This window comes from Martes martes (genome assembly GCF_963455335.1).
Source record: "Martes martes genome assembly, chromosome: 10".
NCBI lineage: Eukaryota > Metazoa > Chordata > Mammalia > Carnivora > Mustelidae > Martes > Martes martes.
Genome location: NC_137898.1, coordinates 8,731,885 through 8,853,780, shown reverse-complemented (window position 1 = coordinate 8,853,780; position 121,896 = coordinate 8,731,885). Strand labels below are relative to the sequence as shown.

Sequence of the window (121,896 nt, the reverse complement as noted above, 5' to 3'; positions counted from 1 at the left end):
GAGCCCTCCTACCCTATGGCACCACGGTTCACAGAGAACGGAAGAGCATGCCCCTTCTGTTACCGGCCCAGAGCTCCCAGAACCCACCTCAACACCCCAGACCCCCATTTCTCTGGGGTCTCTACTGCCAGTAACCATTGTGCGACCACAACCGAGTAATCTGACTTCTCAAGGCTGTCCTCATGCCTTTCAGGTGAGGGAGTTGGACTAGAGGAACTGTTAAGATTGGGTCATCTGGAGTTCCTCGCTTTCATTTTTCCCAAGCCCCCAACTTTCCCATACCACAGGCCCTCCTCCTCCCCCGCAAGCCCATCACCCCAGAGCTTCGTGTTTTCTGCCTTTGGGTTCGTCATCTTCAGGGACCTCAACTCACATCAGGACACACAGGCAACGATTTCAAGTCATCATGAACAGTGTCTGTTGCTGAAACAGTCACCCACAGACTTTCTACATTGGAAGTAGAGGCGAAGAGGTAAGGTAGCAAAGCCGAACACTCATGAGGATGAACGAGCAAACTGCTGGTTCTTAGTTAACTCTCAACGACGTTCTAACCCAGCACAGGGGGCATGGTGTTTGAAGCCCATGACTCAAATTCTGGCTTGCCCCTTAACTCGCCCTGTGACCCTCAATAGATTAACCTGGGGGCCCCTGGGCGGCTCTGTGGGTTAAGCCTCTGCCTTCGGCTCAGGTCATGATCTCAGGGTCCTGGGATCGAGCCCCACTTTGGGCTCTCTGCTCAGCGGGGAACCTGCTTCCTCCCCTCTCTCTGCCTGCCTCTCCGCCTACCTATGACCTGTCTGTCAAATAAATAAATAAAATCTTCAAAAAAAAAAAAAAGGTTAACCTGATTTTGGGGTCTCACATTTCCTTGCCTGTGGAAAAAGGAAAGGGGAGGGGAAGTGCTAATACCTCATAAAGTTGTTGAGAATTGAGGATTTTTATGAAGTCCTCAGTACAGCCCAGGACACGGGAGCTCAACTACAACGATAAACCATCACTGGGTATGATTCCCTCATTAGTACACTTCTCCTAAGCCAAATCCATATTGCCCTCTGCCTGTCCCACTTTTTTCCCTCAAAAGCAACCTGACCCTGAACCCTACCCCAGGTACAGATGTCAGCTTCCTAAAAGATCGGCAGGAGAAGTAGGAAAGAATCAGGAGGCACGCAGGTTTGTGGAATAAACCAGCCGACACCGGTCCAAAGAGATACTTTCACTGCTAGCTTTATGGTCCAGAAGGCAGGGTGGGAAGCAATTACAGCTCAGAAAAATTCCCAGTGCCCTTGGAGAGGAGCTGACCGAGATGCACCCGCTCCAGAAAGTCCTGCTGTCTGGCTGGGTAAAGAAAAACCCGTGGGAAATCTCCCGCCTGCGCAAGAGGTTCCTTCTGCCCCCCGCCCCGGCAGGGGAAAAAGAGAAGCTTCCAGTCTCTGCTGCCCCCTAATGATGGCAAGAGCAGGCCTAGCATCGGCTTGTGATGCTCCTCCTGCAGGTGTCAGTTTTTGGGGCCGAGTACAAAATCTTTAGGTGGTCCTCCGCCACCGCTGTTCTGCTTGTCTGCTGTCGGGGAGCCGTGGAGGGGCTGCACTCCTAGGAGGGGGCCAGCCTCTGGATCCGGCTTGCTGCGTTTGGCCAGGTCCTCATTGTGAGCCTTGCGGATGTGTCGGTAGAGGTCCCCTGACTGGGTGTAGCTGCGCAGACAGTAGCGGCACTCGTAGGGTCGCTCGCGTGTATGCACCGTGGCGTGTCGCCTTAGTGTGTAAGAACATGAGAAGGTCTTCCCACATGTCTTGCAAGTGGGCACGTCCTCGGTAAAAACCCCAAAACTTCCTGGGGTTGCTTCATACTCAGAAGGCAGGTAAAGTGGCTCATGCAGGGCCGCGGGCGCAGGCAAGGGCGATGTCACCAGTCCTCGGGGATACTGCCCTGGACCTGGCAGCAAATGGTAGGGTAGGTGAGGATCCGGGGGCAGGAAGTGGTCACTTGGCCCCACCTCCTCCAGTCCGGCTGCTCTCGGCTCCTCAAAAGCCTCGGGCTGAGGGGGCTGTCCACCATACATTGCTCCCCCCGGCGGGAACAGTCCCTCGGGCCCCTGAGGCTGTTCCTCGGACACATCGGGCTCCTCGTCAGAAATCACAATAGCTTCTACTTTCACCTGGACCAGCTCAGCTTCCGCGGGTGCTGGAGCCTGCGATGGAACAGGGACAGGGACTGGGGCAGCTGCTGGAGCAGGAGGATAGAAGCCTTGCAGTGGTCCCCCAGCACCCCTTGGTTCCACCATCCTCAGACTCTCAGTACCCACATCAAGGGGAGCCAGAGGCTCTGCCGAAACTGTTGGAAGGCCTGAAGACAAGTAGTTTGCAGGAATGGTCTCTGTGGAGCTACTGGGGCTGGCGAGGGAGACATCAGCCACTGGTGCAGGAGGTGCCCGGAGATGTGGGGAGTCGACCTCCACGCCAGGCTGGGTCGTGTCAGCCCCCCCGGGCATTGGTGGCTCATCTGGAGGACAGACTGTCGGTGAGGGAGCTGCAGGGCCTTTCCATTCCCCTTTGCCCCAGTGGCCTGATGTCTCGGCAGATGCCAACGAAGGCTGGGGGCCACGGGAAGTGGGCAAAAACTCCAAACTAGGGGGCTGTGAGTTGGTTTCCTCCTCCTTCTTGGTACTGTCTGCCTCGGCCAGGGCCCGGGCTTGCAGCCGCCGCTTACACACTTTAACGATGTCATTCATGTGCAAGTAGCTGGCAGCCGCCAGCACATCCTCCACGGGGGTATCCCCCCTCAGGACCAGCTGGCCAGCATACATGAAGTCCAGAAGCAGCCCAAACGCTGGGGCTGTGACAATCTCATTGTGGATGCACACCAGATCCCTCTTGTCCAGTTCCCGCTCTTTGTAGAAAAGCTGGAAGAACGGGCTGCAGGAGGCCAGCACAGCCCGATGGGCCAGGAACTGGGTGCTACCCACCATTACGGTGCAGTCACAGAGGAAACCCTGGGACCGCTGCTCTCGCAGGCTCTGCAACAGCTGCTGGCTGTGTTCTGGGAACTCCATAGCACCCCACGAAGGGAAAAGGACCCTAGAAAGGGCCCCACCAGTGGTTCCCTGGGAAGAGAGGACAGTAGGTTAGGGCAGGTAACCTCCCCAGTAACCTTCACCTCAGCCTGAGATTTCACCTGCCACCCCAAAGCCTCTGGCAACACCGTCCTGGCCCCAAAACGCCCGCTGAAACTACTACCCTTCTTTCTCCCAAGTCACACCCAGTGATCTCCTTTTAGCCCCGCCCCTCGGCTCAACCTTAGCAACAGGCCCCGCCCCTGACCGTAAAACCACGCCCCGGAAGTCCCGCCCCCTAACCAGCCTACGCTTCCTCGATGCCCACCCAGTGGCTTACAGCAGCTTCCCCAACTAGGAGTCTCTTTTGCTTCTAGGCCTTCCCGGGAGGTACCTCTACGCCCCACTCCAAGAACTCCCCTGAGCCCCTCTCTCTCGCCTTCCAGGGGCTAAGAAGTCCTAGGGTGGGAACTAGCAGAGAAAGCCGATCCCTCACCCACCAGCGAGAAACCACAGGCGAGCTCCGCCCCCTCCCACCTCCTCAGTTTTCATTGGCTCAAATTGGCCTTCCCTCGGCACGGATTGGTTCACTGTCCACTAACCATCCCCCCGCTCTGAGTGGCGTCTGTAAGTGGGTGCCGGTGCCCGTTACTCCGGAAGCTAGGCGTAGGATTGGTTGGCGCTCCTGTCCTAAACTTTTCCTCGTCGTCCCGCCTTCTTTGCCCCAGAGACCTCGTGATTGGCTGAGCTTCATCTACCTGCGGCGGTAGGAGGTCGGGGAGCGGCTCTATGGAGATGAGCGCAAAGTCCTCTGGCTTGGGCTCGAGGCCCGCGGCTCTGCAAGGTGTTGTGCTCAGGGTGGCTGGGAAAGGGAGAACCCAAAAATCCTAATCTGGTGGCTCCAGACCCCTGGGTCAGAAATGGTGGTGTCCTTACACCTGATCATACCGTCCTTAGCCTAATTCCTGTAGTCAATTTACAATGAAGAAATTAGAGTGCCCTTCTCTGTGTCTGCAGGGGCCTTGGAGGTGCAGATGGAAGGGAGGGAGTGGGGGCATGGCCTTAAAATTTACCAGCACAGGAAAATAGGAGAATAAAGAGTGTGGTTACTTCTTCCTTTTTTTTTTTTCTTCTTTTTTTTTTTAAAGTAGGCTCGATGTCCAACATGGAGCGTTTACTCAGGACCCTGAGACCAAGAATCATACGCTCCACCGACTAAGCTCCAAGAACATGGTAGCATGGTTTTTGTTTTTGTTTTGGGGTTTTTTTGTTTTTGTTTTTTGGCTGTTTTTTTTTTTTTCTTTGAGTGTGATTGCTTCTGAATAAATCTTTTTTTTTTTTTAAGACTTTTTATTTATTTATTTGACAGACAGAGATCACAAGTAGGCAGGCAGGCAGAAAGGAGGAAGCAGGCTCCCTCCCGAGCAGAGAGCCTGATGAGGGACCTGAGCCGAAAGCAGAGGCTTTAACCCACTGAGCCACCCAGGTTCCCTGAATAAATCTTTTTGAGGGTACCTAGGCAACCAGCAGAAGAAGGGGTATTAATTGGGAGTTACGGATACCTGTCTCTTCTCTGACCAGGGCAATGTGTGTTGACAGGGTTTCCATAGGGGTAACTCAGTGCACTACACCCCTTTTCGCCCCTTCACCCACCACACTAAGTATCTTCACATTGTCCTGCAGCTAAGGCCTCCAATGAGACCTAATCAGAAATTAAGGACATTAATCAACTTTTCATCCTTGTACTTGAGCCCTGTGGGCCATATTGACCTTGGCTTGAGATCCCATCTTTTCAAGATACCCCCCAAGCCACACTATATTGCATAGGAATTAAAATTAATGTAGGCAACATATCATTTTTGGGGAAAATATATTTTAAAAACAAAAAAAAATGTAGTGATAATTAGTGGCATTTTTTTATATTTCCCCAAATTTGTTTAATGTCTGGCTTAATAGAAGACAGATGGATTCTCACATCTGCTTCGGTTTTCAAGCTATTATGAGATATTGTCTTGATATGTGAAGAAAATGCCTCACACAGGTATGAGTACATGGAATTTCATTGGCTACAGAGACGACTTTGTGTTTTACTCTGATTGGGATGGGAAGCCATTGATTTTTTTTTTTAAGATTTTATTTATTTGTTTGACAGAGAGAGATCACAAATAGAGAGGCAGGCAGAGAGAGGGGGGGAAGCAGGCTCCACGCTGAGCAGAGAGCCCGATGTGGGGCTCGATCCCAGGACCCTGAGATCATGACCTGAGCCAAGGGCAGAGGCTTAACCCACTGAACCACCCAGGCGCCCCCATTGATGGGTTTTAAGTAGAGGAATGTTCTGCTAATGATTCTAGTCCTTAGAGGCTTATCCTGGTGACTCAGTGGAGAAGGACGCATAGGGGATCAAAGTGGGAGCAGGGAGGAAGGTGTGGGAATGGTCCCAGAGGAGATGATGGTGCCTTGACAAATGTAGTGGTGGATGAAGCTGGAGAGAAAGGCTAGGTCAACAGAATTTGCTAAAACAAGGGTAGGAAATTAGGAACAAGAGAAACAAAAGTCAAAATTTTGGCATGAGCAGTGGTGTGGCTGGTAGAACCATTTTCTGAGAGGGGGGCAGTGGGAAATCGAGAGTTCTGGTTCTGATCCTTTAAGTAGAGCTTCCTCTTAGCCAGTTAAGACTTGTGAGCCTGAAGATCAGGGGGAATGCTGGGGTTAGAGATACATGTTGGGGAATGTCATCAGCATATAGATGGTGTATTTAAAACCAAGGGACTAGAGGGATCCCCCCTGTACAGTAGAGGACTGCTGGAATTGGTAAGCAGTAAAGAACATAGGCTGTTCAGGAAGGTGAAGCAGTTTGGTTTCTACAGGTTCAGAAGAGATCGAATGAAGGTGAGTCAGAGTTTGGGCACAAAGACTGAGTGTGTGCCACACTCTGGGATTGCCACGCTTACTGGACCTAGGTTTAAAAAAAAATTTTTTTTAAGTAAGCTCTGTGTCCAACATGGGGCTTAAACTCATGACGTTGATATCAAGAATCACATGTTCTACTGACTGAGCCAGGCAGACACCCCTGAAATTTCTTGTTTTAGCTTTACATTTGCTGTGTTGCGGGGTGCCTGGGTGGCTCAGCTGGTTGGGCGACTCCCTTCGGCTCAGGTTGTGATTCCCGGGTCCTGGGATCAAGCCCTGCATCAGCCTCCCTGCTCCCGGGACCCGGGGATCACGACCTGAGCCAAAGGCAGACACCCAACGACTATCGTAGAGGTTACAAAAATAAAATCTTAGGGGGACCTGGGTGGTTCAGTGGGTTAAGCCTCTGTCTTCGGCTCAGGTCATGATCTCAGGGTCCTGGAATGGAACGCCGCATCAGGCTCTCTGCTCAGCAGCCTGCCTACTTGTGATCTCTCTCTCTCCTTCTGTCAAATAAACAAATAAAAATATTTTTAAAAATCTTAGTAAATAAATAAATACCAAAAGAAACTTCATACTTATAATATCAATTTTCCCCCAAGAAAAAAGCTTGAAAAGCTTTTCTTCTATGTATTTGTGTATTAGTGGAAGTTAGATAACCATCTACCATTTATTTAGCATTTGTTAAGGGCTAACAGCATGCTAAAGATATAATCTCTAATTCCAAAATAGTCTTTCTGCTCTCGATTAGGCAGAAATGCCAGCTTCACCTTGGTTACATAACTTGGCCAAGGTCACACGGCTAATAAAAGGCAGAGCTGGGGGTGCCTGGGTGGCTTAGTGGGTTAGAGCCTCTCTCTTCAGCTCCAGTCATGATCCCGGGGTCCTGGGATCGAGCCCCGCATTGGGCTCTCTGCTCGGCGGCGAGTCTGCTTTTCCCTCTCGCTCTGCCTGCCTCTCTGCCTACTTGTGATCTCTATCAAAATAAAATCTTTAAAAAAAATAAAATAAAAGGCAGAGCTGAGATTGAGTTTAAGACTATCTTCAAAACCATACCCCTAACCATTCTGTAGATCTATCTTCCTAGAGTGTCTGCAGGGTGGTTTTCAGGGTTGTCATAGTACCAATGGCCAGAGGATTTAGACTTGGTTGGGGGCAGGATTATCCTAGTTGTTGGAAGAACAGGTGGCACAGAGGGAGGAGCCCAGAACCAGGAAGGGGGCAGCGGGGATGGATGGTCTTGCTCAGAGATCGCCCTCCAGCAGGACCTGCTACTACTGTTTGTCTTTAGGAAACAGTGACTGACATCACAAGGGCTCCTCTCTAAAAAGTGATAGCAGGGGCTCCTGGGTGGCTCAGGGGGTTAAGCCTCTGCCTTCGGCTCAGGTCCTGGTGTCAGGGTCCTGGGATCGAGCCCCTCATGGGGCTCTGCTCAGTACGGAGCCTGCTTCTCCCTCTGTGCCTGCCTGTCTGCCTACTTGTGATCTCTCTCTCTCTCTCTCTGTCAAATAAATAAATAAAATCTTTAAAAAAAGAGAGAGAGAGAGAGAGATAGCAAATGATAACTGAATCTTCCAACAGACTTGCTTTGTGTGCCAAATCTCAGTACAGCTGATTGGTAGCCATTGCTGTTCTCTTCCATCCTAGCTTGTCTCTCTCTGATCTGGAGGCTTTGGAAGCAAAGGGATCAGGGCTTGGGGAAAATTTATCAAGGCCAACCCATGCCTGAGGAGCTCAGAGACAGACCAGGTTCAGCCAGTCTTTGCTGACAAAATCCAAAGGCAGAGAAACAAGAGGTGGTGAAACATGAAAAGAGTTTCAGGGAGGCTAACACCGGGGAAGACAGAAGATTACCATCTCAAAGACTGTAGACTGTCTCCAAAGTGCTGAAAATACTCCCATGTTTGTTTAAGGAAAATGCCGGACAAAGGCAAGTGGGTCAGGGGAGGTAGGCGGAGAAGGTCAAATGGGTCACTGTCTTGACCCGCCATCATGGGTGGGGTTTTGCAGGCTCAGGCCCGTCCCTAATGCATGAAGGGGTAGTTTTGGTTTCCATCAAGGGATGCTTTGCCCTCAGGGTCTTCCGCTAGAGCCAAGAGACATGCTGGAATGAAGACCCCAACTAGAAAGTTTGAGGTCAAAATGGAGGCCACAGCCCTCTTTTACCCTGGGAAGCCATTGGGTTACAAAAAGGGGAGAGACAGAATTAGACTTGAGTCTTGCATACATCAGTCTTGGCAAATAAGCGCATAAAAGATGTTCAACATCATTAGTCATCAGGGAAGTGAAAATTGAAACCACAATGAGCTACTACTACGCATTTACTAGAATAGCTAAATAAACAAACCTTGCTGACAGTGTCAAGTGCTGGTGAAGATATCAGAGCAACCGGATTTAGCCTGCATATGCAACTATAGTATTTTGCCATACCACACAGACACAATAGGTGTAAATGAACGCAAGAGCATTGATAATAGTAAACTGTGGGAAAAGAATTAGGAAGAGATGAGGGTTTTTTTTTAAGATTTTGTTGTACTTTTTAAAGAAATTTCTCTACCCAGGGGAGCCTGGGTAGCTCAGTGGGTTAAAGCCTCTGCCTTCGGCTCCGGTCATGATCCCGGGGTGCTGGGATCAGCCCCGCATTGGGCTCTCTGCTCAGCAGGGAGCCTGCTTCCCTCCATCTCTCTGCCTGCCTCTCTGCCTACTTGTGATCTCTGTCTGTCAAATAAATAAATACAATCTTTAAAAGAAAGAAAGAAAGAAATCTCTCAGCCCAACATGGTGCTTGAACTTATAACCCCAAGATCAAGAGTCGTATGCTCTACCAACTGAACCAGCCAGGTACCCCAGGCCCAGGAACTGGTGAGTAGTAAGTATCTTTTAGTAATTCTGACTCTAAACACAGTGTCTGTTCCCCCCCACCCCATGCATATCAAGTAATTCTCAAACACCAGCCAAGTGTCCTACAATTCAATTCAATTCTGAAACCATCTACATGGTAATAATATGGGGTTCCCCAGGTTAAGGGCTCAGGCCTGTAAGAATGCTCCCTGTCCCCGCCCCCCTCCCCCCTTTAGATGCCAGCTGGAAGTTCACATTGTCACCTGAGCTCACCTACTGGCTATACATTCTCCAAAGACTCTTTCTTGGGTTTAGTTAATTTGTTAGAGTGGTTCATGAAACACAAAGACACATTGCACTTACTAGATTACAGGTTTATTATAGAAGGATATATAACTCAGGAATAGCTAGGTGGAGGAGATGCATAGGGCAAGGTATGGGAAAAGAGTATGGAACTTCTAGGCTCTCTTTTAGGGCCCTACTCAACCAGGGTCTTCAGGTATTTACTGACCTAGAAGCTCTCCGAACCCCATTCTTTTCGGTTTTCATGGAGGCCTCATTACACACACACCATGGATGAACTTGTTGGCCAAAGGTCAAGGATTCAACCTCCAGCCCTTCTCCTTTCCCTGGAGGTCAGGGGGTTGAGACAGAAAGATCCAACCTTTCAGTCATCAGGTTGGTTCCCCCAGCACCCAGTCCCTATTATTAGGTGATTTTCAGATGTCATCTCATTAACATAAACTTGGGTTTGAGAGGGGTTTGTTATGAATATCAAGAAGACACCTTTTAACACTGTTATCACTTAGGAAACTCTAAGTCTTTTAGGAGCTCTGGGCCAGGAACGGAGAAGACCAAATATGTATTTCTTATTATAAATTAGAATTATCATAATTACCTTTGGGTTTTTTTCCTTCACTTTTTATTATGAACAATGTCCAACACAGATAGAAGGAGACATGTAAGAAACCAGTATTATCCATCATCCGGCTTCAGCAGTTATCAGTGCATTGCCAAACTTGTTTCATCTATATCTCTGATGTGGAAACAAAGGCAGAAAGAAATGTAGATAAAATTAAATGTCCTTATGGGGCACCTGGGTGGCTCAGTGGGTTAAAGTCTCTGCCTTCAGGGCGCCTGGGTGGCTCAGTGGTTAAAGCCTCTGCCTTCGGTTCAGGTCATGATCCCGGGGTCCTGGGATCGAGCCCCGCATCGGGCTCTCTGCTCAGCAGGGAGCCTGCTTCCTCCTCTCTGTCTGCCTGCTTCTCTGCCTACTTGTGATCTCTGTCTGTCAAATAAATAAATAAAATCTTTAAAAAAAAAAATTTAAAGTCTCTGCCTTCGGCTCAGGTCGTGGTTCCGGGGTCCTGGGATTGAGCCCTGCACCGAGCCCCGCATCGGGCTCTCTGCTCGGCGGGGGGGCCTGCATCCCCCCACCCCCCGCCTGTTTCTCTGCCTACTTGTGATCTCTGTCTGTCAAATAAATAAATAAAAATCTTTAAAAAAATTAAATGTCCTTATAAATTGCAGCCCATTGACAAATACTTGAAATAGGCAGATTATAACATTCCTCCAGGATCCTAAGTCTTCGTTAGCAAATGAAAGTCCTTTTAGAATTTCCCTTATCTTTACTTCCCCCCAGCTCCAAGGTTGTAATCTGTTGTTCCTCACAGTCCAACCCTATCAGTGGCAGCTCTTTCTGCCCTGCCGTCCTGTCCCCTGTGCTTTAATAAAACCACTTTTTTTGCACCTAAGACATCTCAAGAATTCTTTTCTGGGCATCAACTCTGGACCCCACCAACCTCATCAACATTCCAAAAATAGAAACAAACAAAAAACCAAAAAACTACATCACCTCTGCCTTAAAAAAAAAGAACATATATATGTGTGTGTGTGTATATATACACACACACACACACACACACACACACACACACACATATATATATACATATATATATACACATTCATTCGTTCATGAGAGAGAGCATGAGGGGGAGGGATGGGGGAGAGGGAGAGAGAATCTCAATTAGACTCCATGCTGATCGGGGAGCCCTACAGGAGGCTTGATCTCACAACCATGAGATCATGGTCTACGCCAAAACCAAGAGTTGGATACTTAACTAACTGTGCCACCCAGGCACCCCTGCCTTTTTTTTTTTTTTTAGTACAATTAATTTAATTGTAAGTTATAATAATAAACAGCATTAAATGTTTAATAAAGGCTGTATTTAACAGCTGACTTGCAAAATTTCTGAAATAGTAACAACTGGCTGGGGGCACTTGGTGGCTCAGCCGGCAGAGCATGCAACTTGAACTTGGGGTTGTACGTTCAAGCCCCCGCCCCCCTATCAAACACGTGCACTCTCTCTAACAAAAAGAAAAAAAAATGCTTGGAAGTGATAAAGACACTTGTAAATGCCTTGGTTTGTGTAGGGACCTACTTAGCCAGAGCGACTCCATCTCAGTTAAATAGCCATTTTGTTGTTTATGCAGTAAAACTTAAACTGACCCTGCCCCTCCCCGCCGGGGGAACTTACTTAGAAGCAAGTCTGGGAAACCAGTAAAATATGGTCGACCAGTCCCTGATAACAGAACCCAAATACAAGGACGGGTCAGGTCTGGTGGAGATAACAGAGCCCAGAATGCAGGGACAAGTACTGCCAGGTGAAGACAATCTCATTGGCCAGGCTCAACCATGTGGCCTTTGCTCTATAAAAGCTAGTCTGTGAAGCTGGGGGTCATCAATCTCTCCTTAAGAGACGGCCCCGACCGGTCAGTTTGATTCTCAGTGCTGGCGTGAAATAAAGCTTTGCTTGACCTTCGCTTTGTATCAGTCTCGCTCCTTTGATCATGGACCCCATCACATCAGTTTGGACTCCTGCAGTCCCTTCAGAGTGGTAACAGAGGGAGTATCCAAGGCTTTGGGCTTTAATCATTTCATCCCTCTTGCAAAGAGCTTCCTAACTCCCAGCCCCAAAATAACTGACTTCTCCCATTTCGCCCTGGGGACCAAGTGCTTGTTAAGGGCTGGTCTGGGAAGGCCCACACACAGGGGTTTCAGCAACTCCGATAGCTAAGTGAATCCTGGAGCCACCGTTCCAGATCCATCATTCCTGGTCAAACACTGGTCCCCAGTGGGGCCTAACAACAAGGAACCAAAATCCTTCTGTGAACCTAGAGAGGACCTCGAACTAGTCTTGAAACAAGAAGACACAGAGAACTCTTTTTCCTTTTGCCTGCTGTCTCCTCACAGTATGTGGGGAGTTCACGAAAACATGCTCTATTTCTCGCTGGACCCCTGGCTCTACTCGGTCTTGCATTGTGCATTTGGCCTTGCCTCCTAAACACCCTGACCCACTTTAGATCTTCCGGAATAAAGGTCGTCAAATTCCAAATGGTGGTGATTCAGAAGGAGCCTCACATGGAGATCAAACCAGACACCTGCAGGGGACCCCGTGACAGATCTGGATGAGAGGAGCCCTGACCACAGTCCCATCCATGCCCCTGACCAGCAGGAAGTAGCTAGGATCGGTCGTCGCCCTTTTCCCCTGACAGTAGTTAGGGTTACCTCTTTAGAGGAGGGAATGATGAAGGATAATTGCAAGGCAGGCAGGCAGGAACAAGGGGCCCCCCTACCTTAAGAGGAAACCACCCTTTAAAGGATTTTACACTGCTCTGGAAGGAGACCTCCACTCTTTCCCATATGACACGTGACAAAAACCTGATTGGATAACAGGCACAGAGGGTTAATCGATGAACACAGCCTGCCAATAAGCCGGTAAAACCCCCTAGACTTAGAAACTGGTGGCAAAATTCTTCAGGTCCCCTTCCCCCTCGGGAAGGTTGTACTACCACTTTGCTATTGCTCAATAAATCTTTCTTTGCTGCCTGCCAAAAAAAAAAAAAAAAAAAAAAAAAAAGCTCTTATAGCTTGTTCCAGCACCCCATTGTCCTTAAGGTTGCCTTTGAGGGGTCCACAATAGCCGAACTATGGAAAGAACCCATATGTCCATGAACAGATGAATGGATAAAGATGTGGTGCTGGGGCACCTGGGGGGGCTCAGTAGGTTAAAGTCTCTGCCTTTGGCTCAGGTCATGATCTCAGGGTCCTGGGATCGAGCCCCACATCGGGCTCTCTGCTCAGCAGGGAGCCTGCTTCCCCATCTCTCCCTCTGCCTCTCTGCCTACTTGTGATCTCCATCTATCAAAAAAAAAAAATCTTTTTAAAAAAAGATGTGGTGTGTGTATGTATATATATATATATATATATACATACACACACAATGGAATACTACTCAGCCATCAAAAATTGAAATCTTGCCATTTGCAAGGATGTGGTTGGAATTAGAAGGTATTATGCCAAGCGAAATAAGTCAATCAGAGGAAGACAATTATCATATGATCTCGCTCATATGTGAGATTTAAGAAACAAAAGGATCATAGGGAAAGGGGAAAAAATAAAACAAGAAAATCAGAGAGGGAGACAAACCATTAGAGACTCTTAACTCTAGGAGACAAACTGAGGGTTTCTGGAGGGGTGGGGGATGGATTAACTGGGTGATGGGGACCAAGGAGGGCATGTGATGTAATGAGCACTGGGTATTATATGAGACTGATGAATCACTGACCTCTGCCACTGAAACCAGTAATACACTGTATGTTAAATAATTGAATTTAAATAAAAAACAAAACAAAACAAAAGTTGCCTTTGAGGAGAGGCTGGCTGGAAACAGAAGTTAGGACTGCTGAGGCCCATTCATCTGCTTCCTTGTCTGATCCTGCAAAGGGGATCCATGGAGTCTGAATGGCAGACTGGTGGGCTCAACAATTTTAGGAAATGGGCAATGTCTATGGGAACTGGTGTATGGCCCCTCTGACGAAGCAGAAGTCTCTGTTCTTGCAGGAGGGTGGGTCAGGCCCTTTATTTACAACATAAAAAAGCTTAGGTGCTGGGCATTGGCTCAAGGCCACGAGGATTGTCCTGGCTCTAGAACCTGAGGCTCTTGTTAAGTCTTTCTCAGGGGTCTGTGTCTCCGTGGTTTCTGCCTTTTTCTGCACCGCCCTTTAATCAGTCAGGGTCTCAGCAGGGAACAGATGGCATGCTTACTCTGGTTAACTGAAGTGAGTTTAATAAAGGGACTGTCTACAAAAAAGTGGGTAGAGTTGAAGGAACCGACAAAGGCTCATCAATTCTTTTTTTTTTTTTTCTTAAGATTTTATTTATTTATTTGACAGACAGAGATCACAAGTAGGCAGAGAGGCAGGCAGAGAGAGAGGAGGAAGCAGGCTCTCTGCCGAGCAGAGAGCCCGATGTGGGACTCGATCCCAGGACTCTGGGATCATGACCTGAGCTGAAAGCAGAGGCTTTAACCCACTGAGCCACCCAGGTTCCCAAGGCTCATTAATTCTTTAAGCCCCTGGTGTGTGTGTTGGGGGAGGGGAAAGAGGACCTGGTTTCTCACATCCGGAGAGAGCACTGCCTTCTGGGCTCTAATTTTGGCTGCTTCATCTCCTAACGACCTGCAGGCAAGGAGTGGGTACTTCACATTTGCTGAACGAATGCCTGCAAGAAAATCTGGAATGCCCAAATATGCAAGAGTCTTGGGGTCGGACATCGAGATCGCTCCTGAGTGATCTTCAAGTGACCTCAACCCGCTGGGCCTGGGCCCTCATTGGTAAAGCTTGCCTGGTGGGGTTGATGTAAAAAGACAGCTACTTACTATGGTTACTGTATGAAAACAGCCTTCAAATATTTGCTGTAGGAATGCATTCAGCTAAAGCGCTTTATTCATGTTGTCTTTTATTAGCTAATTAATTCCGTTTGAAAGTATTTATCTGGGGCGGTTGGATGGCTCAGTCGTTAAGTGCCCGCCTTCGGCTGGGATCCCTGTCCCAGGGTCCTGGCATCCAGTCCCACATGGGGCTCCTTGCTCAGCGGGGGGCCTGCTTCTCCGTCTACCTGCCGCTGCCCCTGCTTGTTCTCTCTCTTTCTGATAAATAAATAAATAAATAAATAATATAAAACAAAATAAAAAATACTTACTTAGCATCCACTCTAGGGCAGACACTGTTAACTTGAGAGCCCAGAGGTTGGACGGCTGGTGGGCGTGGTGAAAGGGGGCGGGGTCAACGGAATCCCCGCCTACAATAGCGATGCCCAATTGGGTCCACGGAGGGGGGCAGAGTCCCGCCCACTTCTCTAGGGCAGGCCCGGAAGCAGGTTCGGTGAGGCTAAGTGTGTTTCCGGTTGGGCGGGAGGAGCGTCTGCCTAGGCGCATGTGGGTTTAGTAGCTGTTCGGTCCCCGCCGGGAAGATGTTCTATCACGTAAGCGGAGCACGGGGTGGTGGCGAGGGCAGGGTTGAGAGGAAGAGCGAAGCGGGCGCCGGGTCAAGGAGTTGCTTTTGACCCCATGTCCCTACAGCTCCTTACTTGGTCTCCATCCCACTTTTCCCTCAGATCTCCCTGGAGCACGAGATCCTGCTGCACCCGCGCTACTTCGGCCCCAACCTGCTCAACACCGTAAAGCAGAAGCTCTTCACGGAGGTGGAGGGGACTTGCACCGGCAAGTGAGTGCCGCGCCCTTCGTGCCGCGGCGCCCGATGCTTCCAGCCTCTCCCCAACTCCTACTCATCCCGCAAGGACCTGTCACCTATCCTGGGGAACCCTCTCACTCTCTCAGGCACCCCACGCAAGCACTTGCTTCCTGCTTTGGGTTCCCGCGGCGCTCTCTGCAAAGCCGGATCATAGGACTGTCTTCCTTAAGCAGAGATTGGTCATTTCGTTGATGCCGCAAACATTTTTAAAGCTCCTGCTGTGTGCTAGGTTCTGCCCTGGGCCCTGGGAACAATGCAGGGAAGAAGATAGAATGAGGCCAGCACTCACGGGGCTCACAGCCTAATCATTGTTCCTGTGTCTGTTCCCCTTCTGTGATTCTTTTTTTTTTCATTTTTTAAAGATTTTATTTATTTATTTGACAGAGATCACAAATAGGCACAAGTAGTCAGAGAGAGAGGAAGGGAAGCAGGCTCCCCCCCCCCATGCGGGGCTGGATCACAGGACCCTGGGATCATGACCTGAGCCGAAGGCAGAGGCTTTAACCCACTGAGCCACCCAGGTGCACCCCGCCCCCCCCTCCGTGATTCTTACAACTTTTTATTTTATTTTTTTATTTTTTTTTATTTTTATCCATTTGTATGACAGAGACAGCGAGAGAGGGAACACAAGCAGGGAGATTGGGAGAGGGAGGAGCAGACTTCCTACAGAACAGGGAGCCTGACTCAGGGTTGGATCCCAGGACCCTGGAATCATGACCTGAGCCAAAGGCAGTTGCTTAAAGACTGAGCCACCCAGACGCCCCTCTTCTGTTTTTTTCTATCCCACAGGACCAAAGGACCTGGCATGGCACATCTCTGGGCTCTGCAGAGAAGGGCCTCTCCCATGGTGATGTGAATGAGCTGGGATGAGCCCTGGACTGTGGGTACTTGGGCCTCCCACATGGGAATAAACACAGGCAGGGGGCCTGGTGGCTCAGTTGGTTAGGTGTCTGATTTGGGCTCAGCTCTTGAACTCAGGGTCCCGGGATGGAGCTGCATGTGGGGCTCCATGCTCAATGGGGAGTCTCCTCCCTCCTCCTGCCTCGTCCTCTCTCAAATAAATAAATAAAATCTTTTAAAAAATGCACATGCAAGTTCCTGAGCCTCATCTCATCCAGACAGCATCAAGACTGGGGGCAGACCTGGGAATGGTGTTTTAGTAAGCTTTTCTTAGGTGATTGAGGCATCCCCAAGATTGAGGTCTCTTGGCTCAGGACCATATCCTCCTTGGATATTTATTGTGAAATTATGAGAGCAGCATTTGGCATTATAGATACTGATTGGTTTCGTGTCTTCTCTCCGGCATTAAGTTCTGTGGGCAGAGGTGCCATGTCCTTCCATTTGTGCTGTCCCCTAACCCCCATGCCCACCGTCTTGTTGCAGATGGTTTTAGAGGCTCTTGTCCACACAGTGCCTTTCTTTTTCCCATCCTTACAGGTATGGCTTCGTAATTGCTGTCACCACCATTGACAATATTGGTGCCGGTGTGATCCAGCCAGGCCGAGGATTTGTTCTTTATCCGGTGAAGTACAAGGCCATTGTTTTCCGGCCCTTTAAAGGGGAGGTTGTGGATGCTGTTGTCACTCAAGTCAACAAGGTGAGACCATACAGAGCGGAGGCAGTTGGGTGGCTGCTTAGAAGACGGGAGATGGGTCTCGACTGCTCTTGCGCACCCTGTGTCCTTGACTAAGTCACTCTGTGCTTCCAGATTCCTCACCTGTCAAATGGTACAGTAATCTCAGTGCTGCCTCCCTCAGGGTCCTATAAGTCAGAATGAGTAGTCACCAGTGGCAGCCTCCATTGGTTGAGTACTTACTTGGGCCAGGCCCAGCGCAAAACCTCATGACGACTGAGGCGTGTGCTTTTATTCCTTTTTATAGAAGCCTCCGTGTGGAGAACATAAGTCTACTGGCCAAGGTCATGTGATCAACAAGTGTTCAAATTGTGGACTGACAAGTCCCAGGCCTTGGGCCTTGATTGGCCTGTATTTGTTTCACTTAAAATGAAATCTTGGCAGAAGAGAGATATGAAAGCAGATGATACCATTCAGAGTGGTTTCAAAACATGAAGTTTTTTTTTTTTTTAAGATCTTTAATTTATTTGACAGAGATCACAAGTAGGCAGAGTGCGGCGGGGAGGTGGGGGGGAAGCAGGCTCCCCGATGAGCAGAGAGCCCGATGCGGGGCTCGATCCCAGGACCCTGAGATTATGACCTGAGCTGAAGGCAGAGGTTTAACCCACTGAGCCACCCAGGTGCCCCTAAAACATGATGATTAGGAGTCAGATAAAGTTGGGAAGCTTACCAGAGTTGGGGGATAAAAGACAAAGCCTCAAAGACTCGTTGTCCTCCTAGGTGGGGCTCTTCACAGAAATCGGACCTATGTCCTGCTTCATCTCTCGACATGTAAGTCTGGGCGTGCTGGGTGTGCTAAGGAGAGACGCCAGTCCTGATCATCTCTGGAAGCACCTGTGGAAAGCACTGACCAGTCTTGCTTTCCTTTCAGTCCATCCCATCAGAGATGGAGTTTGACCCCAACTCCAACCCACCGTGTTACAAGACAATGGATGAGGTGGGTGGGGAGGAAGTCCATGAAAGGGTGGAAGGAGGAGTGAGCCCTCTTGAGGGGTTTTGGCTTTGGCGGGGGTATCTGAGTATCCTGTTCCCTCTTCCCCAGGACATTGTGATTCAGCAGGACGATGAGATCCGCTTGAAGATTGTGGGGACCCGTGTAGACAAGAATGACATTGTGAGTCTCTTGCCTGCCCTCTTGCCTGTGCCAGGCAGAGGTGGGAACTGCCGATTTCTTACCACCGAGGGTTCCTGGGGATTTTGTGATCTTCGCAAGGAAGAGGGGATGGGTTGGGGCAGAAGCCCTGGGGCTGGGGGTTAGAGGCTAGTTCTGCGCTTGCTCAGGCTTTATTTCCTTTCTGCCTTCCCTCCTGCAGTTTGCTATTGGCTCTCTGATGGACGATTACTTGGGTGAGTGCCTGATCATGCATCCAAGGTTGTTGCCCGGAGAAGGGGTGTGTGAAGGCAGAGGGTGGACGTGGGACTTCATGCCCGAGTCGCAGATGAAAAAAACTCAGGACTGTCCTCTTGGAAGATCCAGGACATGTGCCTCATGGGATGGGGAATGCCTGGTTGATGGCTGCCCCCAAGTTCTGAGCCCAACTGATGTTCTTTTCCTGTTCTCTGCAGGGCTTGTGAGCTGAGCACGGGGACCCTCTGCTCTGTTTGGTCCTCATCTAGGAGATGTGGCGGTCACACTCCTCATGGAGTCCAGAGGCCCGGTCTGGCTGCTGTGGGGAGGCAGAGAGGACTCCTGTCCCCAGAAAACACTGGGTTCTTCTGCTTAGCAACAACTCCCCAGATTTCTGACTGTGCATTCTAACCATAAAGGTCCTTGTTCTCATGGAAGTGTTACCTCCTTTCTTTGGTAAGAACAATTCTTTCTTAAAAAAGGCAGGAGCCCAGTTGGTTGCTAGTCTCTCTTTTGGTGGCCTGATGCCTCAGTTAGCCTCAGTGACCCAGGGGATCTGACTAAACCCTTGTGCAGAGGGTTGACGTTGATCTCATTGAAGGGAAGGCACTAATGTCAGGTCTCTGGCTTCCAGCAAATGATGCTGTCATTAGAGCCAGTCCGAGTCCCAGTTGGAGAGTATTCGCGCTTCCCTCACCCTTAAACATAACCAAGGGTGTAGCTGGGCGTGAAGGGAGACGAGATGGTTGGGTAGGGAGAGGGACATGAGGACAGAAATGACCCAGACTTTGGGATCCCAACACAGCCCTTGCTAGGATGGCTTCACAAACAGAGGCCTTTCAATGCTGATCGATCCCTAAGCTGAACTGAAAATGGGAGCAGGCTTAAAATATCCTTCGGGGGTGACACGGTCAAAATCCGGGAAATGACCGGAAGACTAAACAGATATGCCACCTTCCTTCCCATGATGCCCACACTCTGCTTTTGTCATATAATTTCTCTGCCTTGGTATGCCCTCTCCCAGCCTGTCTCCTGGCTGCCTCCTGATCCAGCAAACCTCAGTCATTCTTTTCCCCCTCCCTTTTTCTTCTTTTTCAGCTTTCGTTTACTTCCTTGGGAAGCAGAATTGTGTCATAGAAAGCGTGGTATTTGGCTTGGTGCAGAACGGGGTTTTGGTTCTAGCTGGGTGACCTTACGTTTTCTCATGATGAAATGGGCCTACATCTCTCTTTAGATGGTTGCTGCTGGTGTGAGCTCACACGTGCAAGTGGCTTGCACTGCGTCTGGCCCCTGATAGGCCTTCAACTGTTAATTGTGATGATTGTGCCCTAATGCATTAAAGCAGTGATTCTGAGCTGGGGTGATTTTTGCACCCTGGGGACATTTGGCAATGACATTTATTTGGGCTGTAACAACTATGGATGGTACTACTGCCTTCTAGTGGGAAGAGGCCAGGGATGCTGCATAGCATCCTTCAGTGTCTAGGACCCCGCTCCCCAACAAAGAATTATCTGGTTCCAAATGTCAATCATGCCAAGGCCCAGAGACCCCGATAAGAAGCATCCAGAATAGTGGCTGGAACATGGTAAGAAAAAGACACTTAAATGTGGTTTCCTTCTTGCCTTCACCACTCATCGACAGATAGATGGAGGCTTTTCCATTCATACCTCCACAGTGGGTCACAAAATGTTTTGTTACTGTCTCCCGTTTCTTTTTATAACCTTTTTTTCTTTCTCTCTCTTTTTTAAGATTTTTATTTATTTATTTGACAGAGAGAGAGAGCCCACAAATGGAAGCAGGTAGAGGAAGAGGGAGATAGAGGCTTCCCACTGAGTGGGGAGCCCCAATGTGGGGCTGGATCCCAGGACCCTGGGGTCATGACCTGAGCCGAAGGCAGATCCTCAACTGACTGAGCCACCCAGGTGCCCTCTCTCTGTGTTTTTAAGATCTATTTATTTTACAGAGCATGAGTGGGAAGGGGAGAGGAAGAGAGAATCTCAGCAGACAGCTCACTGAGCACAGAACCTGATGCGGGGCCCCATCTCGTGACCCTGAGTGACAACCTGAGCCAACACCAAAAGTGGACCCCTTCTCTGTGCCACCCAGGCTCCCCTAACCAGTTCCTCTTTTTTTTTTTTTTTTTAAAGATTTTATTTATTTATTTGACAGACAGAGGTCACAAGTAGGCAGAGAGGGAGGCAGAGAGAGAGGGGGAAGCAGGCTCCCCACCGAGCAGAGAGCCCGATGCGGGGCTCGATCCCAGGACCCGGGGATCATGACCTGAGCTGAAGGCAGAGGCCTCAACCCACTGAGCCACCCAGGAGCCCCAAACCAGTTCCTCTTTTAAGTAATCTGTACAGGGTGGGGATTGAACTCACAACTCTGAGATCAAGAGCTACCTGCTCCACTTAACTGAGCCAGCCAGGTGCCCCTCATTATTATGTAAAGTTTGTTCTTTTTTTTTTTTTTAAGATTTTATTTATTTTTTTGACAGATCACAAGTAGGCAGAGAAGCAGGGAGAGAGAGAGGGGGAAGCAGGCTCCCTGCCGAGCAGAGAGCCCGATGCGGGCTCGATCCCAGGACCCTGGGATCGTGACCTGAGCCGAAAGCAGAAGCTTTAACCCACTGAGCCGCCCTGGTGCCCCCCCCCTTTTTTTAAAGATTTTATTTATTTATTTGACAGACAGAGATCACAAGTAGGCAGAGAGGCAGGCAGAGAGAGGGGGAAGCAGGCTCCCTGCTGAGCAGAGAGCCCGATGCGGGGCTTGATCCCAAGGCGCTGGGATCATGACCTGAGCTGAAGGCAGAGGCTTTAACCGACTGAGCCACCCAGGCGCCCCTTTATTTGTTTTTTAATTAATTTATTTGATTTATTTTTTATTATTTTATTATTCGACAGATCCTTTATTTATTTACTTATATTTATTTATTATTTATTTATTTGACAGCGAGAGTGATATCACAAGTAGGTAGGCAGAGAGAGAGAGAGGGAAACAGGCTCCCTGACAAGCAGAGAGCCCGATGCAGGGCTCTCGATCCCAGGACCCTGGGATCATGACCTGAACCGAAGGCAGACGCTTAACCCACTGAGTCACCCAGACGCCCTCTTTATTTTTTTTAAGATTTTATTTATTTATTTGACAAAGAGATCACAAGTAGGCAGAGCAGCAGGCAGAGAGAGGGGGGGAAGCAGGCTCCCCGCTGAGCAGGGGTCTCCCAGGACCCTGAGATCATGACCTGATCGGAAGGCAGAGTTTTAACCTGCTGAACCGCCCAGGCGCCCCAAGTTTGTTATTTTCTTGATAACTGATAACTGTGGATTCACATGCATCCCTTTCCCTTTAATTTTTCTATCTCCAGCTCTTGGGACTGGGCCATGTTTTCCAAGTTTGTTGAATCTGGGACAGTTTCTGGGCTGGATTTGCAGTGAATTTCCCCATGGAAACCACATTATAGTTGTGCTACCACTTCGTTGTACTCTGGATCACCGCCCCCCCCCCCAGGTTGTAGGGACTCCCCCCTAAGCTGTAAGCACCATGTGTGTCACCGAGAGCAGAATTCCTCCCAAGTTCTCAGATGGAACCACCCATCTGTAAATTGTGTTGGAGAGAACCTGGAAGTAACACGGGCCTAGAAAGGAGGCAACTGATGGACGGGAGCAGCTCATGGAACCTGGGCACGAAGGTGGTGAGGATGTGAGGGCTGGCACCCATCAGGAGGGCACGTGCTGTCGGGGCAAGGGAGCAAGTGCAGATGGCCTGGAGATGGTCTCCAGGATTCTTCTAAGGTTTTGTAACTGAAAGTTACGACCTCTTACAAAGATCACAGCTAACAGGAATAATCTGCCTGTTAATGCTAAGTCTTTGACAAGGATTGTTGACAAGGGTTCCATGGAGTAGCTTCTGTTCCTCCACTTGACGGCTGACAAAACAGGTGAGACACCTCAACTAGAATGCCTACGGTCACACAGCTCTAGTGAGTGGTAGGGCTTTTGTTTTGTTTTTAAACTGTCAATCTGGCTCCAAAGCCTTCATTAGCTCTCTTTGCCAGGCACTAGGTGGCTGGGGAGTGAGTGGACCCGGCTTTCTTACCTGTGGCCATGTGGGTCTCACTACTGCTTCCCTTAGCCCCTGCCTCCACCAGAGCTTGGGGGCAGATGGGCCCCAGATAGCTTGAAGTCCGTGTCAGTATATCCCACAGGCCCCGGGGCCTTCCGCCATTGTCTCCTGCCTCCAAGGTTGCCAGTGGCTCTCCAGACTAATTAAACACCTCAGCCAGGAGATGAGCCAGCAGCTCAGATCTTGCTAAACTGACCTCAGACTCAGGACGTCAGAGGAGCCCCTGCCCCTTCCCTTTATGCAGAGGTGGGCAGACACTGGAGCGCTGAAGCACAGTACTGAAAACTACTGCAGGTGTCATTCTGAATGTAAGTGGAAGAGACACAGCAGGGTCATGGGCTCCTTAGGGGGTGTTGCCATGGCAACCCGAGGCACATCCATCTGGCTTTCCCGCTCTGTCCTGGAAGGATCTTTTCTGGAGGCAGCAGCATCTAACCATGAGAGGGAGGAAGGGCTAGAATGTATACAGTCACGCTCCCTTGTGTATGTGCTGCCGAAGCGAGCACAGTCACGCTCCCTTGTGGAATACTCCTTTCTGTAATGATTAGCCTGTTGCCAACTACCTCATCTTGGATGAACATAAAGGAATTGATTCACTGTCTGCCGCCTGCTGTGTGAAAGAAGGTCCGACCACAACTCTGCCAAGTGCTTTCACAGACATGATCTCATTTAATCTACAGTAACCCCGTGAGGTGGGTATTACTACCCCATTTTGTAGTTGGGCGAAAATGTGGTTAGGTAATTTGCCCCAAATTGGTGGCAGAATTTGGACCCAGGTTGGTCTGACTCCAAATACTATACTTGACTCACTAACCCCACTTGGTTCTGAACTGAGAACTGCGCAAGTTCGGGAAAGTGTGTGCGGGGAGAACGGTCAAGGAAGTCTGCGAGGCAGGTGAACGATTATGTTTGGGTTAGGGAGTAGGAATGAAAAAGATAGGAGGTAGGGTGTCAGAGTGAGCATGGCCCTAGCGTCTGCAGCTTGCACGTTGAGTTCGGGCCAGCGGGAAGACCCTTCGGTCCGGAAGAGAATACCCACCGGGAGCTCCAACCCTACGGCGGGAAAGGGAAGTGCAGGTGATGTTGGAGAGGTGAGCTGAGCCCCACCAAGCGGGCAAGGAAAACTTTGATTAGACATTAAAGTTTAAAGCTTCGTTGCAGTCGCGTAAATGCAAATGCTCGGAAACTCAGGAGCAGATTAGACTAAAGGAATAGGGACGCTTTCCTTGACAATAGGCTTTTCAAACCAAACCGTAGGTACCTACTTGCAAAAATTCCCAAGAGCTGTTGCTTTAAGAAGCCCGACGCCTCGGCGTCACGTGACCCTATCGCGCCCAGATGGTTTTACAGCCCCTTCACAGAGGCCAACCGCTTGGCCGGAAGCCCCCGGGAGGGCGGGAACTTCGCAAGGCGCTCGCCGATTGGCTGTGCTCTTGGAGGGTGGAGCCTGGGCTCAGAGAGAGGGAATTAGGGTGAGCAGGGTGAGTGGGCGCTGCCGCCGCCGCCACCGCCGCCGCCCGGGTGGACACCTTCGCTGCGCCCGGAGCCCTCAGGTGAGCAGGTCCTCGCAGGGCCTCGCACTCTCCGTCCCGCTGTGGGCCGCGCACTCACCGGTCTTAGGGCCGGCTCCTCTGGGGGCCCGCCCCCTTCTCTGACCACGTGACCCAAGTTCGGTAACCCCTGACCTCCTCCACCCCACCCCGCCACTTCTGGATCGGGGATGAAGCGAGGCTTGGTGGGGGGATGCGCACCCCCGAGGCCGGTGGCGGTCAGTTCCCACGCTCTTTCCTAGTGTGGCTAGTGGCTCTGAGGATGGAGAGAGGAGATTGGGGTGCAGGGAGACCTTGGTCAGAGCCTGGACTTTGTGGGTCTTAATGTGGGCATCCAGTAGGGAAACTCCATCCGCGCTTTCCGCGTGGGCAGGACTTCATATTCTCATTTCACGGACTGGGAAACAGAAACTTCAGAATTATCCGTTGGCGGGTCTCCAACGCCAAGTCTTTGGGCTGGGAATGCAGGCCTTGTTCCCCACACAGCCCGCCACTCCTGATGATTCGGAACAAGAGTTGGTCCCTGCTCCCTACTTAGTGCTCGCTGGGTGGTCTTGGACAAGTCACTGAACATTAATCCCTCAGAGCTTTGATTTCCTTGACTGTGAAATTGACGTAGTACTTATATAATACTTATTTCATTGTTAGTGAGGATAAAATGAAGTATGAGCCATATAAAGCACTTAGCTCTGTGCCTCAGGCATTGCGTGTGTTTAGAAAAAATAGCTGTTCTTTGTTCATTTTTGCAGCAAGTGTTTATTGAGGGCGTATTATGTGCTGACAGTGTGCCCGACGCTGGGGATGCAAAGGTGAGCAAACAGGCGTGATGATCCTAGCTGGTGTGGAGCTTACTATAGTGGGGGAGGTAGGAGTTAATCGCAAAGTTGCACAGATACCTAATTACAAACTGTGATAATTGCTTTGAAGGCAAAGTACCCGGGCACTGTGGAGGTCTGAGGAGACTTCCCGGAGCAAGTGACATTTGAACTGAGACTTGAGGGAGCCTCTTAGGAGTCCACTAGACCTAGAGATTGGGAATGAAGGAGGAGGAGAGTGTTTCCAGTAGCGCAGACAGTGTATGAACGTCCTGATAGCAGGTGTTTTGCGGGGGAATGGAAAGAGGCCGTGGTGGGAATGCAGAACACAGGAGAGAAATTTTGCAGAAGTCGGTGGACACGCAGGACCTGGGAACCAGGTTTGTTCTCTATTCCAGAGCCAGTGTGGAGCCACTGGGAGGAATACAGGAGGCCAGGGTAGGATGCGCATTGGATGTAGGGACCTGGAGATCACTCGTGACCCAGTGAGCCTTGCCAGGGAGGAGGAGTGGGGCAGCCCCTGGGTGGGTCACCCTGGAACTGGATCCCTGCTGCTCGTGCTGCTGACGCCTTACTCTGGCCCTTATGGGCCTGTCTTCTAATTGTGTCGGAGTCATTCATCGGCCACTGTTTTTCTTGGATTCTTACTCTGCCATATCCTGTGAACGGAAGAACAGGTTCCTGCCTTTAGGCCTTGTGGCCAAACTGGGGAAGACCAGACACATGGGCAAAAAGCCCAGCTGCTGAAAGCCTGACAGTCCCCAGTGGCATATGGGCAGGAAGACCTTACAGGGCAGCCTGGCTTCGTCTTAGCAAAGAGGAGAGGGTGGGGACTTGGAGTAAAGGGGGAGGCAGACCAGCCCGAGCGCTGGTGGGGCAGCACAAGGCAGGCGGGAAGACACTAGGCTGGTCTTCCTGGGAGGAGGGATCAGCTTGAACAGCTGTGGGGATTTGGGACCAAACACAGAATGTCAAGCCGGGGAATTGAGAGTTTCTTTTAGAACCTGTGGCAAAAGACTGAAGGCTTTTGAGCAAGGGGGAAAGTACTGTTTTCATCGACTCAGTAGGTAGTGGTTGTAGCAAGAATCAGGGGGAGGAAGACATGACGTTTTCACTTGTAACTGACTATGATTACATCTTCTATCGTCCATTTGGGTACCGTTCTAGTCCCTGGCTTCCTCCTGCACCAGCTCATTCGTCCTCACAGCAACCCCATGGGTTAGGGAGGGCGGGGGCAATTGCCTGCGTTCCCCAGGTTGGGACACCAGGGCTCAGGCTGACAGACCTCGGCCACGTTCACTCAGGAAGTGGTAGGGCACGGCTGGGGCCCAGTTCCGTGAACTCCCAAGGCCAGGCCCTTTCTCAGGCAACACTCCTGTCTGACCCGGCTCGTCTGTTTTCTTGCACTTTGCCTCGGACCCTCAGAGCCTCCGTGGCGCCTTGTGTGGGGTTTCTGGAGCAAGAGCAGCGAGCCTGGCTCAGAAGGCCTTGAGGCAGGCTCCTGTGCTCGGAGGGGGCCTGGGTGGCTTTTCAGGCCTTCTCTCCTGGCTCCCAGCTCCAGCGGAGCCATGTCAGAGCGGGAAGAGCGGCGGTTTGTGGAGATTCCTCGGGAGTCGGTCCGGCTCATGGCGGAGAGCACGGGCCTGGAGCTGAGCGACGAGGTGGCGGCCCTGCTCGCGGAGGACGTGTGCTACCGGCTCAGAGAGGCCACGCAGGTCCGCTCCCCTTCCCTCCCCGCACCCTCCCAGCTCTCCCCTCCCGGTGGCCGCCCCCTCCTGCAGGGATGTGTTACACAGGTATGGGTGCCGCCCCTACTCGGGCTTTGAGGCAAGGCAAAGAGGAGGCCGTCCCTGCCCTCTCCAGAGTTCCCCTTGGAGCCAGCGGGGCTTCCTGGCGAACGGTGCTGGCTGGGCATCGTCTCATGTGCCCATCTTCTTGACAGCCATGCTGGGCAGGCCACACAAGGTCATGTTCATATTCTGCATGTGAGAAACCGGGTCCCAGAGAGGGAACATTACATCAAGGGCTGTTTGCACAAGACCAGCGCTGGAGTCCAGGCGTTCTGGCCTCCGTTCCGGGGTCCTTTTTGCCTCCCGGCTATCTCTCTCCCCTGGGGGGGACTCCGTACCCCCTTCTCTCTGTCCCCTGACTTGGTTCCTCCCCTCTCAGAATAGCTCGCAGTTCATGAAACACACCAAACGGCGGAAGCTGACCGTCGAGGATTTCAACAGGGCTCTCCGATGGAGCAGCGTGGAGGTGAGTCGAGCCCAGGCTGCGGAGGCCTCGGCTGGCACGACCCACCTCCGTGCCCTGCTCGGGGCTGGCACCACGGAGAGACACACGAAGACCCAGTGAGCACAGGGGAAGCTCATGGCCGCCACAGTGCTGGGGGGCCCGGAGGTTCGGGAAGCCTTCTTGGAAGAGCTGGGACTTGATGCAGGCTTTGAAGGGAGGCTTGCATTAGACTCAGCCAAGAGGGGAAGAGGGGGCCATTCTGAGTAAGGGAGGAGCCTGGGCACAAATGTGGATGTTAAAATGCCCTGCGTAGTTGTTACAGGGTAGGGACTTGAGGGGAGGAGGTCAGGTTGAGAAGAGAGTAGTGTTGGGGCGCCTGGCCGGCTCGCTCAGTAGAGCACGTGGCTCCTAATCTCAGGGTTGTGAGTTTGAGCCCCACATCGGGCATGGAGCCTACTTTAAAAAAAAAAGAGTCGCGTTTTCAAAGTTGGGTGAGTGTGAGGACCAGCAGCATAGCGGTGTGGGGCTCAGAACCCGTACAAATCGGGGTGGAGGGACCATGTTCTACTCCCTGACCCAGTGGGTGCTCGGTGCTGAGGCCAGATTCCCAGCAATAGGCTTGAGGCCTAGGGCATCTCCCCTTTCTCAGGACTTTTGGACTTGCCTCAGTGTAGACTCCCCAGCAGGATCTGTAGAGCGCCTCTTCCCTCCCTGGATTCAGCCTGCCCTCTGGTCCTCTCTCTGCTCAGGCCGTGTGTGGTTATGGGTCCCAGGAGGCGCTGCCCCTGCGCCCTGCCAGAGAGGGTGAGCTGTACTTCCCTGAGGACCGAGAGGTGAACCTGGTGGAGCTGGCCTTGGCCACCAACATCCCTAAAGGCTGTGCCGAGACAGCTGTGAGAGGTGACTGCCCAGGCCCTACATGGGGCGGGGACAGAAACGGGGTCGTCACAGGAGGGGCGATGGGCTGGCTGGTGGACGGAGCAGGACTCAGGGGCGGGTGGTGCTGCCACAGGCAAAACCCCAGGCTCACGCATCTCTCTGCTCTGGTTCTAGTTCATGTCTCCTACCTAGACGGCAAAGGGAACCTGGCCCCGCAAGGATCAGGTAAGGGGTGGTATGGGGAATGGGCTCTGAGCTTTCCTTTCTTAGGAGCCGGTGGGGGGAGGGGGCACCCCATTTCTCTGATTCCTCATCCGACAAGTCTTTACTGATGCCTGGTCCTGAGTGGGCGCAGCCGCTGCCCAGAGGGCTCGGATTTGGAGATAGGAGCCCAGTCTTGGAACCAGTCACATTGTGGGGTGTTGAATGCTGGCACACAACTCGGGGCAGCTGGGGTCCCTGATGGCAGGGGTCCAGGAGGGATGGAGGACGGAGCAGGAATCTGCCTAGCGGAGGACGGGTGGGAGGCAGAATACAGAGCACGGAGGTGGGGAGAGCCGGCAAGGTCAGGGCTGAGCACGCTGCTCCGAGGAGCTGGTGGCTAGAGAAGCTGGTGGCTACGTGCTCTGGGAGTCCTGTCTGCACGGGCTCCTGGCAGGGAGGGTGGAGGGTGGGGGGTAGGGGGGGTGAGGGAGAGCAGGCAGGGGAGGCTGGGAGAGGGCTGCGCTCTCCACCCTGACCACCTCCTGCCCATCCCCCTACAGTGCCCAGCGCAGTGTCTTCGCTGACTGATGATCTTCTCAAGTACTACCAACAAGTGACCCGGGCCGTGCTGGGGGACGATCCACAGCTGATGAAGGTGAGCGAGTGGGGCACAAAGTCCAGCTTTCAGGTTCCCCGAAAACCCTTTCAGATGCCTGCTTCCTGTCCACACCGCCGGGCTAACGTGGCTGGAGGCTGCTGTCGGTGGTGGTGTCATGCTCTCAGGCTGGTCCTCCTCCAGGGCAGACTCTAACCACTCTAGCAGGAACCCTTGTTCTTCTGGAACCGGCAACTCAGCTGGGGCATTTGGGGGGCTCACGTGGTCAGTACCCCCACCCTTTAATTCCAGAGCCTACGCTTTAGGGTGACTATTGACCTGCGGCCACCGGGCGGGGGGAGGGGGACAGGCACGTGGCAGCTTTTGTTTGCCTGGACGTGAGAGGGAGAGATGGGAAGTAGAGGCAGTCAGGTCAGGGTACCCGGCCGGCTCGGAGACCCTGCCGCTTTAGCCTGTGGGACTCCGCAGGGCCTGCAGGACTCGACCTGTGGTCAGTCCCGTCCTGTCCAGAATCAGGACAGCACTGGTTTGGTGGTCTGCTCACGCATGTGGCCTCTCCTGTAGGGCTTATATCCCCCGCTTCTCCACCTGTCTGCCACTCCCACGGCAAAATTGGGAATGTCGCTGCCGTACATTCCTGCCTCAGAAGCACGGCTCTGGTTCCCCAGGCACAGGGCAGGTGGCTGGGTGGAGGAGGGCCTGGGAGCTGAGCTCCTGCCTCGCCAGCGTGTTGTCTGCCTTCGTGATACCTGCTGAGGGCCTTTATCTGGAAGAGTCTGGAGGTCACAGGTAGCAGAGATTCATGCCTAGGACGGTTTTTCTCATTTACTTAACTTTCTTTCTGCTTACAGAAGTAAGACCAGCATTTCATTACAGAAGTATTGTAAGATAAAAGCATACAAACTGGAAAGTGAGGGTCTCTAATAGAAGTGCCTACCTTTTTTCCCCTATGTTTTAACTGTGATTACTCTAGTATAAACCAAAGTAGTAGTATATTAAATATCTGGTTTTAGAACAGCTGCTTTTCTCCATTAAAAACGTGTTAGACAGGGGCCCCTGGGTGGCTCAGTGGGTTAAGCCTCTGCCTTCGGCTCAGGTCATGATTTCAGGGTCCTGGGATCGAGCCCTGCATCTGGCTCTCTGCCCGGCAGGGGGCCTGCTTCCCCCTCCCCCTCTGCTTGCCTCTCTGCCTAGTTGTGATCTTTCTCTGTCAAATAAATAAAATCTTAAAAAAAAAAGCACAAATAATATTTAAAAAAAAGTGTTTGAACTTAGGTTGTATTCAGTTTTGTGTTGTCACAGACAGGGGTAGGAGTGGGTATATTTGTGAGTGGGTATTTCTTTCTTTCTTTCTTTCTTTTTTTTTTTGAAGATTTTATTCATTTATTGGTCTGAAAGAGAGAGAGGGAAGAAGCAGGGGGAGCAGCAGGCAGAGGAAGAAGCAGACTCCTCGCTGAGCAGGAAGCCCGATTCAGGACTCGATCCCAGGACCCTGGGATCATGACCTGATTTAAAGGCAGGCGCCCAACCGACTGAGCTACCCAGGGGGGTCCCATGAGTGGTTATTTCTTACAGCGGATTAAGTTTACAGAAATACAGTTGCTGAATCAAAGAGTGAGAACGTTTACGATTTTACTATAGACATACTCAGCTGTCCTTTAAAAACTGTCCATTTATCCCTGGGGCTGGTGGATCCAGGGCAGTCTGGCTCCTTCCTTTTCAGATTGCTCTCCAGGACCTGCAGACTAACTCCAAGATTGCGGCCCTCCTGCCTTACTTTGTCTATGTGGTCAGTGGGGTGAGTGAGCAGGCCGGGGAGGTGACCCAGCCCCGGGTAGGGCTGGGGGCGGGTGCCCGCAGAGCCACCGCCCCCTCCCAGCCCCCTCGTGTGCCCCTCAGCCGGCGTCTTCTGCAAACAGGTGAAATCTGTCAGCCACGACCTGGAGCAGCTGCACCGGCTCCTGCAAGTGGCCCGGAGCCTGGTTCGGAACCCACACCTGTGCTTGGGGCCGTACGTTCGCTCCCTGGTAGGCAGCGTCCTCTACTGCGTCCTAGAGCCGCTGGCTGCCTCCATCAACCCTCTGAATGACCACTGGACTCTTCGGGATGGCGCCGCCCTCCTGCTCAGCCACATCTTCTGGTAGCCACTGGGCCTAGCCCAGCAGAGGGGGGCTGCCATAGCGCTGAGGGGGTTGTGGTGGTGGGGGGCGGAAATGTTTGGCTTCAAGGCCCTGTGTTTCGAGGTCAGGGAGCCTCTTTCCATTAGAGCTTTCCGGTCGCTGTGCTGTGGCACCCTGGGATTGTGTAAATGGATGGGGACTGTGCCAAGGGTTTGGTCCTTCAGCCCTTTGGGGAGTCGTCAGTCCCTGAACAACGAGCCACCTTGTTTGCTTACCTCAGTGTGCCAGGCCACCACCATTTTCTCTGTGTGCCCTGACTTGAGTCCAGTTGGGTGGCCCCGTGCCTCATTCTCCTCTCTGACCGAATGCTGCACCCATAGGACCCATGGGGACCTGGTGAGCGGCCTTTATCAGCAGATCCTGCTCTCCCTGCAGAAGGTCTTGGCAGACCCGGTGCGGCCTCTCTGCTCTCATTACGGGGCTGTGGTGGGGCTGCATGCCCTTGGCTGGAAGGTGAGGACCCTGGCCTTTTCCCACAGACAGATCCATAAGAGCTCCCGTTTGTATATAGAACAATGGTATTTGTGTGTCTTTTCTCATAAAAATGATCTATGCTTGCCGTTTCCATGTATAGAGTTCTTGCCTGAAGCCAGGCTAGTTGGTAGCCTGACTTTTTGTAGATCAGTGTCTTATGCTTTCAAAAGTCCTACGTGGGGGCACTTGGGTGGCTCAGTGGGTTAAAGCCTCTGCCTCCGGCTCAGGTCATGACCCCGGTGTCCTGGGATCAAGCCCTGCATCGGGCTCTCTGCTCAGCGGGGAGCCTGCTTCCTTCTCACTCTCTGCCTGCCTCTCTGCCTACGTGTGATCTCTCTGTCAAATAAATAAAAAAAATCTTTTATAAAAAAAAAAAAAAAAGTCCTACGTAGCAAATACCAATATATCTCCATTTCATGAATCCCTGCCCATACTGTGCTAATCATGTTAAGGAACTAGCCCTCAATTCCTCTTGTACTGAGTATTCTTTTAAGCTTATTTATTTTTAGTAATCTCTATACCCACCATGGGGAACTCATGACCCCAAGATCAAGAGTTGAACACTACCTACTGAGCCAGCCAGGTGCCTCACTCTTTTGGGTTTTTAATGTGGATCATATGGTAAATATAATGATAGCTTTATTTCATCTTTTCTAAAGCTAATGCCTTTAATTTCTTTCTATTTTATTGCTAGGACTGCTAGTATCATTTTACATATAACGATAAGGGGCATCCTTGTGTCATTTCCAATTTTTTTTTTTTAAGATTTTATTTATTTGAGAGACACACAAAGAGATAGTGACAGAGAGCATGAGCACAGAGGAGAGGGAGAAGCAGGCTCCCCGCTGAGCCCGGGGAGCCAATGCAGGACTGGGTCCCAGGACCCCAGGATCATGACCTGAGCTGAAGGCAGACACCTAACCGACTGAGCCACTCAGGTGCCCCGTATCATTTCCAATTTTGAGAGAAGTGCTAATATCCTTCCCATTTAGGCTGACATTTACCTTGTGTTTACTGGTAACCTTTCTCAGATAAATTACTTCATACTGCTTTATATTCTTGATTTTATTATTTATGTTTAACTTTTATTAAATGCTTTTTCTGTATTTTCTGATTGATCCTAAGGATTTTGTGCTTTTGTCTGTTAATGTGATTAATTGTATTTATGGATTTAAGAAGAAAACTTATTTAGAGAGAACACTTGCACACTCGAGAGCAGGGCAGTGGGAGGGGGTAGGGGAGGGACAAACCGACTCAAGCAGACCCTGTGCTACATGATCCCAAGATCACCAAGTGGAAACCAAGAGCCCAACCGACTAAGCCGCCTAGGCTCCCGTTTATGGATTTTTAATAGTAAACCATCATTACATTTTTTTGTATAGACTCAATAGATTATAGTATAGGCTTAAAAAAAACCATAATCTTTTATTGGAATATAAGGCATTTTTTGTATACTTTTGGGCTTACTAAATTTTAAGATCTTTTCTGTTTTCAGGAGTGAAATCAATCACAAGTTTCTTCTCTTGTACTGTCCTTGTAGAGTTGTGTTATCAGGGTTACACTGACTTCATAGACTGAGGAATGGTGGGAGCATTTCTTGTTTGTTCTTGTAAAATTGAGATGCTCTTTTCCTTGAATATCTGTAGACTGCATTTTAGCAATGATTTTATTTGTGGTTAGGTACCTACTATGGTTAGAGAATTATTCAAGTTTTTAATAGCTGAGTCAGCAGTAAGTTCTATTTCTCAAGGAACATGCCCATTTGTTAACATTTTCAAACCTTCAGGCTGTGGATGACCGGCCGGAGAACTCCCACCCAGCAAAGCGCATAACGGAGGTCACCTCCTCTGTTAAGTCTTAACTTGATACATAATCAGAGACCAGGTCTCTGATCAGTTGTTTGTTTTTGGGCAGGTGGTTTGAACTGAGTCCCAGTTTACATCTCAGCAGGAGTAGTTGCCTACTGAGCATATAGGGTAATAGTTGGCAAATTAAATCTGTCTGTTTCTAGCTGTGGGCATTACTCACACCCTCTTAGCCCCCATCATACAGGTCAGTGATAGTTGGGTCACTTTATATTGTTTGTGTTTGTACCTGACCTTTATCGCCAGCGCTTAGCAAAGGTTTGGGTATAGAGTGGTTTCCAAATAAATGCTGGTTGAATATGCCAGGCTAAGAATTTCATATTGGAGATAGAAAGTAGGTCTTCCATGGGAAAGGGTACTTGAGAGGCCATAAGCAACAAAGAGGTGCCTACTGTGTTCCTTCTCTCCCAGGCCGTGGAACGAGTCCTGTACCCACACCTGTCCACTTACTGGACAAATCTGCAGGCTGTGCTAGATGATTATTCCGTCTCTAACGCCCAGGTTAAAGCAGATGGGCACAAGGTTTATGGAGCCATTCTGGTGAGTGCCTGCCCCTTCCAGCCTCCCTTCTTCCCTGCTTGAGCTCAGCAGCTAACCTGCCTTACTTTGGAAAACTCAATGGGCCCCGATTCCTCCTAGTTCTTGCCTATCTTGGTCCCTCTGCTCTTGCAGGTGGCTGTGGAGCGACTGCTGAAGATGAAGGCCCAGGCAGCAGAGCCCAACAAGGGCGGCCCAAGCGGCAGGGGGTGCCGGGGCTCGGATGATCTCCCCTGGGACAGCCTCCTTCTGCAGGAGTCTCCCTCCGGGGGCAGCGCGGAGCCAGGCTTTGGGTCTGTGCTCCCGCTGCCGCCAGGCGGCGCGGGGCCGGAGGACCCTTCCCCATCGGTGACCCTGGCAGACATCTACCGGGAGCTGTACGCCTTCTTCGGGGACAGCTTGGCCACCCGCTTTGGCACCGGTCAGCCCGCACCCAGCACTCCGCGGCCGCCCGGGGACAAGAAGGAGCCGGCGGCCGCCCCGGACTCGGTGCGCAAGATGCCGCAGCTGACGGCCAACGCCATGGTCAGCCCGCAGGGCGACGAGAGCCCCCGCGGCGGCGGCCCCGCGGCAGCCTCTGCGCCCGCCGCCTCCGAGAGCCGGCCGCTGCCGCGCGTGCACCGGGCGCGGGGGGCGCCCCGGCAGCAGGGGCCCGGCGCCGGCACCCGCGACGTCTTCCAGAAGAGCCGCTTCGCCCCGCGCGGCGCCCCCCACTTCCGCTTCATCATTGCCGGACGGCAGGCCGGGAGGCGGTGCCGCGGGCGCCTATTCCAGACGGCCTTCCCCGCGCCGTACGGGCCCAGCCCGGCCTCACGCTACGTGCAGAAGCTGCCCATGATCGGCCGCACTGGCCGCCCGGCCCGCCGCTGGGCGCTCTCGGACTACTCGCTGTACCTTCCGCTTTGAAGCGGCCCGTCCCCGCCCCCCTCCTCTGTAAATAAAGCCCGGCGTCGGAAGTGACGTGTCCGCGCTCGCGTGCCGCGCCGGATGAGGCGGGGCTTGGGCGGTTGGCTTCCTGGTGGCGGGGGCGCCATGGCGCTGCCCTGGCTGCAGCGCTTCGAGCTCTTGCTCTTCACCGCCGCCTTCCTGTGCGGAGCCGTGGCGGCCGCGACGCTGACCCGGACCCAGGTGCGGGGCGGGGCCGGCCTGGGGGTCGGGGAGGTGGGGTGGGATGCTGGTGCTGCTGTCCGGGCCGGCCCGGTCCCGTCGTGCTGCCCCTCGGAGTCGGTGGGCCGGGTGAGGCCCGGCGGGCGCCGATCGCGCTCTATGGCTTCTCCGGCCGGTGTTCTGCTTCACAGCCGTTTCCTCGCCGCAAGGACGAGTCTTCAGGAGTGACTGACAGCACCAGACATAGCCCGGCCTGGTGGCTCTGGCTGTATAACCTTACCCTAGTTCTGCAGCAGAATTCGGTCCAGGCCCTGCCTTCATCCTTTAAATCACTGTCGTGCCGAGCTCCGCTAGGAAATAAAGCCTAGGGTGGCGGAGATGCCGGGCTACCGCAGGATTGCAGCCCAGTGTGTGTGATGACAAAACAGCCATGTAGAAAACCCCCACCGAAAGCCCAAGGGTTTTCCCACCCAGGCAGTCGTCTTCGTAGACACAGGGTCATGTAACCCTATGAATATGAAGTAGACATTGGAGATAGTTGAAGGTTACACAAGTCCTGGTTTTACTTTAGGATTTCTGCAGAGGGGAGACCAGAACTTGTGAGGCATCTCCGAAGCTCACTGTCCTTTATAACCATCGCCTATTTCCTGATCCTTCTGGCCACAGCAGGTTTGACTTCCCCAGCAGGCCCTCTCCATCACGACTGGCCCAGAAACAGGAACTGACAGTGCATCTAGAACTTCCTGGGGTGGCCCTCTCCTAGATTATCCCTCACACCTGCTATGAGCCTGCGCTGGGGCGCTAACCAGCCGTCTCAGCAGCTTCTCTTCACAGGGCTCCTTCAGTGGCCGCTGTCCCCTGTATGGTGTGGCCACCCTGAATGGCTCCTCTCTGGCCTTAGGCCAACCCTCGGCCCCATCCCTCTGCTACTTTGTGGCTGGGGTCTCTGGCCTCCTGGCCCTCTACTGTCTCCTGCTTCTGCTCTTCTGGGTCTACAGCAGCTGCATCGAGGACTCCCACAGGTGATTGCCCAACCCTGAGGGCCGGGGGCTGAGCTGGGAGAAGTCCCATCTCACCCACAAGGCTGGTTCTCTACCTCCTCATAGAGGCCCTATAGGGCTCTGCATAGCACTGGTCATCTCAGCTATAGCCATCTTCCTGGTCTTAGTGGCTGCCTGTATCCTTCGATTTGGCACCCGTTCTCTCTGCAAATCCATCGTCTCCCTGAACATTACAATTAGGTAATGGGAGAGGGAGGGAACCCTGGCTGGGGCTGACTGCCTTGTGTCCGCAGAGGGGAGCCTATAACCCCCTCTCTGTCCCTGTCAGTTGCTCTCATCTTGAAGGGCACCTGGGCATGGGAGTGTCAGGTATGTTCTGCCCTTTCTCACCACCGTTTCTTTGACCTCGCAGCTGCTCTGAAGCCCAGAAAATTCCATGGACACCCCCTGGAACCGCCCTGCAGTTTTACTCCAACCTACACAATGCTGAAGTGAGGTCCCGGGATATGAAAGACTGGGTCGAAACCCAGGGATTCCCAGATTCCTATAAGCATCTGTAGTTGTAAGGGTGCTCTCCAGTGAGAGGCTGTGAGGGGCTGAAGGGCTCTCAGCCCGACAGCATACAGAGAATAGTGGTTTGTGGGGGGAAGTGGATTTGAGATGGCCTCACTCCTCACACTCCTGTTCTTGTTTCCCACAGACCTCTTCTTGGGTGAATCTGGTATTGTGGTTTGTGGTCTTGGTGCTTCAGGTGGTGCAGTGGAAGTCCGAAGCCACCCCATTCCGGCCTCTGGAGCGGGGCGACCCTGAGTGGAGCTCTGAGACAGATGCTCTGGTTGGGCCACGCCTTTCTCATTCCTGAAGAGGAACCAAAGAATGCTTCCTGCAGCCAAAGACTGCCCAAGTGCCTACAATCCTGCTGTCCCCTCCTGGCCCTCTTTATGCTGGGAGCCTGTTTTCCCTCCACGAGGGAAACATGATGATAGCCCCCTCCCCCGCCACCTCTCTTCCTATAGCTCTTTTTGTACCAGAATATTATATTACTTTCTTCCTTCCTCTTGGTACTGAGTTCTTCGTATTAAAGCACTGTAGACAGGTGGATGGGAGGACAGAGCTCAACAGACATGGAACAAAAGGCAGAGGATCTGTCAGTCGCCCTTTGGATGACTCCTCTTTTATTTGCTGTTCATGAACCTTGGGTGCCCTTGTGTCGTGACCCTGATTGTCACCCTATCTTTAAGGTTCAGTTTTTAGTCCCCTTGGGAGGGGTGAGCGACCCACAGTGGTTTCTTCACAAGCTGCGGTAGGCACCCACAGTATTATCAAAGAGTTTTGTGTTGGGGAAGTGTCCAGCTTTGTCCAAGAGGAAGTAGAAACGCCGGCCTTTGATCTTCAGAGGCAACATAGCAGGGACTTCACCACGGTGGGCCATGCAGGATACCTGGTTCAAAGGGACGGTGAAGTGAGCACCCAAACCAAAGGGGGCATGAGTGGTGAGGGTCACCTGCTTTCCTCCAGCCCGCAGCATCACTGAACGCACAGAACGGAGGGAGAAGAGAAGACCAGCGCTGAGTACCAGGGTACCTGCAGGAAGACCAATGTTTGGGGTGAAGGATTTCTGCTGAAGAGCCAAGGAGCAACCTTAACACTGCCCCCGAATTTAAAAAAATTGTGATGACAGTCACATTTACCGAGTTCTTCTACCCGACTCTTGTGTTCATCCTTCCTCCCCAACAGCCTTCACGTGCACCCCGGTTTTAAGGACAAGGAGACGGGTCCAGAGCAGTGTAACTGCTCAAGCTCGCAGGGTGAGGGGCACAGCTCACCCCAGGCCTGTAGGAGGGCTTGGCTGGAGGGCCTCCAGGTCTGGAGGCCCGCACTGTCCTTGCCGGGGCAAGGAGGGTCGTGTCCAGCCGCCCCACGTCCCCGTGGTGGGGGGCCAGCCCACACCTTACCGATGGCACCGCAGCCGACGGCCAGGCCGTAGCGCCAGAGAGCGGAGCGCAGGTCCAGGCGGCCGCGCTCTGCGGCCTCCGCGTCTGGAGGCAGCGCGCGGGCCGGGGGTCGGGCCAAGGCTGCCACGGCCAGGGAGGCCCAGAAGACGCCCTGGCCGGCGCAGAACAGCCCGAGGACGGCGAAGAAGCGGCCCCGTTCATGCTCGAAGAGCAGGACGTCCCGAGGCGGAGCCACGTCGTGCAGGGCCCGCAGTGCGAGGAACACCCGTGCAGACCACCGCCTCCCAAGTGCCGCCATGAATCTGCGCAGCGCGCTCCCGGGGAGGGACTTCCGGCTGGCAGCCCCGCCCCCGAGCTTAGCGGCCTTGCGTCCGGATCCGCCCCGCCCCGGTCCGGATCCGCCCCGCCCCGGCCCCCGACCGCGGGCAGGGGCGAGGCAAAAACAATGTAGCACCGGGACACAAAATACAATATCACTCTTTTATCTTAAAAAGTAGGGCGGGTTCTGGGGTTAAGTACACAAAGCACCTAAGTCCTTCGGGGAGTTTAGTGTCAGTTCTACAAAGTAAGCTTTGGCTTCCTGGCACCAGTGAGGCTCAATCTTCCAGAAGTCTTCCAGAAGGCAGGTGAGGAGAGGGATCCAGCAGCCCTTCCTCTTCGGTCACAGTCACGGGATGGCCTTGGGGCCAGAGAGGAGGAGACAACAGCCACGACGAGAAGACATCAATATCCAAGGGCTATTTTACAGGGGCTTCTTCTGGGGCAGGTCTACGGATCACTTCATAAACGCCACTTCTGGGATCTCGCCCTTGGCCTTAGGAAAAAAGAAAAGGTCAATAGAGCCAACCCCTTTCCCCCATCCCCCCTGGCTGGCTTGACCCTCTCAAGGCCCAGAGATCCCTTGTCTTTTTGCTGTTGAATTCCCAAAACTTACCTTGAGATGAGTAAAGGCCTGGGCAGATCTGGTATAGTCCCAGTTGTTGTCCTGAAGGCACCTGGAGTGGGGGAAGAACAGGCACCACAATCAGAAGCAAAATGCACTCACCCTGCTCACTAAACGCCTCTTCACAATCTTTCCTAGAGAAACACTCACCCGTGTGTGCCAAAATTACATTCTTGCACTATGTATTACAAATGAAAAATAAGTAAAAATTCAAATGTCTATCACTGGTCTACTGGATACAAAGGATAAACAGCTGTCAAGGTAATTCTTATAAATTACTAAGGTAATTTTTATAACGATAGGGTAAGACATTCACGGGGTAAGCAAAAAAAGTTGCAGAACCGTAAAAATGTTGCTATGCTGATTTAGGCATAGGCCACATTTTTTTTTTTTTTTTTACGGGCCCTATTTATAAATTTTGGCTTTTAAAACATCAGGAGCACTCGGGGGCACCTGGGTGGCTCAGTGGGTTAAAGCCTCTGCCTTCGGCTCAGGTCATGATCCCAGGGTCCTGGGATAGAGCCCCGCATCGGGCTCTCTTCTCCATGGAGAGCCTGCTTTCTCCTCTCTCTCTGTCTGCCTCTCTGCCTACTTGTGATCTCTGTCTGTCAAATAAATAAATAAAATCTTTAAAAAAAAAAAAAAATCAGGAGCACTCATTCACTCCCACCCCGACCTCCGTTTACCCCTACTCCTACACATGCCCAGCACTTACTTCTGGGACCACTCAAGGTTCATGCCAGACTGGGTAGAGAACGCCTGCAGCATTTCCTGCTGCTCTGGGGACAGGGTGGGCACTGGGCTGGAGGAAGGGGTGGGTGCTGGCATGGCGAAGGCTCTCTGGATCTCGTCAGGGCTGGCATTCCGCACAAACAGCTCGTCGTTTACGATGCACAGCCTTTGGGACAAAAAAGCACTTTAGGCAGCTGGCAGACAGCCAACCTTAACTTCCCAACATCATTCCTGTCCTCACATTTGACATTTCTATAATACTTGACAGATTCTTTCAATACCCACAAAGTTCCCCTCCCCACTCGTGGTCACCTTTTATCATTTACGCCCCTTCCTACAGAACCCGTGTGTGGGGGCAGACACCAAACACATTGGAATTACATTCTTCCCCAACTCAGGACAGGTCTTATCCCCGTGGATCTTCAACACAGAATAACGAAGTAAGTAGCTTATGCTAGTTTCCCGGTGAGGAAACCTGCTCTTCGCTTGACGTGGGGCAGCCAGGATGAAACACCCAGACAGGCAGTGTGGCTCCAGAGCCAAGCTCACGGCCGTGAGAGCCTCCTCCTGATGCCCCCTTGCCTTTCTGAAATTCCGAAAATATCCCGAGGACCTGCTCCCCTTTCGCATCCCCCCCACCAGTTTCCACATGCTGGCCACGGATTGGGACTGGGACCGATGTGATAAGCCCAACTCTTACCCTGAGTTACTGGCAGGAACAGCGACAAACGTCCGGGTGAAGGCTCTCAAAGAATCCCGAGACTTTCCGTCCACTGTAACATCAACAACAACGACCCCTCAGAACCAGCTCCACATTAGGTTTACTAAAAGCTTTTCAATCCTGGTCTTACTCGATATGACTAAACTGAAGCAGACCAGACAGATGACCACGTGTGTACAGGGGAGGAGAGGGGAAGAGGTGTGTCAGAGGCCAGGGCGAACCACCACCAAGCAGCACCCCCGGCCCCTGTGTCAGGCGCCCCTTCTCCCCTGCCGACTCCCCAGGGCGGAGCTCTTACTAACCCCCTTCACAAGGAAGAATTTGAAGCCTGCAAATAATGTAAGTTGCCCACACATCCATGGGCTCGAGGCTGGAATGGAAGCCCAGACCTGCCCGACCCCCGAGTTTGTGTCCTCCTAATCCTCAGGCTCTTCCCATTTCCCAGACAGGAAAGACAGGTGAAGGGAGGCCTCATGAAGGCGGCTTGGGGGCAGAACAGGAGGAGGTCAGGGACAGAGAGGGAAGGCAGCTGAGAGTGCCACGGAAAAAAAATCTCGCTGTGGGAGGGCCCACTCTACAAACTCAGGACCCCAAAGATTCTTACCTTCTTTGAAGACCCCATTGACAGAAAAACACAGCAATGTACTCTGAAAGAGAAAAGGTATCAGTCACCATGTGGGCTCCCGGCCAGAGCCCGAGGCGCCCAGGCCTCGTAAGTGCTCCTTCCTTCAGTTCCGGCTTTTGTGGGGAAGAAACAGGCGCTTACCGTCTGCGCGCTTATGTCTACCACAAAGGAGTTGACGTCGTGCTGGGTTTTGGGCAGCTCATTGAGGAAGGCCACGACGTTAAGTCGTGTGTGCTTCAGCAGCCGGAACCGCAGGGCTGCCGGGGAGGAGAACCCAAGATCAGGGGCTGCCTGCCATGTGCTGCTGGGCCCTGTGACAGAGTCCCGCCCAGCCCCCTTTCTCATGCTGTTCTGCTCATACCACGCACTTACTCGGGTCTTTGAGCTTCTTCACGTTCCTGCTATCCTTGAAGTACTCGGCCAGGTTGCTTCTAGAGGATTAAGTGGAAAAGGAGGCCAGGGTCAGAGCAGCATGCGCGCCAGCAGGGGCTCGCAGGGGCTCGCGTGCGTGGTCCGGGGCAGGCGGTGGGTAGAACACTCACCGGGCAGGGTTCTGGGGGGTGAAAGGAATGCTGAGGGAGCAGCAGGCCCCATCGTGGTAGGCATCCAGGAGCCGCTGCCGGTCCCCAGAGTCGTACACTGCATAGTACCTGTGCAGAACACAGAAGGGGAAGTCTGACTCCCCGTCTGGCTCCCCAGAGCGGGCTGTACTGTGGCCCGCCCACCGCTCCCCAGCCTCGGGGCCTGCGGTATACTTACTGCTGCAGGAAGTGCAGGACCAGACTCTTCAGGGTCTCTGTTCCAAAGTAGCTTCCCTGGAATCACACAGGTATCAGGACCACGTAACCGATCCTCTCCTCCCAACCCGCCTTCTAACTCTGCCCCCGTCCTACCTTGCAGGGCGGTAACATCGTGGGGGCTTCGACATCAAAGGCAATTGGCGGGGGTAACTCATGGCCGTCCTGCAGGAAGTGGAAGTCGGCAGCGTGACCAGAGAGAAAAGGCTGGATGAGCAATGAGACGGGCGAACAAGGACTGCGGGCTCAGAGATCAAGTGTCAAGGACATGTGCAGAAGATCCAGGAATCCAGAGAGAGGCAACTTTTGTATACGGGCCTCTTTCTGAAAAGGATCATAGCCTTTGCCAGATTCTCAAAGGGCTCCATGTCTCCAGATTCCTGGTCGTAAAACACACGAGAGGCGAGAACTTCTGGGTGGGAGAGCTTGTGCTCGTTAGAAAAACCATAACGGGCCCCCGGGGGGCTCGGTGGCTTAAAAGGCTGCCTTCGGCTCAGGTCACGATCCCAGGGTCCTGGGATCGAGTCCCACATCGGGCTACTCTGTGGGGAGCCTGCTTCTCCCTTCTCCCTCTGCCTGCCCCTCCCCCTGCTTATGCATGCGCACTGTTAAATAAATAAACCAAATATTAAAAAAAAACAAAAAAAGAAAAAGATAAGAACAAAGAGCAACAGACTTACCAGGCGTAGTAACTTGGGAAATCGTTCTCGAATGGCGCTGTCAAAAACGGGACACAAGTGAGTGACGCTTCAGAGCCACCGTGCCTCCTGAGCTGCTCTAGGAGCACATACTCCAATGCCCAAGGGACCGCCCACCCCATCCTGCTTGTCCTCTCACTCCTCCCCAGCCTCTGAGCCCTGGGGAAAGAGGCCCCACTCCCCGCCTCACCCGGGGCACCCAGGAATGACCGCCTTGAAGGCGGACTCTCTTCTTGCTGCCTGACCCGAGCGCCACGAGAGCAGCACTCCCAGCCCAGGCTTTAAGCCAGGACCTCCTTCCCCTCCCTGCCCCCCTTACCTTCCACCTACTCACCTGTGCAGCCCCGGGAGGAGGGAATGGGGTGGGAGCCCAGGGGCTCCGCTGCCTCAACAGGTATCCATCAGTTCTGCCCGGTCTGACCGTGGCCAAGACCAGAACACACCACAGGGATGGCACAGGATGTTGGGGCAGGGAGATGAACGAGGCAGGGTCAGGAAGAGGGGAGGTGAAGAAAGAGGACAAGGAAGGAGACGAAGAGGAAGAGAGAGAAGGCAGGACGGGGCCAGAGCAAGGGAGATATGGGCAGATGGAGAGGAGCAGAGAGTGAGAAGAAAGAGAAAGCAAAGCAAAGGCGAAAGAACTGCAGAAGTGCAGACGGCAAGGAGGCATCCCGGAAACAAGGAAGAAAAAGGGAAGAAGACACCCGACACAGCCTTCTCCTTCGGCTGCCCCTGGCCCTGTGGTCCAAGGTACAGACGGGAAACAGGCTCTTGCTGCAGCCGGAGGGCACATGCTGTTGGCCAGGTCTCGGTCTGGTACCTGGGTCCCGATCTCAGCTGGGCGTGGGAAGCGAAGCAGCCATGGGGGCAGGAGACCTCCCTCAGAAGGGGTGAGGGTGCAGGCCCCTGCAAAGTTGGGGGGGTGAGGGTCTGCGCCCCACCTCTGTTGGCCCCCAAGTTCTCTCCTGATGGCCCCTCTGCGACTGTGCCTGTCTTAGGTTGTTCCTTCCCTGAGGAATCTTACCCGTCTCTGGCTAACCAGCCATCCTCCGGGGCCAAGCAGGGTGACGTGAGGTGTGCGAGTGAGGGCGGGGCAGCGCCCCCCGAGAGGGTCAGTGCTCTGTCTCCTCGGTAGCCTATGCCCCCGTGGCCTCCACGCCCAGCGCCTGCCTTGGGCTTCCCTCGCCTGCTGGCGGGGCCCTGGCTCTGGTCACATGGCTTGGGGAACCCAGGTTTCTTCTCCAGGGAGGGCCCAGCTCACAGCTCCGGGCAAGAGAGACAGAGTGCATGGCACCAGCTCCGAGGACGCCTCAACCTCAGCACGAGGGGGAAAGCCCAGGCAACTGCCTTGGGCGCGTGGACCATAAGAGTCGTCCCTCTTGGCAAAATGACAAGAGGGCCCAGCACCAGACAAAGAAGGGAAGGCCCATCAACAGGAAGTCCCCGGAGGGAGGCCATTCTCGGCCCAGGGATACCAGGCTCTTGGCACAAGGCAGCTCCACGTATGGGACCCGTACGCAAGACACCCCCGGGTCCCGGTAGAAAGTGGGAGATGCCCTTCCTGGAACAGCAGGGTGGGGAGACTCTAGAAAAGGCTGTGTTCGGGAAGAGGAAAGACCACAGAACAGCAAACAGGTAGTCAGGGGAGAAGGAAGGGAAGGAGACCTCGGGGCCAAGCTCGGACACACGGACAGACGAAAGGGAGGAGCACGTGATCCTCCCAAAGGACACGTGGTTCCAGCTCAGGGCTGCACATCTCCTGCAGACGGGCACTGGTCAGGGTGCATTAGCTCAGCCTCCCGGGGGGTGAAGGTCCCCAGGAGGGGAGACACGGGCTACAACTGACCTGATGTAGGTGGACTGGTCTCGGAAGGTGTCACACAGTGGGTTTCCGTCGAGCCACAGCTCTTCCAGCTTCAGCCCTTTTATCTTGTCCAACTCCCTCTCAGACTTCAACTGCGGAGAGCAGGGGAGAAACAGCGGGCAGGAGACCCTGGTAAGGAGAGCCAGCGAGACCCCCAGCCCCGAATGTCCCTCCCCGAGCGTCTGGAGCCTCCTGCCGTCAGCCGGCGAGCCCTCTGCTCACCCCACCCCTCTCCGGTCTCACCTCATTCCCGGAGAGGTTGAGGATCTTCAGGCTGGGCGCTTTCTGCACAAGGCTGGACATGTCATCCAGCCTGTACAGCCTGTTGTTGCTCAAGTTCAAGGACAAAAGCTGTGGGCAGGGAAAAGTTGAGAGGAAGCTCCGCTGACAAAGGATTCAGAGACACACCTGCCTCCCGACCCCATCCTACCTACCCCACCCGGCTTCCTCCCGTCTCAAAACCCGACAAAGGCCTCACCTCAGGGATGTTCTCCTCAATGATTCGCAGCGTAGCCGCCATGCAGCTCCTGCGGTTCAGGACAACATCAATGTTTTGGGCCACCAAGTCTTCAGGAAGCAGGAAGGAAGGAGAGGCAAGTCTGAGAGGCTTTCCCAGGTCGGAGTTCGTACCGAACCACTCTCAGACCTTCCCCGCCGGACAGATCCCCCTCTGCCTCCACCTCCTTGAGAAAGACCGCTACCGGCCCTACCTGGGTCTGAACGGAGCCCCTTGAGGTCAAGCGCTTGCTGGGAGCCATCATATCGTTTGCTCATGATTAGCTGCAGAGCAAGGAAAAGGGGCCGGGGGTCACTCATGCTGTGTGGAGGGCTGGGGACAGGCGAAGTGGGAGGACCGAAACGCGTGAGGGGAGCCTCCCTCACCTTTAGCTGCTCGACTTGTTCTGGCTTCAGTTCGTTCTGTACCGAATGGGGAGGGGCAGAGGAGTTGATGATGATCGATATCTGGAGGCCAGATGGGGAGGGCAGGGTGAATTCCAGAAAGGCCTGAGCTGGGGAGGGAGGGAATGCCCGGCCAAGACCAACCCCCAGGCAGGCCAGGCCCTCCCTTTACACATACCCTTCGGTTTTCCTGATCCAAAATCTTATAGTTGACGGCCTTCAACGCAGAGGCAGTACTGGCATCCTCAACAAAAAACTGGGCCCGCGTGTTTTCATAGTGAAACTGCACGAAGAGGAAACAGGAGCGTGTGAGACTTGGAGCCCAGGGTCCCCCCCGGTCTAGCTGGCCCCTCGCCTTCCCTGGCGTCCCGCCAGCCATGAAGGCCTAATCTCACTCACCTCAATGGGGGTGAAAGGGACATTGCACTTGCTCTGAATCACGCTCAGGAGCCACGACTTGTCGTACTTTCTGCCATAGGGAATCTAGAGGACAGAGAGAAGGGTACGAAATGTAACGAAGGCTGACCGGCAGACCCATCCAGTGCTCCTTTCACACCTGCCAACTTTCACAAGATTTCCTGAAGAAAAGGCCAGTTAAAAGTTTTTTTACTCAAGTCAGACAGACTGCTTACTCTCCTTTCTGTCCGTTTAAACTTAGTATTCCTCAAGAAAATAAAGCTTTTTGGGTCTAACAGGTCCAAGACATGATTTAGACCGTCCCACCCCTCAGGGGCCTTAAGAGACCCCAAACCCAACATTCGGCTTGAGCCACATGGAGACATTCAGAGCAATTCCTCCACCTCCCAACGAGTTAATCATGTTTTCCTTTAGACGATGTCCCCATCCCCCCAACCCTATCCTGCTTGTCACTTCTACTCCTTTCCTGAACCTGCTCTTAGATGTTCTGGGAGAAAGGATGGACTGTCACTGACTGTGGAGAAAACACCTGAGAAGACTGACTTTGTCACGTGAAAAGTAAAGACCTTCACTCGGAGCCCAGCCCCCTCTCTCCCTTGCAGCATCTACTTCCCCAGACCCTCACTGTAATCTTTTTTTTTTTTTTTAAGAGGTGGGGAGGTGCAGAGGGCGAGAGAGAGAATCTCAAGCTGGCTCCACACCCAGCACGGAGACCATGACACAGGACTCAATCTCGTGACCTTGAGATCGTGACCTGAGCCGAAATCAGGGGTCGCTTAACCGACTGAGCCACCCAGGCACCCAGACACTCACTGTAATCTTAAACCAGTTTCTTGAGGTCCCATCCTGGCTGGTGCCAGCTCCTCCCCTCTCTGGAAGAGTTCTGTCTCTCCGCACAGTAACATGAATGCGATCTCGATCGTGCCAACTGTCACCTCGACGGTTGGGTCGGGAAGGATAGGGGTTGCTGTGGGAAAGCAGAGAAGAAAATGTCCACAAACACTACGAATATCTTCTCAAAGGCTTCCCACACTGTTGTCAGGATGGCGGTTAAGACTGTTCAAGCATTAAGCTGGCCCTGGCATCTCTCACTTTTAGAGGTGGGAAGAGAAATGGTGTGGGCAGCAGAGAGCCAGATAAGTAAGTGGGTCACTAAAATCAAACCAGATCAACTGATCACTTACTGTCGTATTCGGGGAACATCTTGGGCATCACTCATTGCCACATCTCTGTCATCTTCCTCCAGGCGGGAAGATCGAATGCCAGACCCTCCTCTTCCAGACCTACGGTTCCCCTCACCATACTTCCACCGGAAAGGACCCCGGCCTTTCTTTCTTCTTTGAGGGAAACTAACGCGGTCATCGTGCTCTGGGGTTAAAAATGACATCGATTAGAAAACACGTTGCTGGTCCGGCTACCCCGCTGTGGCGATCACAGCATCCAGCAGCCTGTGTTATCGAATGACATATACACCAACAATGAGCCCACTTCCACACAAACTTCTGTCTGTTGAGAGAGAGAACCCTCTCTGTGGCTTGGCAGCATGGGCGAAACATTACTGGAAGACAGCGTAGAGCTTTAGAAAAACGAGTCAGAAACTGGAACCTAAGGAGAGGAGAAGCACAATGTGGAAGTGTGAGAAGAATGTGGACTCAGTGTGGAACTGGAAAGTCACATGAAATCTGCTTGCTCTTGGCCTCCCAAATCTATTACATCCCTCTCAAAATCTGGATGGTGATCTCTCTCACATCTCTTAAAACCAATCAATAATAATGATTACATCAGCTTTCAGTAAACATGCTTCCTTCCTTTGCCTACAGAGTACAAATACCGTATGGTTATAAATGTAATAAATTTAAGGACTTCTTTAAAACTTTTTTTTTGGCTTCTTTAAAATTCTTGTTCTCAAACTGCCACATTGAACTTTTGGGAGTGAGCTCTTTATTTCCTTGGCCAGAAATGCTTTAAAAAAAAAAAATTATGTATTAGAGAGAGCGCGCAAGTGAGTGCACGCACAAGTAGGTGGGGTGGGGCGGCAGGGAGAGGGAGAAGCTATCTCCCCACTGAGCAGAGATCCCAACACTGGGATCATGACCTGAGTCAAAGGCAGATGCTGAACCAACTGAGCCACCCAGGCTCCCCCCAGAAATGCTTTTTTAACTGGTGACAACTCTTAAGATTCAGGTTCTAGTGGCAACTAGGGAGCTTAGCCAAGGGTCCTTGACTGCTCTCCAGGAACAGGACCCTCTGAATGCTGGTGTAGGAATGGCTCCTCAAAAAAAGGTCCATGAGGGACGCCTGGGTGGCTCAGTCAGTTAAACGGCTGCCTTCAGGTCAGTTCATGATCCCAGAGTCCTGGGATGGAGCCCCTCATCGGGCTCCCCACTCAGCAGAGCCTGCTTCTCCCGCTCTCTGATGCTCTGCCTACATGTGTTCTCTGTCTCTCTCAAATAAATAAAATCTTAAAAAAAAAAAAAAAAAAAACAACCCCGACGACTCCCAAGAAGGTGTGCCTCATGCGTAGCAGGCTGCAAACAATGAGCCTTAAGAAATGACTACAGGAAGAAAAAAACCCAAACAAACAGCTGAATAGCAGACAAGGCTAATATTCACTGACAACTTTCTCCAGGGCCAGGCACTAGGCTCCAGGCACTTGATACGAATGATCTCATTTAACATAAACAAGGGCAAACTTAGGAAGTAAGTACAGTCGCTACCTTCTTAGGGAGATAGAAAGACGAGGCCTGCGAGTGGAATTCACTCAAGCTTGGTGAAGACAACTGAGGACTCAAACCTCAGCTGTCATGTGCTCCTAACCACTTCTCTGGCCTGAAACCCTGCGCAGTGTTCGGACTAGCACAGCGAGTTGGTGTGGAGGTTTAAAATATTAAAGCCAAGGCCGCGGGGGAGGCGGGGCAAGAGACTGGACGCGGTAGAAAAGAGGACACAGGTAGCCGATGAGCACGGCACTGACTCACATTAAAGGAAGAGTCTGGCCGCCAAACTGAACTGACAGGCATCAACCACCCACAAAGTTCAAAGGAATCTCGAGCCCCACTGCCGGGCCGCCCGCTCCGTGCCCAAGCTCCTCGCCACGCCAGGATTCCCGCGTCAAATCGCCCGGCTCCCAGCCTCGAGTGCGGCCAGGCCCGCGGGTGGTCTCGCCCCCTGCCCGCGCCGCCGCCGTGCCCCGCGGACGCCGGGCCTCTCGCGGCCTCCCGCCCCGGGGCTGCGGCCTAGGCCGGCGCCGCCCACCGGGGGCCCCACATCGCCTCGCTCCCCGCCCTTAGGCCAGCACTGACCGTTGTAGGACTTCCCCTCGTCCGCCATGGCACAGCGAGAAACCAGGGCCGGCTCAGGCGCGGGTCACAACACCGCCAAACAACCGAACACCCACAGGCGCCCCGGCCAAAGCGCTCCTACGCCCGGCGCCACCGCATTTATTCTGCGAACTGCGTCGCGCGCCGCCGACGTCCCCCTGTGGTGGGCGGTGCCGCCGGAGGAGCGCAGCCGCCTGCGCGTGCGCACTCGGCGGGCAGCCGCACTGGGGGCGGGGTCGGCCGCTCCGTGTCCCGCCAGAGACCTGCGCTCGCCCGGCCACTCCGGGCTTGGACCAGGCCCGCCCCGCTGCCTGCTTTCTCCGGTCCGTCGCTACGCCAGCACCTCCGGGCTAGCGCTGGAGCAAAGAGCAAGCTGCTGCAGCCCAGGTCTCTGAGAGGAACAGGAAAGGGGGTCGCAGGAAGGGCTTCCGAGGAAGGGGAGCCCTGGGCTTTGGAGCGGTAGTGATGGCTTGGAGACCCCTAGCGGTGTACAGCCAGTATTGAAGTCTCAGCCCAGCCCTTTGCCAGCAGCCCGTAGAGGCCATGCTTTTCCCGTCTATAAAATGGATTATCAGGCAACAGAAAACTAGAACGTAAACTCCAAGAGAGCTGGGACCTTGACTAATTCGTGGCTTTTCTTCCTCCAGCTTCTGGCTCAGTACCCTGCCTGGCATGTACCAAGAACTCAACAAACACTTGTGAAATAAAATGAATTTCCGATCTATGCATCCTCCCCAAGAAGAGTTGCCGAGTCAAATGAATCGACCATTTTTCCAGCTTTGGCAACCAACCGTCTTCACAACCTTCCCACCCACCACCCACCACCGAGGTGCTGTGCGAGAACTACAGCTTGTGTCAGTTGGGCACTGCGAATGCAAGCAAGACCACCTGCTGAACAGAAACCAGGGAGAGAGGAAATAGTACAATGCCTGGGCTAGAAAAGGCCGAGCTCTCCTAGACTGCCCCCATGCCCCTCCCCAAAGTTCTAGGGCCAGCTCTCAGGAGTATGGTGATGGTTCTCTCTGTAGCTTGAACTTCCTTTGGGGGGTGTGAGCCATGGGGGGACCCCAGGAACCTCAGAATGATGTGGTGGAGGCTCCTGGCTACGGAGTGTATTAACTTCCCTGGCGGGGCACGGGGGGATTGTTCTGGAGCTGGGAACGAGTTCTTCACCTTTTACTCCTGGCAGCAGGTAGAGCTTCTGTGTCATCCAGCTCAAGGAAAAACGGGGGCCAGCTGGCTGGAGCATGTAGCGGAAACAGGCACAGATACTGCTGGAGATGATCCTGAAAGTTGCCACCAATCAGGGCCCCATTCTGGGGTTGTGCTTCCCTTTGGAGGGAAGTTTCCAGGCTCATGAAGTGCTGCTGCACCCAGGTGTTCCCTGCCCGGAGGCAGCTGTGTGCACAGGGCCCAAAGCTTGGCCCTCAGAGCCATCAGCCCAGCCTTTCAGTTCTGGTACCGGGCAGTGCGCTCACTCCACTGGCTGCGAAGGCCCTTTGACGCTCCCACCCAGAAATGACGACATGGCTAGTGAGGCTGACAGTCTTGCTGTAATTGGGAGAAAACGGGCTGCAGCGCGTTTGGCAGATTGAGTCACCAGCAGCCAAAGTTGGGGTTGTGTAGGCAGCTGAGGGGCTCAGGGCCCCCTGCCTCACGTGGTGGAGAGAGGAAGAAGAAAGAGGTCAAATTCTAACCCAGATGGGAAAGTTGGTCCCGGGGGCAGCTTCACTTCCTCTCCTCCCTCTCAGGAAGGTGGGGAAGGCCATCATCTCCCCTTGCTGCCCAAGTTTCCTTTGGAAGAGGCTGGGGAGTTTCTAAAAATCTCCTACCTAGTGGAGACAACCTCCCCGACCGGCCCCCCAGTTGGCCTCTGCTCCCTTCCAGCCACTTCACAGCAGAGTACAAATCCAGAACTGTGTGTTTCGAGGGCCTGAGGGTGGTGAGGGGAGGACAGGGTGGCCAGAGGCAAAGGGGCAGGGGCAGGGGCAGTGGCCATTCTCAGCAGTTCCAGGGAAACAGGGCCTTTCTCCCAAGCACCCTGCACAAGGCTCAGTGGCAGCACTGGCCACCTGCCCTCCCAAAGGGGTTCCAAACCCCCATGGAGTTGCCTTAGAGCGGAGAAGGTTCAGGCAAGGAAGACCACAAAGATGATGAAGAAGACAATGAGGATAAGGAAGATTTTGACCATGAGCCACCGGTTCGAGGTGACCGACTGGAAGTACTTGAGGATCTCTGAATGGGCGGCCTCAACATCCAGCTGGGCTCCTAGCACGTTCTCATCGATCCTGGGGGTAGGGCGGAAAGAAGAGGAAACAGAACATTGGATTAAAAAGACTGCTGTTGAAGTAGACTTACCAACCTGGAAAAATGGGTCGCGATAATGTGGGAGTGAAAAGTATTTACATCCGGTACGATCCCATTTTTGTGTATATATGCTTGTATATAGAAAAAGCTCTGGAAGGGTAATGGGGATGAGTCTTGGCTCCGGTGTGATCAACTCTGCAACTTATTCGCTTGTGATTCTGAGCCAGTCATTTAACCTCCAGACTCATTTCCTTCCACTGCAAAGGAGGGAAAATGAGGATAACCCCGACGTTGCATCTCCGGTTGTTGTCGGCCTCAAACGATTAACAAAGTGCCCAGCCCACACTAAAAGCCCCCCCAAATGTCAGCTATTATAAATCTTCGCTTGTCAGTGTTTATTGATTTTTGTCTAATAATACTGCATTTGGAATATGGGAGAAGATGCTCACAGACCACTGTAGTCAGGAAATCCTGGTTCTGAGTGAGACAGGAAGAAAAACTTAATGATATGGACAGGAAGTCAGGAGATAGGAAAAGCCCTACTATTAGGAAAACATGTCTCTCCCAGGAACGTCCAACTCTTGAGAGGCGCCTGAGGAAAAGAAAACATTTCTTCGCCACCCAGCATACGCAACAATCCTGAGAACCCAATACAAACCCCGGCTTTTGCAAAGGGAGGCCCCGGGAGCAGAGACTGTGGTGAGCTATGAGGACAGAAAAGCTGGAGCCTGATAATCCAGTTGGAAGAGGAAAGGAAAGTCTGGGCCAGCGACTGCAAGCCCCAGGTCCTCAGAAGGTAGTCATGGGGCCTGCGAACTACTCTCTGGCCAAACGTAGGAGCCCAAGAGTGCCTGGCTGGCTCGGTCAAAAGACCATGCCTCTCTGGTGAGGTGATTCAGTCCGTTGAGCTTCTGACTTTTCATTGCGGTTCAGATCATGATCTCCAGGTCCTGGGGTCGAGCCCCAGGTCAGGCTCCATGCTTGGCGGCGTGTCTGCTGGGATTTTCTCTCTCCCTCTGCCCCTCCCTCTACTCGAATTCTCTCTCTCATGAATAAATCTTTTTTTTTTTTTTAAGGTTTTATTTATTTTAAAGAGATGGCAGGGGGAGAGGGAGAGAGAGAATCTGAAGCAGACGCCCCGTCAGTGTGGAGCCCAATGCAGGGCTTGATCTCACAACACAAGATCATGACCAGAGCTGAAATCAAGTCGGACACTTAACTGAGTCACCCAGGTGCCCCAAATAAATATATCTTCAAAAAAAAAAAAAAAAAAGAGTATGCGACTTTTGATGTTGGGGTCATGAGTTCGAGCCCCATGTTAGATACAGAAATTACTTAAATAAGTAAATAAACTTTAAAAAAAAAGGCCCAAGTATAGGAGTCTAGACTGTACATGATGCCCTATTTGTGTCTGAGTGGCTAACTGAAGTATCAAGTTTCCTACCTTTGGGCTGTAATTTCATTTCTCATTGTGGGTGCAACTGTCATTTCATATTCAAGAAAGCTCATCTTGGCAATCATGAATGGCTTTGCTTAACAAAAACACATACACAGTAAATGCAGTCTGGCGTAAGACTTTAAATCAGAGTCCATAAATGTAAACTAACGGGAGGGAGCTCTGGGTGGGGGGGAATTAGGGATCTGTGGGACACTCAGAGACAGTAGTGGGGAGCAGAAGACAGATATGAGGGGGCCAGAAAATGTGGCCTGAAAAGGGGAAGGATGAAGAAAACAGGGAAAAAGTTAACACGGTGAGGAGGTTGAAGGAATGTCTTACGGAAAGAAAGTAAAACTATAGGGGGAAGGAATCAAGCATTAAGAAGCTGGAGTCTCGGGGTGCCTGGGTAGCTCAGTGGGTTAAGCATCTGCCTTTGGCCTGGGTCATAATCCCAGGATCCTGGGATCGAGGCCCCACATTGGGTTCCCTGCTCATTAGAAAGTCTGCTTCTTCCTCTCTCCCTCTCCCCTGCCCATGCTCACTCTCTTGCTCTCAAATAAAATCTTTTTTTTTTTATTAAGGTTTTATTTATTTATTTGACAGAGACCGTAAGTAGAGAGGCAGGCAGAGAGAGAGGAGGAAGCAGGCTCCCTGCTGAGCAGAGAGCCCCTATGTGGGGCTCGATCCCAGGATCCTGGGATCATGACCTGAGCTGAAGGCAGAGGCTTTAACCCACTGAGCCACTCAGGCACCCCTCAAATAAAATCTTAAAAAAAAGAAGACGCTGGAGTTTCAAGGTGCCTAGGTGGCATAGTCGGTTAGGTGTCCAACTCCTGACTTCCGCTCAGGTCATGATCTCAGGGTTATGAGACTGAGCACTAAATTGGGCTCCCCACTCAGCCCGGAGTCTGCTTGTCTCTCGCCCTCCCTCTCAGCACCTCCCTATCTCCCCTGCACTTGTGCATGCATAACCTCTTTCTAATAAATAAATCAATCTTAAAAAAAAAAAAAAAAAGGAGCTGGAGTTTGACTGAAGGATACATGCCCAGATTGATGGAGAGTGATGGAGAGGCATGGAGACCCAGAGGATGAGAAAGTTGAGTTTAAGTTAGGGAAGACAACAAAAAGGAGGTTGAATGGAGAATGATAGTAAGCCCAGGAACTGGAAAGACTATTTGACCATGATTAGGAAATCTGGAATTTTAGCTTTCGGAGTGTCAATTTCCCAAAGGCTTCATAATGACTGATAGGAGTTGGGTCATATTCAGAGGATATGGAAGCTACTTTTAAGGAGCTCCATGTTGGGACACCTGGGTGCTCAGTGGGTTAAGCATCTGCTTTTGGCTCAAGTAATGATCCCAGGACCCTAGGATAGAGTCCTGTATTGGGCTCCTTGCTCAGTGGGAAGCCTGCTTCTCCCTCTGCCTGCAGCTCCCTCTGCTTGTGCTCTCTCTCTCATATATATAACATCTGAGGGTGGGGGGGGGAGGAGCTCCATGTGGCCAGGTTTAGAAAATCTGACTCTATAATGAAAAACGATGACAGTTGGAGTGCATGGGTGGCTCAGTGGGTTAAGCCTCTGCCTTCGGCTCAGGTCATGATCTAAGGGTCCTGGGATCGGAGCCCCGCATCAGGCTCAGCGGGGAGACTGCTTTTCTTCCTCTCTCTCTGCCTGCCTCTCTGCCTACTTGTGATCTCTCTCTGTCAAATAAATAAATAAAATCTTTAAAAAAATTAAAAAAGTAAAAAGAAAAACGATGATGGTAATGGATTACAGTACATCGGATACGAAAAAGAAATCCATTATTCCCAGTAATGTTTAAAGAGAGAAGGCTCCTTACAGAAGGGTGCAGCTAATAAATGTAGATGGGATGAATTAGAGGGGTGCCCGGGTGGTTCAGTGGGTTAAAGCATCTGCCTTCGACTTGGGTCATGATCCCAGGGTCCTGGCATCGAGTCCCGCACTGGGCTCTCTGCTCAGCAGAGAGCCTGCTTCCCTTCCTCTCTCTGCCTGCCTCTCTACCTACTTGTGATCTCTCTCTGTCAAATAAACAAATAAAATCTTTAAAAAAAAAAAAAAAGAAGGGATGAATTAGAAAACTGCCACTTGGTCTCACACACAGTCACGACTGTATCAGGCAAGGACCATCATGGGTCTAAGGAGGTGGATGTTCACAGGCACTCGAAGCGTCACTCCACAGATGACTTGTCAGATGGTCACCGCATTAAACAAGTGACCAAACTTGCCATCGCCAATAAAGGGATAACCTCATCAAGTGCCCACCGGTAATAACCAGCTATGTAGCTGGCCAACAGTCTATAACCTAGATCCGATCACGAGGCAACACTGAGCTAACACATGTGGAGGACCTTCTACAAGAGGCACTGGCCTCCTCAAAGAAAAGTCAGTGTCACGAGAAGCAAAACAAAAGGCAGACTAAAGAGACATATCGAATGCCACGTGTGACCACCGCCTCGGTCTTAAATTCAAGGAAAAAAGCGGAAAGCACTTGTTTTCGGAGCAGCTGGGGAAATTTCAGTATGGACTAAACAGTGAGTAATGACAGAGAATTGTTTGTCATCTTAGGTATGATAAGGGCATTGTGGCTGTTTAGGGGAATACCAATTCTGGACGGGTGCCTGCTGAAGTCTTTAGGGATAAAAATGTCATGATCTTTGCACTTTCCGATGGTTCAGAGGAACAAAAAAGAGGGAAGGCAAATGTGAGAAAATATTAAGTGGGCAAATCTGAGTGAAAGGAACATAGGTGTTCATTTGTATGATCCTCCCAACTTTTCTACTAGTTAGAAATCCTGTAAGTTACAAATCGGGGTGCAAAGGGAAACAACAGAGTAACAGACCAGCAGTTTTCATACCTCAGAAAAAAAATTAAGAATCACGTGTTGAACATCCCCAAAATGCAGATTCTCATGTCTCATATTCAGAAAGTTTAGGATGGGGCCCAGGAATCTACATATTGAAGACCTTTGGACTAAATCAGTGGTTTCTAAAAAGGGTGTTCAAATCCGGATCCACTGGCATGCAGGAAGCAAACAGAAGAATGTCTATTTAAAAAGTTTCATCCTTGGGTGGCTCAGTCAGTCAAGCGTCTGCCTTCGGCTCAGGTCATGATCTCCAGATCCTGGGATCGAGCCCAGCATCAGGGTCCCTGCTCAGTGGGGAGCCTGCTTCTCCCTCTCCCTCTGCCGCTCCCCTGACTCATGTGCACGCACGAGCACATTCTCTCTCTCTCTCAAATAAAATCTTAAAAAAATAAACAAATACAATAAAAAAAAATGTCATCCTTTCAAAATCTCCATTTCTTGTACATACAGTTGCCCATAATTTTTCTCTTTTGTTATTTCCCTTTTGTGTTTCAATCCCCTGTAAAATTGCTTCTGAGCCATCCAACAGAAGTTGCTGCGCTGATCCAATCAATCCCAGCCCCGCAGCTCCCTGAACACCCTCGAGCCTCACCTCACACCTCCCTTTTCAGGGGCACCGAGAAATATCCACTCCTTTCTTCCTAAAATTCCCACCACCTCAGCTTCTAAGGACACACTTCTCTCCGCCTTCTCCTGTCATCTTCCTTAGCCGCCTTCCTCAGCCTCCTGGACAAATCCTTCCCCCTTCTCCCAGTACTCCTGGAGCCACGGGGATCTGTCCTGTCCCTTTTTTTTCGCTTTACCCACTGTCTCAGGGTAGTCTCGTCTATATCCTCGGTTCCACCAGGAGGCCATTGACTCCCCCAAGTCCTTATCTCTAGCCCAGCCCTCTCTGCTGAGCCTCAAGCCACAGAGCAAATGCCACTTGGAGGGCCCAGGGAGTCTGACACTCAGCATGTCCAGAACAAAGCTCGTTCCCCTCCCCCCGCCCCCAACCTTCTCCCTGAGTTCTCTCCCTGAGAATGTGGCACACAGGTCCTTTGTGATCTGGCCCTGCCACTCCAGCTTCCTCCCTCCCCACTCCGCCTGCCTGCCTGCCGTGTGCACTACGTCTGCATTCCTGGAAGCCACCCAAGCCCTTTTTCATTTCTGAGCTGTTCTGACCACCACGTGAAATGGCCTCTCCTTTCCTTTGGCTGGCATTCCTCCTCAGGACTTAGTTTGGTATCTTTTATTTCTAGGAGAGGTACCTGGCCTGAGTTCCCTTACCTCCTTCTCTTCCTGCCCTTACCATACTGAAGTGTAACTGTCAGTGCATGTCTCTCCTACTAGACATGAGCGCCGCAAGGACCGGAATGGTCTTTCACCTTCCTATCCCCAGATCCAGCAGGACTAGCTCAGAGCAGCACCAGATGTTTGCTAAACCAATAAAGAAATGAACACTAACACTGAAAGACACTCTTTCAAGGAAGACTAGAATGTAAGGTTGCATGCAGATGCAGAGAATGTTAGCTATTTCTTTTAATATTTTATTTATTTATTTGAGAGCAAGCGAGAATGAGACAGATCACAGAGGGAGAGGAAGAAGGAGACGCAGACTCACCAGCTGAGCACGGAGCCCGATGCGGGGCTCAATCCCAGGACCCTGAGATCATGACCTGAACTGAAGGCAGATGCTTAACCGACTGAGCCACTCAGACGCCCCTAATGTTAACTATTTAAAACACATAAACGATAGAGAAAGAACCCAAGTAAATTTTTTTTTAAGATTTTACTAATTTATCCATCAGGGAGAGAGAGGGAGAGAGAGAGCACAAGCAGGGGGGGTGGCAGGCAGAGAGAGAGGGAAAAGCAGGCTCCCTGTTGAGCAAGGAGCCCCATGCGGGACTCGATCCCAGGATCCCGGGATCATGATCCAAGCTGAAGGCAGATGCCCAACCGACTAAGCTACCCAGGTGTTCCAAACCCAAGTATCTTTTACGATTCCATTTCACAGAATCTATAACAATATTCTAATATACAAAGTACATCACAGCCTGAGGAGCTACAGTGTTTATGGAACCAACCCAGTAAGGAGTTCCCTAGGTCTCAGCTGAACCAGGGAAGAATCAGTCTTTTGAAGTCTCTTGATTCCAGGACCATGATGGCTAGACTCATAGCACCTTATAAATGGCTCGTACTATAGTTGATGAATAAATAAACAAACAAACATCCTTTAAGTAGCAGTTGTCAAACTCCTCCTCCTCCCACATCTCCTCTCCCCGCCTCCCAGCTACTAGTGCTCCCTCCTACTGAACGGAGAACACTGAACCAGTCTGAGGAATCGGGCACAGTCTGAGTAAATAACGGCCAAACGTTTCCTAAACTTCGTGAGAGATGTAGATGTACAGATGTGAGAAACTCAGAGAACCCCGAGAAAGGGAAGTTCAAAGAAAATGACATCAGGAGACATAATAGTCAACTGCTGAAAACCAAAGACAAACAAACAAACAAACATACAAAAAAACCTGAAAAGCAGCCAGGGAAAAACACATTACATACACAGCTGAAGTTATCACCACCTTCTCATTAAGAACAAGAAAGACCAAAGCTCAGTAGAGTGATACAGCGAAAGTGACTAAAGAGTGAACCTGAAAACCCAGAATTCTATATCCAGGGAAAACATCCTTCAGGAATGAAAGTGGGGGGCGCCTGGGTGGCTCAGCGGGTTAAGCCTCTGCCTTCGGCTCGGGTCATAGTCTTAGGGTCCTGGGATTGAGACCTGCATCATGCTCTCTGCTCAGCAGGGAGCCTGTTTCCCCCTCTCTCTCTTCCTGCTGCTCTGCCTACCTGTGATCTCTCTGTCAAATAAATTAATACAGGGGCGCCTGGGTGGCTCAGTGGGTTAAAGCCTCTGCCTTTGGCTCAGGTCATGATCTCAGGGTCCTGGGATCAAGCCCCACATCAGGCTCTCTGTTCCACAGAGAGTCTGCTTCCTCCTCTCTCTCTCTGCCTGCCTCTCTGCCTACTTGTGATCTCTGTCAAATAAATAAATAAAATCTTTAAAAAAAATTAATATAAAATTCTTAAAAAAAAAAAAAGAATGAAGTTGGGGGCACCTGGGTGGCTCAGTGGGTAGAGTGTGGGACTCTTGATCTAGGGGTTGTGAGTTCAGGCCCCATTTTAGGCACAGAGCCTACCTAAAAAAATAAGAGCGGGTGGGGGTGGGCAGGGTGCCTGCGTGGCTTAATTGTTAAGCGTCTGCCTTTGGCTCAGGTCATGATCCCAGGGTTCTGGGATCAAGTCCCATGCTGGGTCCCTTGCTCAGCAGGGAGCCTGCTTCTCTCTCTGCTTGCTCTGCCTGATGCTCCCCCTGCTTGTGCGTGCGCACTCTCTCTCTGACAAATAAATAAAGTATTTTTTTAAAAAGATTTTATTTATTAGAGAGAGAGAGCACGTGCACAAGCAGGGGGAGCATCAGAGGGGGAGGGTGAAGAGGATTCTCTGCTGAGGAGGGAGCTGGATGGGGACCCTGGGATCATGACCTGAGCTGAAGGCAGAGGCTTATTTAACAACTGAGCCACCCAGGCACCCGAAATTTTTTTTGAGAGACACAGCACATGCACACAGGCAGAGGGAGGGGCAAAGAGAGGGGGACAGAGAGAATCTCAAGCAGGCTCCACACTCAGCATGGAGCCCGACAAAGGGCTCAGTCTCACAACCCTGACATTATGACTTGATCTGAAAACAAGAGTCGGACGTCCAACTGACTGTGCCACCCAGGCACCCCTAAAGTTCTCGCATTTTGTATGAAGTAGGCTGTGAGAGCTAATGATGCATGCTATAATTCCTAGGTCAGCCACTTTAAAAAAAAAAAAAAAGGCAATGACGTTTAGCTAAAATACCAACAAAAAAATTTTTGGTGGAATTTTGAAAAAAATTTCCATTGTTCAAAAGATGACAGAGAAGGAGGAACAAATGGACCAAAAAAAAAAAAAAAAAAGGAAAAAAAGAAAGAAAGCAAATAGTAAAATGGTAAGCCTAAATCCAACCTTATTAAAAAGTACACTATTTATTTATTTATTTATTATTTATTATTTATTTATTTATTTATTTATTTGACACAGAGAGAGATCACAAGTAGGTGGGGAGGCAGAGAGAGAGAGAGAGGAAGCAGGCTCCCCGCCGAGCAGAGAGCCTGATGCGGGGCTTGATCCCAGGACCCCGAGATCATGACCTGAGCCGAAGGCAGAGGCTGTAACCCACTGAGCCACCCAGGCGCCCCCAAGAGTACACTATTTTTATGGAATCACAGAAGACCCTGAGTAGCCAAAGCAATCTTGAGAAAGAACACAGCCGGAGGCATCACACGCCCTGATTTCAACCTATGCCACAAAACTAGAGTCACCAGGACAGCCTGGTACAGGCGCAAATACAGACGCGTAGATCAGTGCAACAGGAGAGAGCGCCCAGACATAAATCCACACGTATGTGATCAATTAATCAGAGGAGGCAAGAATATAAACGGGGAAGACAGTCTCAACAACAAATGGGTGGGGGGACTGGACAGCTACATGTGGAGAATGACCCTGGGCCACTTTCTTTCACCACATGCAAAAATTAACTCACAATGGATGGAAAACTTGAATGCAAGACCTGAAATCATAAAAATTCTAGATGAGAACACAGGTGGCAGGTTTCTTGACATTACTTAGCAATATTTTTGGACCCGGCTCCACAGGCAAGGGCCACAAAAGCAATAATAACAAATGCGAGTACATCAAACTAAAAAGCTTTGGCACAGAGAAGAAACTATCAACAAAGTTCTTTCTCCTTTTCAGGAGAAAAGTTTGCAAATCATTTATCTGATATAAGCCAAATATCCAAAATATATAAAGACTGCATATAACCCAACAGCAAACAAACAGACAAACCAACAATCTAATTAAAAAATGGGCAGAAAGTCTGAAGACATTTTTCCAAAGAAGACATCCAAATGGCCAAGAAGCACATGAGAAGATGCTCAACACCACTCATCATCAGGGAAAAACAAATCCAAACCACAATGAGATAATCACCTCATACCTGTCAGAACGGCTAGCATTAAAAACAAAACAGGGGCGCCTGGGTGGCTCAGTGGGTTTAGCCTCTGCCTTCGGCTCAGGTCATGATCTCAGGGCCCTGGGATCGAGCCCCGCATAGGGCTCTCTGCTCAGCAGGGAGCCTGCTTCCCCTTCTCTCTCTCCTGCCTCTCTGCCTACTTGTGATCTCGCTCTCTGTCAAATAAATAAAAATCTTAAAACAAAACAAAACAGGGGTACCTGGGTGGCTCAGTGGGTTAAGCCCCTGCCTTTGGCTCGGGTTGTGATCTCAGGGTCCTGGGATCGAACCCCACACGTTGGGCGCTCTGCTTAGCAGGGAGCCTGCTTCCTCCTCTCTCTCTCTGCCTGCCTGTCTGCCTACTTGTGATCTCTGTCAAATAAATAAATAATATCTTAAAAAGCAAAACAAAACAAAACAAATAGCCAAAAAAAAAAAAAATATATATATATATAGGTGCTGGTGAGGATGTAGAGAAAAGGAACCTTTGTGCACCGTTAGTGAGAATGCAAACTGATACAGCGACTCTGGGAAACAATATGGAGGTTCCTCAAAAAATTAAAAATATAGCTACCACATGATCCAGTAATTCCATTTCTGGGCATTTATCCAAAGGAAAAGAAAACACTAACTCAGGAAGATAATATGCACCCTGATGTTCACTGCAGCATTATCTACAATAGCCAAAACACAGAAGTGTAGGAGTCCATTGATAGAATGGATCCTGTTTGGTTTTTTTTTTTAAGATTTTATTTACTTATTTGACAGAGAGATAGAAAGCAAGCACAAATAGGCAGAGCTGCAGACAGAGGGAGAAGCAGGCTCTCCGCAGAGGAGGGAGCCTGATGCTGGGCTCGATCCTAGGACCACCCGAGCCAAAAGCAGCCAGGCGCCCCACGATCCCTTTCTTAACACATCATCCCGCCGTAATTCTCCACGTATATCTTATCACTACCTGAAAATTTCTTGTCAACTCTTTTAAACAGCTGTGCTCACCCACCCTCCTGAATCTCACCCCTACGCTATAGAGATGCCACGGTTCTACTCATCGGTGTATCCTCAGCACCTAGAACAGCACCTGACAAGAAACAGGCACTCCGTGAACACCTGTTGAAGGAACCCTGTGGGTAGGCCGGATTCCCTCTACTCTTTCAAAGGGCAGCAAGCTGTCCCTGGCGACCTTTAGGATGCCACCCCACAGGAACAGAAGGCTCTTCTGTCCGGGGGTGAAAGAGAGTCTCACCTCTGAATGGTTTCTTCCTGCTCCTTAACCATGTGTGCCAACTGCTGAAAGATGGAGCCCAGCTCGACAATTGTGGACTCGATGTTCTGCATGGTGTCTGCCCGGCTCTGGATGTAGGAATCCTTCAGGGGAGAGATAGCGCCCATGAACTCTAGGTGCTTCCTCAGCGGAGGGCCTGCTTCTTTAGGACCCCTTCCCAGCATGGCCACTCTACTCAACGCACATTTCAAACACTTGCTAGCCGTCCACTGGGGAGGACAGACGAGCATCTCCTCCCCAGTTCCGAGCCCAGGTACCTGCTCATCAATGAGCTGCAGCTGCTGGCTGGTCCGAGAGTCCATCATGTCAATGGCCACATCCCCGGAGGCACGAGACTCTGCCCCCAAAACCACAGCACTGCCCCCTGGGAAAAGAAAGAAAAGGCACTTCGTAGTGCCTGAAAGCAGGTTCAAAGCCCGCCCACACGTTCTGGGTTTGAATCCCAGCGCGGGCACTTCCTAGCCTTGTGACCCTGGACAAGTCATTTAATCTCGCTGGGCCTCAGTTTCCTCCCCTTTAAATGACGCATAATAATAGCGGCTTTCTCTGACGTGGTGGTGAAAATTAAATGAGAGAATGTGAACGAGTAATAAAAATGTTAGAGTCATTCTAGTGCACAGGACTGAATTCAGCCCCGACAGTGAGAACGTGGAAGACTAAGTGTGGGTCGTGAAAGCCAGCCATGGGGTTTGACCTCTGAGAGAGAAATCTTGGCATCTCAAGGATGCCTCTCCATTCTCCTACGCACGCCCTGCCCTCGCGGGGTTAGAGATGCCATCACAGACACAGTAACTGAGTCTTACCCCTCAGGGCTCCCTGCACTGCCGGTGACTTACCCAGGTGGTTGGGGGCCAAGGGCAGGGCTGACACAGGTGCCCGGGAGAACTGCTCCCGCCGATTCCTCTGCTGCTTCAGGTTCTGGGGTTGGGGAAGAAATGCAAAGGTCCCGAGGCCTCTGGGAAGCAGGCATGTTAGAGACCCTCCTGTTGGCCTATGACACTGTCACCCTCACCCCTCCACTTGTCCCTTCCCCATCTGCCCTCGGGCCCTTGCCCCGATTCCTATCCCTCCTACACAGATTCTTCTTACCTCTGTCCTCACTTCTAAAACTGATTTGAAGTCATTGGACATCGAGGCCAGTTTTGACTAGAACAAAAGGAGAGAGGGTTGGCCAAGGAAGACAGTGCCTTTCTCCCTTCTGCCTCCCCCTCCACTGACTCCAGGTCCCACCTGCAGGGAGACCACGATGGTGTTGGAATGGGTTTGCAGGTGCCGGCCGCTCTGGCTGCCCTTGGCCCTCACGAAATCCTGAAGCTGGGCAATTTGTTTGTTGAGGCTATTGATGTCCTACGGAGAGCCAACGGAAAAGCTGTTAACAAAGGGGTCCTCAGCCAATGTCTCTCCCACACGGACAGCTCCAGCAAGGACGACAGGGTGGAAGTTACGAACGATGGTGAGGGTATTTCAAAGTCAGACCCGAAGGGCCTTCTGGGATGGTCCAAGCTCCGGACTTTGCTCCGGCTCAGTCCCTGCGGAGTAGAGCCAGAAGAGGCAAAATCTGGTCTCATCCTTTTCTAAATAACTGACTTTATCCCCTTCACCTTCTGGCTCAACTCCACCTGCGAGGCCAGACACGTGACCAGAGAACTACTTCGAAGGCTATCATCTCACACCCAGTGCATGCTGGCCAGCAGAGCACTGTATGGCAGTCAGGAAAAGGGAAGAGTCAAAGTCTCCGTGTTTCCCGGAAGCATCAACAAAACGCCTCTAATACACAGATCTCCTTTCAAAGGTCATTATAGCAGAAGAGTAAAAGCTGTGACTTGTCCAAGGTCACACATGATGAGGTAAAGTAGCACAGTCCGGCTTTCTACACCAGACCAAGGTATCCTCCGCTCCCCGATCCGGCTTGCCAAGATAGAGACGAAGGAGATGACTGGGGAGTGGCAGAGAAAGTTTGCCCAGGGGATGAGGGGGAGAGGGAGAGGAGGTCAGGAATAGTGAGTTTAAGGAACACACTGAAGACAAACTAGATTAGGCAACTTCTAGAATTCCTCGAACAGTCCCCCCGCCAGTTAGCATTCCAGCCACAAGCACTCGAGAGCTGTGGACGATATCCACAGCTGACCGGTCTGGCCCTTTGGAGCTGATGCAACCTCCTTATAGCCCCACGTCCAAAACCGCACTCCACGGCTTCTCCCCATAAAATCTCCTCCCCCAGAGTTCTAGCTCAGAAAAACGGTACTGCTTCCCACCGAGGCGCCCAAGCTAGAAGTTTCTAAGTCACATACTCATACCTCCTAAACCCATCTCTCTGCCACAACACAACCACAGTCTACGGGTCACTTACCAGGCACCAAGTGCCTGTGTCTCTGTGCCACACAGCGCGCTAGGCAGCTTGCCATTTTCTTTGCCCTGTCTACCACAGAAGACAACTCCTAACTCCCCGCCAAAAGCTGTTCCCCCTTCTCCCTACTTTTCCCTTTTGGTAAATGGCACCATCAGTCGCCAGCTGCTCAGACCAGACGCAGGGGAGCCATCCTCAAGTCCCCTCTTTCCCCTTAATCCATATGGAGCCTAGCAGGAGCCCACAGAGAACCCGGCCGATTCCAATAGACGCTCCAAATCGGGCCGCTCACCTCCTTCCCTACGAAACCTGCCCTGGACCCTATCGTCACCTTCTCTCAACATTCGCCAAGAGCCTCCTAAGTGACTTTCTCCTTGCAGCCTGCCCTCGCCCATTCACCCTCAACACAGCGGCCAGAGTGAGCTTTTGAACCAGAAACGGAGCACATCACCGCGCTGCTTAAGATCTTCCAAGAGCTTTCCACTAAATTTAGAACACAAGCCAAATTCCTTCCCTGGTGGACGCAGACTTCACAGGCGCTGGCCCTGCCCATTTCCCTGACCTCATCCCCTCCTGGTCTCCTTCTCACTTGTTATGCTGCAACCACACTGCCCTTTGTGTTTATCAGACGCGCTAAGGTGGCCCACCCTTCAGGGCCTTTCCCTTTGCTATTCCCACTTTCTGAAAAGTGCTCCCACCAGATCTTTGGATGATGCTGCTTCTTCACCATTCGGGTCTCAATGCCCCTTCTCACGGGCGATCCTAGATCACCCCCATCTACTAAGACCCCGGCCTGAGGAACTGAATTCATTTCTTTAATAGGATTCACCACCCTGAAATTGTTTTTTCTACTTGTCTGGTGTCTCTCCCTCTCCCTTCCCTCCCCCTCTCTCAAATAAATAAATAAATAAATAAGGAAGGAAGGAAAGGAGGAAGAGGAGGAGGAAATCCCCCAGGGCAGGTACCTCACCTGTCCTGCTCACTGCTGAATCCCCCAGAACCAGGCAGCTATAGGTCACCCAATAATGTGACTCCAAAAATAAACAACTGAATTCCCACAGCCACCCTCCGAGGTAGGTGCTGTGACCATCATAAGGGAACCGAAGCTCAGAGTAGTTAGACGGCTTACCCAACGTTACACCATAGTCAGTGGACTTGGGATTTGAACTCGTCTGTCTGAATCCAGGCAGTGGTTCTTCAAAGCCTACGCAAGAGCGCCCCAGTAGTTGATGCCATCCTCTCTCTTCCACCCCACAAGGCACCTCCTGAACACAGCTGCCCCTGGACAGCAGCAGAACCTCCTCCCTAGCCTCTCTGCCCATCCATGCCCCAGGCTGGGTTTTTTTCCCCCCCTTATGGTCATTCAACTTCAAGTTTCATGCTCATGACATTGTGCTGGGAGAGGAAGGAATCACAACTGTACAGATTCCACTATCCGGGGGTCTTCTAGACAGACTTAGACTCCACATTCTTACCGTCCTTGTAGCCTCTGGCAATCAGTGATTCCATGCTCCTTACCCAGGCCCACAATGAGCTTCCCAACCAGCCACCGATCTACCCTCCCAGCCTCATCTCCTGCTGACCAGTCATCCAGTCAACAAAGAGTGAGTACCTCCTCTACACCAGACACTACTACAGGCATTTGGGATACATCTGTGAACAAGCAGGAAGAAAAAAAAAATCTCTGTTCCTGTGGCACTTACAATTTTTTCTTCTCTTTGTTTGGGGCTGGGGGGATGAGGTAGATGGGAGGGAACAAAACCAATAAAGGTAAGTCAGTCAATGACAGAGAATGTTAGAAAGTATCCAGTGCTATAACCAGAAAAACAGAGCAAGGTAAGGGAGATCACAGTTGCGAGCACTGACATACTAAACCGCACGCTCAGGGTAGGCCTCCCTGAGAAGGTAACACCTCATCAAAGACTTCAACCTTCTCTGTTATAAGCCGGGCCACTGCACACACTGTTTCTTCTGTTGGAATGTTCTTCCATGGCCTGTAGGCAAGTCTTGAAACCAGTTCAGACTTCACTCCCTCTAGAAAATCTGCCCCAGTGTCCCCAGACCATCTCATTCATCTTTTTGTAAGGTCCAGACCCCTTGCCTTCTCCTCACTGTAAGTCTGAGTTTGTGGGACTGGATATCTTTTGGAGACAATAAGCCCTGATGGCGGAAATCTTGCCTCAAGCTTTTGTACTGTGCTTTGTACACAGCTAATGGCCAAGTGTCCACTGCCTCAACACACGAGCAGGATGTCTGGGCTGGCTCTAGAAACTTGCTCTGGACCTCCGATATAACGGCGACTCATAGCGCGATCTGATGGGAACGCAGGATGCTGAGGGCCAGTAGCTCACCTGTTTGATGATGTAAGTCAGTTCCTCGATTTCCACTGCTTTATCATCGAAGAGGGACTTGCGCTTTGCCACTGCAGAGACAAAGGAGGCCACGACGGGGGAGGTCAAAGACAAGGCTCAGGGAGTACAGTTCCTCAGCCCTCTCTGGTTCACTGCCCCATCTCTGAAAGACCCCAAGAACACTCACAGATTGTCAGCTTCTCCAGCTTGGCAAATGTGTTGCTGAGGTCTTTCCCAATGCGCCTGGAAACGAGCATTAGTGAGGGCACCACGGGAAAGGGCAGGACAGGGCCTATTCCCACATTAGTTCCAGCAAAACTGAAGCGGCCCTCCCTCACAGCCAAGGCCCCCCGAGGCAAGCCTACTGCTCCCCAGACCCTGCAGCACCCCACCACGTAACTTCTCTCAACTTACTTGGCCATGAGGGTAAATTCACTACGCTGCCGGACAGCACGCAGAGCCGGCTTGTTTGTCTGGATTCCATTCTGAAATACAACATCAAGGCATGACACTTTAGTTCCCCCTCCCCATTTCCAGCATTCACTGCTTCTTAGGTATCAGCTACATTCTCCCTAGGACCTCCACCGGATCCTCCAATTTTATCAGTAGCGGTCATTTAGAGCTCAGATCTGAACCTGGGTAGACCCAGGTTCAAATCTTGACTCCACCACTTATTAGCTGGTGTTTGGGGCAAGTGACTTAAACCATTCTGAATCTGTTTTCTCTTGCTTAAAAAGAAGACAATCCACACACCTCCTATTGTTGCTGCTAAAATTAAACAGCATAAGGGCCATAAAGTATTTTAGTTAGATGCCTCAGACATTGTAAGCACTAAATAAATGATAGGCACGATTACCATTTTAGTCCTCCAATCAGGAAATCAAAGAGGATAACTGGAAAGCTCTTGGAGATCATACAGAAAAGCAATTGTTAAGACCTGAGCAGTAAAAATATTTAAAATTACAGTCACTCAGGTCCCACTTTGATTCAGGATGTGTGGACTGAAACAAGGGAATCTAATTTGTAAAAAAGCATTCCAAAGTAATTTTGGTAAAAACTACTTATCAAAAAAAAATGTTTTCGGGGTGCCTGGGTGGCTCAGTTGGTTGAGCGTCTGCCTTCAGCTCAGGTCATGATCTCAGGGTCCTGGGAAAAAGCCCCACATCTAGCTTCCTGCTCAGCAGGGAGTCTGCGTCTCCCTCTGCTTCTGCCCCTCTGCCTTCCCCTGCCTGTGTGTACGCGCCCGCGCGCTCTCTCTCTCTGTCAAATAAATAAATAAAATCTTAAAAAAAAAAAAACTGCTTTCATTTTATAGATATAAAAACTGAGGCCCAGGGGCATCAGTTGGCTAAACCTCTGACTCTCTCTTTTTTTTAAAAGATTTATTTTATTTGACAGATAGAGATCACAAATATGCAGAGGGGCAGGCAGAGACAGAGAGGAGGAAGCAGGCTCCCTGCTGAGCAGAGAGCGTGGATGCGGGGCTTGATCCCAGAGTGCGGGGCTTGATCCCGGGACCCTGAGATCATGACCTGAGCCCAAGGCAGAGGCTTGACCCACTGAGCCACCCAGGCGCCCTCTAAACCTCTGACTCTCGATCGCAGTTCAGGTCTTGATCTCAGGGTCATGAGCTCAAGCTGCACACTGGGCTCCACACGGGACATGGAGCCTACTTTATATCAAAAACAAAAAAGCCCTACACCTCTGCCCCCCATCCCCCGCCAAAAAAACCCTGAGAGCCAACTAGACTAAATTCCCTGTGGCCAAAGAGCAAACTTATGGTAGGACTATTCCAGAACTAGAACTCAAAGTCCCTGTCTCTGAGCTAAAGGCTCTTTCTAGAACGTGTTCCTTATCCACTCCAAATATACTACAGCGACCTCTCATCCTGAGATATTCCTTCGAAGATTAGCAACCCTACTCTCTGGGGAATTTCTCACAGAACACTTTAGGTCCTTGCGTCCAGATAGCTGACCCACCCCTTTTCTGTTGCTGAGTAGATCCTACAGCCCCTCCAAACCAGATCAGTTCCGCAACAGGTCACCACCCCCACCCCCAAATTATGTCTATCAACAGTGCTGGAGCACAGCCTCTCCCAGATTTCACTAAGGCTCACTGCTGCCTTTTCCACTCCTGGTCCTTACCTGACGGCTCTGCAGGGACTTGCAGGCAGACAGGAACTCCTGGGTCCGATCCCGGCAGGACATGGTGTTGGGAGGGGGAGGGACCAGGGCCACTGGGGGGGGCAGAGGGGCGATGTCGCTGCTGCTACTGCCAGCAGTTGCAGGGGACAGGACCTGTGTCTTTGAGAGACCCAGGTAGACACCCTGATCCGTGTTCTTAGACCCGTAGCGTTTCCGCGGGATCATTGAGACGCATAACCTCGGACTGTTGTGGAGGGGAGAGTGTCATTCCCCAGGAAGCCTCCTTCCCCACAAATCCCCCGCCCCCAACACACACACACCAGTAAATCCTCGGGCCCCTTCTGCACTTGGCACAGACTTTCGCGCCCAAAGCCACCCGCAGATCCTGGGGCCGGCCCACGGCGGACAGGTCCCTGCTCTCCGGCCCAATTGGTCCCGCTCCTCACACTCTACCAACTTGGCTCCGGCGGCCAGAGCGCGGGCCGGGGGCCTTGAAGCAGGACAGGACCAGAGGCAGGTCCCGTGGCACCGAGGCGCCAGCCCGGCCTGTGCAACTGCCCCAGGCCCAACCGGGCCCTCTCGTATCCGCGGATCCCTTCGACTCCTGAGGGAGAAACGGTGACCGACCTCCCGAGGGGTACCCACTCCGGTGGGCGGAGGGGGGCGAAAAAAAATCTCTAGGTGTTTATTTGAAACAGGAAGTCCCACCCCCGCCCAAGTCCCGCCTTCTGGAGGACTACAGCCACTGATTAGGTAATGCTGACGTCTTTCTCAACAGGGGCTTCCCTGATTGGACGGCGAAGTATTCCCTCACCCCGAGCCGGGCCGGCAGGACTGGCCCGCTCGCCCCAGGTTCCCTTCCCCCCTGCCGTCGCCGCCCCCGGAAAGCCGCTGCCCGGAGCGGACACGGCGGCCAGACCCCTTCTAGAGCGAGTCTTACCTCCTCTCTGCCTCCTGCCGCCGCCGCCGCTGCCACAGTCTCCCGGGTGGTCACCGCCTCCTCTCCAAGCGCTGTAGCCGCCGAAATCCGACCAGACTGGAAGCCGCCACGTCACCCACACGTAACCCCTCCCCCGGTGACGAGAGGGCGGTGCCACGCGTTTTGGAGCACAGGGACTCGAGAGGCACGCCCCCCCACCAAACGCCGGAGCGACTCCGCCCTCCCATTGGCTAAGCTGTTCGTGACCCCGCCCCCGAGGAACCACAGCCGGGGCCCAGGAGGCAAGGCCAGCCCCAGGGGAGGAGCCTTAAAGAGCCCGCAGCCCCAGCGGAGCCGGTGCCCTGTGGGCCCGGAACCGGCAGCGGAGGCACTTGCACTCGGGCAGGTACACGTTAGAAACTTTATTCTCTGGAGGCTGGGGCAGACTGAGAGCAGGGCTAGGGTCACCCCTTCTCCGGCTCCTCCAGGATCCCCTCCCGGTTGCTCTCCTGTAACCCCAGCTTATGATTCTGGGCTGATTGCCTCTTGTTTGACCCCCGACGGCTGAACAGGGATAGCCGCCGCCACAGCACGGTGATCAAAAGGCTTTCATTCGACCTCCGATTCCCGCGGTCCTGCGGGTCCTCACCAATCCCTTCGAAGCCTGCGGGGATGACGAGGCCACTGAGCTCTGCTCTCCCCTCCCCCGTCCAACCTCCTGGACGGTCCCCGTCGGGGCAACCCCTTCTCCCATTCCCTGGGCCCCGTTGGTGTGTCTTGGGTCCCACCTTCGCCTTCCTCCGACTCGGTCTCCTTGGCCGGCTCATCGGAGGTCTGAAAGTCCTTGTCTTGGCAGCAGCCCATAGCCCCGAGCGGCCCCGAACTCCGTGCCACCCACGCCAGCCCCCCAGCCTCTGTGCCTGGCTTTTGTGACGTCAGATATCCCACTGCACCAGCGATGGGAGCAGTCACCCCTCTTTTCTTTCTCCCATCACAAAAGGCTCAGGGTCCCAGTGGGTGTTGAGCTGTTTATTTACAAAGTGAGGGCAGGTTCTTCAGGGGCTGGTGGACCCAGGCCGCTGCTTTTTTTTCCGTCTGGTTTGGAGAGCCCCTTGGGTCCGCTCCAAATCAGGGAGCTTCCGCTTGGCAGCTGCCTCCAAGGAGGCCCAAAGTTCATCTGTCTCTGTGTCTTCTGGGGGTGACTTTTTGGGCTCCTGGGGCTCTTGGGGCTCATCCTGGTGAGTGGGAGAAAACTTAGAGGAATGAGGGGGCACAGTAACAGATGAACAGGGAAGGAGGAACTAGCTGGGAAATAATCACTTTTATTTCCTGCTCCCAGCCACTATTCCCATCCAAGCTCCTATGTCAGCCCTTGGCAGTGATCCTGTCAGGACCGTTAACTATTAACACCCCTCAGAGAACTTAAGTAACCTGGCAGACAAGCAGACAGTTCCAGGTCTGTGTTCCAGCTGCTGCTTTTTTCTCTCCCCAGGGAAATGCTCCCAACTGTGCCCTTGCTCCCACATTCCTAGACCCAAATGCTTACCTCCCAGTTATCCCTGCCTGACAGGAGAAGGCAGTTCAGTTGAGACTTCAGATAAACCTGCAAAAGATCAGGGGTCTTGAGCCAAGCACACTGAAACAGAAATCAGGATGGGGACACGAGGCGGCCAGATCTCACCTTATGCTCTAGGCCCCGTGGATTCCGGATCCTGTGTACCCTCAAGACTCTGTCCAAGCCACAGGAGGCTAGCAGGGGCTTTGAAGGGTGGCACTGTAATCCTCGGACACTGCCCGCCAACCCCTTCAGACAGCCCAGTAAGCGCCCTGGGGAAGGAGGGGGCACATCAGCACAAGCAGGCCAGCCAATAACCATTAAATGTTTCTTTTGTTTTTAAAGATTTTATTTATTTGACAGAGAGAGAGAGAGAGATATCACAAATAGGCAGAGAGGCACGCAGAGAGAGAGGGGGAAGCAGGTTCCCTGCTGAGCAGAGCCCAATACAGGGCTCGATCCCAGGACCTGAGATCATGATCTGAGCTGAAGGCAGACGCTTAACCCACTGAGCCACCCAGGTGCCCCCCCTTAAATGTTTTTTTTTTTTTTTTTTTCAGAGAGAGAGAAAGAGAGTGAGTGCTCATGTGCAGGAGGGGCAGAGAGAGAGAGAGAGAGAGAATATCTTAGGCTCCACGTCCAGTAGGGCCTGGGGCTCCACCTCACAACCCTGAGATCATGACCTGAGCCAAAATCAAGAGCTGGATGCTTAACCAACCGAGCCACCCAGGTGCCCCAACTGTCTCAATCACTTTATGTTTCCATATTTATTCCTCAGCATAATGCTGGGACAGGAGTTATCATTGAGATCTCCATTTTACGTGTGAAGGAGCTAGAAGTCACAAGGAGTTGAAGTAACTTGTCCAAGATCCTATAGCTTCTGGTGAAATCAGGATTTGAACCCAGGCAACAGGCACCTGAATGAGGGCTCAACCACTCTACTGCACCCCGAGACGGAATCGTGCCTTTCCTCCCACCCCTTGCCCTCCCGCAAGGCTCCCTGGTCCACTTACCTTGCCGAAGGTCGATTTCTGCCAGTTGCCCGTGAGTGTTCCCTACGATCACTGAACTGAGGAGGAGACCAGAGGCAGGTGGGGTCAGCAGGAACCTCCTGGAGTCCTCTCTGAGCACCCCCTCTTGTCCTCTCAACACTTACTTGGCCCCAGGAGTGAGGGTCATGGCTGTAAGTGGGTACTCTCCATAGGTGGCCTCCAGGACTGGCCGGCGCTGGGGGGAGGCTGGATCATAGACACGCACCTGGAAAACACAGAGGCATCACAAGAGCCTTGCCCTCCGGCTTCTCCACATCGTTACCTCCTCCTTCACCCACTGCTTTCTTGTTTACGACCTACTCTTAGAGAAACTTTCTCATTTGAAATGTACTTCTCCTTCTCTGAATGTCAGTAAGGAGTGGGCAGAGGAGACCTGCTTAGGAGCATGGACGGACAGGACTGAGGGAAGAGGTCCCCCAGGCTGGGAGAGGGCAGCATTCCCATGGTCCACATGTGTGAGCATTCCATCCCTCTAGACTCCCATCTTGGGATGACAAAGTAAGCCAGTCCAACTGTCAGAGTACTGAATTTCAGAGAAATTTAGCCTAAACAAGAGGAGAGAGGAAGCCCTCAGGGTGTGTTTTGAACGGAGGCATATCACCAAGATCAGATTTCCTTATGCAGGAGTAAAGGAAATGAGGCACATACAGTGACCCAGACCCAGTCCTGCCTGGGTCTTAGGACTTCAAATGAGGCCAGCTGTAAAGATCCCCAGCTAGACCCTCACTCCCTCCCTCCTATAAAGCCGAGGAACTGGAGGCTGGAGAGGAAAGCGTCAGGCCTGGGTCCCAAAGCAAACCAGAGCCTGCATCAAGACCAGAATCCAGTTCTCTTGATGCCCAGTGTCCTCCCATCACACCTGTACCCTGTGTTCCTACAGTGAAAGGGGCACTCTCTTCTGTCCTCCCTTCCAGCTGGGAAGCGAAGGAAGGCCCACAGTCCAGAACACACATCCTAGGATGCACTAGAAGGTCACTGGCTCAGCCACAGGACTGGGATGGATGGAGGAGGAAATGCTGCCTCTGAGAACTCAGGGACAGAGCCTGGTGAGAACGGAAGCTGTGCCAAACTGATGAGGGATGAGGACTGAGCCTGTGCAGGGAGACTTTCTCTCCAAGAAGCTGCTGGAGCTCAGGACGGGCCAGGGGTGAGATGGTGCCTCACCTGGTGGTACCCTGTGCAGGTGACAAGCTTCTGAGACTCAGGCAGGAACTGTATGTCCTGATCCCAGATGGGAACCCGCAGGTCAAGCCAGTCGTTCCGTACCTGGTGGGGGGTGGGTAGATGGGTGACAGGTTGTGGGAGACTCATGTGAGGCCCTTTCCTTGAGCCCTTCAGCATCATCCCCTAAAGCCCATCTGGTCGTCTCTGACTCAGTCAGTGGCCTCAGCCTCCCTGGACCTCAGCCCCAGCCCCTCCCACCCCCGTCACTTACGTTCTTGGCCCTGAACACAGGCTCCTCAGACCCCTGTAGGTCCCACACCTTCAAAGCATTCTCTTTCCCACCCGTGGCAACCACATGGGGGTGTGCCGGGTCTTGGCGCATCCTACACACCCCAGGACCCACACTCAGTTCCAGGAGCTGAAAAGAACAGATGAGAGGGGAGATGAGAAGCAGTTCCAGAGTCTTTAATCCTCCTCCCCCAAAGCCCTCACCTGGTTCCTACAACAAGTGATTCCTGGCCCCCATCTTCCCCAACCATTGCCAGCAAGGCAGGGTCAGAGGATTACTTACTGGGTCAGAGGATGCCTCTTTGTCATTGTCACGCCAGACTCGGACAATCCCAGAATCCACACATGTGATAAGGGTGCTGCAGGCAGAGGGAGGATAGAGTTAGGTTAAAAAAAAAAAAAAAAAAAAAGTGTACAAGTCTTCTCTGGGCCCCAGTCGACCAACCCACCCCCAGATTCATATTAACGAGACGTTCTCCTTTTAGGTGTGTCATTTAATATCCTCGATGAGGGGAGGGGTTACCAGTTTTGGAAGTGAGGAGACTGTAGCTCCGAGAAATGACAAGATTTGCCCACACCACTAAACGTCAGAACCAGAGCTGGAAATAACGTCTAGGATACTCCAAAGCAGAGGGCCTCTGCTATTCTGCAGCTACACCTGGAGGCACCCGGCTCTGCTGGTCTTTCTCAATCTTCAGTGGGTCACCAGGAGTCAGGATCAGTAGTTCTGAAAAGACTGAAGTGGGACTGGTCTAAATTTAGGGTCTGGCCAAAGTTGACCACCAGCTGCTTCTCTCCAGTTCCCAGTTCAGGGTTCCAGACACTACATGTCGATCTCTCCCTCAAAGTACACACCCTCCCATGAAGCCCAAGCAAGTTCCTCCCAGGCTCTGGAGAGCCAGAGCCTAGGTTCTTTCTCTCATCTGCTCACCTTCTCCACCTTGGTGCAGGCTGTGTCATTTTCCCGGGTTATGGCGACAGCCTCCCAACTCCCAAGCTCTTTCCAATCCATTCTCCATACCCCCCCTTGCTCAAAACCCAATAGCCCCACTACCTGCCAATCACAAGTGCAAATCTCTTAGCCTGTCTCTGAAAGCCTTTTCCACATCATCTCTACCTACCTTGCCCATTTGTATTAAAATGCATCCTCAGCTTCAACTCCCAAATGCTGTTTATCTTTCCCAAAATGTGGTGTAGCCTGACACCATCATGCCCCAGGCAGTAGCTTCTTTCTAGAATGCTCTTACCCCTTTCTCCTCCTGCCAAAATTCTGCCCATCCTTCATGGCCCCATGCAAATGTCTCACCCACAGAACTTCTAGATCTCACTTGTCAAACCACCACCAAACCTACACAGCCTATTCACAGCCTTCTCCATCTTTGAAAGAAAGCTAGGCCAGGGGGCACCTGGATGGCTCACTCCTTGGGCGTCTGCCTTCAGTTGGGTCATGATTCCAGGGTCCTGGGATTGAGCCCTGCGTAGGGCTCTCTGCTCTGGGGAAAGCCTGCTTCTCCCTCTCCCACTCTCTCTGTGTTCCCTCTCTCACTGTGTCTCCGTCAAATAAAATCTTAAAAAAAAAAAAAAAAAAGGCCAGTTACCTAATCGCTAGCACCTTCCTATCCTTTACCTTGGGAACTTGACCATATTGTTGGTTGTTCGTGTCTGTTTTCAAACATACTCTAAACTATTAAATGACTTGCTCAGGGTCATCCAAAAGGTTACGGAGCCAGGATGCAAAACCCTTGCGGATGCAAACACCATGAAGGTTGGTACTCATGTGTCTGCTTTACCTGCAGCCCTTGCATTTCGCCCAACGCCTGTTACTCAGCAGGTGTTCAATAAATGCTTGTTATAGGCAGGACGCAGGTCCCTGTCACCCAGCCCTGGCTGGGTGTCATCATGGGTTGACCGTCATTATTCGGCCTTCCTGCGGGAGCCTCCATGCTCTCCCTGCGACCTGAGCGTTCATCGAGGGGTTCAGTCTTACCCGTCGACCTGGGCGAGGCCTCGGAACGTGCCCTCTCCGCCAGGGCAGTGCTTCTGGCCCTGGAATCGGCCCTCCTCGGTGCTGAAGTACCTCACCGTTCTGTCGGCGCAACCCACCAGGATCTGCGAGCAAAGGAGAGCAAGATGGGGATCAAAGCGAGGCTGCCTCATTTGGCTCCCCAGCTCGGGGCCGAACGGCGGCTGCTCACCTGAGTCTCGCCTCCCGCGCCCCAGCACAGGGCGCTCACCGCCTCCTCGCGCCGCGGCTGTCCTGCCGCCGTGAAGTTCGCCGCCTGTTTGCGCTGAAGGTTCACCCCTGCGGGAGGCGGGTGTCAGTCGCGCCGCGGTCGCGAGCGGGGAATACCTCCCACATCCCGAAGCCGGGCCCAGCCACCCACCTTTCAGGATCCCGGTCTCCGTGCCCACCCACACATGATTCCAGCGTGCCCCTGCAGCCGCCATAACGGAGCCCAGCAGCCCGGGGCTCGGACTTCCGGCGCAGTTTCACGTCATCCGCGCGCGCCTTGTCGCATGGGGAGGAAGCCCTCTCCCGGAGTTTAAGGAGCCAGAAGGAGAGAACCCAGCTGGTTCATGGGGAAGAGTTTGCGCCCTTTGATGTCGTGGTCCTGAGTTTGAGACTCCAGGTTTCGTGTAGAGATGACTCAAAACAAAAACAAAACAAAGCAAGAACCTGGAAGAGTAAAGACCACCTAACTGCGACAGCTGGTTTCGCTTTACGAAGACGAAATCTGGAGATCCTTGTTTGTGATCTGAAGACTAACTTGACAGTTTTGCTCTCGGAGTGGAAGGCATTGTTGGGTCCATGGTCGAAGGAGCCAGACTGATACAAAGCGAACGTCAAGCAAAGCTTTATTTTGTGCCAAGCATCGAGAATCAAACTGACCGGCCAGCGCCGTCTCTTGCAAAGAGGCGACCCCTCCCAGCCTCACAGAGTAACTTTTATAGAGTAAAGGTCATATGGTTGAGCCTGGCCACACACAGGTGGCCAATTGAATTACAATTCATCCTATAGTAGCTATTTGAACTAGCCTATCACTCTGGTCAGAATTGGCACCCAAAAGTCAGGGCCCACATTCTTGGATGGTTAGGGAGGTGCTTTCCTGATTGGATGCCTCCACCTGGCTTGACTCATCCTTGTATTCTGGGCTCTTGTTACCTCCCCCTGACCTGACGCGTCCTGGTATATGGGCTCTGTTATCAGGGGCTGGTCAGTCATATTTTACTGGTTTCCCAGACTTGTTTCTAAGTAAGTTCTTCTGGGGGTGGGGGGCAGGGTCAATCTAAGTTTACTGCATGAACAACAAAATGGCTCGCTCTGGCTAAGTAGGCCTTTACAGCATCCTAACTGGACTGCGTCGCCCGGCGGAGCCAGGCCTAGTGTGTCTCCCCCCTCCAAAGCATCATGCACATCTAGTTTTCTGTACAAGACAAGAAGGAAGAACGCACTTCAGAAACAATTCAAATCACTAATGAGGCAGAGCTGCTGGTGAGAGTTCTGAGCGTCACATTCCACATTTATCTTAACGTTTTATTACGAAAGAAACAAAGCGCCCTGGGTCTACTTTACAGTCCACGCCTGAGAGTGACCTCCTCGAGTCCCCCTGCCCTTTCAGCCTATCACATTAAATTAAACCAAAATTCCCCTTTATCTTTAAAATCCTACATTTAGGGGGACGCCTGGGTGGCTCAGTTGGTTAAGCGGCTGCCTTCGGCTCAGGTCATGATCCTAGGGTCCTGGGATCGAGTCCCATATCGGGCTCCTTGCTCAGCAGGGAGCCTGCTTCTCCCTCTGCCTCTGCCTGCCTCTCTGCCTGCCTGTGCTCGCTCACTCTGACAAATAAATAAATAAATCTTTAAAAAAAAAAAAAAGAAAGAAAAAGCAAAGCTTGACTTTAAAAAAAAATAATAAAATAAAATAAAATCCTACACTTAGGGACATCTGGGTGGCTCAGTCATTAAGCGGCTGCCTTTGGCTCAGGTCATGATCCTAGAGTCTTGGGATCGAGCCCCCACATCAGGCTCCCTGCTCAGCGGACAGCCTGCTTCTCTCTTTCCCACTCCCCCTGCTTGTGTTCCCTCTCTCGCTGTCTCTCCCTCTGTCAAATAAATAAATAAAATCTTTAAAAATCCCACACTTAAATCCTTTATCTTGTGACATATGCTCTGTTGCGCAGTTTCTCTGGTTGTCAGGGGGCACACCTGGGGCTTAGGCTAGTCCGGGTGACCCAATGATCTGTTCATAGGATAAAATGGAGGAAAAAAAAAATGGAGACCTAAGGGAAAGACAAAGGAAGCATTCCCCACAACGCCATCAGACAATTTGTGAGTCACAGGAAGTATACTTTTTTAAAAAGAGTAATGCCGGTGTGTAAAGTGCAATAGAAATCATTATTCCAGGAGCGCCTGGGTGGCTCAGTGGGTTGAGCCTCCGCCTTGGGTCATGAATTCGAGGTGCTGGGATCAAGTCTGGCATCGGACTCTCCGCTCAGCCGGAAGCCTGCTTCACCCCACCTCTCTACGTACTTGTGATCTCCCTGTGTCAAAGCAAAACTCAAAAAAAGCAAAAACAAAAAAACTATTACAGCTCTAATGGTTTTGAAGCAAAAACACCTTAAACGACAGAAAAAAACCCTAATTAAAAACAAGGAAAATAAGGTGTTATCGCTTGTGTCCAAACGCTTTTCTTCTATATTAAGTACTACTAACTCTACCGCAAAGTAGCCCAAAAACAGTAAGAAAAATTTCTTTTTCTAAGCTATTCCGCTGAAACACAAACTTTAAATCAGGTCTAACTTTTAAACCACAGTTAGTTCCCCCAAAGGGGGTGCACCGTTCCTGGAAGTACTGCAATACCAGGTCGATGCGTGGAGTGGACGGAGCAAGCTCCTATTCCATCTCCTAATTCCAAAAATCCATTTAATATATTGTCCTCGGATAGAGGACGTATCAGATATTAAACTGATAAGAACAGATACTACACTTGATCTTAGCCAAAAGGCCGAGAAGCGATACTGAGCTGTTGCTTTCCCTGCAAGCCTTACCTTTAGTACAGCTTTTAAGATTATGGTAACTTTGAAGGTATAAAGATTAGATCACTTCTCAATGTGCAGTACTTCTAAAATTCAATTTTCCATTATCTTATTTTATAATAATAACTACATTTTTTAAAAAAAGGCCAAAATTCTGTCCTTTACTGCTCTGCCTGACGGTTCGCACTCGGTATGTTTTACATAAGCCCGCCCCTGCACTGTTTTTACTCTTTTGGGATTGGTCCACATACAAGTCGGTGGCAACGTGGGCGTGGCCTCCCCCCCCCCCCCCACCAACGACTACCGCGTCAGTGTCGGAGCAGGTTCCCCGCGGGTGTGCTCAGGCTGTGTCTATTAGTGAGTGAAAGACGGTGTGGCGGATGCCGGCGCTCCTCTCTCGGGCCTTTATTTTTTGAGGCTGTGGCTCCCAGGCACAGGCTTTGGAGCTCGAAGAACGGGATTGGGATCCCTGCTCGCTAGTTCGTGACTTGACAACATGGGGCGCGTTGAATGGGGACTAACAGTCCAAGCGATTGCAACTTCCACCCCCAACACACTTCCACCTTGCGGTCTGCACCATCCGTCACCCACCGTGGGCCCTTCGCAGAAGGGGAAAAGCGGCCCCGAGAAAGGCCTTTCTGACGTTCTCAATTCCTTAACCCCCGGTGGGAGAAAGGGGATGCGGCCAGCGTGGATAAAACGTCAATGAAGCAGTTCTTTCGTAGGCTCAAAGCAGTCCGGCTGTATGAAAGCAATTGAGATCAGCCCGGGGCTGAGAAGGGACCTGGGGTCCCGTTTCCTTAGAAACTACATTAATATAAATGTGGGACGATCTGTCCGAAACCTCCTTAACAAACTCTACACCCCGGCTGGAAATAGAGACCGAATCCCTGGGTCGAAGGGACTGGGTGGGGACTTATGCTCTCACTGATAGGCTTTTAATTAGCAAAATGTCTGTGATGGATGATTTTAGAGAACGGGGTTCTCAGCAGTGTGTCCCCAATGTTAATAAACAGAGGCAGTTTCCACGGGTCCCCATAAGTAAACCCAGAGCCTCCAAGGAGGGGCTGCATTAAGAGGGCGTGGCCAGTAGAACAGTACCCCCAACCCAGAGGCCCCGGTCCTGGTTTTCAGGACCTCACAATGTATTACTTTGCATGGCAAAAAGTACTTGGCAGATATGGTTAAATTAGGGTTTGGGGAAGGAGAGGTTATGTTGGGTTATCTGGTCGGTGCCTGTGATCACAAAGTTCCTTATCAGGGATAGAAGGAGGCAGGAGCCAGCGTCAGAGTGAGGCGGCATGCGGAACATGGATGAGCCATTGCAGGCTTTGAAGATGGAAGGGGGTCATGAGATGGATGTGGGTGGCCTTCCAGAAGCTGGAAAAGTTAAGGAAACAGATTTTTCTTGAGCCTCCAGAATGGAATGCAGCCCTGCCAACACGGCTTGATATTAGCCCTGTTGGACCCATTTTGGACGTTTTGGACATCTGACTTCCACGACTGTAAAATAACAAGTTGTTTTAAAAGTCTGTGGTAGGGGCACCTGGGTGGCTCAGTGGGTTAAAGCCTCTGCCTTCCGCTCAGGTCATGATCTCAGAGTCCTGGGATCGAGCCCCACGTCGGGCTCTCTGCTCTGCGGGGAGCCTGCTTCCTCCTCTCTCTCTGCCTGCCTCTCTGCCTACTTGTGATCTCTGTCTGTCAAATAAATAAATAAAATCTTAAAAAAAAAAAGTCTGTGGTAATTTGTTACAACAGCAGTAGAAATACAGGGGCAAAAGCAAAATTGTGGTTTTTTTTTAAAATTTTTAATTTATTTGACAGATCACAAGCAGGCAGAGAGACAGGCAGAGACGGGAAAGCAGGCTCTGAGCGGAGCAGGGAGCCAGATGCAGGGCGAGGACCCCCAGCCGAAGGCAGAGGCTTAACCCACTTAGCCACCCAGGTTCCCCCAAATTGTTTATTTCAATCTCAACCTTCTTCAAATTCTGCAGGACCCAACCTGGGGCAGGCCACAGCCCCCTGAGTAGCCTTCACCTTCTGCCTACGTTACAGACAGGGGGCCCAGAGCACGGATTTTGGGGGTGGGCTGTTGGGGGGTGGGGAGCAGTTCCCCAGGTGAGGCTGCAACACGACACCCCTGTTCCTCTTCTGAAGCCGGGGCAAGTGGGGAGTGTTTCCTTCACGCTGTCTGCTGTACTAGCTCTTCCTATCTAAGTACAGGACACTGAGCACAGGTGCTGTAAGAATCAGAATTACATTCTCTCCTGGGCGGCTTTTTGTTCGTTTGTTTATGCTTACTGAGCAGACACTCTACAATGATAAAATCAGATGTGGCCCTTGCCTTCATGACATTCATAGTCTACTGGGGAAAAGAGGGGGAAAAATCCTGGGACCCACCAAGCAGGAGGAGGGGACTTGGGCAGGGGTGGCTCTGATGACAGAGGTGGAGGGAAGTGGGGGAGTTCACAGAGAATGCTTTGATGACAGGCAAAGTGAGGCCAAGGGAAGAACATTCTTTCCATGTGCATACATTTTAAACTTATTTGACGTTTTATTTTCATGAAACCAATAGTGTAAAAATTGTCACATAAAATAGAAGGCTTATGACATTTCCCTCTCCCATTTTACATCCCCCGTTAAAAAAAAAAAAAGATTTTATTTGACAGAGGTCACAAGTAGGCAGAGAGGCAGGCAGAGAGAGAGAGAGAGAGAGAGAGAGAAGGCAGGCTCCCTGCTGAGCAGAGCCCGATGTGGGGCTTGATCCCAGGACCCCAGGATCATGACCCGGGCCGAAGACAGAGGCTTTAACCCACTGAGCCACCCAGGCACCCCTTACATCCTCTTTTTAACTTAAAATAATTTAAGACTTTATTTTCTAAGATTTTGAGAACACAAGCAGGGGAAGCAGCAGGTAGAGAGGGAGAAGCAGGTTCCCCACGGAGCTCTTCAAGTTTTAGGTTAACTATTTAATGAGCAAAAAATCCATTCTTATTTTTTAAGATTTTTGGGGAAGAGAGAGGATGCACACAAGTAGGGGGGAATGGCAGAGGGAGGAGTGGGCTCCCCACTAAGCAGGGAGCCCTACAACGTGGGTCTCAATCCCAGGACTCTGGGATCATGACATGAGCTGAAGGCAGACACGTAACCAACTGAGCCACCCAGGCGCCCCGAATGCATGTTGTTTTAAGTTGCCTTACAGTTGTTGTTGTTGTTGTTTTTTAAGATTTTATTTATTTATTTGACAGAGATCACAAGTAGGCAGAGAGGCAGGCAGAAAGCGGGGGTGGGGGCGCGAAGCAGGCTCCCTGCTGAGCAGAGAGCCCAATGCGGGGCTTGATCCCAGGATCCTGAGATCATGACCTGAGCAGAGGCTTAACCCACTGAGCCACCCAGGCACCCTGCCTTAGTTTTTTTTAAATTTCTTTAAAAAAAGATTTGAGGCTGGGGAGTTGGTAGCAGAAGGTGAGGGTCTCAAGCAGACTCCGCGCCACGCAGAGCCCATAGCCTGGAAGGGCCAATCCCAAGATCCCAAGACCAGGACCTGAGCCCAAATCAAGAGCCGGACACTCAACTGACTCCCAGGAGCCCCTCGGCTGCCCTACAGTTCTGACACAGCATGCATACTTTAAAATTTACCTATGGATGGGAATCCCTTTTTTCATCATTTGGTATCCATTCTTTCATTCTGAGCGAGATGTTCACTATGAAACTATTTCTGTCAACCAGGACTGCCTGTGGGATGGGGATGGAGGTTGTGTAAGTGTGCAGACAACTATGCAACTGCTCTGAAGATTAACACACGTTTAACACCCCCCCCCCCAAGAGCTTCTGCTTTGGCAATTTCCTTTACTGTCCTTCATCCCCAAGGGCAGCTTGCCCAAGGACAATTAAAAAGCAAGATTTGGGGGCCCTGGGGTGGCTCAGTCAGGCCTTGGAGTCCTGGGATCCAGCTTCCATTGGGTGAGCACCCAGTGGGGAGTCTGCTAGTCTCCCCCGCCCCTGACACACTGAAGTATCTTAAAAAGTTAAGATTTGAAATTATCAGGTATGTGTGGTGACAGGGAACCCAACTGAATGAGATTGTAACTTCTCAAGTGCCCATTCACATTATCTTAACTCCCACTTCCTAAATGCCCAGATACAATGGCACACATAGACAAAAGTGGATATTCAGTGCAAATCACATTCATGTACGTGTTCACTGAGCACCCCACCAGATGTCCTGAGTGAAGAGAAGTCGTTTCCCACTGAAAGAACAAACGCAAGGAGGGATGGCAGGGTGGCTGTCAATTAAGCATCGGCCTTAGGCTGGGTCCTGATTCCAGGGTCCTAGAATCCAGCTCCGTGCTCAGCAGGGATTCTGCTTCTTCCCCTCCTTTGCCCACCCCTAATGTAAGCTGTGCTCTCTCTCTCTCAAATCTTAAAAAGGGGGGGGGGGTGGGGAGACAGACATTCCACTCAAGGTGTATTTACACCAACAGCATAAATTGACAATGATTGGTCAAGCAAGGTAAGCCTTTTAGCAGTTGACAGAAAAATTTTAAAGATTTTATTTCTTTGGGGCACCTGAGTGGCTCAGTGGGTTAAAGCCTCTGCCTTCTGCTCAGGTCATGATCCCAAGGTCCTGGGATCGAGTCTGGCATCTGGCTCTCTGCTCAGCAGGGAGCCTGCTTCTCCCCCTCTCTGCCTACTTGTGATTTGTCAAATAAAGTCTTACACACACACACAGCAAAGTACTGTATTATTAAAAAAAATATGTATTTCTTTGACAGAGACACAGCCAGAGAGGGAACACAAGCAAGGAGAGTGGGAGAGGGAGAAGCAGGCTTCCCGCTGAGCAGGAAGCCAGATTGGGGGCTTGACCCCAGGACCCTGGGATCATGACCTGAGCTGAAAGCAGACATATAACTGAGCCACCCAGGCATCCCCAGTTGACAAAATTTTAAGTAGGTTCCATGCCCAGTGTGAAGCCCAACACAGGGATTGATCTCATGACCCTGAGACATCAAGTTGGATGCTTAAGTAACTATCCAGGGGCCGGGCCCCTGAGTCACCTCCATTCAAGAACCCAGAAAATTCCAGAAAAAGGGCACGTAGAGATCCAGAGGTTCACTACAGGAACAGAAATGCAAGGGCTGTAGGCTGGATCCTACAGGAAAAGATGCCACAGAAACCATGTTGAAGTTTTGTGTGCAGAAAAGTGCAGTGAAACACCAAAATCTGACACTTTTTTTTAGTCTAAGGGATCCTTGATGGTCATGCCCCACTGGCTCCTAGTGCCTTCAGGCAAGCCTGCTAGTTATCACCCAAACCCATTTCACATGGTATGGTACGGCACAGCAGTTGACGGTGGGGAACCTTAGATCTACTGAGGTTCCTTGAACAATGCTTCCCCAAGCCAGACCACAGTAGGCAACCTGCCACACTAAACAATGCTGACAAGAGCAAACTCCCCAAGATTATTTCCTTCTGCTCGGCCAGACACGCAAAACACATGAACGACAATAAAGGTTAAACTTTTATTTAGAAAGGGTGAAACAACTGCATGCTCATTTCTACTAGGTTGTACAAAAAATGACCTGAAAATTTCCTTTTGATATCCCTGAAGAACCGGATTCCTGTAGAGGGGGGAAAAGAAAAAGGTGAATTTTCTTTCTAGGTGAGAATAATGTATGTAATACATTGGGCCTACCCTTTGAACTACTTCACCTTAAAAAACCTGCCTCCAGGCATGCTTTTTCTGCTTATCTTACTCTATTAAATACTAAACACCAATATTTGAATAGATACTAACCTAGGATACAAGCCTTGTTCTTTCTTCAGACCTGGAAAACAAATACAATTGACTTCAACAAGAGATTTATCACTCCTTCCCATATTTAGAAACCCCTTATGATCCCTCAGACAGTTCCTTCTGGAACAAGCTTCCTCTTTTCCCCCAGCCAGCCCCAGTGGGTTCACCTTTACAGGCTCTGGGACTAGGACAGGAGGTAGGACATGTGACTGTTTCTTCACTGGGAAGTGGGAAGTTCTAGTTTGGGCCACCCTGCACCTAGATTTACTCACCTCTGACTTCAGACTGGAGCCAAGCAGAAATACGGCTCAGGGTTCCTGAAAAAGAATAATTGAGAACTAAGCCTCTCAATCATCCGTAGGGGTCTCTACTGCTTAGAGCAAAGGCGTATTTGTAAAGGCTTTTTGAGTTTCAGCATGCATATTTTACAGTAACCACCAGGTAGTCCACAGAACTTACTACTGGCTTAAATGCCACTTGGTAAAACTTTCTTCTGCTGTCAGTTCATTCTAAGACAAGCTCACAGCTCAGAAAATACCTTTCAGTCACAGTGATCAGACTGGGGCGGTATTGAATTCATCACTGGTGAGGGGGGGCTTGTCACAGGTGGTTCAGAATGGTCAGAGACAAGACTGGAGTAAGCCAGTCATGTCTTCTTATAGCTACCCAAGAAAAATGCCACCCAACACACACACACACACCCAAAGACACCTGGCAAATAACAGCTAAAAGACAGTGTTACAAAGGCATTTACCTCAAGTCACTCTTGGGCTCCACACAAGGTACTGGACCTGAAAAACAGTTAAGACCAGAGTCAGTAATGCTTACCTCCAACAAAAAGTTGTTCCCACTTAAAATGATCATTCCTAGGAGAATCAGATTTCCGAGTCTCAACAGCAAGTCATCAGCCGAACGAGATTCCATGTAAGTCATCATGCATTTAGGCCCCCAAAAGGGTATTTTTTTCTACCCCATATGCTCCATGTACCACATATTTAAACAACTCACCTTTGAACAAACAAGCAGGTTGTGGGTAACAGCACCTAGAAAAAGACAAAAGTGTAGGTGTATAAAAAGCCCTTCCACATGGCATCCCCCCGCTCCTGCCTTCACCAGTTTCTCAGGTGTTCACTTATTTTCATTGTGTAAGTCATAGTGAGCTAGTTTGATTCATCATGGAAACTGCCTATTGGGGGCATGAGCCACAGACATTAATCAACTAACCTGTTAACTCTGGAGGTTTTGGGGTAACACACAGGAACAAGCTCCTTCCGAATGAAAAGATTACAGAATTAGGAAAGGATCTAAAATAGCAAAGTCCATCCTAGCTATGGTTAACAGATATAAGCTAAGAAAAGCCAAGAAAATGCTACTGACAGGCATATGCTGCACCTCAGACAGTTCCTTATGGAACAAATTCTCATCCTCTCTCCCAGCTAGCCCCAGTGGGTTCACCATTACTGGCTCTGGGGCTATAACAGGGGTAAGACAGGATGCTTGCTCTCCTCACTGGCACATACTCTGCCAAGCCACAACCAAGGTTACAAGTACTCACCATCCTTAACACTTTCCAGGAGTTCAACCCTGGGCAGAATGATCAATGAACATCTAGAGGAAATAGATCAAGGGACCCCTGGCTGGCTCAGTCGGTGCAACATGTGACTCTTGAGCTCGAGGTCACAAGTTTGAGCCCCATGTTGGGGACGGAGCCTACATAAAATAAAAACAAGTCTCTGGTCACAACAAAAATAGCCACGATGATAAAAACCATCCTTTGGATAATGAATTCATATATATGCTTACTTATCACAGTACCGGCAGAAGCTACTTACTGTAGAACAGATAAATGTATCACCATCAGGACAACCTGCAAAAGGGGAACAAATGGTTATCCAAAAAATACAAAGTGGAATAAAGTTTCTTCGTTAACAGAAACTGCCATCAGAACTCTAACATGCTATTAATTGTCACACCTCACAGAGGATCAGCATATCTATTCAAATCATCTGACAGTGACATGGGTGAAGGAGAGCACACCCTCCCAAGAACTGTACTGTTGGGCTGCTCTCCCTCCACAGCAAAATCATTCCAAGAGGAACAAACTGGAAGGAGCAAAAAGGCAACAGGGCTCCACTGGCCATTTGCTCTCCTGGTGGTAGGCAAAACCGGAGAGGACACTCCAATCCCCCATCTTAACAGTTAATTACCTGTATTCACCCAGGGAGACCGTTGGGTTCCTCAGGCCTAGTGACGAGATGCTAGAGCAGAAAAGAAAGGCATTATGATGTACCGAAGAAGAGTCGCTCACAGACCCTTGAGTACTCCTGGCCCACTTCTCAGCAGGAAGATGACATCACTTTAAGTTCAGCCATATGCTTGTCTTTTCTATGTTCATCATTGAGTGGTCAGCACAATTTGGACGAGAGCAAACCCCACCAGACCCCATGCCCACCCACACCTGCAGAAATCACCTCATACCCACCTGGAGCATCACAGTGAGGCCTAGTTTGCAGGGATCAGGTGATAGGTCTTGTCTCACCCTCAAACCTCTAAGGTCTTTAGAGCCGAACCGCATCTGAAAGAAACCGAGGAGCACCCCTCACTTAGTGCCATACCTCGCAGTCCCTCTCACGTTCGTGCCCTAGCACTTCCGCGTCGAAAGTCTGCTGCAGGATGGTGCTACTCAGAGTTTTTATGTTTTCTCCACTGAGCCATCAGAAAGAGAGAGTTCAATTCAAGTATCATCCCCGTAGCACACCCCAGGGGGCCTGCGGCAGCTGCACAGTAGAAAAACAGCGGAAAGAATCACCATAAACACCTACCCTCGCAAGTCGGCTCTTCTCCATTCTCCAGCGTTCAAAGGTGCGCCCGAACCCTGCAGACAAAGGGACATTAAATCAACACCCGTGACTTCACGTTCGCTTTGTCTTCCGGAGCTGCGACTGTGCTGGGCTTGGGCTGTGCAAGGCCCGTCTCCTCAGAGAGTCTTATCCTCACGGAGCTCAGTACAGGTCTGTGAAAAGGTTCTCATCACAGAGAGGGCCGCCGCCACGGCCCGCCGTCGCCATTTTGTCCTTCACAAAGCTCCGCGGCGGCTCCGCGAATTCAAGGCCACGGCCAAGATTTTAACCCTCCCGCGCCAACCGGTAAACCCAGCCTAATACGCTCAAGCGTGCTTCGCTCACTTGACTTAAGAAAATGATACAAAACCGTAACACACTTACCGAACCCTGCGGAAAAATGAGACCGAAGGCCGTCCGCGAGATACTTAAATAGCACCTCGCAGAGGCCCACGGGACTTATGGGCGGGACTATAGCGGACGCAGGCGCAAAAAAAGAGGGCGCGCGGGTTAAAAAAAAAAAAAAAAGAGGGAGAGGGCGCGCGAGCCCGGGGAGTTGTGGGTAGAGAATTCCAGGGAAGGCGGGAGTGCCGTGCGCACCGTCAGAAGCTGGGGCGCGAAAAAGACGCGCATGCGCTTTAGGGAAGGGCGCGGTCGGCTTTGTGGTTGTGCTTGGGGTCTGTCTGGCTACCTTTCTGCGGGACCAGGACGCCGAAGCCGAGGCTTCGCACCGGTGGTGGGCGACGCTCTGCCTCGGTCACCGGTGCCTGCCCCACCTTCCCGAGCACCCCCTGACCCCTCCACGGATCCCGAACCTCCTGAAGCCTCGACCGGTGTCATCTCGGTCCCGCGCCTGCCGCCCAGCGCGCATTCCAGGACTGGATCGCAGGGTTTCTGCGTCGCGGGTGGCTGCGGGAGGTCCTTTGTATGGAGCCATTTTGGTAAAGTGAATCAGGCTGTAAGTGCTCCGTTTGAGTCTTCCGACAGGGTCTGACTTTTCCTGAGCTGCCACCTATGACCTGCTGTCTAGTCCGCTGTCGTTGGAAGCTTGGCGTGTAGTTGAGCTAATATTCGCTATCCTCGGACGCACCGTTTTAAGCACGCTACACGACTTGATTACTTTAGTTCTCCCAAATCCCAAGATAGCCCATAACTAGCCCCATTTTATAGATACGGGACCGTAGGTGTAAGAGTTCTTACAGAGCTGCTTGCACCTCTCACCTGATCCTCAAGGTGGTTCTAGTCACCTCTAGACCATTAGGACCAACTAACTTGGTTCATCAGCAATTTGTGGTAAGTAGTCGGTGTACTTACCGGTTTCAGAAACATGGACTGAGCTCTGTGTGCTCCTCTGTAGGACGTCACCTAATACTGCAACCCGGGCAGGAAGCTATTAAGGTAATGTTACAGGTGAGGAACGTGAGGTCTAGGGAGGTTAAGTAACTGGCTGTGTGTTATCCATTTAAGAGATAATCAGAGCCAAGCAGTCTGCAAATCCAGGCTGTCTGATTCCATGCCCGCACATCTGACCATTAGGCTTTACTGCTCTCATCTCAGAGTTACTGCTCAAGGTAGTCAGGGAGCAGGCAAATGCACAGGAAACAAATGGAATGATCCCAGGGTTCTGTTCTGCTTCTCAGTCTTTTTTTTTTTTTTTTTTTTTTGTTATCATCTCCCCTTCCCCAGGAGCCTTAAGAAGACATTTCCCTCTCCAGTCCCACTTATGAAATTTTAATACCACTGGTATGCTGTATATTTGCTTACGTACCATGGCCCTTCGAAGGGCCAGAAACCTCTTTAGTACCTAAGATTTTTCTGTCTCTCCCCCTGCCAAACCAATTGTCACTCTCAGGGGCAACAGTGTCCCTATGTGTGTCCCAGGGTACCTTAACAAAGTATGCACAACTGAGAGAATTCCAGCTTGAATACATTTAGGGACTGGAATAAATTTATTTATTCAGCAAATATTAACTGCTTGCTCAAATACATGGTTGAAAAATTATAACAAAATATATAGAAGATGTGGGGGTAAATGACTGACTCAGTTGAAGGAGTCGGTGATTCTTGATCTTGGGGTCCTGAATTCAAGCCCCACGTTTGGCATAGAGATTACTTAAATAACTTAAAAAAGCCTGAAGTATTTTACGTGTGTGTGTGTGTGTGTGAGAGAGAGAGAGAGAGAGAGAGAGAAACAGTTAAACTATGAACAATTCAGAAGGTCCACACTAGGCAGATAGGATATAGAGGGCTTGTGTGTGGAAATGGGAGTTGGGAAATGCTTTATGGAGTGCCTAGGCCTTGAAGAGTAGATTAAACAGACTACAGGGGTCGGGGTAGGTGGGGATTCCAGTTAAAATTTGAGCACAGGGAGCACCTGCATGGCTCAGTCATTAGGTGTCTGCCGTCGGCTCAGGTCCTGATCCCAGGGTGCTGGGATCGAGCCTTAGGTCGGGCTCCTTGCTCAGCGGGGAGCCTGCTTCTCTCACTCCTGCCGCCGCGCCCCCTGCTTGTGTTCCCTTTCTCACTGTCTCTCTGTCAAATAAATAAATAAATAAAATCTTTTAAAAAAAATTGAGCACAGGCTTGGAGCTGGAACAGAAAGGAAGTGGATGAGTGTAATTCATGAATGATGGGCTGGAGGGGAATCGTAGAATATAAAACTGGAGAAGATTTCCTGGGGAAGGCCAAATGAGGAGGGTCTGAAATGCAAAGATTATATGAACCATAGATGATGAGGGAAACAGATGAAAGTTTTTGAGCAGGGAGGTGATAGGAAACTGAGAGATAAGGTCGAGACAAGGACATTAATTAGATCGAGTAGTTGAGGCAACAGGGAAGTGGATTCTGTACTAACAAGTGTACTGGCAATGGGAATGGAAAGAGGGAATTTAAGTCAGGGATCCCCAACTGACATATGTGCGGATATGTAAATAATGCCCCAAAGTGATATGAACTGGTGGCGACAGTGGCAAGCTAGGCTGCTTTTTAGCCCAGTTGGTTGTTGCCTTGCTAAAATAGTGTCTCTGTGTGAAAAATCAAACCAAGAGGATCCAGAAATCCAGAACTTTATATTAATTTGTCCATTTTATTTTATTTTAAAGATTTTATTTGTTTATTTGACAGAGATCACAAGTAGGCAGAGAGAGAGGAGGGGGCAGGTTCCCCGCTGAGCAGAGAGCTGGATGCAGGGCTCGATCCCAGGACCCTGGGACCATGACCTGAGCCGAAGGCAGACGCTTTAACCCACTGAGCCACCCAGGCGCCCCTAATTTGTCCATTTTAATGGCTGCCATCTAGCCTGGAAATTTTAAGCATGTTGTATAAGGCAATCCAAATATGCCTGTGGGTCAAAGGTAGCCTAAGTGTGAATTTGCAGCCTCTTGTGTCGTGACCTAAAGGTGGGGGATGCCGAAAACTGGATGTTCTATTTGGAAGCTCCAAAGGGGTTAAAGGGAATAAGCACTAAACAAGGCAGTGTTCTTGGCCATTGAAGATCACGGGTGACATTCAGTTAATATTTATTCTGCCAGTATTTATCTGTTGAACACCTGCTAGGCGTAGGAAATACAACAAGGAACAAAGCAGACAGTTCCCTTATGCTCCCTTGGAGCTTTTATTCTGGTGGATGGACACAGAGGAACAAAAGATGTGTCAGGCAGAGTGGAATGCTGTGGTAAACATGAAGCAGGGAAGGAGAGCGGAGTGCTGGGATCAAAGGGAGGAAACTGTCATGTCACTCAGAGAGGGTCTTCCTGACTTCCTGATGAGGGGGACATTTGTGCAGGCCGCTGTAGGAAATGGAGCACAGAACCACCTGGGGTAGAGTGTTCCCGGGAGAAGGACGGGAGGGCTGGGCTGTGCTCACTGACTTGGACGTAACATAACAGGTCATGAGTAGGATTTTTTTTTTTTTAAGATTTTATTTATTTATTTATTTGGCAGAGAGCAATCACAAGTAGGCAGAGAGGCAGCCAGAGAGAAGGGAGGAAGCAGCCTCCCTGCTGAGCAGAGAGCCCGATGCGGGGCTCGATTCCAGGACCCTGAGATCATGACCTGAGCCGAAGGCAGAGGCTTAACCCACCGAGCCACTCCGGCCGGCGCCTATGAGTAGGATTTTTGAAACAGAACTGGGGAGATTTTGTGTATGTCAAGGGGAGACTGAAGTTTGGTGGAAGTCACGCAAATTTCATTATCCACAGAATAAATGAACACTGAATTTTTTTTTTTTCCTTTGGATAAGAAAGGAGATTGTTCTGGAAATGAAGAATGTAGTAGTAACATTAAATGAAACGTGTGTGTGTGTGTGTGTGTGTGTGTGTGTACATTTACTTGGCCAGGATCAAAAGGCTTGGGTGTCAAGTAATGAGAAATGGAAACAATGAGATGAAAAATTAGTGGAGGGTGTTAATGTTATTATATTAACATCCGGGGCTTGTGGGTGGCTCAGTTGGTTAAGGCTCTGACTCTTCAGCTCCAGCCATGGTCTCAGGGTCAGGTGTGGAGCCCTGCATCCAGCTCCCTGCTCAGTGGGGAGTGTGCTAGAGGTTCTCGGATTCTCTGCCTCTCCCTTTGTCCCTCTCCGCCGCGTGCTCTCTCTCAAATAAATAAACAAATCTCAGGAAAATATTAACATCCATTACTGCTTCCCATGGCGCCCAGGGAAGGTAGTATACTAAGTGCTTTATGTGAAGTACTACCTCAGTTGGAAAATAGTTTTTGGGTGCTGGGGGGGCTCAGTCAGTAGAGCGTGCGGTTGGGGGGTTGTGAGTTCAAGCCCCACTTTGGGCGTGGAAGCTACTTGGAAACAACGACAACGAAAATCTCATCCCTGGTTTACAGGTAAGAAAACTGAGTATTAGATCGTTACTCACCCAGGGACACAGAGCTACTGTGGTTGAGCTGTGATTCAAACCTGGTCTCTACTTTTGACCCTGTTAAAATTTTTTGGCCTTTTTCCAAAAACTGGAGAGAGGCAAAAGTGATTGCTCGGTGTCCTTTTGATGTTGTAAAGTGAGCCCACACATCTTGGGGGTTATCTGATTTTCTAGGAAGTGTGCCCTTTTGTTGGACTTCCTGTTTGCTCTTGATTTGGTTATTTTATAATTCTGTGATATCCTTGTGTGACATTAGCCAGTTTTATTTTATTTTATTTTTGTTTTTTTTTATTAGCCAGTTTTATATCTACCTATGAACAAACTCATATCAGCATTCTTGACTGATGGATTCGAAAATACTCCTTTCCTAGAATTCTCCGTTGAACCAGTCTTAAATCTTATTTGTTCTCTCATTAGTAGGTTGCATAAAATCTTTCTTTTTTAAAAGTTTTATTTATTCATTTGACACAGAGAGAGAGGGAGTGAGCGAGCTCGAGAGCACATGCAGGGAGAGCAACAGAGGGAGACGGAGAAGCATGATCTCTGCCAAGCAGGGAGCCTGATCCAGGACTCCATCCCAGGACGGAGTGTGCCACCCAGGCACACCTTTCCTGTGGTTTTTACAACAAATTTTATCTGGCTCCCTGGCTCTGGTTTCCTCCCTTTTAATCAATCCATTCTCTACCTTATAGCAGAGAGATCTTTCCAAATAAAACATTTTTATGTTTTATTTTATTTTAAGTGAGGTCAGGCCTCACTTCTCAGCTCATAATCCTTCCGTGCCCTTCCATAGTCTTTAGGCTAAAGACCAGGCCATCAATATAGCTGTCAAGACCCTTGCTTTCGGGGCACCTGGGTGGCTCAGTGGGTTAAAGCCTCTGCCTTCGGCTCAGGTCATGATCCCAGAGTCCTCGGATCGAGCCCCACATCGAGCCCCACATCGGGCTCTCTGCTCAGCGGGGAGCCTGCTTCTCCCTCTCTCTCTGCCTGCCTCTCTGCCTACTTGTGATCTCTGTCTGTCAGAGATCACAAATAATAAATAAATAAAATTAAAAAAAAAAAGACCCTTGCTTTCCTTGCCAGTTTTGTTGTTGTTGTTTTGTTGTTGTTTTAACCTCCCTGTTCCCTCCCCAAGCCTGATCCACTCTGCCGCCCATTGTAACTCTTTGAGGTTCAAGATCATGCCCGTGGAAATCATCGTTATATTCTTGTTGCCTGGCAGAATGCAAGACACTAAGAATGACTCAATATATTAGTTTATCTCCGTAAATTTCGAATGACCTTTTTCCAGCTCCAATTCATTGCGCTGCAGGTGGAACGAGCTCCTTGCTGAGAGGTCCGGCGAGTTCGCTCAGGGAGCAACCCTGCCCCCAGGTGGCTACGAGAGACACTGCCTCCCTAAAGGGAGGAGGAGGATATGCAAATAACCATGGCTTTGCCAGGAATTGGGAGACCGGCCAGCAACCGCAGTGGAGAAACAACCCCAGTTTGATAACAGAATTATCTGGGTTGTGGTGAAGCATGACATTGGGAAGCATTAGCCTGGTTTCGGGGAGATGAGGATGTTGAAAAGTATAAGGACGGGCTCGCGTGCTGTATTTGTAGACCCGAGGGAGGACGGTTTGGGACGGAAGGGATGATGGCGGGTTGATACCGGTATTAGCGATTCTCGGCCTTTTGGCTAAGATCAAGTGTGGTATCTGTCCTTATCAGTTTAACATCTGATACGTCCTCTATCTGAGGACAATGTATTCCGTTGATTTTTGGAGTGGGAGCTGGAATGGGAGCTTGCTTTGTGTACTCCACGCATCATTTCCCTGGTCCCTGGGTGTTTAACAGGGTTGATATACTTGGAGTTCAATTAACCTCACATCAGGTGTTCGCCCTGGGAAGAAGAGCTATCACAGTGGGAAGAACAAAGAGAAATCTCTGGAACTGCCCAGTCCTCATTCCAGGGATGTCTTTTCTTCCCATTCTCTCCTTAACCCCTTGCACTCTGGCTCCGGTACTGGCCCCTCCACCGGCCCCTCCACCGAGGCCACTACTGATCTTATTCACTTAATCCCAGAAGATACTTCCATCTTTTTTGTTTTTTAAGATTTTATTTATTTGAGAGAGTGAGAAAGTGAGAGACAGAGCATGGGCAGAGGGGAGGGTCAGAGGGAGAGGGAGAAGCAGATTTCTTGTGGAGCAGGGAACCCGATGCAGGGCTTGATCCCAGGAGCCTGGAATCGTGACCTGTGCTGAAGTCAGACATTTAACCAACTGATCCACCCAGACACCCCCTGCCCCCCTTTTAAAGTAATCTCCACACCCAACGTGGGACTGGAACTCAGGACCCCAAGACCAAGAGTCACATGGTCCACCACGGAAGCAGCCAGGTGCCCCAATACTTTCTGCTTCTTGACCTCTCAGTAGCATTTGACACTGTTGACCTGCCTTTGTTCCTGAAGTGTTCTCCATCCTTGCCTTCTGATGCCCTGCACTCTCCTGGGTCTCCTCTTGCTTCTTGACCATTTTTCACTGTCTATCCCTACACGTTCTTCACGGTTCTGTTCCAGTCCACTTGTTTTCTCACTCACTATGCTCTGCCTAGACCAACTTACCCAGAACCTTGGCCTCATTTACCATATATATGCTGCCATGTCCCCAACATTGTCTCAACCCAGGATCTCCTGAACTGCACACCTTTGTATCTAACGGTCTGCCAGACATCTTCACTGGGATGGCCCATAACCAGCTCAGCTTGTCCAAAACTGAATTCCTCATCTTTTCCTACAAATCTGTTACTTCTCCAATGGGCCCTCTCTTGCTCAGTTGTCTAAACCAGGTGTGGTCATTATCCCCAGTGCTGATGAACCGTAAATGGTCTCCAGCCAAAGACTGCCAGGAATGTATTTGTATTGGAGCAACATAAGTTTATCGCTTGTTACAGCGAGGAGGAACACACACCACGGGAAACCTCGGGGTGTCTCAGTAGGAGGCTGTTAGAACTTATTTTAGGATCTGGGCTTGTGTTAGGTGTTTTGGGAGAGGGTTTAAACAAGTGAGGCTTTACTTTGGATTTGTTGCTTTTGGGAAGTGGCATCGTTTTATTATTGGGTATCTTTTTTTTTTTTTAAAGGATTTTATTTATTTATTTGACAGAGAGAGAGATCACAAGTAGGCAGAGAGGCAGACAGAGAGAGAGGGAGAAGCAGACTCCCCGCCGAGCAGAGAGCCCGACGTGGGGATCGATCCCAGGACCCCGAGACCATGACCCGAGCTGAAGGCAGAGGCTTAACCCACTTAGCTAAGCAGGTGCCCCTTTATTTGGTATCTTAATAAGTCTTACCTATAAAGAGGGAAGACCGTGGTCAGATGAGGCTAACCTATGATTGGTAAAGAAACAACAGTCACTCATATTAGCAGGATAGGGAGCTGTTTGGACTTTGTGATGTGGGCAGTGTTCATGATTTTTCTGTGTTCAGATGTGATTATAGAATGACCTTATTTTGACTTGACCCATCATGATCAGAGTGGACTTGTCTTATGTTGATGTTCTGAAATTATGTTCAACAGGAGAACACCAAGGCCTTGGTGTAAGTGCCAGGCCAACTTCTAGATGGCAGCAGCTGCTTTTCTCCTGTCAGTACCCTAGTTTAAGCCATTCTCCCCTGGATTTCTGCTGCAGATTCCCAACTTGGTTTCCGGGGTCTGACTTTACCTCCTCCTCCTTCTTCTCTCTCTCCTCCTTCTTCTTCTAGTTTATTTTTAAGTAATCTCCACCCAACGTGGGGCTTGAACTCACAACCCCAAAAATCCAGAGTCCTGTGGTCTATGGGCTGAGCCAGCCAGGCACCCCTGACTTTATCCCCTTCTAATCCATTCTCCATATTATAGCCAGGGTAGTCTCTCTCTCCCTCTCTCTCCCACTCTCCTTTCCACCCTTCCTCCTTTCCATCTTCCTTCCTTCCTAAGATTCTTTATTTGAAGAGAGAGCTCGGAGGGAGAGAGAGAGGGAGAGGCAAACTCCCCGCTGAGCAGAGAGCCCAACACAGGGTTTGATCCCAGGACCCTAAGACCATGACCTGAGCCAAAGGCAAACACTTAACTGATTGAGCCACCCAGGTGCCTCCAGAATGATCTTTTTTTTTTCTTTTTAAAAAGATTTTATTTATCTATTTGAGAGAGAGAGCATGAGCAGGGGAGAGGGCCAGGGGGAGAGGGAGAAGCAGACTCCCTGCTGAGCAATGAGCCAGACACGGGGCTCTATCCCAGCACCCTAGGATCATGACCTGAGCTGAAGGCAGACGCTCCACCCACCAAGCCACCCAGGTGCCCAGAGTGATCTTTTTCCTTTCTTTCTTTCTTAAAAAAAAAAAAAATAATAATAATAATTTATTTGACAGGGAAAGAGAGAGATCAAAAGCAGGCAGAGAGGCAGGCAGAGAGAGAGGGAGAAGCAGGCTCCCTGCTGAGCAGAGAGCCCAGGACCCTGAGATCATGACCTGAGCTGAAGGCGGAGGCTTCAGGCTGAGCCACCCAGGCGCCCCATTTTTCAGTTTTAATGTCACTACTGCATTCCTTTCCTTGTGCTACTTGACCCATTAACCACGTCCCCGAGGGCAGAAATCGCATGTGTATGATTTATGTTATAGAACAAGGCGTCTATTTTGTAGAACAAGGCATGACGCTGGAATTCACTGAACTCCTGCGCTGTGCTTTGAAGTAACTCCTGAAGAGGTTGTTAGGAGAAATACCTCAACTGTAGACAGCTTCCTCGCCAAGGGCAGCTCTTCGAGGATGGAAGCAGTGTCTGCCCCCTGCTGGCAGCAAGAGGCACTGCCTCCGTTAGCGGGGAAGGGATCGGCAAATGAGCCAGTGCTCTGCTGGGAGCTGGGACGAGGGCATTCACCTCTGGGAAAAATTCAATTTGAGAACAGAATTTCTCAATTCTGCCAGTGGGAAGGTCTCCCAGGGAAGGATTAGACCGGTTTTTTGGAAGAGTTGAGATGTGGAATTTTATAAGGGACAGCTTTAAGCCTGCTTTTATTGCCTTGAGTGAAAATTTGGGAAGCAAGTTCTGATGGGAAACTTAATTGTAGGTTGTTTTGGTTTTTTGGCCCAAGATCATGAATAGCATGTGTTCTTATCATTTAATATTTTGTAAATCCTCTACCGGAGGGTGCTTTATGAAGTGGATTTTTGGAACAGGGAGATTGAGTGGAGGCTGGCTCCGTCCATTCCACAGACCAATCTGATACCACAGTACCTCCGTGAATGGTATGGTTCTCCCTTTCGGGATAGTTGTCAGTTAAAATGCAGACTGTCGGTGCTCCACAGTGTCTTCTGGTTTTTGAAATAAAAAATTTGAGGTGAACCTGCTGTTTCCCCTCTTCCTTTCATGCTTTGCTTATGAGGCACATTTTGTCTTTTCGGCCCTGGTTCTTTAAGATTTAGTCATTTATAGTATTCTATTTAGAAATTTTCTACAAATTATTTTGTCCCCTGGTGATAGGCATTTTTTCAGATGACCAAATATTTAATGCTTTAACCAATGCTGCGTGAGATCTTTTGTATGTTGCTTTGTGGACATGTATGAGAGTTTTTCTGGGTTGTGAATCTAGAAGTGACATTCTGGATAATAGCAAAGGTATTTTCAGTTCTATAGACTGTTGCAAATTGCCCACATATCCTGAATTGCAATTCTCTGCTATTCCTGAATAATCCCATCCTTGCTGGCAAAATAACTGACAGTATTATTTTGAAGGTTAATAGTTGTTAGTATAAATTGCAACATTAAAAAAAACATTTTTGGGGTACCTGGGAGGCTCAGTTGTTAGGTGTCTGCCTTCAACTCAAGTCATGATCTCCGGGTCCTGGGATCAAGCCCCGCATCTGGCTCCCTTCTCAGTGGAAGCCTGCTTCTCCCTCTCCCACTCCCCCTGCTTGTGTTCCCTCTCTCACTGTGTTTCTCCCTGTCAAATAAATAAAATTTAAAAATCTCAAAAAAATTTTTTTCTAGTTGTTTGCTCCTGGCATGCAGAACAATTGTTTTGTGTCTAGTTTTTATTGAACTCTTATTCTAGTAATTTGTGGATTCAATTCGATTTTTCTTTTTTTTAAAAATATTTTATCTTTTAAGTAATCTTACACACAACATGGGGCTCGAACCTACAACCCCGAGATCAAGAGTTTCTTGCTCTACTGACTGAGCCAGCCATGCACCCCTCAACTTGATTTTTCTGTACAGAATTTTCTGTAAGTAAGTAGAGAAAAACATTTAGGTCTCAATTTTTCTTGCAAATTGAATGTTAGTGGGTGCCTGGGTGGCTCAGTTGGATGGGCATCTGGCTTTGGCTCAGGTCATGATCCTAGTGTCCTGGGATCAAGCCCCCGCATTGGGCTCCCCGCAGCGGGGAGCCTGCTTCTCCCTCTCCCACTCCCCCTGCTTGTGTTCTTTCTCTCTGTCAGATAGATAAATAAAAATATTTTTAAAAAATTGGATGTTAGTTACTTATAAAGGTGTTTTGTAAATTACTGATAGTAACTAAATGTGAGACCTGAAACCATAAAAAACTTCTAAGAGAACACAGGCAGTAAGGTCTTTGACATCGGCCATAGCAACATTTCTTCTAGATATGTCTCCTTAGACAAGGGAAATAAAAGCAAAAATAAACTACTGCGACCTCATCAAAATAAAAAGCTTCTATGCAGAAGTGAAGGAAATAGTCAACAGAACTAAAAGGCAACCAACTGAGTGGGAGAAGATATTTGCAAATGACATATCCAAAAAGGATTAGTATCCAAAATACATAAAGAACTTTACAAATTAACACCCCCAAAACCAAATAATCCAGTTAAAATGGGCAGAAGATACAAACAGACATTTCTCCAAAGAAGACATTCTTTGGAGATGGCCAACAGACACACGAAAAGATGCTCAGCATCACTCATCGTTAGAGAAATGCAAATCAAAACTACAATGAGTTACCCTTCACACCTGTCAGAATGGCAAAAATCAGTAACACAAGAAACAGCAAGTGTGGAAAAAAACTCTTGCACTCTTGGGGGGAATGGAATGGAAACTGATGCAATCACTATGGAAAACAACATGGAGGTTCCTCAAAAAGTTAAAAATAGAACTAACCTACGATCCAATCACACTGCTGGGTATTTACCCCCCCAACCATAAAAAAACTCTAATTCAGAGGGCTAGATGGAGCCCTAGGTTTATAGCAGCATTATTTACAGTAGCCAAATTATGGAAGCAGTTCAAGTGTCCATCGACAGATGAATGGATAAAGGAGATAATAATGGAATATTATTCAGGCATAAAAAAGAATGAAATCTTGCCACTTGCAACATTGTGGATGGAGCTAGAGAGTATTATGCCAAGGGAAATAACTCAGAGAAAGACAAATACCATATGATTTCTTTCTTTCTTTTTTTTTAAGATTTTTATTTATTGGGCATCTGGGTAGCTCAGTGGGTTAAGCCTCTGCTTTCGGCTCAGGTCATGATCTGAGTCCTGGGATCGAGCCCTGCATTGGGCTCTCTTCTCAGCAGGGAGCCTGCTTCCCCCTCTCTCTCTCTGCCTGCCTCTCTGCCTACTTGTGATCTGTCAAATAAATAAATAAAATCTTAAAAAAAAAAGGCTTTTATTTATTTGAGAGAGAGAACGTGATTGTTGTGGGGGTGGGCAAAGGGAGAGGGAGAAGCAGGCTCCCCACTGAGCAGGAAGCCTGATGTGCGGCTAGATCCTAGGAGCCTGAGATCATGACCTGAGCCTAAGTCAGATGCTTAATCAACTGAGCCACCCAGGTGCCCCAGACAGATATCATAGGATTTCATTTGTATGTGGAATTGAAGAAACAAGACAGATGAGCAAAGGCAGAAAAACAGAGACAAACCAAGAAACACTCTTAACTCTAGAGAACAAACTGGTGGTCACCAGAGGGGAGGAAGATGGGGGGATGCGTGAAACAGGGGATGGGGGATCAAGGAGTGCCCTTGTCTTTTTTTTTTTTTAAAGATTTTATTTATTTATTTGACAGATGGAGAGAGCACAAGCAGAGGGGAGGGATAGAGCCAGAGGAAGAAAACAGGCTCCCCACTGAGCAGGAAGCCTGACACAGGACTTGATCCCAGAACCCTGGGATCATGACCTGAGTCAAAGGCAGGCACTTAACTGACTGAGCCACCCAGGGGCCCAAGGACTGCCCTTGTCTGATGAGCACTGGGTGATGTATGGTGTTAAATCACTATATCACGATGTATAGTGTTAAATCACTATATCATACAACTGAAACTAATATAACACTATATGTTGGCTATACTGGAATTTTTAAAAAAACTATTGGTACTACTGTTTTAAAGAAACTGGCTAATCAGTTCTAATGCTGCTTTCTAATTAGAGGATGAAAGGGAATCTTTGTTCTAAACTTGCTAGAAGATCCATTTCCTTAAACTTTTTTTTTCTTAAGATTTATTTACTTATTTGACACAGAGAGACAGCGAGAGAGGGAACACAAGCAGGGGGAGGGGGAGAGGGAGAAGCAGGCTTCCCGCTGAGCAGGGAGCCCAATGTGGGGCTGATCCCAGGATGCTGGGATCATGACCTGAGCTGAAGGCAGACGCTTAATGGCAGAGCCACCCAGGCGCCCCTCCTTAAACTTTTTTTGAATTAAAAAAAAAATTTTTTTTTTTTAAGTAATCTGTACACCCAACATGGGGCTCGGACTCCCAGCCCTGGGATCAGGAATCACATGCTTTACCAAGTGAGCTAGCCAGGTGCCCCATTTTCCTTAAATTTCCTTAAGTTTTCGTTTCCTCTGTAGTCAACACCTTTATTTATTTATGCAATATGGTTTTTTTTGGAAAGCAATTTTAGGTTCACAGAAGGCAGACGCTTAACGACTGAGCCACCCAGGCTCTCTCTGTTCTTCTTTCTCATTAAAACCTCTTTTTTTTTTTTTTAAAAGATTTTTTATTTATTTATTTGACAGACAGATCACAGATAGGCAGAGAGGCAGGCAGAGAGAGAGGAAGGGAAGCAGGCTCCCTGCTGAGCAGAGAGCCCAATGCGGGGCTCAATCCCAGGACCCTGAGATCACGACCCAAGCTGAAGGCAGAGGCTTTAACCCACTGAGCCACCAAGGCGCCCCTCTCATTAAAACCTCTTGCTTCAACCACATGAGTGGGACACTTTTTCTGGCTACTCTGGAATCTGTGCTCCCCAAGTTGCAATTCTGGGACCCCAATTTCACCTTCTTTTCTTGGTTGACATGATTATGATCTGTTTTCTGTTCAGAATATTGACACCACAGAATATGGGTTTCCACACCATACAACTGTCTAATTCTGTGCAGCAAACTAGAAGGCTTACCACTTCATTTGACTTGACACTAACCGTCCTGGGTTCGCACAGACCCCACAGGTTAAGGGCTGAGTCCCACAAGAGTGCCCGCTACAGCAGACACCAATCTCAAGTTGTGGGTCCCAGTTACCCACACTTCTGAGTTGGCTGTAAATCGGGGTTCTCACGAGCCCCTCCTCAGGTCTGAATTTGCTATAACAGCTCACAGAACTCGGGGAAACACTTTACTTACTATTACCAATTTATTATAAAGGATGTTATAAAGGAGACAAATGAACAGTCAGATGAAGAGGTACATAGGGTGACTTTGGAAGGGTTCCAAGCACAGGATCTTCTGATCCTGTGGACGTGGGATGTGTCAGCTTCCCTGTCCATGTTCATTAACCCGGAAGTTCTTCAAGCCCAATCGATTAGGGTTTTTACAGAGGTTCCATGACGCAGGCATGATCATTGGCCTTTGGTGATCAACTCCATCTCCAGCCTCCTCCCCTTGCTGGAAGGTGGGGGATGGGACTGGAAGTTACAACCCTCTAGTCAGGGCTGGGTTTTTCTAGTGGGCAGTCCCCACCCCGAAGCTATCACCAAGATTGGCCTCCTTGGAAGAAAAGACTTTCTTATCACCCAGGAATTCCAAGGGATTTAGAAACTCAGTGTTAGGAACTAGGGACAAAGGCCATGTTTGAGTGCTCTCTCCCTTTCTCTCTCTCTCTCTCCTTTTATCATATCGCAGTTAGCCATTTATAAAAAAGACTAGACAAGATTGGCTTTCTACCTTATACCATAAATAAAGATCAATTAAAGATGGATTAAAGACTTAAATGTCAAAAACAAAACCTTACATTTTTGCATAGAAAATGTTGATGAATATCTTCCAGGCCTTAAAGTAAAGAAAGACTTTTTTAGAGACGTTTTTGTTGTTGTTTATTTTTTAGCAATCTCTACACCCAACATGGGGATCTAACTCACAACCCTGAGACCAAGAGTTGCATGCTCTCCCGACTGACCCAGCCAGGGGCCCCAAGAAAGATTTTTTAAATAAGTCACCAAAAATAAAAACATGAAAGAAAACATTGATTTTTTTTCCCTAAGTCCAGATAACCCACCAAGACTGACAACATTTTTGATTTAACTTTTGTTTATCAAAAGGCACTTGAGTGCCCAGATCTTGGTTTTTAATACCTTTCTCCAATAAAAGGGATCAGGGCTCCTTGGAGAAGTGTCTGATTCTGGGGCTGGGGCTCTAGTGTGCAAAGAAGATGAGCCCAGACCATTCTGTAGAGCCAGCACTTAAGGAAGTGCACAAAACAAGTGTGTCTGAGGGGGAGACAGGGGGACAGGGGAAGAGAAGTGTATTCAAGGAGCCAACCCGACAGAGCTCACAGGGGCCAAAGATGGAAAAATTTGAAGGAAGACCCCAATAATATAGTATTGAATTCTAAACCAAAGTATAAAATAAATATCCATGAGTTCATACTGACATAAAGAAATGAATAGATAAATATAGGAGACGAGACAAATCTCCTGTACAGAAAATCCCACGTAATTCATGTAGATAGCGCACCCCCCCCCTGCCCACCCCACGGAGGGGGAGCTTAACTCCACACCTTGACTGTGGCTGCACTTAGTAGTTTTCTTCCAAAGAATGTGATGAAAGAATTTTTTTTTTTAAGATTTTATTTATTGCGGTGCCTGGGTGGCTCAGTTGATTAAAAATGGCTGCCCTGGGCTCAGATCATAGTTCCAGGGTCCTGGGATCGAGCCCCGCATCCGGCTCTCTGCTCAGCAGGGAGCCTTCTTCCCCTCTGCCTGCCTCTCTGCCTACTTGTTCTCTGTCTGCCAAATAAATAAATAAAATCTTTTTTTTTTAAGATTTTATTTATTTATTTGACAGAGAGAGATCACAAGTAGGCAGAGCAGCAGGCAGAGAGAGGGGGAGAAGCAGGCTCCTTGCTGAGCAGAGAGCCGGATGCGGGGCTCGATCCCAGAACCCTGGGATCATGACCTGAGCTGAAGGCAGAGGCTTTAACCCACTGAGCCACCCAGATGCCCCATAAATAAATAAAATCTTTCAAAAAAGAATAAACTTAAAAAAAATCTTATTTATTTATTCGAGAGAGAGAGAGAACAAGCCATGGGGAGGGGCCGAGGGAGAGGGAGAGAAGCAGACTCACGTCTGAGCAGGAAGCCTGATGTGGGGCTCGATCCTAGCACCTGGACATCATGCCCTTAGCTGAAGGCAGATGTTTCACGCAGGCACCTGATGGTAGAAAGTTCTGAAAGTCACGGAGGATGGGAAAATGATGTTACCCCCCAGTATTGTGTGACTAGGATGGTAGAAGGATATGATGTTGGAGGGCTTTAGTGGTTTAAAGCTGAGTGAATCTGTTATTACCATTTTGCCTCTGGCATGAGATCAGTATTCTGTCTTTGATCAGATAGATATCTGATGTCATCTATCCAAGAATAATATGTTAAAAATGCTTATTTGTCTCTTCCGTAAATTGATCTGCTAGATCTCTGATGTTTCTCTCTTTTGATACTTGGTTGCATTAGAGAGAAAGGCTCCCAGCAGTGTTGTTCATTTGTCCGATTTACTTGAGTGCCAGATACTTTTCAGATCGTGTATTTATTTCTCTTCTAACAGGTGGCTTTGGTTGTATTTCCTTTACTCTTTCTGTATTTCCTTTACTCTTTTCTCCCTCCTTCTCTGCATTCATTTCCACAGTGCTTTGACTTCCAAATGCTCAGGTTTTCAAATGTCTGAACTCCGCAAAGCTAATGGATATTTTATTTAACTTACCTTTTTTTTTTTTTTTTTGGCATTGGGATTTAAAAAAATTTTTTTTTTTAAATTAACATATAATGGAGGGGCACCTGGGTGGCTCAATGGGTTAAGCTCTGCCTTCGACTCAGGTCATGATCTCAGGGTCCTGGGATCAAGCCCCGCATCAGGCTCTCTGCTCAGCAGGGAGCCTGCTTCCCCCTCTCTCTGTCTGCCTCTCTGCCTACTTGTGATTTCTCTCTTTCTCTGTCAAATAATAAATAAAATATTTTAAAAAACCCCATATAATGTATTATTTGCCCCAGGGGTTAACTTACTTTTTTAAAAAAGGATTTTACTTACTTACTTGAGAGAAAGAGAGAGAGAGAGAGGGAGAGAGGATAAGCAGGGGGAGGGGTGGAGGGAGAGGGAGAAGCAGACCCCCTGCTGAGCAGGGAGCCGGATGTGGGGCTCCATCCCAGGACCCTGAGCTGAAGGCAGACACTTAACCAACTGAGCCACCCAGGCACTCTAATGACTATTTCAGAAACAGAGCCTGGATACTTTGTTTCTGGGTCTTTGGAATAATGCCTTGGGTTTTGGCAAAGTTGTAGAGTCTGTTGGACAGACAGTCTCCTAGAGAGTTTTAAGCTCTCCTTCCACCTTGCTCTGACTTTGGAAATCCTTTTTGTATTTTGGCTAAGATCAAGTATGGTTGGCCCTTGAACAACACAGGTCAGTACCACATAGCTCCACTTATACGCAGATTAAAAAAAGTTTCTCTTTCTTGTAATTTCCTGAATCACTTTTCTTTTCTCCAGTTTCATTGTAAGAATACAGGATATAATGCAGATACCCTACAAAATATGTGTTAACTGTTTACGTTATCAGTAGGGTTATTAGTGGTTAAGTTTGGGGGGAGTCAAAAGTTCCATGCAGAGTTTTGGCTGCGCCACTAATTCCTGCATTGTTCAAGGATCAACTGCCATCCTCATTTGCTGGCAAACACGTGACATGAATTTTTGCAACAGGGGGTCGGAAAGGAATTTTCTCTGTACACTCGCCCTCTGTATTTCAGGGCCCAACCCCCCGTCTGCCTGCCTGAGTGTAAAGTGCTGAAGACACGTGGCCTCATGGGGCCTCTGGACCTTCGGACGGCCTTTTATCTCTGCCAGCCTTCTCTTGAAGGCTTAATTCTTCTTGACAAATGATGTACTCTGCACTCCTACGTAGATATTAAAGTTTTATATGTATCAAAAGACACCGAAGGATCTGAGTATCCCTAGCCACCTTCTGCCCTCTTTCTCTCCCCTTCTTCCCTTAGATTTATTACTTTCATTTTGGTTGAACAAGCCATGGTTTGTTTTCCTTTCTTTCTTTCCTTCCTTCCTTCCTTTTAAAGATTTTATTTTTAAGTAATCACTACACCCATCCTGGGGCTCGAACTCACAACCCGGAGAGCAAGAGTCACGTGCTCCACGGACTGAGCCAGCCAGGCACCCCTGTTTTGCTTGCTTATGATATCATACAGTGTTATTTACGTGTCCTTTCACTTTTCTCCATTTATCTTCGTCTGCTGCTTTTGTTGTTTCTAAGAAGGGAAATATTTGGGTTTGACTGGTGTAGTTCATCCCCGCATTTTCCAAACACCCGTGAAGTGCCTACTTAAGCTACTTCTGTAAGTAGGCAGGGCCATGGACATAGCACAAGGCCCCTGCCGCTTGTCCACAAGTGCGGACACTCAGAAAAGGAAATGTAATAAACAAACAGGGTATGTGTTGTAGCACAGGTAGATGGAAAAATAATTCTTTTGGAGAAGTTGAGAAGAACCGTCATCTGAGCTGGGTCTTGAATGAGCCGGAGCTTCCTGAGGTCGAGTGGAAGGGAAGGACACAGAATGACAGGCGCAAAGATGCAGAGGCCTGACACAGCTGGGCTTGCTGTGGGACTGGCAGGTGTTCGAAGGCTGATGTCGCTGGGTGGCTAGTCCCCATGGGAGGTGTGTGGGGAGGTGATAAACTTGGGGAAGTCAGTGGCGAGCTTCTTCACTGCACACAGAAGGAGCTGGCTTCATCTGTCTGGAACCATGGGGGGGGCAGGCGCTGTGAGTGAGATGGTAGGGTCCCAGGGGTATTATGTTGGACCGTCTTAAGCTTCTGACCCCAGCTCTCAACCTTGAGCTCTCATCCTGGAAATAAAGTCAGTTGAGCGCCTCTGGCTGGCACTTATCTGCCATGCCCAGGGCACCTTGGACTTACTATCATCTTTGCGCACTCCTCTGACCTCCACCCTCTACCCCCTGGCCTGCCTCCCTCTAGTTCCCGCTTTCCCGCTTTCCTGGGGTGGGGTGTGGGCTATGGCATGCAGAAAGGGAAACACAGAAGATGAGCCTTTCCACACCCTTGGCTCTCCTCTGGCCCCCCTTTCTGTCTGCTGTTTCTTCACATCTTGGCTCTGCTTTCTTCCAAATACACAGCTATCTTGGCTTCCAGCCCAGGTGGAGAGGGAGAAAGAACTTGTTTCCTTCAGCTCTTCTCTGAAAATAACCCGGCTGGCACTGGTCAGGAACAATACGTTCCTGGCGTCTGGACCCCATGCTGTTGATGTCCGGCAGTCCCTGTTATGAACCCGTATTTTTTTCTGGCTACGAACCTTGTCTCTGCCCCACTTCCCCTCCATCCCAGGATCTCCGTGGAGGGAGGTGAGATGGGTGGGTGGGTCAGGGAACCCCGGGCACCCTGGGGAGATCGGGCTAATCTGTGGGAGGCCCTGCAAAGTGGGGACAAGTCGGTCCGTTGTAGGTGGATGTCTCTGAGGCCCAACCTTGGAATGTTTGCTGCAGACCCCAGCTTGCCCAGCGGGCGCCCAAGGCTCTTCTGGATGTCGGATTCCTCGCTGCCCAACATCCTGGAGCCAGAAACTGGGGGTGGGGTGGGGTAAGACGGAGAGCGTCAGCTTCACTCTCCTGTCCGAACAGATTCTTCTTAAAACATCACGAAGACCGGGTTAGAGTTCCTTCAGTCAAGTTAATAAAGCAACGCACTGTGGTGGGCGCCGAATAGTTGCCGCGTGATGAACTGTTTGAACTGGACTCAAGATGACTCTTGAAGGACGAGGAAGCCCTGAGGGGAAGCGGAGGTCTAGCGCCAAGTCCCAGAGGCTGGAGGAGACGCAGCTGGGTCGGGGAAAGAGGGGAGCTGCGCGGCCGGCTCTGAGAGCGCCATCGGCCGTGCGAAGTGGGAACGACCACGCGGTGGCCTGCGCCCGGGGCCAGGGGCAGACGGAGGACGGCGTGGGGGTGCGCACCCGCCTTCGGAGTGGGCGGAGAGGGGCCCGTCCCCGCCGCGGCTCTGGACCGCCCCTCCAGGGCCCCTTCGCGGGGCGGGACAAATCAGACTCCGCCCACCTAAAGGCGGCTCGGGGCTCAGCCCTCTGGGCGTCCGCCTGGAAGGAACCGTAGGGGCCCAGAAAGAGCGATCGGGGCCGTTCCTCTTTAAGGGGCGGGCGGGGGCGGGGCTCCCCGGCCTCTTCCCGGAGGCTGCGCCCGTCCCCGGGCAGACGCGGACGCGGTAGCCGAAGCTTGCGTGGGGCTCTCTGGTACCCGGAGCCGGTGCCGAGGCCGTGGTGAGGCCGGGAAGGTAGAGGCAGGAGTCCAGCCACCCCTTGAGCGCAGGCTGCATCGTGTCGCCGGTTCCGCGGGCACCATGAGCCAGGACACAGAGGTGGACCTGAAGGAGGTGGAGCTGAACGAGCTGGAGCCCGAGAAGCAGCCGATGAACGCGCCGTCCGGGGCGGCCATGGCCGCGGTCGTGGCGGGCGGCGCCGAGAAGAACGGTCTGGTGAAGATCAAGGTGGCCGACGACGAGGCGGAGGCGGCGGTCGCGGCCAAGTTCACCGGTCTGTCCAAGGAGGAGCTGCTGAAGGTGGCGGGCAGCCCCTGCTGGGTGCGCACCCGCTGGGCGCTGCTGGTGCTCTTCTGGCTCGGCTGGCTCGGCATGCTCGCGGGCGCCGTGGTCATCATCGTGCAGGCCCCGCGCTGCCGCAAGCTGCCGGCGCAGAGCTGGTGGCACAAGGGCGCCCTCTACCGCATCGGCGACCTTCAGGCCTTCCAGGGCCCCGAGGGGGGCGACCTCGCCGGTGAGCTCCGTGCGCGGCCGGTTAAACGCGGAGCCCTGACCCCCTCCCTGCCCCGGAGTCGTCCCGCACCCTCCTTCCTCTCTTGGAGGAAAGCCGCCCCCACTCCTTCTGGCGCGGGGTGGGGGTACCTGACTCAGCGTCTTCCCTTCCCCTGCGGCTCCGGAAGCCGAGCTCTGACGTTTCTCAAGTAATGTGCCGGGCATCTTACATCAGCACCCCTGGGTCTCGTGATCCAGGCTCACCCTTGACCCTACACTTAGTTCCGGGGAGAGGGGAGAATAGGGCGGATCAGGGGCCTCCCGGAGGGGCTTCACCTCAACCCTGCTTCCCGGTTTCAGGCCTGAAGGAACGTCTCGATTACCTGAGCACCCTGAAGGTGAAGGGCTTTGTGCTGGGCCCAGTTCACAAGAACCAGAAGGATGACCTCGCGGGGACCAACTTGGAACAGATCGACCCCACTTTTGGCTCCGAGGAAGATTTTGACAATCTCTTGCAGTCGGCCAAGAAAAAGAGTGGGTGTCCTGGAGTTGCCTGGGAAGCAGCTGAGAAGGGCTTGGCCTTCTGGCCATAGGAAGGACAGGATAGGATTTTTGTTTGGTTCACTGCTGACTGGGTCTGAGTTTTCCTAAGGCAGGTACAGGGGAGGTTTCTTAGGCTTCAGCCTAAAATGACGTGGTTCGGAGTCGCACTTGCTTTGTGTCCGGCCATTTAACTTCTTGGCTTCAGTGCCCTTGTTTGCAAAATGTAGGCTTTTCCTGATTCACTGGTTTATTTTTATTTTACTGTTAAGTAGGCTCCATTGCCCAGTGTGGGACTTGAGCTCATGACCCTGAGATCAAGACTCACATGCTTTACTGACTGAGCCAGCCAGGGCCCCTAATTCGGTGGCTTTTAAACTTTCAGAGGAGCAGATCCTTTTGAGAAAAATAGCCACATAAAATCAAAGGGTACACTTTGGGGGTGGGGATCCCAGGGCCCCATAACTCAGCCTTCTCTACTACACTGTGTGCCTGCTGCCCTAGAAGATCTTAAGCTGGGTTCAGATCTAAGCATTTGTGCCACATGATACATACGGAATAGTCTGACGGCTTATATTTGTTGATTTCTAACTTTTCCCTCGCCCCAGAGTCTTTCTCATGACTACGGTTTTCTCCATCGTTCCAGGCATCCGGGTCATTCTGGACCTCACTCCCAACTACAGGGGCGAGAACTCGTGGTTCCTCCCCACGGAGATTAACTCTGTGGCCGCCAAGATGAAGGTGAGTGTGTTGATGCTGCTAGCAGGTGCAAGCTGGATTATTGGGGCTGTGTTGAGCCTCCTGGCAAGCCCTGTAAAGGGAACCTGTCTCCAGCCGAGGGGCCCCTGGGTCCTTGGAGCCAAACTGGCGCACTCCTCCCACAGGCAGGATGGGAGGCCAACAGCAACCCCCCCCCCCCCTTTTTGCTTGTTCCTTTTCTGGCCAGTGATTTTTCTTGTTTCCTTGACTCTGATGGTAACAGTGCCAGGAAAGGAATTTCTCAGATGTCAGTCTGGGTTTGATTTTTCTTCCTTTTGGGAGAGGAAGCCCCTTCTCTGTGGGACTCCTGTTCTGTCTGGTTTCCCAGCTCTTGTTTGATGTGTTTTGGAGCGGAGCCCAGACTGAGCTTGTACGTGTCTGGGACTGTGCCACGTGTTCTGTATGTGTTCTGAATTTCTCTGTGACCACGCAGGGACCCTGTCGTCTCTTGTCTGTAAACGAAGAAGCTAAGGTTCAGAGGGGCTTGCTGTGTTTAGGATTGGAGGTCCTAGGTAGTCTCATTTCTGTGATCTGCCTTCCCTGAGTGAAGGTATAGGTGGGAATGGGACTTTGTCATCTGAGCTCCTGGTGCCTGGGTTCTAGGACACTGACCAGGTCAGCAGGGGTGGAATAAAAATGGAGCAGACCCTGACCCTTTGTTGGCCCCTTTACTCCCAGCATTTCCATAGAACCCTTGGTCATCCAGTTCAGCCCTTGCTAATTGCTAGAAGACCCTTTAAGAGTTATTGATGGAGAGGAGAGCGCGGGTGTGCCTGGCTGGCTCAGTCAGGAGCGACTCTTGATCTCAGGGTGACTCTTGATCTCAGGGTCGTGAGTTCGAGCCCCACGTCGGTGGTAGAGTTTCCTTTAAAAAAAAAAAAAAATCTCTTAAAAGCTATTGATGAGGGCGCCTGGGTGGCTCAGTGGGTTAAGCCGCTGCCTTCGGCTCAGGTCATGATCTCAGGGTCCTGAGATCGAGTCCCGCATCGGGCTCTCTGCTCGGCGGAGAGCCTGCTTCCCTCTCTCTCTCTCTGCCTGCCTCTCTGTTACTTGTGATCTCTCTCTGTCAAATAAATAAATAAAATCTTTAAAAAAGAAAAAAAAGTTATTGATGAAGGAATGTTTTTAGATGGTAGATGGTGTGGCGTGAGGCCTGGTAGCTTCAGATGAAAATGGAGGCAGAGAAAAAGAAAATGAAAATGGAGGTGAGAGGAGAGAGCACCGGGCCGGGGGCTGTGGAGCTGGGGGCCCAGGTTCTACATTCACCCGTTGCCTGGAGTTCAGGCCTGGGCCTGTGCTGCGGAGCTGACTCCACTTTTCAGATTCCAGCTAGACTGCCCCGGGGCTGTGCTTCGAATTTCACTCTTTTATCCTTGGCTTTGCTCTGACCTGCTCTCTTCCTTCTACCCGTCCCAGGCCGCAGGACGCTGGGAGAGGAGTAAGGACACTCGTGGGATCTTGGCTAGCCTTTCGGGTCCCATGTCCGCTGCTCTCTGACTACGGTCTTGGGCTTGTTTTCTTGCTGCTCGGGGAGTGTTGCCTCATTTCTGACACGGGCATATAAGCATTCCACACGTTCTAAGGGTTAAATGAAGTTATGTTTATGAACATACTTTTTCTCTTGGGCTTTTTCCTGTAGGTGTCCAAAGGTGAACCTGTGCGATTTGCCCTGGGGAGGAACAGACAAGTGAAATGCCGTAGCAGCGTTAAGAATCAGTGATAGTTCAGAAGCGGGCGGGGTGGGGATTAGGGAGGAAGGCTGAACCTTTATGATAGAGGTGGTTCAGTGAGGCTGGTCAAGGCAAGTGACTGTCCCAAGGTCAAGGGGAAGTGCATCCTGGACAGGGTTTGACGTGGGGTGGAATTTTTTTTTTTTTTTAAGATTTTATTTATTTATTTGACAGACAGAGATCACAAATAGGCAGAGAGGCAGGCAGAGAGAGAGGGAGAAGCAGGCCCCCCGCCGAGCAGAGAGCCCGATGTGGGGTTTGATCCCAGGGCCCTGAGATCATGACCTGAGCCCACGGCAGAGGCTTAACCCACTGAGCCTCCCAGGTGCCCCACATGGGGTGGATTTTGTAAGCCTTTGTCAGAGTATCAATACCTTTTCCCTGTTCTTTTGCCCCCTTCCCTGTAGGATGCTTTGAGATTTTGGCTGCAGGCCGGTGTGGATGGGTTCCAGGTTCGGAACGTGGAGAATCTGGTGGTGAGTCCCTTTCCATGTGAGAGGCAGAGCCTGGGTGAGAGCAGAGGGACTCTCCAGGGCTTGGTAGTATTCCCTGCTCCTTGACTTGGCTTTTTCTCCTCCAGGATGCGCCTTTGTTCTTGGCCGAGTGGCAGAACATGACCAAGAGCTTCAGTGAAGATAGGTGAGTGGCAGACCTCCCCCGTCAGCTCTGCTGCATTCTGAGATGCTCCCGTTGAGGGCTAGGCCCCAGGGACGGGGGACTTCCCAGTCCAAAGAACCTTGTCCACCTTCATTCTTTCCTTGCTCTTTACCAACCTGGCCCCCCACCCCTGCTCTGTGCAGGCTGCTGATTGCCGGGACCAAGTCCTCTGACCTTCGGCAGATCTTGAGCCTGCTCGGATCCACCAAGGACCTATTGTTGACGAGTTCATACCTGCCAAGCTCTCGTTCCACTGGGGAGCACATGGAATTCCTGGTCACCCAGTATCTGAACGCCACTAAGGATCGCTGGTGCAGCTGGAGCGTGAGTACCGTGGCGTGGGGGAGGGACGCCGGGGGGGCCTCCGGGAGGCAGGGGTGTTGGCAGATGGAGGCAGAGGCGGGCTTTGGGGTTCACCTCCGTGCGTCCATTCCCGCAGCTGTCTCAGGCAGGGTTCCTGGCCTCCGTCGTGCCGGCTCCCCTCCGCCGTCTCTACCAGCTGCTGCTCTTCACCCTGCCCGGCACCCCGGTTTTCAACTACGGAGATGAGATTGGCCTGGAGGCAGCCTCCCTTCCTGGCCAGGTACAGCTTGCTGCCTCCCCCTGGGGAGGTTGTGTGGGTGGCGGCAGGCAGACGGGAGCCTTGGCCGGAACTGCGTCTGATCCCCGGTTAGCCCCCTGATCAGTCGCCATGCGGCCTCGGCGGCAAGTCACTTCCCTGCCGTCACCTTGATCATCTCTTCTGGGATACTGCGCTTCTTTTTTTTAAAGATTTTATTTATTTATTTGAGAGAGAGAGCAAGTAAGAGAGAGCATGAGAGGGGAGAAGGTCAGAGGGAGAAGCAGACTTCCCGAGGAGCCGGGAGCCCAATGCGGGACTCGATCCCGAGACCCCGGGATCATGACCTGAGCCGAAGGCAGTTGCTCAACCAACTGAGCCACCCACGCGCCCCGATATTGCGCTTCTTGTAGGGATTCAGTGAGAGCCCATTTTAAGATGCAATGGCTGACCTGACCCCCGCTAGGTATTCGGTATGGGAGCCAGCCCTTGCCTGTCCGTTCATTCATTCGTTCGTCCACACATTCAGGGGACTCTGTGCCCTCCAGTAACTCCTGGTTCAGGGGAGGGCCCAGAGGAGTCCGAGAAATGCACGGCAGCCCCCACTGTGGTCGGGGAAAGGGCGCAAAGGCGCTGGCTTACCTTTAGCCGTAGGCTTGGAGGTCTGCACCCCGGCTGATGCGTGTGGAGCTGGCCGTCTAGTTATTCCACGGTTTTCCGGGGTCACTGCTCTGTGCCACACGCAGAGGATACAGCAGTGCGCAGGAGAGCTGCAGGGGGTGAAGTTAGATAATAAAACAGAATGAAGGTGCCCAGTGCTGCTCAGTGCTGTGCAAAAGAGAGCAGGGCCAGGGGCCTAGAGGACAGGGACGGGGGATGTTTTCCGTCGAGGGGCCACAGAAGATCCGGTGGGGCAGCGGAGCAGAGGCCGGAGGGCTGTGGGGGAGCTGGCTGTGGCTCTCTGGGAGAGGAGCCCTCCAAGGGCAGGGCCCCGAGGCAGGAGCCTGCCTTGCTTGTCTAGTGGAAGTCAGGCCACAGTCGGGGACGGTGTGGGACTAGGAGAGGGAGGAGAAGGGAGAGCAGGCCCAGGCCTTTTCCAAGTCCTGTTTTCTCTGCTTCTCAGCCTGCGAAGGCTCCGTTCATGCCCTGGGATGAGTCCAGCTTCCCCAACACCTCAGGATCCGGAAGTACCAACATGAGTGTACAGGTAAGGGTTTTGGGTGGGCCAGGCCTGCTCAGCAGAGGGCGGGCAGGTGGCTTCTAGAAGCTTGCCCCCAGGGGTGTCCTTCATCTTTTCCTGCTCTCCGCGGTCCTTTGCAGAGCCAGAGTGAAGACCACGGTTCCCTCCTCACCCTGTTCCGGAGGCTGAGCGATCAGCGGGGCAAGGAGCGCTCTCTGCTGCACGGAGATTTCCATGTGCTCTTCTCCCCCGAGCCTGACCTCTTCGCCTACATCCGCCACTGGGACCAGAATGAGCGCTTCCTGGTGGTGCTCAACTTCGGGGGTGTGGGCCATACTGCCATGTTGGGGGCCTCTGGTGTGCCAGCCAGCGCCAGCCTGCCGGCCAGCGTCGACCTGCTGCTCAGCACCGATGTGGGCCGTGAGGAGGGCGTGTCTCTGGAGTTGGAGCACCTGAACCTGAAGCCCTATGAAGGGCTGTTGCTCCGCTTCCCTTACGTGGCCTGACAGGACCCATCGCCCCTCCCCTCCCCTCCCCGGGCCCTTCAGTGCTGGTTTCTTTTCCATTTTTTTTTTTTTTACTGTCACAGATTACAGATGAAACCCCAGATTAAGGTGTGTTCCGGCTTCAAATAAAAGCCACCCCCGCCTGGTGAGGTCTTGTCCTCTCTCCACCTCTCTGTCAGGGCAGGGACACCCCTCCCTGCTCCCCCTCCCCCTCCTTCCTTTCCCTCTGCGCCCATCCCCCCAGACCTGCCCATAGTGATCAGAGCCAGAGAGTCTCGTGCATCTGCTCTAGCCCAGGGAGGGAGGGGCCTTTCGAGCTCACAACAACGTGGGGTCCGGGCTAGGATGAGCATCTGGGCCAGGGGCCTCTCCTGGAGGTCTTGGGTCTTACCGATTTTTTCCCTTCCCCTCCTCGGCAACGGTCTCCAGCCAAGTGTGGTCAGGTTTCCTTGTTTTTGCAGACGTGGCCTTTCAGGGAGGAAGAGGGAGAGACGGGGGGCTTGTTTCCCAAGATGTGCTTCTAAAGGATACTAGAGGGCATTCGTTCAACAGGACTCGCCTGTGTCCTTAGCACATGACAGTTGTTTCCTGTGCTGGGGTTCCAGGAGGGAACAAAGTACAAAATCCCTCTCTCCTTGGGGCATATAGTTTAGTGAGGAGATGGAGGGGAAAGGTGAGTGCCGTTTGGGGGGGCGTGGATGTCGTGATGGGGAAAGAGTAACAAGGAAGGGGGGGCGGGGCCTGGGGTGGAGGGAGTTTGGGGAGGGGCTGGAGGCCTCCTTTCCTGGGAGGTGATGTTGAAATGGAAGGAGGGGGTTCCTTTGCCGGATACCTGGGGAAGGGGGCTCCCCGGGGCCCGCGGGCAGGGGTATGCCTTACTCAAGGATCGGGGTATGGGGTCTCATTGGCAGGGGCGAGGCAGATCACGCAGGTCCCAGTAGGGCGGTCACAAAGGATTTGGCCAACAGCACAGTCTGAGGACACAGTCCCACATGACTGCCCTTACTTCAGACACCAGCTGCAAGTCACAGGCCTCAAACCATCCTCAGTGGATAATTTGCTGGAATGACCTACAGAACTCAGGAAAGCCCCAAGATGATGGTGTTTTAATAGCGGAAGGATGCATGTGCCACCAGAGGATGGAGTGTTCAGGGGGGGAGTCTGGGGGGCTCCAGCTGTGAAGCTCCCAGTGGGTTGTCCTCTCCCAGTGGAGCACTGGACCCTGGTTTATAACGCCCAGTGTGGCCCAGCAGGGAAGCTCCCCTGAGCCTTGGTGTCCAGGGTTTTCCTTGGTTCCCACATGGCCAACCTCGAGTCTCCACTTCCTCCCAGAGGTCGTGTGTCCCAAAGCACTTCTTGTAAGTCACATTGTTAGACTGATAGATGTCTGAGGGCTCCAGGTAAACACTCCTATCAGGACACTTCAGGGGCTTAGATGTGGGCTAAGCTGAACTACGCTCCACACACGGTCTGAGGGAGTGGGATGGGAGTTGGAGCGAGCAGCGAGTGTGGTCCAGCTTTGATTTTCGAGGACTCACGGGCCGTCCCGCTAGCCGGGCGGCTAGGTCGGGGGTGGTTAGGGCTGCAGCTTACTAGGCTTACCGGGGTAACAGGAGTGGACGAGCTACGTGCACGGACTTTGCAGGTAGACCCGTGGGATTTTCTGTAGGATCCTTCTCTGGCCGTCTTGATCCTTAGGTTGGCCTCACAGCCCTGGGAACGGTTAAGTTGGGCCCTCCCAGCTTTCTTAGGGAAAAGAGCAGTTGATTCCTACAGGATAGAACTGGGCCTCTAAGGGGGTCCTAGTACAGGGGACAGGTCAAGAGACTAGATGCTCCAGTTAAGGCCTGGTCCACGTTTGCTCACTTTGGTTTCCCTCACCTCGCACCTGGGCCAAGGCTGCGAGGGCATGCGCTCTGGTGCCAAGGTCACAGTTCCCGTGAAGACGCCCTTGGCAGCCAGCCAGCTGGGCCTTGGCTCTTTCTGCCTTCCTCGTCCCTTCTGCCTCCGGGTTCTGGCCCTTGTCTGGTCTGGGCCTCTCCTCCCTGAGGCTCCACTTCCAGGAGACTGACTCCAGCCCTCCCTGTTTCTCTCGCTCTGCCCTGGCCTCCCCTCCGGCCCGGTTGGTATCACGGTGTCACTAAACATGGAGCCTCATCCTGATTTCGTGCTTTGCAATTTCCTGTAGACTTTCACTTTTTCAAAAGCCCTTTCCCAGTTCACAGTGGGGTACTGAGTAGCCTGGGGGGCCCTGGATATAGAAAAGTCAGGATGATTATAAGGTTTTGGCCGAGCAGTGAGGAGACTGCTAGAGGAACAGGTTTAGTTTTTACAAAGATCATAAAATACACCACATGAACTGTTTTAAGGTGTGCTGTTCAGTGGCATTAAGTATATTCACACTGCCCCGACCAATGCTACCATCCACCTCCAGAACGCCATCATGTCGACCTAATGTACCCATTAAACAGAACTCCGTCCCCCTGTATTTTAAATTTTTTTAAAAAAGATTTTATTTATTGGAGCACAAGTGGGGGAAAGGCAGGGGGAGAGGGAGAAGCAGACTCCCTGCTGAGCAGGGAGGCCCATATGGGGCTCGATCCCAGAACTCTGAGATCATGACCTGAGCCACCCAGGCACCCGCACCCCACCCCTGACCCATATTCATTTTTATTTTTATTTTTTTAAAGATTTTATTTGACAGATCATAAGTAGGCAGAGAGGTAGGCAGGGGTGGGGGGAAAGCAGGCTCCCCGCTGAGCAGAGAGCCAGATGTGGGGCTCGGTCCCAGGACCCTGAGATCATGACCTGAGCTGAAGGCAGAGCCTCAACCCACTGAGCCACCCAGGTGCCCCCATATTCGTTTTTAAAATAGAAAACGAAGAAACCAAACATTAAAGGAAGACACAGGAACTCCCAAAGATACTGGGGGACATCCTGGTCATGGTCAGACCTTTGTGCCACGGGGAACAGATGAGATCAATGAGAGAGGCTCTGAGTCTGCAAGACCCGTGCCACGGGGGGACCTCACATTCACCGCCGTGTCAAAGGAGGAAGGAAACGGACAGGCAGATGTAGACAGAAGCCGTCTCAGCCCCCCCAACTACTCCGTGAAGGAGGAATTCTCACCCCTCCCCCCATTATCATAGTCGAAGCAGGTGGCCAGGATGCAGAGTCCTCTGGAAAATTCACTGTCCACTGAACTGGAATCTCCAAGAGGGTGAGCCTGGGAGTTAATTTTTTTTTTTTTTTAAAGATTTTATTTATTTGGCAGACAGAGATCACAGGTAGGCAGAGAGGCAGGCAGAGAGAGAGTGAGAGGAAGGGAAGCAGGCTCCCTACTGAACAGAGAGCCCAATGTGGGGCTCGATCCCAGGACCCTGGGATCATGACCTGAGCCGAAGGCAGAGGCTTAACCCACTGAGCCACCCCGGCGCCCCGTGGGAGGTCATTTTTAACCCGCTTTCTGAAATGATTCCCACAGCTCTTTGGGAATCACTAGATCAATGTTTTGTGAACTTGCTGAGTTATATCTGAGGAGCAAAGAGGAGGGCAAAGAAGCCCCAGTTTTTCTCCCGAAAGTCCCGTTTCAGCAGGACCTGGGAGAGGACATCAGAATCTTGGTAAGAAGCTGAGAGAAGACAGGAAAGAACACGGCTCTCACTGGTAGGGAGCGACATGGTCAGGTTTGAGTTGCAGGAAGCTCACTCCGGCTCTGGTGTTGGGGAGGAAGAGGAAGGTGGCCAGGAGCCCTCTAAGAGGCTGTTGGAACAGCCCGGGGAAGATGCGGAAGTGAGGGAGGCAGAGGCTGTGGGGTTGGAGAGGAGGGGATGGTTTGGAGAGGTGTTTCAAGAGAAGAAGCTCCCGGATTTCCTGAGTGCCTAGGAGGGATGGACTTGACGTGAAGGAAGAAGGGAGCCGCGCGGTGATGCTGAGTTTCCGGCTCAGGTGGTTAGGAAGCAGGCTGGGGTCCTCAAGCTGGGTGGGGGAGGCAGGAAGAGAAGCAGCTGTAGGCGGGAAGGGGACCAGCTCCACGTAGATGTGCTTGGGTGTAGGTGCCCTTGGACTTGCAGGTGGAGGCTTCCGGCAGGGGAGGGTCTGCCGCTCAGCAGAGGGGTAGAAGTGGGGTTCATACCGTGAGTGTGAAGGGCGCCCTGGGGAGCATGGGGGGTTGAAAAGGGTGGAAGGGAGAGGTTGGAGCCCTGAGGCCAGAACCGACATGGAAGAGGGACCCCGGAAGAGAACAGAGCCCTGGGGGCGTGGGGATGGGAAGGCAGGACGAAGAGACCAGGCTGGTGTCGGCTAGAGCAGAGCTGTCCCAGGGGGGTCTTCAGTTTGGTGACCTCATTGCTCTTCTGGTAGCCCCCTCCAGACCGTTTCCAGGGGACGATGGGGAAATGGAGTTTTCTAATTCTAAGGATAGGAGGGATTTGCACAAGTTTCTAGATAGTCTCAGTGGGCGTTCCTGGTTTTCTTCAGCAGCAGAAGAATTTATTGAAAGGCCGTCAGGAACTGCCAGGAGGAGGGAGGACCAGACTTGGAAAATGGTCAGGAAGCAAGGAAGGACAATTGTCTTTTAACTGGAACAGCCTGGGAGGCTGCCATCAGGGGACACACTGCCAGTGTGTGTGCGGTTGGGCACAAAGCCGTGGGCTGTGGGGATGGGGTGTGGGGAACACTGAAATTCAGACCCCAGGTCCCATGCCTGCCCAGAGGGGCACCCTTTCCCAGTTCACACTGGGGTGCTGGTTAACCTTTGGTTAACCTAGGGGGAGCCCTGGGTATAGAAGGGGTCAGGATGATTATGGGTTTTGGCCAGAGCAGCCAGAAGACAGGATGTACCTTTACTGAGGTGGGGAAGACTGCCGGAGGAACAGACTTAAAAGGAGAAATGAGCAATTTGGACTTGCTGCCTCTGAGATTGGACAGACACCCGGGTGGAAATGTCAGGATGTTAGCAGGGCGTACCGCCCCAGCATTAGCGCAGTGACCTGGGCTAGAGATTCGAACCTGGGAGTCGTGGGTACAAGTGGCATGGAGAGCCGCAGAATGACAGGAGGAGAGCAGGAGGGGGTAAGGGTAGAGAGGGCAGAGAAGAGGAACAAGGGGCCAGAGCAGGGCCAGCAACAGATACCGAGAGCGAGGGGCAGCGAGGTGGATGGGAGGGGGTGCCCTGGAGACCAGGCATTGGGGAAACGTTGGGTCCCACGCTGCTGGGGGGCCCAGGGGGAGCACAGTGTCTAGGCTGTTATGTTTATCAGCATGGAGGCCTTTGGTGACCTTGACAAGAGCCAGTTTTGGTGGAGGCTGGGGCAAAAGCCAACTGGAAGGGGTTCCGGCGGGTCCGAGGAGAGAATTCGGAGTCTGTGCCTGTAGATAGCGGAGCTATTAAGGAAGAGAGGGATACGAGGGAGTAGCAGGAAGAAGAAGGGGCCAGAAGTCTTTGGTTTCTTAAAGATGGGAGCAGCGACAGCGCATCTGCTTAAGGTGAAAAGAGGAAATGCCAGAGGGAGGACACTGGAGGGGTGGATGCCTTTGTGGGTGGGAAAGGGGGCAGGACCTAGGGTGAGGTTGGGGAGGGCAGGAGGGCCTGCGATGCTGCACTGTCACACGCGAGGCACTCAGACAAGGACAGAGTGGCTGGGTAGACATAGTGGGAGTTTGTGGAACTCCACCCCCCCAGATTGCTTTTTATTTTCCCAGTGAAATAGGAAATGAGGTCCTTGGCCGAGCCTGAGGATTGGGGCCTCCCCAGGGTTGGAGGTTTGAGGAGAGGGGAGATGTATGAATAAACATCCAGGATGGTCCCATTCACAGTGTCTGGAGGGAGACTGACAGCAAGTACCTCATCTCCATGTTAGATGTGCGGAATCTCGGGGACACCCCAGACCTCTGCAGTCAGCACCTGAACTTGCACGTTGGATCCCAGGTGACCCGGGCGAGCTCCAGGTGGACAAGCCCTGATGTAGGAGAATGGGAAGGCCATGTAGATGGGCCGCCTGGCAGTGTAGACAATCCTCTTCGGATCTGCCCTTGTTCCTCTTGGTGCTAATGGAATGTCAGCACTTGACCTTAAAAATTCCAGATCCTGGGCACCTGGGTGGCTCAGTGGGTTTATCGTCTCCTTTTGGCCCAGGTCATGATCCCAGGGTCCTGGGATAGAGTCCCGCATCAGGTTCCTTGCTCAGCAGGGACCCTGCTTCTCCCTCTGCCTGCTGCTCCCCTTGCTTGTGCTCTCTCTCTCTCTCTCTGACAAATAAATAAATAAATAAATAAATATATTTTTTAAAGATTTTATTTATTTATCTGACACAGAGAAAGATCACAAGTAGGCAGAGAGGCAGGCAGAGAGAGAGGGGGAAGCAGGCTTCCTGCTGAGCAGAGAGCCCGATGCGGGGCTCGATCCCAGGACCCTGAGATCATGATCCAAGCTGAAGGCAGAGGCTTAACCCACTGAGCCACCCAGGCGCCCTAAATAAATAAAAATCTTAAAAAAAAAATTCCAGGTCCGTCTAACTGGTGGAGATGAAAATAACCCTGGCTCAGCCTAAGGAGAAAAAATGTTCCCTTTTTTTTCTGAAGCCACGGAAATGAAGGCAGCTTCTTTCCTGCAGCTGAAAACCATCCTTGCAAATGTTACTGCTTACAAGAGAATCTTGTCAGACAATCACATTTAAGAGGCGGTTGCTTTGTCCTGTGAAAGTAACCTTTAACTTTTAAAAGCTTGTGATTCTGATCGCTTGTCTTCCTTAATAATAGGTTGCCCTGGCAATAATATTTAAATTCACTTCACTGTTTTCTCGAAGGTATAAATACCTGTGAGTTTCTTTGTTAAGGCAGAAGGGGAGCACGGGGCACCTCCCTCGGGTCCCACACGCAGGAGCTAATGGAATCCCGGTGATTGTGCCTGCGAGGTCTCTACAACAGACTTTGAGAGTCTGGTCTCGTTCAAATGAACACCCAGGAGACAAGGCACACCTTGTGGGGGTGGAGGGCAGGGGACGTGAGGAGAGGTCAAAGTTGAGGACACCATTGGCGAGAAGGCCAGGAAGCTGATTGAGGACTAGTACAAGGAGACGTGGATGGCACCATGGGGCCCACTGGCTGATGGTGTCAGTCTACGAAGGTGGTGGGACCTTTTCCTCAGCCATCCTTGGCTGTCCACGTGTGGGATCAGGGAAGCTGGATGGTGGGGTTCATCTGGGTAGTGCGTCTGCAGTGGAAACCCGGGGCCAGGGGGCCATGGACAGTTGTGGCATGGATGAGAGACTGCCCGGTGCCGGCTTCTTCGGGGAGGAAGCTCGATGTCAGGGGAGGGGAGAAGCAGCGCCTCCCTCCAGGCAGCAGTTGAGGACTCTGGGATAGTAGGGAGGTCTCTCGGGCTGAGGAGATCATGACATTGGCACTGCTAAGCCACACGGGTCACCCAGCCGGGGTG

At 51.2% G+C, this 121,896-nt stretch overlaps 10 protein-coding genes and 1 long non-coding RNA gene across 17 annotated transcripts; 4 read left to right on the top strand and 7 right to left on the bottom strand.

Annotated features, from left to right (window-relative positions):
• Positions 1 to 1,212: 1,212 nt before the first annotated feature.
• Positions 1,213 to 3,568, bottom strand: ZBTB3 (zinc finger and BTB domain containing 3). The gene is made up of 2 exons (XM_080816878.1): positions 3,550 to 3,568; positions 1,213 to 3,100 (listed from the first exon to the last, which is right to left on the bottom strand). Exon 2 carries the CDS (start codon positions 3,047 to 3,049, stop codon positions 1,496 to 1,498), a length of 1,554 nt encoding a protein of 517 aa, XP_080673004.1. The 5' UTR covers positions 3,050 to 3,100; positions 3,550 to 3,568; the 3' UTR covers positions 1,213 to 1,495.
• Positions 3,569 to 15,004: 11,436 nt separating this feature from the next.
• POLR2G (RNA polymerase II subunit G) lies at positions 15,005 to 18,810 on the top strand. The gene is made up of 8 exons (XM_080816421.1): positions 15,005 to 15,128; positions 15,261 to 15,370; positions 16,835 to 16,994; positions 17,751 to 17,801; positions 17,902 to 17,967; positions 18,073 to 18,144; positions 18,344 to 18,377; positions 18,597 to 18,810. Exons 1-8 carry the CDS (start codon positions 15,117 to 15,119, stop codon positions 18,608 to 18,610), a joined length of 519 nt encoding a protein of 172 aa, XP_080672547.1. The 5' UTR covers positions 15,005 to 15,116; the 3' UTR covers positions 18,611 to 18,810.
• A 5,116-nt stretch (positions 18,811 to 23,926) lies between these two features.
• TAF6L (TATA-box binding protein associated factor 6 like) lies at positions 23,927 to 34,806 on the top strand. 2 transcript variants are annotated; one of them, XM_080815819.1, is made up of 12 exons: positions 23,927 to 24,050; positions 24,797 to 24,856; positions 26,418 to 26,577; positions 27,032 to 27,118; positions 27,847 to 27,997; positions 28,151 to 28,201; positions 28,741 to 28,835; positions 30,520 to 30,594; positions 30,716 to 30,936; positions 31,297 to 31,429; positions 33,727 to 33,855; positions 33,988 to 34,806. In XM_080815819.1, exons 2-12 carry the CDS (start codon positions 24,849 to 24,851, stop codon positions 34,756 to 34,758), a joined length of 1,881 nt encoding a protein of 626 aa, XP_080671945.1. In that variant the 5' UTR covers positions 23,927 to 24,050; positions 24,797 to 24,848; the 3' UTR covers positions 34,759 to 34,806. The 2 variants fall into 2 exon arrangements, with proteins under 2 accessions (XP_080671945.1, XP_080671946.1); XM_080815820.1 differs by lacking the exon at positions 23,927 to 24,050 and adding an exon at positions 24,206 to 24,265 and having other exon boundaries at positions 33,988 to 34,804.
• A 33-nt stretch (positions 34,807 to 34,839) lies between these two features.
• On the top strand, positions 34,840 to 37,015 carry TMEM179B (transmembrane protein 179B; the record flags this gene model as incomplete). Of its 2 annotated transcripts, XM_080815761.1 has the most annotated exons (6): positions 34,868 to 34,980; positions 35,531 to 35,628; positions 35,781 to 35,981; positions 36,066 to 36,200; positions 36,373 to 36,451; positions 36,661 to 37,015. In XM_080815761.1, the coding sequence occupies 6 exons, from the start codon at positions 34,885 to 34,887 to the stop codon at positions 36,820 to 36,822; spliced, it is 771 nt and encodes a 256-aa protein (XP_080671887.1). In that variant the 3' UTR covers positions 36,823 to 37,015. The 2 variants fall into 2 exon arrangements, with proteins under 2 accessions (XP_080671886.1, XP_080671887.1); XM_080815760.1 differs by lacking the exon at positions 35,531 to 35,628 and having other exon boundaries at positions 34,840 to 34,980; positions 35,794 to 35,981.
• Positions 37,016 to 37,115: 100 nt separating this feature from the next.
• TMEM223 (transmembrane protein 223) lies at positions 37,116 to 38,382 on the bottom strand. Its single transcript, XM_080815762.1, has 2 exons — positions 37,916 to 38,382; positions 37,116 to 37,544 (listed from the first exon to the last, which is right to left on the bottom strand). Exons 1-2 carry the CDS (start codon positions 38,211 to 38,213, stop codon positions 37,252 to 37,254), a joined length of 591 nt encoding a protein of 196 aa, XP_080671888.1. The 5' UTR covers positions 38,214 to 38,382; the 3' UTR covers positions 37,116 to 37,251.
• NXF1 (nuclear RNA export factor 1) lies at positions 38,382 to 49,068 on the bottom strand. The gene is made up of 21 exons (XM_080815759.1): positions 48,915 to 49,068; positions 46,797 to 46,980; positions 46,426 to 46,579; positions 45,595 to 45,678; positions 45,374 to 45,478; positions 45,178 to 45,258; positions 45,006 to 45,075; positions 44,774 to 44,862; positions 44,539 to 44,646; positions 44,278 to 44,387; positions 42,414 to 42,450; positions 41,830 to 41,898; positions 41,696 to 41,751; positions 41,479 to 41,586; positions 41,309 to 41,367; positions 41,078 to 41,193; positions 40,916 to 40,958; positions 40,291 to 40,363; positions 39,574 to 39,756; positions 38,850 to 38,910; positions 38,382 to 38,729 (listed from the first exon to the last, which is right to left on the bottom strand). The coding sequence occupies exons 1-21, from the start codon at positions 48,940 to 48,942 to the stop codon at positions 38,691 to 38,693; spliced, it is 1,857 nt and encodes a 618-aa protein (XP_080671885.1). The 5' UTR covers positions 48,943 to 49,068; the 3' UTR covers positions 38,382 to 38,690.
• A 1,397-nt stretch (positions 49,069 to 50,465) lies between these two features.
• STX5 (syntaxin 5) lies at positions 50,466 to 69,846 on the bottom strand. 4 transcript variants are annotated; one of them, XM_080815755.1, is made up of 11 exons: positions 69,706 to 69,846; positions 68,766 to 69,009; positions 67,036 to 67,106; positions 66,809 to 66,864; positions 66,622 to 66,692; positions 63,154 to 63,270; positions 63,013 to 63,069; positions 62,760 to 62,841; positions 62,181 to 62,287; positions 61,885 to 62,006; positions 50,466 to 51,220 (listed from the first exon to the last, which is right to left on the bottom strand). In XM_080815755.1, the coding sequence occupies exons 2-11, from the start codon at positions 68,988 to 68,990 to the stop codon at positions 51,061 to 51,063; spliced, it is 1,068 nt and encodes a 355-aa protein (XP_080671881.1). In that variant the 5' UTR covers positions 68,991 to 69,009; positions 69,706 to 69,846; the 3' UTR covers positions 50,466 to 51,060. The 4 variants fall into 4 exon arrangements, with proteins under 4 accessions (XP_080671881.1, XP_080671883.1, XP_080671884.1 ...); XM_080815757.1 differs by having other exon boundaries at positions 68,766 to 68,924; positions 69,706 to 69,843; XM_080815758.1 differs by having other exon boundaries at positions 68,766 to 68,857; positions 69,706 to 69,837.
• Positions 69,847 to 70,148: 302 nt separating this feature from the next.
• Positions 70,149 to 70,548, bottom strand: TEX54 (testis expressed 54; the record flags this gene model as incomplete). Its single annotated transcript, XM_080817886.1, is given in 2 exon segments — positions 70,149 to 70,421; positions 70,423 to 70,548. Coding segments are annotated over 2 exon segments (399 nt in total).
• A 145-nt stretch (positions 70,549 to 70,693) lies between these two features.
• Positions 70,694 to 76,760, bottom strand: WDR74 (WD repeat domain 74). The gene is made up of 11 exons (XM_080817633.1): positions 76,128 to 76,760; positions 75,939 to 76,045; positions 75,731 to 75,852; positions 74,027 to 74,102; positions 73,727 to 73,873; positions 73,456 to 73,557; positions 72,396 to 72,496; positions 72,253 to 72,308; positions 71,366 to 71,511; positions 71,231 to 71,287; positions 70,694 to 70,919 (listed from the first exon to the last, which is right to left on the bottom strand). The coding sequence occupies exons 1-11, from the start codon at positions 76,189 to 76,191 to the stop codon at positions 70,740 to 70,742; spliced, it is 1,158 nt and encodes a 385-aa protein (XP_080673759.1). The 5' UTR covers positions 76,192 to 76,760; the 3' UTR covers positions 70,694 to 70,739.
• Positions 76,761 to 84,287: 7,527 nt separating this feature from the next.
• LOC308350433 lies at positions 84,288 to 87,860 on the bottom strand. Of its 2 annotated transcripts, XR_013967521.1 has the most exons (12): positions 87,801 to 87,860; positions 87,399 to 87,451; positions 87,059 to 87,151; positions 86,784 to 86,834; positions 86,409 to 86,443; positions 86,132 to 86,286; positions 85,801 to 85,844; positions 85,585 to 85,619; positions 85,331 to 85,367; positions 84,849 to 84,893; positions 84,577 to 84,607; positions 84,288 to 84,400 (listed from the first exon to the last, which is right to left on the bottom strand). It is a non-coding gene; the product is annotated as an uncharacterized lncRNA (long non-coding RNA). The 2 variants fall into 2 exon arrangements; XR_013967522.1 differs by lacking the exon at positions 87,399 to 87,451 and having other exon boundaries at positions 87,059 to 87,353; positions 87,801 to 87,823.
• A 19,945-nt stretch (positions 87,861 to 107,805) lies between these two features.
• Positions 107,806 to 114,607, top strand: SLC3A2 (solute carrier family 3 member 2). The gene is made up of 9 exons (XM_080815678.1): positions 107,806 to 108,549; positions 108,888 to 109,061; positions 109,714 to 109,808; positions 111,964 to 112,032; positions 112,137 to 112,195; positions 112,357 to 112,537; positions 112,653 to 112,796; positions 113,896 to 113,979; positions 114,093 to 114,607. Exons 1-9 carry the CDS (start codon positions 108,117 to 108,119, stop codon positions 114,456 to 114,458), a joined length of 1,605 nt encoding a protein of 534 aa, XP_080671804.1. The 5' UTR covers positions 107,806 to 108,116; the 3' UTR covers positions 114,459 to 114,607.
• The last annotated feature ends 7,289 nt before the right edge of the window (positions 114,608 to 121,896 follow it).

Excerpts from the sequence above, each read along its gene's own strand:
- NXF1 (XM_080815759.1), bottom strand. The coding sequence starts at position 48,942 with ATGGCGGACGAGGGGAAGTCCTACAACG. Across the intron at positions 45,076-45,177 it reads AACAAGTCGAGCAGCTAAAG|CTAATCATGAGCAAACGATA; the intron begins GTGAGGGAGGCT and ends CTTGCTCTGCAG. Across the intron at positions 40,959-41,077 it reads TAGACATAAGCGCGCAGACG|AGTACATTGCTGTGTTTTTC; the intron begins GTAAGCGCCTGT and ends TTTCTCTTTCAG.
- POLR2G (XM_080816421.1), top strand. Across the intron at positions 17,968-18,072 it reads GTTACAAGACAATGGATGAG|GACATTGTGATTCAGCAGGA; the intron begins GTGGGTGGGGAG and ends CCTCTTCCCCAG. Across the intron at positions 18,145-18,343 it reads GTGTAGACAAGAATGACATT|TTTGCTATTGGCTCTCTGAT; the intron begins GTGAGTCTCTTG and ends TCCCTCCTGCAG.
- ZBTB3 (XM_080816878.1), bottom strand. The coding sequence starts at position 3,049 with ATGGAGTTCCCAGAACACAGCCAGCAGCTGTTGCAGAGCCTGCGAGAG.
- WDR74 (XM_080817633.1), bottom strand. The coding sequence starts at position 76,191 with ATGGCGGCTGCAGGGGCACGCTGGAATCATGTGTGGGTGGGCACGGAG. Across the intron at positions 75,853-75,938 it reads GCGCGGGAGGCGAGACTCAG|ATCCTGGTGGGTTGCGCCGA; the intron begins GTGAGCAGCCGC and ends CTTTGCTCGCAG. Across the intron at positions 73,874-74,026 it reads AAGAGGCATCCTCTGACCCA|CTCCTGGAACTGAGTGTGGG; the intron begins GTAAGTAATCCT and ends TGTTCTTTTCAG.
- TAF6L (XM_080815819.1), top strand. Across the intron at positions 30,595-30,715 it reads TTGTCTATGTGGTCAGTGGG|GTGAAATCTGTCAGCCACGA; the intron begins GTGAGTGAGCAG and ends TTCTGCAAACAG. Across the intron at positions 31,430-33,726 it reads TGCATGCCCTTGGCTGGAAG|GCCGTGGAACGAGTCCTGTA; the intron begins GTGAGGACCCTG and ends CTTCTCTCCCAG.
- TMEM223 (XM_080815762.1), bottom strand. The coding sequence starts at position 38,213 with ATGGCGGCACTTGGGAGGCGGTGGTCTGCACGGGTGTTCCTCGCACTG. Across the intron at positions 37,545-37,915 it reads CGTCGGCTGCGGTGCCATCG|GTACCCTGGTACTCAGCGCT; the intron begins GTAAGGTGTGGG and ends GTCTTCCTGCAG.
- SLC3A2 (XM_080815678.1), top strand. The coding sequence starts at position 108,117 with ATGAGCCAGGACACAGAGGTGGACCTGAAGGAGGTGGAGCTGAACGAG. Across the intron at positions 112,033-112,136 it reads GGAACGTGGAGAATCTGGTG|GATGCGCCTTTGTTCTTGGC; the intron begins GTGAGTCCCTTT and ends TTTCTCCTCCAG. Across the intron at positions 112,538-112,652 it reads ATCGCTGGTGCAGCTGGAGC|CTGTCTCAGGCAGGGTTCCT; the intron begins GTGAGTACCGTG and ends CCATTCCCGCAG.
- STX5 (XM_080815755.1), bottom strand. The coding sequence starts at position 68,990 with ATGATCCCGCGGAAACGCTACGGGTCTAAGAACACGGATCAGGGTGTC. Across the intron at positions 67,107-68,765 it reads AGTCCCTGCAGAGCCGTCAG|AATGGAATCCAGACAAACAA; the intron begins GTAAGGACCAGG and ends GTTGTATTTCAG. Across the intron at positions 63,271-66,621 it reads TGACTTACATCATCAAACAG|GACATCAATAGCCTCAACAA; the intron begins GTGAGCTACTGG and ends GGCTCTCCGTAG.